At 39.8% G+C, this 144,179-nt stretch overlaps 1 long non-coding RNA gene and 1 pseudogene across 1 annotated transcript; one reads left to right on the top strand and one right to left on the bottom strand.

Moving 5' to 3' along the window:
* Positions 1–70,552: 70,552 nt before the first annotated feature.
* Positions 70,553–71,661, top strand: LOC116734616 (caspase-1-like; annotated as a pseudogene).
* Positions 71,662–91,615: 19,954 nt separating this feature from the next.
* LOC116733813 (uncharacterized) lies at positions 91,616–109,146 on the bottom strand. Its single transcript, XR_004342116.1, has 3 exons — positions 109,136–109,146; positions 93,211–93,219; positions 91,616–91,715 (listed from the first exon to the last, which is right to left on the bottom strand). It is a non-coding gene; the product is annotated as an uncharacterized LOC116733813 (long non-coding RNA).
* Positions 109,147–144,179: the final 35,033 nt, after the last annotated feature.

The following is a 144,179-nucleotide window of genomic DNA, read 5'->3' as shown; positions in this document are numbered from 1 at the left end:
TTTACATTATATTTTGAATCCCTAATTGTATGTTCTGAGCCATTTTTAAAGATGATTTGTTGCAGGTTTTTTTTTTTTACATGTTTGACCAAGGTAGTCAAACTATTGTTTTTGTCAGTTTCAGTTTCTTTATGATTTATTTTCCATTGGCTGTTTTACTACTAAATGGACTGACTGAACAAATTAAAGTCGTCGTTACATGTCTGACCAACCAGCGAAGCTATTTGTTGATTTAAGTGTGCTGTACTGCTGCAGAGTTATCAAATACATTTGTAATAAAAAGAAACGTTTTAAGCACCGTTTTATCTGATCGGTATCGGCCGATACTAAACCTCAGATATCGATACTGGAAAGGAAAAAAAAGTGGAACAGTGCTTCCCTTCCATTTACCACACCGGCAAATTCAAGGTCAACTTCAGCTTTGTGGCGTTTCATGATTCTGTACTCAAATGTCTAGAAGGCAGCAAAAATTGTCCAGAAAAAAAAAAAAAAAATTCTGAAGAGGAAAATTAGTGGGAACTCTGATAGTGTTTTTACATCTGGGCTTCTTTTACACTGCTTGTTTGAAAAATCTACTTTCTACATTGAATCATACTTCATAGCTTTGACTGTCCTGCAGAGCAATTGTTTTAGAAGGTAAATGTCCTAAACCCTCAGTATATGTATCGATTTTGTTGGCTCTTATTCGAAACACAACTACAGATCTCCTTTCTAATTGTCTGAAAGAGACAACATTCCTTTTTGTTTTGTGTTTTTGGTTCACCAATAACAAAGGCAGTTTTCATAAGCAAATATTTCTGTAACAATATCTCACCGGAGAGTGTTAGAGTGAGACGCTTCAAGAAAAACCTAACAAATTACCAAATTATTTGCCCTTTTGTGAGACTAAACCCTGAATTCCTTTCATAAAGGTGACGTAAATCGTATGGGAAATTGCTTTCTGACCAGCTTAATTATAATAGTGGGGGTTTTGTTTTGCTACCACCCAAACACAATCGTGATCAATACTTTATCTAGCAGCTCCCATTGTCTTTGTTGGAAGTAGGCAGCGATTCCCAAAGCAAACGGCTACAAATTGTAGATCACAGGTCTGCTTCTGTATGAAAACAATCTGTTAGGCATTAAACTTAGTCATTAATCTTATGAATATATACACACACACGGACTTTAATTTGGCCCGTTAGTTGCTAGACTACAAGCTATATACTCGAGTTTTCTTGGAAGTTAGGGTATTTTTTAAAGTGTATACCGAGCCATGTCTCCTCATGTCGCTGTTTATACTATTTTCCAATGAGCCAGACAGTTTTCTGCGTTTTTAAGTGCTACTGAGCAGAAGTTCTGCAGGCTTACTAAAGGTTGCCTGAAGATTTTGCTTCTTCTGGACAATGGCTGCTAATTAACAAATTTCTCACCCCAGCAACTGTGCCTGACCATTGTTCATTATAAGAATAGCGCCTAACTCGGGAGGTTAAGCGATGTTGAGTCTGCATGAGACAAAAAGAAATGATTAAAGAACCAATTTAAAATTGCACCTTCATACAATTTAGTAGCAGTTTCCTGCAAAGACATTATTCCCCAATAAGAATTATTTTTCATCCTGTCAAAATTCCCTAAATAGATATATTGGAAAAAAAACTTACTATACAGCAGATTATCAGCTGTGAATTTACTATATTCACAGCTGATATTTCATAAATCTATCAGATTGTATTAATGCAGCACTATTTTTTGTACGGTCTGTGAAGTGTTAAATGTTTTCAAGAAATCTCAAGGATGCACAGACAGCCACTGATGAGAAGCATTAGAGAAAAATTTAAAAAACAAAACTTCTAAAACTCAGGAGCAGGAGCAGGAAAACGGGATGTGAAATTTAGTTACGTGGATGTGAATCAGAACATGAAAACAAAGAACAGTGAAAAATCAAGCGCCAACGCTAATCTATGGAAACTAAACTGAAATTCACAAAGAACAAAATGCAACAATAAACTAAGAAACTATTTTCAAACGGGATAAACCTACAGGGCCGGGACCTTCTGAGCAATAATTAATGTAGGAATCTGAAAAGAATATGGTAAGATCTGAACTGAAATAAAAAAAAAACACAGAAGATCAAGATACGGGAAAAATCTAACGCAAATATCTGGAACAGCAACAGAACAATAAATGATAAAAATAGACCTTAAAGGAAGAACTAATCACACCTAAAGCCAAACACCTAAGAATTGTGACAGCTGACAGAGTTTCAATTTGTATCATGAGTTTTTCTCTCTCACTCTCTGTGAACGCTGAATTCAAGTTTTTTTTCCATCTACTAAACTCTCACACAATAAATATCTAAGATTTCAGCGTTATGCGTTTTCTGCGTAGCGTTGACTCTCCCCAATGGTAGGACACAAATTTGAAAAAGAATGGGACTTAACGTTGTGCCTTGTGGAACACCAAAAAATGTAAATCATGAATAAAACTTGTGGAGAAATTTTGCTAATTTTAGGAAGTATGACTGTTTGTACGTGTGTCCATGGATCCTCTTCAGATTGTTCTGTCTTATTATGCATGTTTAGTGTAACAATAAGCTTCAGGACTTAATTTCGTCACCTTCTTAAAATAATTGGACAAAGTAATTTTTTTTGCCAAAAGTGATTTTAGCAAAAAATGACGCAGCCAATATTATAGCAAAGTGACAATATGGTAAATATTCTGTCTTATTCTACAAATAAGAGGAGGTACAACTTCTGTCTGCCTCTCTATTGGTGTGAATTGAGAAACTCTTCAACAATTATACACACGCTGTTAGCAGTAAAAGCTTTTGCAGGCCTAAACACATTAAAACCAGCTATAAAATAACATAGGTCGTACAAACAAAAGTATCAGTGCTTGCTCAGAATGTTTCAACGAACGAATCTAAAGGGTTTGAAGAATAAAAGGAATACCAGAAAGACAAAGCAATGAATAAAAGACTTACTGTTAAGATGTGCTAAAAGCATTGTGGGATTTCGTCTTGTAAATCTGATCTTCGTACCTGCCTAATTAAACCAGCATGGAAATGTCACAAAGTCTCCGCAGCGCGCGATACTTTACCTCCTCATAACTCGCCATCTTAAAATAACCACTTTTACAGGAAAATGAAATCTGAGCCCGTGAAGCTTGAGGTGAAAATGCCAGCGAGACTCTGGCCCTCATGCCAAGCGAAAGGAGCCTCATCTCAAGTTTCTCCGTCGTGAACTCACCGTGAACTTTCAGCTCGATGGCCGGACCCGTCCACTTGACTGATGCCGGCTAAGGATTAACACTTTCATCAAGTGGCTAGCTGAATACTTGAAACCTTGATAGCACATTGATGCACTGCAGGAGAAAAGACTTCTGTCCTCATGAGTCGTACCGCTTCACCTTGGAGGAGTGGAAATCACCAATTGCCTTGCAATTTTCCCAGCCTTAGCAAACCATTATTGACTGTTGAGTTAAAAATTTGTGTAAAAAAGTTCATTGGCTCATAGAGGAGTAGGCTGAAATTGGTGTAGTTTTTAATGTCTTGTCCTACTTTCTAAATCTAAACTTAGGGTGTATCCACAACAGACTTGTTTAGTCTGCTCTAGTTTGTTTGCAGAGGTGTGAATGCGCAATCAAACTCAGACCAGGAAAGAGAACTGTGGTCCACCTACAAATGTAATTTTTTCAGGTCAGGATCTCGAATCATTTAATTAAAATAAAATAAATTGATCACTTCTTAGATTCTACTTGCGTTTGAAAGAAGAACTGCAAACCAGAAAACAGTTTTTATATTGTAAGCTTATGCTCCAGCTCAACCACAAACTTTTGTTTTGTCTAAACGTAGACAACACAGCTTTGTCTGTACCACTAACTCATGTCTGAATGTGGTCTTACATGGAGGCTAAACGCTAAAAACAGCTCTGCGTCTGTTCAAAACTCATGCATATGTAACCCAGTCCAAAATCTCATACAGGTGTGTGTTTGTTTTCTTGTAGAATAGTATTTGGAGAATATTATTTTTGCTCAAAGCTATATTATTGGGTGAAAAGAATAGAAAAGTACTGGTGTATTATTACTCTAAAGTGAAACTTAACAAAGGGTTAAACATAAGAGTGTTATTATTTGTAAGTTAATGGGTTTAATGAACTCAGGGGCCCTTACCTACTTCAGACCGGTATAATTGGGCTACACATAATACCTGAAGGGAGAGGGCTTTGAGAGAAGTTTTGACGCCAGACTTGCAGATTTAGTTTTTTTTCTTTCCTCGTAGGAACTCGATAAAACGGGCGCACCGTTGCTAACTGATTGAGCCAGCTTTGCTAAGTGGGCTTTAAAAGCAGATCCTCCTTCCAGCCGTGGAATAACTTACCACAGAGTGCAGAAACCTCCCTTGATGAGCTTCGTATTGATTACGGGTGGCCATCACCTTTCAGGGCTCCGTCTTGAACCAGGACCCCCCCCTGCAGATTTATGTTCCTTTCGCGGAGGTTTATCTTGGCCTTAATGCCTCTTTGTTCAGCACTGTATTGGTGTTTCCGTCACGTTGCTGAAATCTATTGTGCAATATCGCTTGCTTGGAATGGACTCGTGGAGGTGTCAGGCCTCCCAGATCTATGGCTCAACACGGCGGAGGGGAAAAAGGTAAAAAGGAAGCCGTAAACTCGTAAATCCATATCTTCCTTCGGATTGATGGCACTAAACGCAACGAGAGCAAACAGACAACAAACAGCTGACATTTTTTGATGAATCTCTGATGTGTTCTGGGAAACAATATGACGACTGTTTGATGCCTATAACCGGTGTTCCCATTTTCCTCCGACCTAAGCATTTCCCCGCGACACCTCGACTCGTGATTGGACGTGATGGTGCTCAGGAGTGATTGATGGGTCGGGGTCTGGGCTGTGTGTATTTTTTATTTTTTTTATCTCCACCATGCAGATGCTTTCAGACACGTGTCAGCTGCTCAAACCTGCTAAGCATTTTTTTGGCTGAGCGTCCTGAGTCAGCTACTCTCTCGTTGATTGTAACACTAGACTGTGATTAAAGCAATCATCAAGCCACTCGTGTGGTTTGGTTATTCTTCCTCCAGCTGGCCCGTTTGGTTCCGCTGCCTGAGTTTGGATTTAAATCAAGCAGACAAAATATATTGGCTGGCAGAGTTAACATTTTGTGAGATGTTAACTCTGATGTATGTAGTTTGAAATAAACTATCCAGCTTAGCACGATGTCAACGAGGGGTGAAGTGTTATACTTTTAGAAGGATTACTAACAAAAATATTAGCGATGTGTTAATTGGAGGGTCTGTAATTAATCAAACTTAATTTAGTTTAGTCTAAAATGATCTGTGGATAAAATAAGCAACATTTTCAAATCAGGAATTCTTTTTGCTGTTAGATTATTGAGCAAATAGACATAAGAGTTCAACAACAAAAATATTAATGTAAATGTTATTCAGGTTATCCAACATTAGCGTTGGAGACGTCAACGCTTAACATAAAGACAGTATTTAGTTTTGAAAGGCTTCGGTGATAGGCTATCGCCTTTTAGCACAACTTGAACACAGTAGTAGTCTTTTCCGCCGTTCCGTCAGATTATTTATTGAAGCAGAAATGAACCCCAGAGGGCCGAGAGAAGCAGCTTTATTGTCCATCGCTGTTGTTCACAAATGCTTTTTTGTGCGCCAGAATTACGCACAATTACTATTCACGTTCCAACAGCAACACGTGAATAGTCACTTTATTAAAACTCATGTTAGTCTTTTCGGCGTTCTTAACTGTAAATATTTTTTAAAACACCAATGTAGCTTAAAATGTCTTAAGTACGCTTTATAACGTTTAAAAAAGCGTAAATGTATGCGCCAACAGAAAAAAACACGCAAATACTGATCAAGACTGATGTGCAAGACTTGGGACGAAAATAGAAAAATGCCGTTTCTTGTTTTGTAATCGCCGTGGAGGATTTCATCAGCTCTGCTGCATGCTAACAAACGCTAACACTTTCAAGAAATGTGCAAGTACAATGATGCCAGAAGTTATTATATAATGAAATGGTTCTCCAATTTGGGTTTTAGATTGTCCCCGAAAGGCCTCGGTAATCACAGAGGGTACATGAAGTTCTCTTTTGGAAATTTGATTCCCATTTGAGAGAAAGCAGTTGCATGGGCGGATGCTTGTAAAACTTATGAGCTTGCAGGGATGTGATGACGTTCCCGAAACAGTAGTTTAAAACTCACCATGCTTGAAAAAAATAAAATAGAAATAAAAAAAAGATTCCTAACGGAAACGTCTGATATGCTGGTTTTTCTTTTTTTTCTTATTATTTCCAAAGACAAATGGTAGAAAATTTGCTTTGTAATCATACAAATAGCAGTAAATAAAAGGGGCAGAGTAAATCAGAGATGCTAAAAACGACAAGAACCCCTCGACTGAGAGACCCGGCGGTGCTTTCACAGCAGGATGAAAGAAAACAACTTTTATGATGTAATCACTGCGGTGACTGTTTCTATAACTTATCACAGTTCTAACAATGACTTCAGCTCACAAGAGGATAAGAGGATACACAACACTGGACTGAAGAGCGCCAGAGGGGGGAAAAACCGTCTCAACATCCTCAAACTGTGTTTAAAAGAGTTTTATAATTTATCCAGTTTAGGTTAATAAATGTTGGAAGTGTAGATTTTGTGTCAGAGAATGCCAAGTTCAGTGTAGAATCCTTAAAAGCCAGAGATACAGCCTGTTAGCTTAGTGCAACTACAAAGGAAGCTTTGAAGCTAATAGCTTTAAGATCATTAGCGGTTAGCCATGGAAGGGTTTCTAACAGCTCGTTCATATCATCTCTAGGTATTTTTGTTGCTCTCTGACAAATATCCAAAGCCATGTTACAAAAATTACTTAAACCGGATGTTGGCTTTTTCTTCTTTTTTTTTTTTTTAACCAGGGTGTTGCCAGGCAACCATGGAGCAGCCCTTATTAGCTACTTCAGCTAACAAAACAGGAAAACACAAGATCCACTACTCTAATTTTTATTTTTTTTTAAACGTGCTAGTAATAGTAGTTTTATTTGTTGTGCAGTTTGGACCCAAATGTAGAAAATAATTGTGAAACGTGGCGTTTCACAACGAAAAGAAGCAAAAACTCTACTTACACCAGTAATGGCTGGTTAACAGACACGCTAGCTTGTTCATTGGAAGAGTCAACAACAACTTCTCTGGAAATGTTACATTAAAAATAAATCAGGTGATCCATCTTAAATATATTGCATCAATTGCTCACAACTAATCAAATAAAGTTCATCCAAGTAAACTTATTAAATTCATTATGTTGTTAAGTTAAGCAAACATAGATAAAATAAGTTTGACAAACTTAATTAGGTTACAGGTTACAAATAACAATTTACTTCTAAGTTGGAACTCCGTTCTTTAATTTTTTAAATGGAATTACACCTTAGTTATCGGACACCACTAAAAAAAGACGTTCAGTTCAGATGATGTGTCAAAGAGAATCAGTAAGAACTCACAAACCAGGGCTTGAAGAAAAGGATGACGTTGTTCGTTTCTGGCAGAAGAAGAATGAATTTTTCCAATTTTCTTGGACCTTGAGAAATGAAGGTGGCAGTGAATCCGAGGAAGAGCAACCAGGAGGAGCAACTACAAACAGGACCGGAACAACGACTGAATCAAAAAGATGGTGAGTGAAAGAGAGTAACGTCGTCAGAACAGTGGATCAACGAACAGGTGAGTGTAATTACCTGAATGTACAGCAGCATCGAGACAAGATCAACAGGGCAAACCGAGGGAGGCTGAAACCAAGTAAACATTATACTACCTGCCTTTCCATAGGCCTTATAATTGTGCTATTTGGCATTTCAAAATAAATTTGCTAAAACGGAAACAGGGCCATTTCTAAAAATAAAATAAATGTTGTTTTTGTGCTAGGATGAGTTTTTATCTGTATCAAAACAGGTTTATTTTGCCTGGCAGTGATGGAAAAAAATGTTCACATCACAAGATCAACAACCGGATGTTGCCACTGGCGCACACCACAAATAAGAGGACAGGAAGTGGTAGGAGGACGACGACGCGGCATGTTTTTTTTTGTTGTTTTATTTTTAATGACTTGTCACGTTTGATTTCAACTGCATTTGTTATTTAACAGAAACACTGCAATTGCAAAATTGTGCGGGTTTTTTTGGACATTAGCGAAATATCGACAAAAGTTTTGCGCTCACTTGTATTGGAAACGCAGCCGGCGAAGCACTAGACTGCCGTGTTCACAGAAACAAACTGAGCTATAAAACAACGTAGAAATCCTAAGAATAGTAAACAGGAGTAATAATGCAGAAAACCAAACATCCCAGAGTTCTTGACTAGTTTGGCCTTTCACCTGATATTAGCTGATATTAGCCTGTTAGTATTTCATAAGAGGGCTGTGACATCTAACAATTGCAGCACTTCTTAATGATTTAAAAGGCAAATCTTACTTCCTCACATATAGTGTGTACTGAAATAAAGGCTGTGATGTTTCTTTTTAAAAGTAGCATTGGTCAGTGATGCAGACTCCCGTAGTTTAGCTAATTAGCCACATTTACTAGCAAGTGCAAATGGCTTTAAGATTCCTTTCCATACTTACTCTAAAGAACAATGAATCTCTGATTTATAAATTATTACATAAAGAAGAACAATGAGACTTTGGTCTCTTTTTTTTTCTTTCCTTTTTTTCTTTCCGTGCTCTGGCACTGTGAAACAAATGGGAAAAGAAGTGGCTGATATTTACCGGACCAGGAGAACAAGTGGGAAATTGGCTCAGAACTCTGATGGTTTGTAATTATCAGCAGGCAAATATCACCCATCTGTGCTTTAGCGTGGCCTTCAATTTTTTTTTTTTTTTTCTCCCACCAAAGAGTAACATTTCTAAAAAAGACTGTAATTACTTTCTACTCAGCTGAAAATGTGGGTCCCATTAATTTTTGCTTTGGCTTCAATATTGCTTCCTGTATTCTCTCAGTGGCGCAGCTGAGATTTATTAAAGTTCGGCTGCTGCTGTTCAGCAGTGATTATCATACTGGGATGGCAATTGTTAAGTTGCAGTGTTTGCTTGGACAGCAATATTCTTCCACTGTTACAATATATATATAGAAACTGTCCCGCTTTTATTTACAATCAGGAGATTTGAATTGCTGCATGGCTTCTGTAACATTATAACACCGTGACAGAGAGACTGGAGCAGCTAAACAGCAAATTCAACTTTTTGTTGATTTTTAATCTGGAAAACAGGTGATCCTGCCAAATTAGAATATTGTATTTATTGATTTCAATTTGATGTTGAAATTGCAAAAAAAATTAAGTCTCAGACACACATGATTGAAACCCACATCTGGCGCTTGTTGTTGTTGTTGCTTCTTGTAAATTGATTGAATTAAGCCGCACTGAATTTAAACTTAATGTATTTTTGGGTAATAATTTTTCATTTTTTATCTTAAATATCTGAAATACAGCCAAAGTCATGACGTCACCTTTCTTGTTTTATCCAGTTTTCTGTCAAGTTGTATTAATTTTCTCCCTTCAAGCCATTTTAAAAAAAACAACAAAAATTTAAAGCAGCGGTGGAAAAAAAATGAAACTGCTGCACAAGTTATTCCACAGGTTGTTGCTAGGTAACCAAAGAGAGCGAGTTAGCTGATGCCACCGACTTTGGTTAGCTAGATGTGAGAAGTTGAGAAGCTAAAGTCTTCTCTCTGCCTACATCCCCCAGAAAGCTGTGCGGTTCTAGATGGGAGTTCAGTGAAAGTATTTCTATTGATATTGATCACGTGTCTATCTCAATATATATTGTTATTGATTTATTGGGGTCACTTTGGATGTGCCATACGTTTACACACTCTTGTGAGATGATAAGCTGTAATAAAACTGAGACTTCTGGATTACTAGATATATTACATAACTGTCACTAATACACACACTAATAATATGATTATGTTTCTCATTACTAATAATTCAGTTTGTGTGTCATGTAATAACATAATCAGAACAGAACTTGGTTCTATTTGTTCTTGGCCTAGCTTTGCTCCTTTGTGCACAATGCAGAGCAGGTTCAGTTTGCCACAAGCTGCAATACTAAGCAGAGGATAAAGGATTAGGGTGACTGATAGAAGTATGGCATTATTACTGCCTATTTGAAAGTGGTGCATGTTAAAGCATATTGAGGAGTTTCAGCTGAGCATTCATTTTGAAATGCGAGGTGAGAGATGAACACCTTCCAGACTTTTCTGGCAAGATACTCCCTAACGCGTCACTTTTCTTATTGACTTAAAAATCCATGTCTGACTTGCAGGTGGAAGAAATGTTTTGCTGAAAGAGTAATCTTTTGTTTCCGGGCTTTTCTTTTGCTGAAGTTCTACGAAACCCTTAAAATTTTATCTTTCAAGTTTTGGTATGTGGCAGTAGTTACTGATCTGACTACTGCAACATGGTATATTGGTAACATTTAAATTTGGGCCCTGTGAATCACAATTATTAACACATTCAATACTTTTCTGTATGACAAAGCCTGTGTATAGGAAGATTTGAGCCTTAAATTCTTATGCAACGACGTTTAAATCACATACAGCCTTATCACAGTCAAACGTTTTCACCTTTTGTCACCAGTGGATCCATTGGGCTGCAGCCTGGCTTAGTTCTGAGCATTTTGGGTCAGAAAAAAAGTGTAATTGAGCTAATTTCTGTATTAAAAATGTCTTGGCTACCAACGTCATGTGGCATTAGTCAAGGTTTAGATCAATTTATGCGTCCAAATCTCCAGTTTACACGTTTTCCTACTAGCTAATTAGCGGTTAGCACCAACTGTTTTACCTGACAGACGCTCTCTAAAACGGTTTTTGAGTTAATGATGAATTTTAAAATACAGAAGATGGACGAGGCGACACGTACACAGAGATCGTGGTGAGGATCTACGTTCTGGAAGTGATTCTATCTGGCCCAATGACAGATGATAACGGTACAATATGACTTTGGTGTGGTTTTTTTTTTTCTTTTTTAATTTAGAGGGCAATCTTTCTCTGTCAGTTGTTGCCGTTTTACACACTAGTTCTGGCTGCTATCGGATCATATCCATAAAAATAACCTTATAGTGCATTACATGCCACCTTGCACCAATACGGGAATACATCTAAAACAAAATGATACATTTTTTCATTTATCCTTTTTCACCACTGTCCTTTTCAACACTTACGACACAAGATAATTAATATTTTTACTGTTGCAAATTGGCTTTTATTGAAGTATAATCTTGACCAAAACCAAAGTCACTCCTGTATATTTCAAAATATTTGCTGCATCGGTACTCTCTCACGAGTTTATTGCCAAATTCTAACAATTTTGAGGGAACATCCTATTGCGGAGAAGATACCTGGAATGAATTTAAGCATTTTTATTGGGTAGTAAGTGAAAACTACTTAGCAGATATTTAGAGAGGAGAGTCGGGTCATGTGTGCCTTCAAGCTGAAGTGAGATTAAACAAATCTGTAAAAATCCAGTAACATTCGAGATCCTAGAGACTGTAGAGAAAAAGAAACTGAGTGTTGTTAATCTTTGACTCAAGGATTAATTATTTTTCCTGACCTTTGATTGGTAAACTATGAAAACATTCAATTGAAATGACTTTTTCAATTGAATGTTGCTGCACTGAAATAGTACGAGAGGAATGCGACCCAAAGGAGGGAAGTAAGACATTAAACAAATTAAAATACAAATAATAAAGAAAGAAATCACACCAGATTAAATACGTTCACTCAGGATAAATAGAATCAGTGGTTACTACAAAAAAAGCTCTTAGAGAATCTCAGATTTTAATGGCTATATAACACCTGGCACAATGTAACCTTCAAACAGGTTTGAACAGGAAATAGACAGGATGGATAATATTTGTGATGTGTTATTTTATTTATATATCTTTTTAACATTGAGAATGAAGTTGTTGACCTTCATTCAGGCAGACAGGTTCTGGATTTCCTGTCTATACGGAGATTCATCATCATCATCAGTAATAAGGCCAACCACAGCAAGCTTAATAATCAAAGAGTCTTTAACAACTCTGCCGGCAATAAAGACAGAAACCTTATAAGCGGTCATGGTTTGTTGTGATCTGATCAATGTACTTCATATGTAGAATATCATTGTTAATACAGCTCTCACTCATACACTAGTTGCTGCTGCTGGGGTTTCTCCTCATGCATGCTTATCATGTCTTTTCCAATTCTCATTTTTCTTGCCTCTCTTGCTTTCCTCTCAACTTTTCATTTCGCAAACATGTTAAATAATGGGATTACGTCACAACACCGCCTACTGCCTTTGTCAAAGACCTCAATCAGGAGGACATAAAGAGTATCTAATCAGGCCCTCATTTTTGATTGTGTGTCAGGCAGGACTTAGTTTGGGTACAATAAATCACCCTCTGACACGCTATGTAATTGGCCATTTGATGCCATGAAGTACGCTGGAGTATCTGCCGGCTAGAGGGCCTGTTCTTAAGATAGCGTTCACGTTGCTCCCCAGCATACCGTAATTACTCCGTTTCCCCACCGGCTTGCAATCCGTCTCCGTAGCGATCCGTCTTTAACATTCAGGCAGGCGCAGGTTCTTACGTGTAGGTATGCACACACACGCATTTATACAACATTCCTCCAAGCCTCCAATTAATCTCTGCAGCGGACCTCTCACATCCCCCCCATTTTGCCGGTGTTTGCATTCCCGCATTTATTACGACACTAAACGAACATCAACTTCACGCTCCGCTCGCGTAAACGAAGCATTCGGAGGCAGGAAGAGGCAGGAAACGCCACGAGGCGATTCATTCTGAAAGATCTCTCGGCTTTCCGGCTCGCCGTGAACTTGAGTCCTCCTGGCTACCCTCAGACATGGCGGCTGCTGCCGAGTTTTAATCCATTATGCATCGGCGCGTACTCCTGGTCCCCATGATCAAATTAGATCCAATCACTCCCACTTGATGCATTTTGAATATTCAAGGGAAAGAAATGGTGTAATCATAACCTCATGATTTAAATAGAGCACCATTACAACCTCATGAGCGCTCTCATTTATATTTCACAGCGAGATAACTTAAATGACGGCCTGGGGACAAGCTTAGCGCTTGTGTTCATCATTTCTAAGACTGCGCAGACTTTTGAGGGAAACTTTTTTTTCCGAGTAATTTTCTTCATTTTGAAATTATTGCTAAAGGGTTTTGCCGTGCTTTTATTGTTCCGCTATCTTGGAGAGGCCCTCTTTAATGATAGGTCATTTGCTGATATCCTGAGGATGTGGCTGTCAGGAGAAGCAGCAGTTTTTCAGCATCAGACTTGACTAATTTACTTGTAGCTAAGTAGAGCATCAAAGAAGGCTTTAACAAAAGGGGAACGGCAGGTACTGTCTTCAACCATTGGATCTAGTGGATATTATGAGCCTGAACCCAATATTCATGTGATTTATTTTTTTTGTAACCCATACTGTATCTCCTTTTTCTTTTCCGTCACAATTTTCCATCCATCCATCATACGGACAATTTGCAGTGACCACGTAACTCAACAGTCATGTTCTTGGACTGAGGGAGGATCTGTATCTGTTATTTGCTTCAAACAGATTTGTTTGTTTTTCAGTTGAATTGTGTAAGACGAACATTACACTATTTGTGGAAAACCTTCCGAAATTATTAATTTGGGGTTTTAAAAATCAGGCATTTGTGCAAAACATCTGAGAGACACTGACAGTTGCAACCTTTTAGGTCACCAGGTCATCACAATAGCCATGGCTTCTCTCACTCAGTGCTCTCATGAGCTACTGTATCCTGGGAGACTCTGCCTACCCGCGGAAAAACTGTCTGTTAAAAACATTCACGGACACCGGACCACTGACAGATGAGCATCAACGCTTCAAGCAACAGGTCAATAAAGCGAGGGTGGTGGTGGATCATGCCTTTGGCCAGCTGAAAGAGAGATGGAGCTGCCTTTGAAAATGACTGACCTCAAACTGGCAAAGCACATGGTCCTCACCTGCTGTGCTATGCATAACTTGTGTGAGGACCATTGTGCAGCCTATGACCCGTCTTGGGCTGTACCAGCAGTGGACCAAAATGCGCCATTGGCAGAGGGGGCACAGAGAGAAGAGGAGGAACAAAATGTAAGAGATGCACTTGTGCATTACCTTGCAGGAACCGCATACAATGTAAGTAAAGCTATGAAACTCATGAAATGTCTCTTTTCTTCATTAGCCATATGCTGATTAATATTCCAACTACATCTTAAGTTGTTGGTAAATGTCATGTTCTAGTGTCACGGCACTGTTTTGATGCATGCGTGTAGGCGTGTTCGGGCATTTTTGCCAACATTTCTCAGTACATTTGTTCCAAGGGGCTCCATCCAGGTGATGCTGGAATTGACCACGGAATAATAGGTTTGGAGCTCGCCATCTCTCCTTTAACTTCTACCTCGTCGTTGTCCTCTGTTAGTGAAGGAGTTTACGGTCCTGCTGTCACTCATACAGTGAGTGACATAAATCAAGGGCCAATCAATGAATCACTGGTGTCATACCTCGCTTGGTCTTGTTAGTACTACACCTGAAGCAGGTAATGAAATCTGAGAACAGCCGCGCAGAATCTGGTCGGACCAGGACTCTACCTAGTAGAAAAACCCCTTCAGAGTAACGTCTTCACTTAACATGCATGGTTTTGGACTGCAGGAGGCCCTGGAGAAAATTCATATATGCTTATAGGGAAAGAACACTGCGCACAGAAATGTGGGAAACTCCTGGCTGTGAGACGAGTTCTTTCCACCGCACAGGCTTAAAGAAAAGCAAACAATCTCAAAATAAATGAAAAATTGGCATTTATCTTCAGCTGCGCATCCTCAACAAATAGTAGATGTCTAATGTTACAAAGCAAAGAGAGAGCGAAATATAACCAGGGACATTTCAAAATGACCTACAGCGAAAGGACGTGTCAGTCATTAACGCCTAAAACAACAAAAACGGAAAGCATAGAAACATAAAGGGACGTTATCATCTTGGTGAGGTTTTGAGATTAGATTTTTCTACTTTTAGAGAGGCATAAAATTGCATTCACATGATCTGATAGAGTCCAAGCTTGACAGAGTTCTCGTCAAAGGAAGTGAATGACGCAATAACGGGTGAAAAATGTCAGACGTTTGTCTTGACTCCTTGAGGTTTCTTATATGAGATTGCATTAGATCTACTCTTTTGTTCTCCGTTTCAGCAGTTTTTGTATCCTAGGCCCAGATATGGCGCTCGCAAAGAATATCAAATCCCTGAAGAGCAGGAGGCCCTGTATGTTCTGGCAAACGCCGACAAATTCTCTCTCCTTGTGGGGTCTTTGAGATGTGACAGTTTGACAAGTTTAAACCTCCTGGGGGGCCGTGAGCGTGAGGGGGGACGCTTCCCACAACCCACAAAGACATGAAATATGGCTTGTCAGGAAGGATCCAGGAAGGACGATGCTGACCAGACGCCACCGTCTGTGTGCGCGGGGAGAAATTAGTCGCACAGCCTGAGACAGCAATGCATCCTAAATCTGTTGGTTTTAAACATTTGTTGAGTGCAGTAAATGTTTCTGTTTACTCAGAACCCGGCTGAATAGACCGCTCATATAAGCCTTCAGCAGCAGCGGAGAGGACAAAGCGGCATTTAAAATGGCCATGCTTTCAAACTTACAGCTTCTGTCCGAACATAAGCACAATGTTACGAGGAAAATCTCAGACAAACAGCATTTATATTTTCTATTCAGCTCCTTTTTGGAGAGCAGATCAAAGGATGCCAAGGTAAGTATTTGGACTCTGGTACAGACAGATGTATCTAGAAACATGGAGAGTCCTTCCTCCCACAGGCCAAAAACAAGACTGTTGGGTTCATTTGCTTCTTTGAAAGCTGTCCTCAGGTGTGAGTGTGCATTATCATCTGTCCTCGGTGTCTCTACCTATAGGCACCAGTCAACTGTGACCCTGCAAGGATAAGTAGGTAAAGAAAATGAACAGATGGATTTCTGACCAACACAAAGTAGTGAAAATTTGTGATGTTAAAGAAAAATTCTACATTAAAAAAATAAAAATATGTTTCTTATTCTTCATTACAAGCTTTCCCTGTTTGGATTGGGGGGGGGGGGGGGTTCTGTGATCTGTGATTTTCAAGGCTCGTCTCAGATTCTCAGCTGGATTTAGTAATCCTCTTGGACTGCTTGAGTCCCAGCTATCACAACTCTAATCCTGATGTCATAAACACGACACCTAATGGCATTTTGTCGTACAATCAAGTGACTATGTTGCTTTCAGTTGTTAGAAAAATGCTAAACGTATCTAACAGAGCTTAAAAGAAAACAAACGTCGTGACACATTGAAAATGGCCGTTTGTCTCTTTAAGAAGCTGCGACTCTTTCCCCACCGTTCGCCTTCAGGACTTCATCAGAACCATGTTGCTCCGTCATGCCGCTTATAATCGTTTTTTAGGAGCGTTGGAATGCGATCAGCAAACCAGATGTTCCGCCAGGTGTTTGCCAACTGCTGCTGCCGCTAGTTTGAAGGAGCCGAGTGGAAGAGACATGGAGAAGGGATGTTCTGTGACGCAGAAGCTCGACTGAGGAGCTTTGTGAGAGCAAGCAGTTAGGAACACCCGAATGGTTGCCGCGGGAAATTAAAGGATTCCTCAAACATGCGTGAAAGAATCAGAGGAACACTCCTTTAAAACATTAGTTTTATCAGTTTACTTTGCTTTTATTTTATTTTTGAAAAGGTTCTGGCATTGTGTTGTTCAGTTTTCATTTACTACTATTGTGACTAATTCTTCTTTGTGTCAGCTAAGATTTTGCTTTGTTTTCTTTTCCTTTAGTTTGTATTTCTCCGTTTGTGTCACCAGCCACTATTTAATATTCCCTCATTTGCTAGGTGAGTCAACGTTTGACGTCCTTGTGTTACTGCATTTGTTACTGTATGTTAACTTCTGTTAGTGGCGTAAATTTATTACTTTTGGACATTATTTTTATATGTTTGTGAATAAAATGAATGTGTCTCGGGCTGGTTTGTAGACGGTTGTCATTTACTAAGCTCAACTCATCTTTTAAACCTGCGTCCCACAGCATGATGCTGCTGCTTTTCTGCTTATTTAAGCTGGTGGTTGCAACCTGATCAGATGTGGAAAAGCTGAAACTACTTTTCAGGAGGACTCCAAAAACGATTCTTCCAGGTGTTCTCTTCCAGATGTTAAGGAGGTAAACGATACCGTCTTCTGAGTCACGAGCCTGAGTGACTGTTCGTCTGCCCCCACTCATACCGGAGGTGAGAGGGCCGGGACAGCGCGGAACTTATCGCGAGTCCCGACGTGACTCACAAGTTCACTGCCGAAACGCTTCACTTTAATAGCAGGAGTCAGGATGTCAGAACAAGCTCCTTTAGTTGAAATTATGTGTCCTTCCCACACACGGCTTAGAGCAACGTGGGTATTTAAAGCTCCTTCCAGAAGTTTGCCTCTGAAGGAGCAGCTTTGTCTCAAACACGGAGGCGGACGTTTGTCTGGTGACCGCCACACCCACAGAAACAACGGCCGGACAATCATAACAGCTGGCTGATTCAAATTAAGAGGGAGCATGAGGTTTGTCATCGGAAAGTTTATAATATGAAGAGACAGCAGAGGAAAATAGTAGGTAAGCCGTCCAATGAAATTAAAACTGTTGTGTTGACACCAGAGATTTTGGCGCTTACTGCAGTGGTGTCTATGCTGTCCTATGTAGGACCAAGATTAAGACTACAGCGCACCCAGGGGTGTTATACCTGTTAACAAAGTCTTCTTTTAAAGGAAAGTATGTATTCATTCTAGGCATGCTAGTCGTTAGCTCCTTTAATGCTAGCACCAGGCTATCCATCCAAACAGATGGCAGAGAGAAAGCAAACCAGTGGGTCACCTGCCAGCAGTGCTAGTCGTTAGCTTCTCTAATCCCAACGCCAGTTAGTAATCTCCACCTCCTCTTTTCATTTCTTTTTCTTTAATATAGTTGTATCTTTTATTTGATAGGTTTTTCCTTGGATTATTTATTTATGGTAAATTTTTATTAAAGTGGCTACATATATCAATGTTTTCGTACCGGAAAGTAGAATATTAAATAAATAAGCAGAACGACGAAGTTCAAGTGGAATTTTCTTTTCTTTTCACATTTCTTACCACTTTTTGTAATGAACATAAATAACGTATGCGTTTTTGTCTGTTTTATTAAAATGATCACGTAGAAATATTTACTTAAACACCCTTTTGTACACAACACAGGAGTTGGAAATCATTTTTAAAAATACATAAATGTATGTGATTTCAACACTTTCTTATTTAATATTTTACGTTTAATTAACAAATGACGTTTCTTTTTTAAAAAAAAATATAAATTAGAAGTTTGAACTTTGACCTCCTGCGGATTTGCGTGAAAGTCAGAGTCAGTGACGTATGCTGCTGCTTCTCCATTCGGGTAGCTTCTCTGGTTAAGATGATTGATATATATATATATATATATATTCATGCTCACCCTCCTCACTTCCTCTCTCTTTCCCTCCTCAGGCCTGAACATCCGGCGTCCCGCACCTGCAGATAAAACACATTAACTCAGCGCAGGCCGTTTCCTCTCCCTCCCTCCCTCACTCGGGTTCCTCCGTTTCCCTGCTCTCCCGGATTCAGCTGGAAGGCGCCAGTGGTTCGTAGCGTGAGGAATGTGCGGCGACGAGCCGCTCGCAGTGAGATAAGTGGCGTTTGCGTTTCCTCCCGTGTCTAATTATGCTATTTATACCGCGCTAACGGAGGAGACGCTCCGAGCCGGTACACCGAGATTAGTGTTTTCTCTAACCTTGCTTATCCCCTCGGAAAGTGACGGCGGCGCACACCGCTAGCTTCAGGGAGTCGCAACTGACTGAAATGTCACGCAGATAGACATTATTGCTGCCAGAGTGAAGTCGGTTACTGTACCTTCCGTTGAACTTTAAATGTTTCAGCTCATCTGAAGGAAAGAAACGAGAAGCTACATTTTTCTACAGGTTTCTAACTTGCAGCTTGAATGGAAGTGAAGCTACAAAAATGTAACCCGTGCAGAGCCGCAAAAGACTATTTTCTAAATAAGTACTATGTCAAATGTGTTATTATGAAAGCTCAGCAGAATTAAACTAAAACGTATTTCAATTTCAGATTATAGAACAAAAGGTACATTAGAGGATTAGGGCCACCGGGGAAAAAAAAAAATAATTCTGCTTTTTTTTTTTTTTCTTCCATTACAAGAGGGAAAAAATGAGTTAAATACGGAAAGTCCCAAAGTTTGAACCAAGTTGCTTTTCAAAACCTGTTGTAGCTATTCTATGCGAATTTGCAGGAGAATTACCTGAAATGACCATTTCTTACTGCGTCCATTTTCAAAAATAATCCATTCTTGATTTTGGAAGAGCCACAGTAGAGGGACAAATTTCTGATATTATTGTGCATATTTGTGAAGTGGAACAAAATAATACATGTTTTTTTTTTTCACTCAATATCTAACTAGTGTTTTACGCTTTTGCTTCATTATCCCACCAACTTTACACATCCAGACACATTTCTTTCTTTGCAAAATGGCTGAAGCTCAGTCCAGCTGGACGGAGAGCCTCTGTGTACCGTATTTTCAGCATTATAAGGCGCACCTTCAACGAATGGCCTATTTTAAAACTTTTTTCATATATATGGCGTACCGCATTATAAGGCGCATAGAATAGACGCTACAGTAGAGGCTGGGGTTACGTTATGCATCCATTAGATGGAACTGTGTTAAAGGGAATGTCAACAAAACAGTCAGATAGGTCAGTCAAACTTTATTAATAGATTACAAACCAGCGTTCTGAAAACTCCGTTCATCCCCAAAATGAATAAACAGCTGTTTTATTATTTTCCCGAGGTAAAGTAAGTGACATGGTATTTTTGTGACACAGTTTATCTTTTAACAACAGCAAGGTATAACATATAGTGGAGGGGAACTTTTCCTCGATTCAATAAACACGTAAAAAACAGTCTGATACTGTTACGGTAAATCAAACGTTAGTGCAATCACAATATATATCCACTTCCGCACCATTGATTGGTTCATGTTAAATTCTCTCTCTGCTGCTCTATTCCCGTGTTCTACTGCGTGACTGATCGCCTTGAGCTTAAACTCTGCATCGTAAGCGTGTCTCTTAATAGGAGCCATTTTGGGGTCTTTACACAAAACCCAGCGTGCACCGCGTGCTTCTTCTTCTACGGGGGAAAATGAAGTCGGCGGCTGCTTACCGTAGTTGCGAGACCTGTTGTGGCTCAGTATTGGTCCATATATAAGGCGCACCGGATTATAAGGGGCACTCTCGGCTTTTGAGAAAATTGAAGGTTTTTAGGTGCGCCTTATAGTGCGGAAAATACGGTACATCAAGTCTTAGAATCGGATTAAGGTCTGGACTTTGTCTAGGCCGTTCCATCACAGAAAAAATGCTGGTTGTATGTTTATGGGCTAATTTATGCAACTTCTGGAATTCCACTGTAATTTATTTATAGGTGTTTGATTCAATCAGCTGCATACAAATGCACACAATGCTACTTCATTTTAAAAAACAACAACAACATTTTAAAAATATAAAGTCCTAATAAAATACATGTCATTACAAACTTAAAAATGCCAACAGATATTAATATTTCTGCTTCAATCTTCTGGTTGTTTCTGTTGTCAACAGAATTATCTTAAAAAAAAAAAAAACAGTTACACCAAAATATGAACTGAATTTACAGACTGTCTTTAAAGGAAAATAAAAAAAATCTTTTACTTACTGCTCCCCCCTGTTGAGAATTTACATAACATCCATGCATGTATGCAAAAATGTGCTTAAGTCTATTTGCTAATACCAAATTCACAGCCGTCATAAAAATGTGTCTGTCCCAATACTTAGCGGCGTTAGATTTAATACGCAGCAGGAGACGGTGCAGAGCGTCCTCAGCATGCAGATGTGATTCCTGGAAGACGTCCCGCTTCTTAAAGGTAAGATCTCTGAGGTGCTTCTCCTCCCCGGGGTCGTGATGCATCAAAGTCGCTTTGCTTTATTCGGGGAGTGTTACTGGAAATCCGACTCCACTAAAACAGCCGTAATAAAAATTAATGTTAAAAAAACAAAAAAAAAAACGATCAGAACTCCCTCCAGCCTCTCGCAGGCGCGTTGATCTGCGGTGGGAAAGAACTTCCTGCTGCACAGACAGGATGTGAGGAACGTGGCTTCAGGCCATTCTAAATAAATATTTCATCTGCGCTATATGTTATGACCATCTGAAGAATCTATGTTTTCCCCTCTATTTCGACGCTTTGGCTGCAGTCGATATTGTTTCTTGTGAAAGTTGTGTGTTTGTGCATTTCATGAATATAATTGAAGCCAAAAGTGTTTAATTTGTCCAAATACAGAAAAACTAAAACAGAAAAGTAGACATGTTATTTATGTTTGTCCTCAGGCCTCAAAAATGTACACATCAGAAATCGCATGCAAGCAGAGCAGAATAAAAAGTCAGGAAGCGATCCAGAACCAAGCTCTAGACCACGTGTGTCAAACTCCAGGCCCGTGGGCCAAATGTGACCCGCCGTAGCTTTATATGTGGCCCTCTAGACTCCAAATTACATGCACAAGTCCCTCCAGTTTTTCAACAATTTGCAAAACTCACTCAAATTTCACACAAAATCTACAGATTCACACATTTTTTTCCGATTTCTACTGCAAATGTGTCTCACAATTGGCCAAAAACATTGGGTTTAAATGACTGCTGCCTCAGGCTTCCTTGTTAAAGTCTGTGATCGATACGGCGGTTAATAAAAAGTCACTTTTAACGTCATACATTAGCACAAAAGTCATAAAAATTCCTTACAAATATTTCCAAATTCGCAACACAGAAATCTGTGACTTTGATTGCTAAAAAAAAATCCTAAGATGTTCAATATTATTTAATTTTAAGAAACACGTATTTAAAACTCAAACAAACAGACACTTATTGATATTTTAACAGTTTAATTGGTGTTCTCAGTACATTTTGGCACAAGCGGCCCTTTAACAACGTTCAGATGTTTGAGACGGCCCCAAAATGAAAATGAGTTCCAGCATAGCATAGCAACCGACCCTTAGCAACAGTAATAAAGTTTGTAGCTTGAATTTGCGTTCAAATGTCGGTGTCCAAAGGTTTAAGCCACGTGAACCAAAACCGCTCAGATTAAAACGGTGGAAGGCCACAAAAAAAAGAGAGATATTTCTGTTAAAGACACAAAAATAGAGATTTTTTAAAAATATAATTTTGCCTGGTTAACGTTAAACTAAACTTGCAACGTGTTAATGAGACAAAAAAAAAAGAACTTCAGATACTTTTTAATATGCTGAATGAATAAACTACCCACAAAATCCAGATGTATTAGCCTATATTAATCTGTAATTTTCTTTCTGAATCTTGGAACGGTGGGAATAGATTCAGGACAGATTTATGCGTTTTTTGTTTTTTTCCCCCCCAAGTGTGATTCGTCTGAATAGCGCTTCTCCTTCCTCTCCGTCTGCTGCCTTCACACTGCGATGTGCTCAGTATGAATCTGTGTTTCACAGCGTGACAAAATGGATGTGCAGTTCAGGAACATATGAATAGTGTCAGCCACTGAGTCTGGTTGGCACCCCTTAAAGTCACATTACGTCCGCAAGAGTGAAAAACCTAATTCTGTCCGACACCGAGTGAACAATTTGTGTGTTTGTGTTCTGAAAAAAAAAAACATTTTCTAAATAAATCACAGGACCTTTGTGACAGGAATCCTGCCGGTTCATTTTTAGGTTAATCTCGTAGCATCAAGCAGCACCGTGGTGAGAAGATGCTAATCAGGACGTAGAAACGGAGCAGTGGAAAAGTCAAGAGCTGGTATGATCAGGTGAAGCACATGGAGACGATGAGGTAGCGCAGGTGAAGATTCCTGGTCTAAAGAAGCTAAAATGAAAGGCACGTAGAAGAAAATACAAGAATAAACTAAAAAACTAAATACAAAGCAAAAAAACATATGGAAAGACCTTTTGAGCAATAATGAGCGCAAGAAGTGTTTTGCCTAACAAGATGACAAGATCGGAGATAAAATAAACATACAAACACCAACTTGAAATTGGAACCTGGTTAAATTGGGTCAATCACAATCAAGAAGAGAAAACAAACCACTGGGCCGCATGCAGTCAACGCAGATTCCTCTTTCTGGTTAAATATTAAAGCCTGGTTTGTAAACTTGATTGCTGAAACTTGTATCTAAAGCACCATCTGATATCCAAGTCCATATCTTGGCAACCGGTGTGCAGTTCTCCAGAGGACCATCTCTGCGACCCAGAACAGTTCTGGCCTCCCTCTTCCCCCTTCTGAACAGCCATTGCAGTTCCTTATGTTTGGGGGGGGAAATAAAACTTTCTACGAGATTCATCTGACGCTGAACATTCGGTGTTTGAACGGTTGCCCTGGAGCAGACGGTTCAAAGCCATTAATGCCAGAACAAACGGACTCAAGAAGCAGCTTCTATCTCGGTGCCAGTGCTAATAGGGGAAGAAACAATGAACACACAGTTTATGAGAAAGTCAGTAACACAAATTTGAGATTGTGCTGATCTGATCTGAGTGACTGCTGTTTTGAGGGAGTCGATTTTTGTACTTTTTAACGAAACAAATATTGCATGATTTTATTGTGGTGGTAACGCAGTATTTCAAAAATACACAAATACTCACAAAAAACATATTTTTTAGCAGATTTTACTTTTAAAACTACCAAAACTAAAGGACTGTACGAGGTCGAGCCGAAACTCCGAAGTCAACTTCTCGTTGCTGCCGTTGCTTGATGAAAATCGTGCAATTTGGTTGGGAGAATCATGTCATTCATACCATTTTGTCACAAAACCTGTGGCAAACTTTTAGCAAAGCCTTTGTTTGACAAGTCAAGAGTTTAGTTTGTTTACGTGGAAAACGGCCCCAACTACGTAACGTCCAGAAGACGATTTTTCAGCCAGAGAGCAGGATGGAAAGTTTTGAGGACCAATTTCCCGAGGCCATAAGGAAATATTTACTGTTGGACCAACATGACAAAAGAACAAAAACTCAATTAGTAGAGAAAGGAGCCAGTACTTTTACATAGTGCGCTAATTAGTTATACCAAAATCAAGCAGCTGTTACCTTCAGTTGCTATATAAAAGCTGGTTATATCAAATAAGACTTAAAAGAAACTCACTTTGTGATTATGCACCTGGAAATTGGGCCTGTGTCTCTTTAACAAATTGTTTCTGTTTCTGAAACGCTGCCTTCAGGAAGTCATCACAATCGCATTGCTGCCTGCTAGTCTGAAGGAGCTCCGGAAGGTGGGAGCTCTGAATTTTGGAAACTGCGGCTCAGAGGAGGAGCGTCATCCTCGAAGGCTGAACTAGGTCCGCCCCGGTGTTTTGACCAGCTGAACAGTCGCCACGGGAGATTAAAGGATTTCTAAAACACGCATTAAAGAATCAAAGCAACACTCCAGGTATGTTTTGTGAGGGAGTAACATTATAACATGATGTAATGCTCAAAAAAGTCAATTTTGCATGTTACTGCCCCTTTAAGTAAACCAGAACTGGCAAATTGTTTGATAATAGGAAACAATACCAGAGGATTTTCACTCTGGAAATGAGCTTTTGCAATTTTCACACTCTTTATTGCTTGTCTTTCTTTCATAAGTAGTCGAGTTTCAAATGAACAGCTACAGAAAATAAGATACTGTGAAACAGAGATTGTGACTCTTTTCTTGAGTAAATATCTCACTTTCTAGCGCCACATTAACTAATTTTACCGTTCCACTGTACACACACACAGAAGAAAAAAGTACGATCCTTTTATATATAAAAAAAAAAAACCAGCGTTAATGCAAAGATGTCACCGCATCTGTGCAAAACCTACGTCTGAATTCGTAGCTCAGGGCAGAGCAGGAAAGTTTCCATCAAAATCAAATCTCCTTTAAGTTCTCTCCGTCTCTTCTTCCCCCCCCCCATGGTTTCTCATTCTGTCAGAGGTGGTGTTGAAGGAGCCAGATAATGGATTCTGCTGGAGCGTACTGTGATAAAGAGGAAACACAGCTGAGTCATGTGCTCTTATCAGCCGCGTTCGACGTTCAGAGCAGATCGTCTCGCCGCAACAAGAGAAAGGCCCCATTGTCTCTTTGTACCCCCCGTCTGAAAGCAAATTCTGACCTCGAAGGTCCAGAACGGTTTAACTGGGACAATCTCGAAACAATATTCCCCATTTTCCTCAACAAATGAGAATCAGAAGAAGGTTTTAGTAGCTCTCCTCCGCCCGCCTTTCATCCAAACGTTACGGAAGAGTCGGGTTTTTCTGAACGCTTTAGACGTGACCGGGTCTGGCTCGGTCTGGCCGAAATTATAGCAACTCGTTCGTAAAATTAAAACTGTGACAATGCGGCAAACGCAAATTAATTCTGTGTCAGGGCCATTAAACTGTGTTCCTCCGCTGAAAGAGCCGGGTTTGTTTTTAATCAATCATTGCAGGTGCAAAAAAACAAAGAGGCAGCGATGCTTAGGAAGACAAAAGCAAAAACACACAATTTGAGTTTTCTGTTTGCTTCTGCAATTAAACATTTGGGCTTCTGATTAACACTTTTCAATTTGCTCCGACTGCAGCTGCTCTCGTGTGTCCGTCGCAACGTCGGGTTTGTAATCCATAATTATTGAGTCAGGAAAAAAAAAAAAAAATGGAGGGGATATTACAGCGTGAAGTGAGACTCTTGTCTGCGAACCATAAATCTCCACGGCGGCTCACAGCCTGATTTAAATGTCACATGTCTCGATGGTTACGGATCTGTGGCCATCACACCGCACAGCGGCTAAATGTCTGGGAAAGCTGCTCATCAAAACCACGTTAGAGCCGGGGATGCTTTGGTTCTCACAGATTATCAGAAAACAGACCGGCTGCATCAGCTGCGAGTGTCTCAAGATGTGATGTCGGATGCAAAAAAGAAGTTATCCCTTGAGTCAGTTTTCAGGTTTCATTTATTTATTTATTTAACCTTTATTTGCATCCAAAGTTTGTAGCTTTTATTTAGGAAAAAAAAAAAGTTTTTTACATAAGAGTTACACAGATAATCTGTGAAAAGATCAATCGCCTCCAAGTTCTTTCTGAGCTTCTGTTGGCGTCTGAAGAACCTGGTCAGAAACAACCAATCAGAGCCAGGAGGCGGGTCTTAGCGCTGTCAATCAACCAAATGTACTCGCAGTTAAATGTGCGAATGGCGGAGAGACAACTTGCGGTTACAGAAAAACGTTTATGTGACTAGCCTGAGCATTCACAACAGGCTATGCTAGCTGCAGCGTAGGACAGGGTGTGAGCAGCAACACGTGGAGGTTGATTAGCAGCATGAAGACCCTCCTCCTGGCTCTGATTGGTTGGTTGTAATCGGCGCAAGAGAAGACCGAGGAGCTCGATTTTTTTTTTTTCACAGATTATCTTTCTCATACTGTACCGTCACACGTTGACAGCTCAACACATATGTAAAAAAACATAATCTTTCTAAATGTTACATGCTGCAGCTTTGACCAGGTGAATTATTAAGAACAAATTCCTATTTACAATAACGACCATTTTTAGACAGCATCTTCTTAAGAATATCTTAAGTTCCTATTAAAATCTGGCCTCTGTCTCTTTAAGAAGCTCCTGCTCTTTCTGAGAAGTCAGGAATGTTATCACAACATGGCTCCTCTTTTAACCCTTTAACAACTTTTTTTTCCTTTTTTTTTTTTATCCAGCGTTCTGGGGCCAGATGTATTTTCTGCTGCTATTTTGTGTTTGGCAACTGAAGAGTTAGGGAACCACAGATCTAATACTCGCTTACTTACAGAACAAGGAACATGGAGGATTTGCAGTGAACCCTTAAATATTTAATAAATTCCCAAAGCTGACCCAGCTTTCTGTACTGATTAGAGCCATCATGCTGAGTGTAGAGGGCACTTAATACTGTTTGAGCTGTACAGCTCGCTATGTTCAGCATATTCCTTACACACACACGCCTTCTCTTAGACAGCCGTCCTTACGGTCTCCAGAGGTTGTACACGCACACACACACACACACACACACTTAGATCCAGCAGCTCAACGAAGGCTGCCAAAACACACACTCGCACACGCTTGGATTTCTTTTTGTCCAACTATGATAAGAATCTGGTGAAGGTCGTGAGAGGGATCTCATTCCTAGCAGAGATGAGCCTGCAGATAGCGTCAGCCCTGTGGGCAGATTAGCCCAGTCTGATTCCAGTGCCGCTTCAGTCGGCCCAGTGGTGTCATAGCCACAGCACCGATGCTATCGCGCCCAGCCAGCCAGTGATGACCCTCGAAGTCCATTAAAGATTCCATTTAAGTCAGCGCATGTACGGGAAAGGGGCAGGCACCCCGGTGTGTGTGTGTTCGTGTGTGTATATATACTGTATATTTTGGCAGGCTTCTGATTTTATATGTGCTGGAGATCACAAGACTTTTTAAAACTCAACTGAAAGTTGTCAACAAAGAGCATTGAATTGTTCTGACGCAGAGGAAGGAATAGCAAAAATAGTCATTGTTTTTTTTTTAATCTTTACATCATGTTAGAATGTTAATCCCTAATCAAAACCATACCTGCAGTGTTGCTGTGATTATTTCATACGTTTCAGAATTTTTGTACTCTCCATGGCAACCATTCAGCTGTGCAAAACGCCTGGGTGGACATAGCTCCGCCTTCGAGAACGAAGCTCCTCCTCAGACCTGCGGTTTCCAAGCTGTCGAGGCTGACTCCCCCACTCGGCTCCTTCAGACTAGCCAGCAGCAATTAGCAAACTCCTGGTGGAACTGAGCATCTACTGAGCTCATTATGGGAGCTACTGTACTTCTCAGTGCAACACTGGTACAAACGTTGTTAAAGGGTTAATAGAGGAATGGTGTAGTGATGACTTCCTGAAGACGGAGTTTCAGAAAGAATAGGAGTTTCTTAAAGAGGCAGAGGCCCAATTTCAAGGTGTTAAATCAGGAACTACATTTTTTTTATCATATTTGTTATACATATTTTATATAGAACTTATTTTTTTTATAACAACTGAAAGAAACATAGTTACTTCACTATGCTATAAAATGATACAACAGGCCTGGAAAATACATAATTTACCGCCCCTTTAAGGTCAGAATTATTAAAATGGTGGAAACATTCTAGTGCCAGCGTTCCCTGCATCCATTACTGTAGACTTTCCTGATTAAAATTGCATTCCTTTTTTCTTTACTTTGACATAAAGCCTGAAAAGGTCATGCTTGAGAACATAACTTATTTCATTCAGACAAACGTGACAAAAAGCCAAGGCAATAAATGAAATGGTGGCTAGACGTTGCTCATTAGAAATGTTTCTACAGAAAAAGATCTGTTTCAATAACTCAGCTCTCTCTCGCTCTCTCTCTCTTTCACAGCTTGTCAGTAATCAGACTGCATTCATCAGCCCAGTCGGCATTAATGTTCAGAATGGGGGGAAAAAAATGCTTCTATTAAAAACAAGTGTTATGAAAAGACATATGTAATATATAGGGTATATATTTTGATCCTTTAGACAACCTTGGAAGAAGTATTACAGACGTTTGTGGGCCATACCGCTTGCATGAGTTTTCTGGTTTTAATAAGTTTATATTTTTATTCAGAGGAATCCTTTAGTTCTGGCTGTATTATGCTTTTCTCTTTTCATCGTCATGTAGCACAAGCATGTTAGCATTTAGGCTAAGCATGGACCGTCAATCAGAGCACAAAATGACAAGACGTCGGAAGAGTAACAATTATTTTTTGCAACGGTGTTTGAGTCTGACATAATGAATCAATATATGTACGTTGTGGTTGCTCAAGATCACTGCAGCATGGCTTAGCAACTGTTCACAAATTACATATAATTCATAAATTGCTTAAAATACCCAGTAGAAGGAAACAGTTCCAATAATAATCATTTGCAGAAAATGGCATAATGAGCATAGCTAGGAGTATTCCCACACCAGTTGTGCCTTTTTTTCCCTTTCAGGACCTTTTCTCTCAGACATTAAACTTTTGAGTCACGGCCACCTTTTCCTATCCTTAAGATGGCTGAAAGCTGCTTTGATCTTTCCACCTCTCTAATTAATCATTAGCTTGAATCTAAAGGAGGAACTGTGAAGCGTTTGTCCAACATGAGACTGGTCTGCTGCAGCAATGTTATTAGCTGCTCTTAACCTCTTCATTAAATTTTTTTTTTTTAAGTATCCCTTTAAGAAATAGAACTATATGTCTTACTGGGGTGAGGATAAGGAATTACGTTTTCGTGTTGAATAGTAATAATTAGGAAAAACATGGCATTATCTCTGAAGTTTTAATTAAAATTACAGAGATTTTTTTTTTTTTGCAGTGATGTAATAATGAAAGAAAAAAAAAACTTAATTTGATTAACTCGGAAAACTCTTGGAATTTCAAAAGCAGCTGATAAATCAGTGTGCTTCTTTCAGTTTTATATACCCAGCTTTTCCTTTCAAGCTGCGAATAACTAAAGGAACATGGAAACATGTGACAGTCTGACGTAATTAGTTGCTAAAGAAAAGTGTGTGCTCTTAGTTGCAGACTTCTGAAACAGAAAAGTGACCCTGAGAGCAACTTTAATTAGGCTTTTGAATCTTGGTGCATTTGTGTTTACAGCAGCTGAGAACAATTATACAATCTTCTGTTAATGCAGCATTTACTTGATGTCGAAGTGCCATTAATTTTGCTGTCCTCAGAGAACCAGGTCAGTTTTATTTCTTTATAGCAACTAAGAAAGTTAATTTCCCTCAGGCAAAATGGAATCTTAAAGAAATGCGCCACGATGTCTCAAAAAAAATGATTATGGTGCAAAAAACGTTTCATAAAGTTACACCACTCAATACTGTTCAATTCAGCGATGAATGTTGTTTGACGACAAAAGCTGTATCAAAGTATTGTAGATTTTCTCCAATCCACACAGTGTTAAAATAGTAGCGATAGGAACTTACTAATTTAATAAATAATTCTCTTACAATCTGAAGGATTAAAAAAAAACGGTTTCACTTACCATACACAAACTCCTAGCATAATTTCGAATAGACATGGAAATGGTGGGGTTCATTGAAATGTGGTAGCTTTCTGCCACAGACACGTTTGGGCCCATAGTTCTTCAACAGGTCCAAGACTGAAGCGTCTCCAGAAACAAAACGTTAGCTTGTTTTATCAACTCCAAAACCAGTTTTAATGCCTTTAGGATCGTCGTCCGGTTGGGACGGCCAAACGTAGTTATGATTTTCAGCCGTTGTTTACATCTGGATTTACCGCGTCTGGCTTCTGCTGGTTCAGAATTATGATGCGCGTCTCTTGTCAGTAACATGAAAAGTCGGATAAAATGCGACATGACTGCAAACGTTTTGTCCCACACTTGGAAGTGGAACAAATTATTTTTTGGGGGGGTGAAAAAAATCAAAATCTGGCCATTCAGACTGCTGTGACAAGACCAGACATAGGTTGCTTATGGGTCGCGTTTGCCTACTTTGTGAACGGAATCTCAGTTGCCGTCCCTACGGTCCTGTTTTTATCTTTGCTTGTGATTTAAGTGACCTTTATTCAGTTGTTAAACTCTCCATACTGGAGTAACAGCAGTTGCATAAGGAGCATCCACTCCACCACTATGTCACACCAGCTTCAAAACCTAAACTAACTTTACTGTGTACATTAACACTGGTGCTAAAGCATGTCCCGGTTTATGATAGCCTTGGAGGTTTTTGGGTTTTTCCTAAGCATCTGAGAGCATTTCTTTCCATCTTAGAGGGACAAGTTAGGCCAGATAATTGAAACATGACGAACAATGATCCCTAACAGATGTCAAAACTGGTTTTGCTATGGATAAATCAAGCTAGTATTAAGCAAAGCTAGATATCGTCACCTTCCTAAAATAATGGCCTAAGTGGATTTTTTGGCAAAAGTGATTGCCAAAAAAATGACTTAGGCCATTATTTTTGGAAGGTGACGATATGTTGTATTAGTATCACGACTTGAAACAGAAATTGAAATAAAGAACTCAAATACATCATTAAAAGCTACAAATGAATATGTCTATAAAGCCGATGACGAGTGGATGTAAAATCCTAGATTTACATTTGAAAGTAAAACTCTTTTTCTTTAACCTTACAATCTGCATCTTAAGGAAAAGCATTTTTAGAAATATCAACAAGTAAATTGTAGAATTAAAACCATTTTTTCTGTCAGACATACAAGTTTCAACAAGCGCAGCTTTTCCTCGCTCCTGTACGAGACGTCACCTTGACAAGCAAAGCTGCTTTCAAAGGAAAGGTCATTTTCTTGAAAACGTGATCCTTTCCTAATTCTTTATTTCTGTGGGTTTTTCCTCTTTCGGTGAAACTTTTTCATTTAAAAAAAAAAAAAAGAGCAGTCTTGTATGTGTCTCCCTGAAGGGCATTCGGCCTCCGAAAGCATCTCATACCAACCGGAGTTGGCGGCGTGTCGGGCCTTCACGAAGAAAACAAATCTCTCACGAAACACTCCGTCATGAAAACCTCCGTGCTTCATGAACACATGCATCAATCGTGAGCAAGACTCTAGTGCAGTTTCATTTCTGAAGACTGAAAAAAGAAAATAAGCAAATGTAGAACGCAATTATCCGTTGTTCGACAGCGCCTAGTGAACGCCACTGCCAGACGTTTCTCATAACACGCATTTGTCTTCCCAACGGAACCTGCGAGTATTTCGCTAATTCACACGTAATTGGGCTTAAGCAACGTAAGCCCTGTAGTCTGAGGGCCCACTAAGAATTATTAACAAGATCTCACCTAATGTGCCAACATCTTCAGTAATGTCAACCTTACATAATGACCGACAAGGTAAAAGTTTCCCCTGCTGCTTTACCGTGGTAATATTCTCAGAAGAGCAGAACTGCCTGTTCGGCTTTAAATAGTCTCTTTTTTTCCTCTTTCTCTCTCTCTCTCTCTTTTTGCCTCTGTCTGTTCTGCAGTGGTGATGCAAACCATACCAGCAAGCAACTTGTGAGAAGCTGTTCAAAACATTGAGTCTGTGATGTGCGCTCCAATGTTTTCACTTATTAGACACCGTTTCCAGAGTAACGTAAGCCGAGGAGCTGAATTATTGACTTTTGCGCGAGAACACCGTGCGTGTCTGCAAAATATAAACGCAAACACACAGAAGACAACATTTACTTTGATTGTTGTTTTTTTTCTTCTTCACTTCAAATCATTTTCAGGTATGTAAGAGTTGAAACTCGGGGCAGAGTGTGCTTGTTCAACATTTTCCCACTGAGGCGACAGAATGATTTGGAAAAGTAACGGCACACCTTGAACTTTTACACGTTTCGTCACGTCGCAGACACAAACCTCAGCTTTAAGCGGTGTTTAATTGTGAAGTTCAAACAGATTCCACTTACCGTTCGATGAGTGCAAAGAAGAAACGATTAGAAGTTAATCTATTTCCAGTGTTCATTCAGTCTGTTGGGGCGCACAGCAAACACAATCAAAAACCTGTCGGCCGACACACAAATGGCAACAAGAATTCGAAGACTGACACTGCATATCACCCTAAAAGAACATCATCATGCTGTGGTGAGTCTTTTCTCCAACGGGGAAATGAAGGAGTTGATGGGAAGATCTCTTGGTGAAGAGAACCAGTCAAAGTTTGAGAAAGGTTCAGCTTCCAGCAGGACTTTGAACCCCTAAACACACGGCCAGACCCGCTGGAATAATTTAGATCAAAACCAGAGTAATGGAGAACGTCACATCTTGCAGACACCATTGTGTGTGATTTCAGTGGAGGACTGCAGGCAAATAGTTTGGGATTAGCAATCTGGCTTTGTGACCAGAGTTTCTATGGATAACAGCCTTGGGATCAACATTTTTGTCATTTTTAACATCGCAAAAACAGGTTGTTGTTTCAGAATGACTTAGTGAAAATCCACACCCAAATCCATTTGAGAAATTAGAAAACTGCTGGTCACAGCTGGGGACTAGCGATTACCGGACCGTTTATTGTTCTCGTGGAAAATAAGTTTTCGTAAGAATTCTGCACCAGCATATGCTAACTTGTTAAAACACGTGTCAAACTCAAGGCCCGAGGGCCAAATCTGGCCCACTGTAGATTTTTATGTGGGCCTTTATTGTCCAAGTTACATCAGTAAGTCCCTCCAGTTTTTCACAAATCCGCAAAATTCATACAAAATCAACAGATCCTCACATTTTTCCTGATTTTACTGAAACTTTTCTCACAATTGGCCAAAACCATTGACTGCTGCCTCAGTTGTGGTCCATGACTGATACGACGATAAGTAAACCGTCAATAAAAAGTCACATTTTAACATCATACATTAGCAAAAATATCGTAAAGATTCCTGACAAATATTTCTAAATTAGCACCACAAATTCTGTGATTTTGATAGCAAAAAAACACAAAAACAATCAGGGACTGATCAGTGTGAAAAGATGTTCAATGTCATTTAATTTTAAGAACCACTTATTGAATGCTGAAACAAACAGCTATTTATTGATATTTTTAACAGCTTAGTTTGTTTTATCAAAACGGGCCCTTTAAGAACATTCAGATTTTCGATATGTCCCAAAATAAAAATGAGGTTGACACCCAAGACTTGGAAAGTAAAACTTTTTTTTTTGTAAAAGACGTTTGGTTTTTAGGGGCACTAATGGTCTTCATCTATTAGTAGCTGAAGGGGAAGACATTCAGCAAATGACCTGGGGCTGGGAATCAAACCAGCGACCACTGTGTTAGGGACTTTAGCTGACTTGTGGCGACCCAAAGGAAAAGTTGTTCTCTACTGTAAAGTCATCAACTCATTGCAAAGCAACCTTTAGTATTTCCTGTTCCTTTCTATAGGCTAGTAACTCAGGGGTGCCCACAGTCTGTCCTCGAGGGCCGGCATCCTGCATGTTTTAGTTCTCTCCCTGGTGGTAATAATAACCTTTTCAGCATGTCAATGTTCTTCTTAGGCCTTCTGATGAGCCATCATTTGATCCAGGTGCGTTAAACCAGGGAGAGAACTAATACATGCAGGATGCCGGTCCTCGAGGACCGACTTTGGGCACCCCTGGGCTAGTACAAAGTGGCAATCTGTGAAGAATCTTAAACCCAACAAACTGGAACAAAATGTCTGGCTCCATGTGACCTAAAAAGCTCAATATCTTTCCAAGTTGCATAAATTCAACACTTGGTCTTAGGAAAGTTGTTTTGAACGTGCAGCAGCTGCAATAGCAACCCAAAGCTGGATGAAAAAGTCACCTTGCTAAAGAGTTCCAGTCTGTCTCGAAGGCATTCACTGACTCTACAGATGTTCCCGAAAGCCAGGTGTCAATTTGAGGGTCCCTTAATTCCCTCGGGTCAGCCAACTTCTGGATGCCGTACAACAGAACTGCTAAAGTTTCTGGACATGGATGAATCGACTGGTCTGGAGCTTGATTTAGCTCTGAAGGAGGAAAGCTTAATGTAAATAATCCACTGATCCATTTAATTGGATTCTGAATCAGCAAGCGGGTTCAGCTGGACTCTAATCAGAAAAGCACAGAGCATCCCGGTCCTTTGTTAGACTCACAGTGAAGCCCATTTATTGCCCCATATGGTATACGGAACGACAAAATAAGAAGCACATGCTCTTTGTTGACAAGAATTAATGATGTTCTTTCATTTTTTTTTGTCCGTGCCCTTAAATACTGTGGAGTCCTGACAAGGCAACATCTTGTGCACTAAACTGTGAACTGAGCTACACAGTTGCAGCTGACGATGCACATTAGGAGAGAAGGAGAGAATGAACCTGGACTGTGGCTTCTAATAAAGTGGGCAAAAAAAAAAAAGACATTACAAAATACAAGGACAAACAATGTATGGCTCCCGGCCGGGCAAACTGCACATCCCACTCCGACTGAGTTCTTCAGACGGGAATATAGGGAACGGGCCAGGAATTGTTGATCAGCAGAATTTGAACGTAAGCTAGCGGAGGTAAGCTACTGTGTTTGTAGACGCACGTCGGGATCTGTCATTTAGTTACATTGACAGAAAAGAAAACAACATCCACCGAAATCCCTCACGCGTGACGCATACTCACACTTTCCCTCGCATTCATCATTCTGTCAGCGTTCAAATCCAGTACATTTATCATTAATAAATTAGCTCGCGATGGTGATGGGTAGACGGGCTGAGGGCCACGCGTCCATTCATGTGTGGTCTATGGATTCTTTTATTTATTTATTTATTTATTATTTACCACAGAATAGAAAAAGACTGGCGAACGGATTGGAACATGTTTTTCTGATTTTGTGTTTCGTTCAATCAACAGGAGCTACAGTACGTTCTCTGAGGGACATGGCTGACATTTTGAGAACAGCTGGTGGGACTCATTTTGCAGGCGTCACGAAGCAGTGGAGGAGTTCAAGTATCTCCTCCACTGCGAATGAGGGAAGAAGGGAGCAGGAGATCGACAGGCAGATTGACACAGAGTCTGCCGTCAAACGGGCGCTGTACCGGTCCGTCGTGGTGAAGAGAGAGCTGAGCCAAAAAGCGAAGCTCTCGATTTACCGGTCGATCTACGTTCCCACCCTCATCTATGGTCATGAGCTTTGGGTCATGACCGAAAGAACGAGATCGCGGATACAAGCGGCCGAAATGGGTTTTCTCCGTAGGGTGTCTGGGCTCTCCCTTAGAGATAGGGTGAGAAGCTCAGTCATCCGGGAGGGACTCAGAGTAGAGCCACTGCTGCTTCACATCGAGAGGAGCCAGTTGAGGTGGCTCGGGCATCTGGTCAGGATGCCTCCTGGACGCCTCCCTGGTGAGATGTTCCGGGCACGTCCCACCGGGAGGAGGCCCCGGGGAAGACCCAGGACACGCTGGAGGGACTATGTCTCTCGGCTTGCCTGGAACTCCATGGGATTCCCCCGGAGGAGCTGGAACAAGTGGCTGGGGAGAGGGAAGTCTGGGCCTCCCTTCTGAAGCTGCTACCCCCGCAACCCGACCCGCAAACAGCGATGGACGACAAAGCTAGTTCTCTTGGCCCGCTGGGGGTAAATCTTTGCTTCAAAAACAATCTGGAGGTATGCTGAAAAGACTATTGTTGTATTCAAACTGTGCTAAAAGGAGTTAGCCTATCAGCGAAGCTAATCAAGCATAAAATGGCATCTTAATGCTAAAAGATGCCATTTTAGCATCTTTTAAATGGGTCCCCATTAGTGATCCCCAACGCTAATGGGGATCTGGGTCCCCATTAGCGTTGGGGACGCAGAAGAGGCGTCCCCAACGCTAATGTCATCATCCAGAGTCAACATTTCTAAATAAGTTCCACGAATGATGAGTTCTTGTAAAACAATATGGTGGTTAGATAACCTGAATAACAGTAGAAACAACTAATTTCTTTATTATAGCTCATACATCGGTTTATTCTATCATTTATGGTGTTTGAAATGAAAAAGTTTATTATTTTGTGGATATATAGCTTCGTTATTTAATCGGATCCCACCACTAACATACGAAATCTACATACTGATATCTGGAGACAGCAGAAGTCCTCTCTGACATATAGTCAACTCACAGTTGGTAACAACTTTAAAATTTGACATGTTTTTAATTAATCAATTTTTTACTTCATACAAAACAAAATTAGACAGTCGTAAACTTTGCAGATTTGGCAAACGAATTGTAGTCCTAATGCAAACTTTACGAAGCCCATCGCAACACATTCTTCTGCCAGTTAATCACCAGCTGCCAGTGACTTTATTAAGACATAAACAAAGCCACAAATCCCATTATAGATGTGACGGCAACATTTAAGGTAACTCTGGGTTTTTAGTTAATTAAAACGCAACAATGTGACTGATAGAGAATAATAGGCGCTGTCTTTTCACCAGTTCCAAAAACTGCGCCTCACACGTTTGCATTCTCCAACCTCTATTAGCCTATAAAATGGAAAGAGCTCAAGGGAGAGGGAGAGATCCAGAGCTGCGTACGACAGCATTTTGACAGAGGACGCTCGCCGCGTTCCGGAGGGAGTCATTATTTATGCATTAGCGATGTGAAACTAATTGCATTCATCACCAGCTCACAGGAGCCCACAGAGCTGACATGCATTTTCACTTTAACATACAGTCATTTACACATACCTGCCAAGTGTCCAACAAAACACACGCACCGAAGAAAAAAAAATGGACCTGGGGGAATTGAGGTGTTTGAAATGAAATTCCAGAACTCTGCTTGTAGATTGTTTATTGGTGCGGTAACACTTTGCGCATTGAGCTTTCGGGGATTAAGGAATAAAAGCAAAAAGATTTACAGCCATTCATCAAAAATAAATTGCATTACACGGCCCTAATGCCCGTGAACAAAAGCAGTCTTGGAATGCGAACGGCGCAGGCCTGTGTCTCTCTCGCTCGCTGTTTATCGTCGGGCTGTTTCGTTGGCCTTCGCAGGCGGCAGAACCTCGGCGCCGAGGTGGAAGCGGTCGCCCCTCGTTTCGCTCAAACCACGTAAAAAAAAAAAAAAAAAGACAACAAATTATTATTACAGTGACGATTTTTGGCAAAGTCGGTTACCGTAAAGGCTTGGCAGACGGGCAGGCGCGTTGCTGGAGCCTTATATCTCCTCCAAACTAGTGGCCCAGAGCTTCATCTGGGCTGTGGAGCGTGTCTGGCAGAGCGTGTTGGAAACAGGAGGGGGAAAAAAAAAAGGAGAGACAATGGGATGAAATGTGTTGGCACCAGACGGGGAGCAAGTTTGGCTCAGAGTTTTGTCCCCCTGTGTTCTGCTCTCTGCTTCAGCACCCACCTCCTTCCCTCTGTCATCCCACTTGTTCCTCTCTCCTCATTTCTTTTCTCTTCTTTTTTGATGACATTTCTCCTCTTTCGCCACAGCACAATCTAATCTGAGCAGTTCCAGCGCCCTGCGATTGGCTAAAGAGCATCGGCGCTCTTCCCCCCCCCCCCCCCCCCCCCCCCCCCCCCCCCCCCCCCCCCCCCCCCCCCGCAGCACTACAAGCAGTCTGCTCAGCTGGAGTTGGACTTTGATCCCTTTAGAGGTTGGAGCTGTCTGGGTTCACTTCGGCAGGCTGCGAGGGCCCCAGGACAAGCAGATCATTTCTATATTGGCTCTTTTAAAAACAAGAAGAAGAAGAAAAAAGCCAAACCTGCGCATCAACATTTTTAGCGCTGTCACTTTCAGAGGGGCGTTCGCTTGACGCCAGCTATAATCTAACACTACCTGACACTCGGTGGCAGGATGGGGCCGGGGAAAGTGTGTGGGCGCGCATGTGTGTGTGTGTGTGTGGATAGAGAGGGATGTAAGCCACCCCCCACAATAACAGCGTCCTTTGAAGATTAGACTGACTGGGGAGCGTGGTAAATTGCTCTCTACGTGTTGCAACGGTTTGTGGAACATTTGTCACCATGTCTCCACAGTGAAATGTTGGGCCTTCTTTTTGCTGGAATGAAACAGGGAAACCTGTTCAAGCTTTCATTTCCAGAAATAGCCGGCTGGAAACGTCCTGTCTCCCAGTCACAGCTAGCAGGGCTGGAGCTGATGATTATTTCTGTAATCAAGAGTTCTGTTGATTACTCTGACGATTAATCGAGTAACAATCGGCACATTCTGTAGACTTTATATTGTGCGATATTAGAAACACAAACATGCATAAATACTTTAATTCCTTTATAAATAATAAAATAATTAGCTAAAATGCAACAACACAACATTCTATTAGTATATGCGTGATCATTTTTTAATGGCAAGTCTCTATTTTGATTTTTGTTCAAGTTTGTCCATGAAACCTTTTTTAAGTTGGGCTGTACTGATCATCCCAGTCTCAGTTTAATGTAAAGTTTCTCTTTTCAGAAGCACCTGCTCTGTTTAGCTAAAATGAATCAACGTATGCTCCAAAGTCTGCTCTTAAAGGGGATGTATTATGTAAATCTCACATTTTGCACATTTTTGTGCTTCCATGTGGGGTTCTACTGCTTCTAAAAAAAACAACAACAAGCCAGGTTCTTAAAAAATAAACACCCAGCCAGTTTTTGGCAACAAGTTAATGTTTTTTGGTGTCTGGAAAATGACCCACTTCAAAAACGTCACAAATCAGCAACACAAATGGCGCTTCAGCACGTTTGTTCAGCTGGTTTTACCGCTGTACAATGGCTGCTGGAAAACTCAAGTGTTTTGTTGTTGACTTACCATCTTACCAACCACTTGTTGCATTCTTGTTGGTTGTGCAGGAGGCACCACTTCTGCTTGTTAAATATGTATGGTTGTATAATTGCGCGTCTCTTTGCAGCCATTTTCACACATGACTGTAAACATTGAGTTAGGGGGCGTGGCCAGAAACGGCTTATTTGGATTTAAAGTGACAAGACGCTCTAAATCAGTTCATTCTGAAAGGAGCTCAAAATTGGCAGAACTTTTTGTGCCTGCGTACTGTGAAATTAAATTTAAGCATAGACATGGATGATAAAAGGCATATACTTTTAAACATTTAAACTAAATAAAAAATTTTATTTATTAGTGAAAATTTCTCGCTTAAATTTTTTTTTTTTAAATGTATTCTTTTCCACCAAATGCCTTTTTTGTAACCATTCTTCAAATTGGGCCGTGGGCCGCACAATTTCACTTGAAATGGCCCTTAAGTCACACTTTGGTTCTGTGAAGTTCTTGGTATCAGTTCTCAACACTAACTCCCTGTTGCAGAAAGTACACTGTTAGACATTTTATTGTAATTTTACAGTAACTTGCTGGCAACACTGTTGATTTGTAGAAATAAAATCCATTTATATATTCGCAATGTCATAAAGAACAATGTCACAATACAATATAATGTGCTATAAAACAACAAAACCATAGAACACACTACAGGTCATGTCAATATTTTTTATGGCACATGGATGTAGTAACATGAACATGTGTGCATTAAGTGCCAGCCATAAACTATTAAAAGGCTGACTTATAAAAAAATATAGGATATACTTAACTTCATTTGAATATGAACTGTATTTCATTCAATATGGACACTTTAATGCATCTGGATCCAATAACAATAACAATCTTTACATAATTTTTTGTATTTGTTGCACACTGTACAACAAAAGAACAACTAAAAAAAACTGGGCACTACAAATTTTATGTACCACATAAGGTATGCACCAACATGAACACGTACATCATTGAAATGGGGAACAGTCAAAAACCAGCAGAGGCTGCATTGTCAGAAAGCAGTTAGCAGTAGCTTAAATGTGCACTGTTACACAATACATCACAATAACAGTGCAAGTGTGATAATGTACTGTATGGTAAGCATTCATATCAATAAATATTGTTATATCAGATGCATTTCCTACATCAGAAGAACTTTTTTTCCATTCGTCAAACAAAATCAGTGGGATCCATCTTGTGGAAGCAGAACTGTAAATAAGACAGACAATGTGGGAGGTCATGAGATGGTCAGGAAGTTATCTACATTTTCAAATCAAATATGTTTGAATAGCTGTCTTTTTACCTGTTGTCTTGTCTTTTGAAGAGTTGAAGCTATGTTAGAACTCAGCAGGACAGAACTGCACAGCCACATGGAGGGAAAAAGCTTGGGAGTTAAAAAAAAAGTCATCTGAAGAAAAGAAAAAGAACAACGTTAGAATTCATCCTTGCTGACCTACATAGCTAATCTGCACTTTTAACATTTGCATGGTCATGGTTTAAACAAATGAACAGTCATTAGATGTAAAAAAAAAAAAAAAAAAAAGGGGGGGGATCAATTATCAGTTAAGGTTATATTGTTCGACAAAGGATGTAACAACAATGCTAACAGACACTCGCGCACTGAGCTAATCTCAACCCAAAGCCGCCCGAGGAAGATTAAGTGGCAAAAGTCAAGCTAAAACCTTCAGCGGTAAAATTAGCACCTTTGCTAATGTTAATTCCGAACCAGCTCAAAAAATAACACCATCATATTTTCCTATCTTTCACCTCATTTACAGACACGTAACTTATAAGGTTGCAATATGCCAGTTATATAAAACACCAGAGTTAGTAACGTAAAGGTAACGTTATGTTACCAGGCTAACCAGCACAAACCAGCTCATGCTATAATGCTATAACTTAGCTTATAGCATTATAGCATGATGCTATAAGCTACGTTAACTCCATCTAAAATGTACATTTCCAGACTAGGCTTTGGCTTCAAACAGTTTTCTAAGAAGTGGTTTTTTACCTGTCTTGAAGAGCTGAAGCAGTGTGAGCCCACAGCACGGAGACAGAGCTGCACTTGGAGAGAAAAAGCTTCGGAGTTTAAAACAAACGTCATCAGAAAACAGTTGGAAGCGAAGCCACGCTTGATGACGTAGCTAGATAAACTGCATATTAATGTTAGCTAGGATGTGAAAAAAACAAAAGTACATGCTCTCTTTCTGCCTTAAAAATATGTTAATCACTATAGGAGTAAAAATACAGAAACAGGGAACCACGATGAAGCAGCTATGATGACTGTAGGAGCAGATTATACCTTTCTGTATTCTAAATGGTTTGGGTCACATGATCTGTCAGTTGTCTATTTAGGTAGCATGCGGTGTTAATGAAGACAGGTGTGTTCCACCCGAAAGGGGGAAACAATTTTTGACAGCAACACAACGCAACGCAATATTAACGTGATGCAATGCTATTGAATTAATGCTGTGTGGATCGCTGGAACTATGTTAGAGGTGTTATTGACAACATGTTAGAGGAATGACTTGTTGTACAAAGGAAATAAGATGATGATTGCCGAGTCATGGAAATAAATGGATTAACTGGACTAACATCAAGGACGGCTCTCATTTCAATCAGCGGATAAGTGATCGGCGTGTCAACTTTACCCCGGTGTACCACCTCAGGGGCTTAAAGCTTTGGCTTAGCCTCTACAATGACCGTTGGAAATCAAATATAATTCTTACTGTATATTATAAGTACAGTACCACTACTGCAATGTGTAAACAGTAAATTACTGCAACTTCAAAACATACAGTAAGTTACTGTAATACTATGTACTATACCCATAATGCAATGCAAATTACAGTAACTACTTGTAAAGATCTCTTATGTTAGTTTTACTGGGCATTTTGTGATATTTAACTGTAAAAAATACAGCAAAGGCTAACAGTGTAAATAAATCCTTGGAGCGGTGGAAACAACCAAATTATTTAGATATGATGTTGCTGATATATGTATATATATATACATACATACATACACACACACATATATATATATATATATATATATATATATATATATATATATACACATACATACATACATATACAGTATATATATATAAACTGACAAAAGTTGTTGTTTTTTTTGCCACAATGACTTCATTTTCTTTCTTGTTTTTGACTGTCATATTGCACAGCTGTCCGCCTCCAGGCTAAAATTAATTTCAGTGTGTTGTGCTGCTCTTTATTATGAGGTCGTAAAACAAATTGTCGCTTAAAGAAAGATATCTTTTTGTTTTTAACATACTGCCTCCTATCCAGAAAAAAACAATAAAAATCAATCACAGAAGCTATTTTACAAGTTCTAATTTGTTTTCTTGTCACTCAATAATCCGTGCGTCGGCTATAAATTTACTGAAAGCAGAGATAAAACCCCTGGAATCAATAAATCTCCCCGGTTAAAACCAGCAAGAAGCAAAACGGTGGAGCCGTCTAGAGCGAGTCGGAGCTGGGAAAGTGTTGGCTCGACTTGAACGCCCTTCTTTTGTTTACCCCTTCAACGGGATCCAGCTAATTACAAATAATTAGTTCCACACGCTCCTTCTCAGGCTGTAGAGATCACACAGCTCCATATTAAGCATTCCTTTTGATACCGGCATAATTCTGGAATGACCCGATCCGAGATCCTTCCTATGTTATGTTACTGCTGAAAGATGGGGAACATTTTCTTCTTTCTTTTTTTACCTGATGATCATTAAACATCCTTAAAATATAAAAAGGTAGGGTTATAAACAATACACAATATTTAAATCGGGGACCTAAAATCACAGGTTCCATAGGATTAGATGCTCCTTTTTTGTTTCAAAAGCGGGTAAGCTCAGCATGAGCATGAAATCAGGACAGAACACGAACCAATTCATCCCCGGCTCCGGCGCGTTGTTAACCTCTGTGGAAAATGCGGCTTACAGGAAATAAGCTGTAATATTGCAGCGGTGCAACAGCATCACTATCCATGCTATAAAGCGATTTCCCCAAATCCACAGTTCTATCGCTGCAGCAGGAATCCACACTTCCAATGTATTCAAGTTAAAAGCAGTTCTTTCAACCTGTGTTTTTTTTTTTACCTTGTGGAATAGATGCAGACACTGAACCAGTGTTGATCTGGCCTGAGCAAAATGCATGTGGAGGAGAGGTACAGATCTGGAGGCTCATGCAAAAAAAAAAGCCTATTACATATGAAAATAAGCAGAGGAGTAAAAAAAACAGCTTCCACTGAATAGATATGGAGACGTTTGCAGGAAATCTGAAGCTGGTTAATTCAGCGTGAACCACTCGGCTACTCTATTAGGCGCACCTGTTGAATTGGTGGTTAATGTCGTAAATCTCGAGGCGAGCAACTCAGACGTATTTAGGAATTTAGATACGGTGAAAGAGACTCAACAGACTGGAAAAAATGCTTCCTGCTCTGATGACTTTCAGCTGATTTCAGATGGCGGAGTCCGAATTTGACATTAAAGACATGAAACCAGGAATCTATTTTGTTTTCCATCAACAACAATTCATCCCGGTGGGGTAAAACTTATTCTCGCACTTAGGCTATAATCGCACAGAAGGCAAATGTTACCCAAATCCGCTTATTTTGCCCGCATGCGACCTTCGTCTGAGCAGTCCAATTTGGGTTATTTACACCCTACCAAAAAAATATATATGTGCCACATGTGGTACTAAATCAGATATAAATCTGATTTAGTTGGCGGTCAGAACGGTCATCTTGCATTTTATCCGACTTTCACATAGTTGACGTGACACCTGCGTCATCCCGCCGTAAATCTGGACATAAACAATGGCTGAAAACTCTCAACAATGAAAATTCTCAACTTATGGAAGAATCTGTCAGTGAAGCGCATCGCATCACAATCCCACCGCTCTTGGCTCCGGCTACACATCCAAACAGACTTCTCTACAGAAATTGCAGTCACTGCTCCACAAAAGGCCGCTGCCATTAGTTTTGCTTTCTATTTTACTAGCTTTCGTCATGTTATGATCTTGTGACGATGCAGTCGGCTCCCGTTGCTGAACAACTTTAAAATTGATCGACCGGTGGCGGCGTCCGTTGTTACTTCTGTAAACAGAGCACTGCTATGTGATGCATATGTTCTTCTTCTGCACACGTGGGTCGCTTTGGAATCGCACACAGAAGTCTGATTGTGGTTACATTCAGTTAGTAGTATTAACCGCACCAAAAATAATACAAGATTGAATTTCAGCAACAACCAAAACGACGGGAAAGGCATATTAAGTGTGAACGTAGCCTGAGTCACCTCTCTTTATGAGCAGAATGCACTCAACTTCTTATGCACCAAAGCACTTCAAACCGGTTTCCTGTATATGCTAAGGAGCTCACGGAACTCCAGTGACCTCCCAATAACATTTCCATTAAGGTAAAACTAACCTGTCTCATGACGATGTAAGCCCGCCTAAAGTTCAATACTGTTAGTGGGACAATCAAACGATTTGTGAATTCTGCTTCACAATGACAAAACAAAAACCAATGTCTAGCTTAACCGACCAACCTGCAGTAGCTGTTTAAGATGCTGTTCTGTTAAGATGAGATAAAATATCAGAGTAATGTATCCAGGTAATGTACACCCAATCAGGCAGTTGGTGAGTTTGCTTGATTGTACTGAGAAAATGTCCAATGGCAGAAGCAAAAATAACGTCTTATTTAACGTTTTGGACTGCTAAAGTTTGCAGTTGGACCGTACCGAACATGGTTGCGAATGCATCGATGTACATAAGTGTATCAACAAAGCCGTCCCCCGCTGACATACTGCCTGTACTACAAATCGATTGGCAATGCGTTGCTTCTACCTGCATTCACAGAAACAGATAGACGGCAGGATAGCTGCAGTGTGAGGAGGATGCCTGCCGCTGGGACTGGAGAAAAAACTTATCAGAACATCTACAAGATGACTCAGTCACTGTGTAAGTCTTAGGCTAAAGAAGAGTGAGGTATTACTAAAAGGTGCTTTGTGACTTGAGAAGTTGAAAGTACCAAGAAGTGAGCAAATCCTCCTGTTGGTCTTGATTTTTCTTCTTAATTTGGTAGTGAATAGTTTCAAATAATTCATACAAATTCCACTTGTTGGTCCAAATGCAGGTAGTTCTGACCGGTGACTTTCTGAACATTGGGAACGTATCTATGAAAATCTGCTGGAAGAATCCGTCAGGCTGCTGGAGAAAACTCACATCAACTCAGCTCCTGTTAGTACAACTTTTAATTTCTTTTAGTATCCACAGCTAGGATCTGCAAGTGCACAGCCTGCAAGTAAAGCTCATAAAGTGTAATGTTTATGGATCACACATAAAAGCTTGATAATTAAGAGTCTGTCCAGTATGCAGAAAAAAAATTCTGTTTACTCTTTTTACTGCTTTTTCAAAAATTTAGCTGTTCAAAACAGAGATTAGGGGCAGCAGTCCCTGCTTTCACAAAATGCTAGTTGGTTCACAAACGTTAGTTGGTTCCAAGCTCATTGCTTTTTTCTTTGTATGTGGCTTATTACTCCTGACTAGTTTATGCAAAGTCATACTATCATACCTCTTTGGTGTGGTTCAATAACTTTTTTTTTTCATTCAACAGTGAAGGAAAAATTACAAACATTGTACTATAATTTGATTTTATTGTAAAATTTCAAAAAGTGGCCTATGGAACTGACAAAAAATTTGGTTAAATTTATAAAACTAAAGAAGATAAGTGGGCACGACGATAGATGTATAGAAGGATTGTATCATAGTAGAACCGCTTAAAAATGGTCACGTTCTTGTTTTAGGACTGTATTAGAATACAAAGTTAATAAAACGATGACAGTCAACATTGATTAGAAATGGTGTCAAAACAAGTAGGTCGATATATTGGCACATTACTTGTTGCAAACTGGAATGCCTTTTCCCTTGTGTATACGCGAACACAATATACAAACTTTTCTCAAATCTTCACTTTGGAGTTTATAAAAATAATCATTTTTATTGATATTAAACCAGAATAACAAAACACATACAAATGTATTCCTTTTTCCAGCTATCTGGCTTAATTACTGTATACTTCGTAGTATACAGCAAATGTCACTCATGAATTATTGTCATTACCGTTAACATTAGTTGTTTCCTGCTGAATAAAGTTTTCTTTTAAGTTGTACAAAATAATACATCCCAAACAGGGCTTTTAATGTAAACCTACACCTCTTAGACAGGTTCCCTTACTCACCGCGTCAAGTCTCACCCAAATATGAAAAATGTTAGCCTTTTGTGCTTCAGAGCCCGAGTTATCTCACCTTCTCTCCTTCCAGCTCAGTGGAGCGGGAGCAGGAGGTAATCGATCATCTCCGTGGGCTGGAGATATTTAGATAGTTACAAAATTCCCTTTCAGAGAGAAAGACCACGAAAGGCAGTGGCCGATAAGAAGACATTGTTTGGCCTCGTCAGCTCTGTCAGAGGAAGCTGTCGGTGTCATCCTGCGGCTCATCGAGACACGAGGCAGGTTTGGATCCTTATCTGTTTTTTAAAAAGGAGGGACGCGTCGAATTTCGCTGCTGTCAGCAGCAGGTTTATCACAGCGGACAGCGAGAGAAGCGGCGCGCCGTCGCGGGCTTTAATAACTCGACGGACTCGGTGTCTTCGCCTTAATGTGCGGTGAATAGTGAACATGCTCCGGCTTCGCCCCGAGCCAGCTTGAGCCGGGCCAGAGTTCAGGTAGCAAGGCATGAATAAAACATGCTCAGCAATATTCACCCCCAAGGGCATTATGTGCGATATCCAAATTGCAGATCCGTAACTTTTCACAGAGGGGAAACGTCTGATAAATGAGCTCTCGGAGGGTGCCGTGCCTCACTGTTTTTATGATCGCCGTTCTAAATAAATGATGCTTTTTGTTCCGCGCTGGCTTGATTTATTCGGCCGAGTAAAAATAAAAGCTGGCAAGGACGCGAGTTTGCCCAACAGGAAGCGTTTCAAGAGACGAATGCAAATAAACGCTTAACGCGCTCACGCGGCGCCCGCGGGTCTTTAAAGCTGCACGTGCCCAGCGGCAAGGTGGGAAGAAAAAAAAAAAAGCTACGTAATGGACGTATCGATTTTGAAGCCTGGCGGTGATGGAAGCGCCGCGCGCTCTCTAAATTGTATGGACTAAAGAGTAATCTTCCAATTTAATCTGGCGGAGGGGTGGCGCAAATAGATTTAGCAGAGGAAAGAATTGCCAATGATTTTTTTGTTGTTGTTTAGGGTGGAGAGGGAGGAGCTGGATGTTGCATTGTGGTTGTTATTGGGGCAGAGATATGCATGAGTACAGGCAGTGCCCACATGGGTAATTTCTAAAGTGGGGAGAAAGGCAGGGGGAGCACATCATTTTCAGTTCATTCTCGCCGAGGGCGAGCGTAAATTCTCTTTGTTGCACTATTACTACTGAGCCGGGAATAGCTGCTGTCAGCAAATACCCACTCTGATGCCTCACAGTGTTAAAGGCGCGCACTAAATACTTATTTTATGGGATAAAAAAATACTCCATTTGCATCCCACTAAGTGTAACACATGCGATAAATCCGATGTAGTAAAAATCTGTACTGGACTGTGCCCTTATTTTACCAATAATTACTCTGTCTGAGGCTAATAAGATATAAATGCACCCTATTAAATACAAATACATACACATACAAAGCTCTGCAGCCCAAGCTAAACTCTTCATCCATTTAGCATGATGCACATCTAAAATTACTAAACGATCATGCAGTTTCTCTATGAAATAATCATCGTGGTCATTCCCGGAAACTTTTAGAACCTAAAATATACTAAGCAGTTGTTTTACTAAGTTCCTTTTCTGCTTTTTCAATCTCAATTTGCCTTCATTTCTGAGCAGAAATCCAGTCTTGCACCAACATGTTTTTGCTATATTTTTGTTGTTGTCTCCTTATATGAAGAAAAATCCCTGATACAAGCAAAAAGTCAAGAATTTAAACACACCAAGCTGATTTTCTCCACACATTCAATATTTTTTGACAGTTGGAATAATTAAAATAATATGTAGTAATACCACAGTTTGCATAATACACTATTTAAATATTTTCTAAGAATCTGCCAGTGAAACACCCACGAGAAGTCACAATAAGTTTTCTTTACTCGTCCAATTTACCAGACGTTAGATCAACATCCCATTACACAGATGTCTTATTGCGTCTCTATTTTTGGTGCATGCTACCGCTGATTGCAGGCGCAAATATGAAAAAGTGATATCAGTGAACTGGAAGCCCCCATCTGGCCGCGCTGCTTCCTGGTTTATTCTTTCCACATGCCAAACCAAACCAAACCCAGTCCAGTGCGTTGTTTCCAATGCGTTTGAAGATAAATGTGAAAATGACGGGTTGCAAAAAGGAACCCTCGAAGAGAAATTGAAGATTAATATTTATGCCATGCAGTGGGGCAATATTGGATGTTTTCACTCAAGCAAAAGGCAAAAAAAAGAAGCAATATAAGTCAACAGCCAGGATCTCTTTTAGATCCCTGTGTTTTACTGTAGCAGCCAGAACAAACACCTAAAGGCTGCACAGAGATTTAAAACGGATCTGTGAATTTTTACTGTAGTAAGCATTTTGGTTTTCTCTATCGAAACATGCATCTGCATTCATCAACCACATTGTGTCCTTCTTGAAATGAAAATCATTTCGACGGCCAAACTTGTAATGACCCCGAATTAAATAGGACCTGGAGCAGATTGAAGAAACAATTTTAAAGAATTCAAGAAACAAATTCCTTGACCTGCGTTTGTCTGGAAAAGGATTCAAAGCCGTTTCTAAGTCTTGGGGATTCCAGTAAACCATAGTGGAGAAAACATGGAACCGTGTTAAACCTTCCGAAATTACTTCCAAAAGCACATCAATGACCCGTCTTTTGGGAAGATATGTCACCTGTTGCATCTGGTTTAGTACAAGCCGGATTTTGAAAAAGGTACAACCTGACAGTCAAACACGGTGGTGGTAGTATAATGGTATCGTCATGCCTAACCGATGGAACCAGGTTAGTTTTGTCTGGTATTTATGTTTGGCTGATGATTTGAAATATTTGCAGTGTGACAATGACGCCAAATCAGAGATTTCATAGATTTCTTAACACTCATGTAATCACTCTACCCTAGAAAAATAACTGTTCATGTTTAATCAACATAATACAGTATTCATATCCATAATGAGTGGAGGTAGACAGCACAGGCATAAGAATAGAAACGGCCAGGAGAAGCTCTATGGCAACATGACCAATAACAGCCTCTGCTTTATCCTCCACAGCTGCCTGTGTATTCTGACACCATTAACCTTTGAATGTTCGCTATCAAGGAGATGCCACACTAGTAAAGACCGATCAATGTGGAGGGTTTCTCAAGGACTGTTTGAACAAAACGAGATCTCTCAACAAACCCGTCCTCTTCCTAGTACCGCATGACACGGATCTTCCCACAAGAGGCGGGCAGCCAGGCAAGAACAAAAACACACTGGCACAACCGCACTTCCTTATTGCCCACACAATTAAATAGCGTGTTCTCATGCTAGTTTAACAGCTTCTTCTTCTTCTTCTTCTCCATATTAAGTTAATCTCAGGCAATGCGAATTGTACGGACTCGGTGTGTGGCGGGCGCACACCTCGTTTCCCCCAACAGAGAAAGATGCTCACGTTGGTGAAAGTGCCAATTGCTTATGCAAGTGGTGTCTGGAGTCTGACTAAATCAAAGCCAGAAGGTAAAAAAAGAAGGCATACATAGCTTAAATACCGACTTACGTAAGCGAAAGGATGCAAAGGAGAAAATGCGGCGGAGTTATCAACCATCTGCACACGTCTCACCCGCTGTGCCTCGTTGCACAGCCCCTGCCCCTGCCCTCCCTTTGTGCACAGAGGCTGTCGTATGATGCTTCGCCAACTCCATCCGATCGCACATATCCCCATCCAGGCAGAGCCAGATGTGACCCCGGCCCACGTGCACACAGGTTTGATCGCCACCGATAATGCCAAGGAAACCTCAGCATGTAAGTCTTAAGGAGGAGAAACCAGAATGGGCAGTGACACTCTTAGATTATTCTAAGACTTATTTGAATTGAAATGGTATGCGAGTGTGTGTGTGGGGGGGTGTAATCAGTGATAACATTTTGTAATCAAGTCTTTACATTTCACAGGCAAATGGAGGAATCCCCTGGATTAGTATGTAATGGGAAACTTCATCCACCTCAGTCATTTTGACTGCTGGCCTTTAAAGTCGTGAAGTTTTGACCTTTAATAAGTGTCGCCAAGAGAAAAATCTGTCTAAGATTTAAATGTTGGTGCAAAAATTCATCTTTCTCCAAGGCTCTTTGGGAATCTGCCTTTTTCCATGATTGGAAAATCAACGGAGGTACTCTATACATCTTCTGACAGATGGACTCAAATCAACCTCTCCACTGTGTAGCATTCGTACGAGTTACGAGAACGATCAACTTAATTTTTAAGTTCATTCGACCATGAACTTGTTAGCAACTATCTGTGACTTAAATGTGAATGTTATCTGCGTAGTGTAATGAGAATGTTTTCATATTGCTGGTGAAACATATTAGTGAGAGCACACTTGAAAATATTTATAAATTGTTGATATCTATTAACAGCCATCTGTTTTGAAAGCGTGAGTAAATCCTTCTTTCAATGTAACATTTAAGTTTTACACCACTTCTGTTCTAAGACAGAACATTTTATTATTAATCAATGATAATTGATTAATAATTAAGTTAAAGTAGAAGTGTACTAGTTGAAACTGATTTGACTGAATTAAAATGTTAAAAACATTTAATCAGCTCAAAATGTCAAGCACGCTCCCCCTAAATGTTCCTGACAAACAAAAAAGTGCCACCTCGGTACAAGAGTGTTTTTTACGGTAAATCTTTGGCTATCTGTTGTTTACACTAGTAAATAAATGCGAGTAATAATGGCTGCTAAAAACTACACTGGTTCCAGGAACAAATTACTGTAAACAAAACACGCTTTTTGACCACACTGAAGGAATAGTCATTATTTTTTTTGTCTCCTACTAAAATGTTAGCATTAGTATGTTAGCATATAACACCAGTTATCTTTTTGTCTGTTACTAAAATGTTAACATTCATATGTTAGCATTTAACATCAATTGTCTTTTTGTCTTCTACTAAAATGTTAGCATTAGTATGTTAGCATCTAACATTAGTTGTTTTTGTCTCCTACTAAAATGATAGCATTAGTATGTTAGCATCTAACATTAGTTGTTTTTGTCTCCTACTAAAATGATAGCATTAGTATGTTAGCATCTAACATTAGTTGTTTTTGTCTCCTACTAAAATGATAGCATTAGTATGTTAGCATCTTACTAGTGAAGCAGCACCAAGTTGCTGGGTCACCTTGTCAGCTCCTTTATCAGTTCTCAGCATTAACTTGTCATTGCAGGAGAAATAGCTGGCTTTGGCAAAGAAAGCTTCCCCAAGCCCGCCCAAATCCTTCATTTTTGTTCTTTAAATTGCACCACATAACAGATTGGTGTTTAATAGGCGGTATGAAAAATGTAAGGCATTTTTTGTCAAGCTTTGAGTCATGAAAAGCTATTCTAGTGTAGAGCCAGAATAAAATATAGAGTTGAAATGAGTGTAATATATCTGAGGATTTTAACAACCCTACGCAGCGCTTCCCTGCTCACTGCTTCAGAATTGCCTCAGGATCGTTTCTGAGTATCTTGGCCATATCTATAATGCTTTATTTTTCTGTCCACGGCGTCCGTCCAACCACTGCTATCAACAGAGAGCACGTCCTCACTTCTAAGACAGAATAATCGCTGCAGCTATATTAACTATTCAACGGCGACCTAATACACGACTGCGCCATTATATCACTGTTCCTATAGCTGGCAAAGTTTGCCTCAGAAAAACTAATTAAACCTCTGAAGGAGGCCATTAGTTTGGCAGCGTTGGCCAAAAGCCTAAATCTGACAATTCCCATTGTATGAGCCGCTTCCACACTAATCCTATGGATTGCGCAGTGTTCTCCGCGAGGGCTTTAGGCGGCTCTCGAGCACCATATGTTGCGTATCATCACCTTAACCAGAGGCATGTGTCTGATGGTGTGGAGCGCTGCTTATGTACAAGTGCACAGATGTGCTCGAGCGTGCACATGCTTTCTGAGTGTTAGATGTTTGGAGGGATCGGTACTTCAAGACTGGAACGGAGAAGGAGAACAGGTGGCCTTTTAATGACTCGCTTATGACATGGTTCGTTGATGAAAGAAAGGAGCTCTTGAGTCCGCTCCCTACTGTCTGACAGGATCCTCCCCTGACTGACACTGTAGCAGTGAGTGCTAAATGACCAGGGTGGTTGTGGGGGAGGGACCTCTCTGCAAACCGCTGGCTTCAATCTGCATCTCTTTGATTTGCTGTCCTGGGAGCAGTGTCAGCCACGCTCAGACCTCGTTGCTCGCGTCCAAGGTGATTGGACCCCGGTAAGGTACAGGTAAGGCTGAATTTTTGAACATCCCAAAGACGTGGCGAGAGAGAGAGAGAGCTGATTGTCACAGTGAATCAGCCCACACTTCAGTGTGATTGACCTCGGCAGGAAATCTCTAAGTCGCTCACGCGTGGATGGAGAAGGAGAGGCGGCGGCACATCAAAGCGTCAGGGATGCAGATTGCTCATGCATGCTAACGTGGCAGCTAAGGTCAGGAGGAGCTGCTAAGTGACTGCTCCTGATCCAGCTGCTGGGAATTAAAGTGGACACTTGGGTAATGCTTCTGTCGCAGATGTTACATTGATACAGCTTTCATGCATTTCCTGTTTATTTTGGCACGTTTAGCTCTTTTATTTATGGTGCTGAACATTGAGATCAGTTGATCTCGCTGGTACAGGTCCAACTCTGTAAACAATCGCATTTCACATCAGAATGTGATGATTTTTAAGAAAGAAAGTTTAGGTCGTGGCCTATACAATCATAGGGATTGATAATCAATATGACCCCTCTACAAGGAGGTTAAGCTACAACTGGTCAGTGCTAAAGTAATTAGCTGCTCAAAAACATCCCACTAAACATAAATGGGATGTTTAGTGGAAGCAAAAAGTGTGGTAGGAAAAGGTACACAGGTAACAGGAATAACACCTGCTTTAAGATCGTGAAGGAAAATCCACTCAAGATTTTGGGAAACTTTCATCAAGGAAAGATGGCAGCTGATTTCAGAGCCAAAACACGGAATCAAATTCAAGACATGGGATCCATTTGTCAAGTTCCTTGTATTAAGCATTCTCGAACCAGAGATGACGTCAGATGTGTCTTACCTGGTACAAGGAGGAAAAAAAGGATCAGATTGTTGATCAGTGGTAATTTGGTTTAAAAAAAAAAAAACAGACCCTTGTTATAAGCTTTGCTTTGGTGTGGACCCTCTGAGAAACGATGGACCCTGAAGTTTGAAATGATCAGATCTGATTTTACCCACGCGCTACAGTTTGGTAATGACGTACAAAAGTCCGATGAAGCTCACCGGAAATCGCGTGCGCTGTGAACAGCCCCGTGGGGAGTGAGGCCATCGCATCTGTGCCAGGATGAAACTGTCTTAAATATTCCTCTTGCTGCGACTTTGATTGTTCAGTGTCTGGAAGCATGACCAACATGGACTCAATGGTTTCATTGACGTCCTCCACTGCCATTACCAAAATACGAACCCACGTAGGCAGACTCCAATTCAAAACAGGAGGAACAACTGGAGGAAGAGCACAGCCAGTGGCGATTTGATGTTTTCATGCTTGAGTGGTTTAACGTAGATGCTGATTTCATTTTCCAGTAGGACTTGGCACCCTCCCACACTCCAACCATATGTATCTTTTTTTTTTTTTTTTTTTTTAACTACACCTGGCCTGTCTGTCCAGGAGCCAACTACAGGCTGGCAACCCAAACAGATAACCTAATAAAGCAGCTATAATTTTCTTAGACTCGTCTCACTCTATGAAGAGCAGAATGGCAGAAAATGTTGGGCTTCTGCTCGAGAAGTAAACTACGTTTACATTTACTACAGTGTTACCAACCGCGCCACCATGCAGCCTCCCTGATTATCAAAATATTTTAACTTCTTCAATAATTATTCGTATAATATTTCAGCATAAATATAAATAATTGTTGTTTTTCTATAATAATTTAAAAAGTGGTTCACAGTGGACTAAAAAAAAAAAGATTTTCATGTAAACACACTCAAGGTTATACTATATTCACTATAGTGACTATCAAATTATCTAACTCCTCCTTATTTATACCAGTTTCTAAGGATTCTTGTCTTAGCTGAAGGAAAAAGACAAAGTAAGCACGTCTGGAAGCAGCAAGAGGGCCAAGATTTGGAGAAGGCTGCCAGAGTCCAGGTGGGAGGTGATAAAAATGCTGATTTGTTCATCCAGGTCACCTTTACGTATTACATAGCTTTCAGTAATTAGGTTTTACAAGGAGCAGTCTGTGATTTACAGATTTTTCTGCTCGCAGTCTCACCTCCGAGGTGAAGCCACCACTCGACCTACACGAAAAGAGTTATGCCGTGGCAGCCTCCGAGGAATATCTGCAGACGGTAGGTACTCAGGACTACCAGACTGTGAAAAGGCTCTTCTGCAGCCTTTGTCAGAACAGGAAAAACACATTACTCTATAATTAAGTCATTCAAGTACAAAATCTAACTATGCTCTTTGGGAGATTTTAGATTCTGTATAGGATTTGTCTCCTGGGATGTTGAACAACATCGTTAATGAGAAATTGTATGGTATACAAGCCTACGTCTGTGCGGCTTTTGGGCTGGTACCGTAGTGTTTGTGGAATACAGCATCTTATCCAATTTACTGGATGAACGCTTAACCAATAATTTAAGGGTAAGCACTCTTACCAGTCAATATCATCATACGGTACAGCTAAGAGTCCTATTCATCAGAAAGCATTCAGTTCAGTCTTCAGATCAGCTGAAAGCACCACGGTGGATGGCGCTTCACCACTGCAGTGATGCCCCTCTGTGGCAAGGTGAGTCCAACATCAACTGACAGGAGGCTTCAGAAGACGTCATCTGTGGATCGACGCTTGCAGGACTCACGTCGCTGTAAGTTACCATTGGAAATTTACAGAATGTGAGACTTTTCTCTTTACGAAAGTAAGATCAGCAACTCCCGAGTCGGAGTGAGGCTGCCACTATCGGTGACCTACATGAGAGGAACTGCTCAAATGCTCGAGGAAGCCCGTACTCCCTTCCCCAAGTCCTAACATTTCTGGGAACATTATCGCTGAAAGTGTAGCGTATGTTTTCGTGACATAAACATAAAACCATGTTATTTAGCCAACACTTAGAGGGAGGCGAGGCAGACTTGCACTCTGTGAGAAAAACACGTTTGGCTACAACCATGAGAGACGAGAGGGCCTGTCACACAGGCAAAGGCACAACAGAGAATGGGTTAGATTCCCCCAAAATGGCAATGAGACAGTATGCAGCTCGATAGAGAAATTATCAAATCAAAAAGCTGTTAACCAAAACCAGTCACCAAGGGTGGCATCAGGGTATCCACATCTGTCACAGGCAATGATGTAACGCGTCACAGAAACGTAAACAACGGAGGGAGGAGAGAGATACACACTTTGTTGGAAAAACAGGAAGTATTTTGAGTTTTTGTCAGCAAAGGATGACAATATGAAGGTTCACTGTGCCTTCTGTGCTGGCGGGAAAGTTCTGTTAACCTTCAAAAACACTACATCAAGTCAGAAGAAACATTTGGAGTCGCAGCACGGGACAGTCAAGCTGATTCGCACACAGATCAAGAACAGATTTGAGGATCACAATAAAATGAAGTTTGTTGGACTATTGGAAGCACAGCGGTTTAACGCATTCAACAAAATATTTCCCGAGGCAGAGCTCAAGACATTTGACAGACAGTTATGGTTCTCATTTTGATCTGAATAGACTTAAAGCTGAGCTCAAACTTTCACGGCAAAAGTGTCAGCAATCTTCTGGCTTTTTTTTGAAGAGGCCTTTTAGAAACTATGACAGAACTGTATGCACTTGTGTGTCTGGTCCTGACCATTCCCATGTCTACTGCGTCCGTGGAGCGTTCGCTCTCAACTCCCAAACGGATAAAAACCCATGCAGGGAACACAACTGGACAAGCGTGACTCTCTTTGGCATCTCTGTCTATTGAGAAGGAACTGAAGCAACAAGGACACCTGCATGACGCCGTCATTGAACGCTTCATCCAAAACAACAGACGCATGGATTTTATTTTTAAGTAATGGGTGAGTGTTACTTTTCTATTACATTCTCATACAAACTTTACTTATTATTTTTTTCTTTTAGTTGTTTGCACGTGCAATTTGAGCAGTGTGGATTGATGTGGAGCTTAACTGGAGAACATAGAAAAGTTTTGCTAAATTGATAATTATGTGCTTTTTAACAAATCAGTAATTTGTTAAAATACTGATTGCTTGATATATGCATTGTTAGGCTGCATTGTTGCTTTACTTGCCGTATTTTTATTTGTACATTATTGGATCTCTGTGACTTGGTGTGGTGCATAGTTTTTGCATTGTCCACCACAACGTGTGTATAGTTCAGATATAGCTGACGACTATAGAAGGCCCTGACCCAACAGCACGCCACTGCAACATGGCAACGTCTTTGGCCGACGATATTCTTTGAAGTTTGGTTTTAAAATGACTTAACTAATGATGTAAAAAAAAAAAACAACGTCCTAGAGAAGTAATAATACTTATTATTTTGAATTAATAAGTATGACTTGCGTGGTACTGCGTTCAGATCAGTGGCTTATCTGATATTAGGTTTTGTGACAGGTGCTTAATAAATAATGAATTGTTGCTATGCATTCTGGGTTTTTCCTTTTGTGTTATGAATCAACAAAAATTGATTTTTCAGCACCGGTCCCCTATCTAATCATGTTAGGTGTTTCTGATAAATAGAGTGCTCTGTGTGGGTGTGTGCGTGTGTGTGTGTGCTAAGTGTGATTGGAGTGAGCTGGTTGGTTAACAATTTGCATTTTGAATGTTTTCTACCCCAACGGGTTTTAATATCAACCATAAATGAAGAGATTGCGAGGAAAGCTGGGGATTGAAGGAGACCTGTATTTGCCATGACCAGACACAATTAATGTATTCATTACCTTTTAAACATCCGTGATAATAAACATTGCATGCTGTACATACTAATGGGCTCTGTTTTTGCTTTTGGGGTTTATACTTAAAGCCAAGATAATGGAGAAAAACACAAAAGGTGTTGGATTTTACTTTCAGTGCCTGGCAAGTGGAAGGAAAATCAATGTTTTTACAACTTCTTTTTTTTTTTTTTTTCAAAGCTTCAAAATATTGCTATTAAACTTCTGAGTCAATACTGTCTCTATTAGCTTTGCATGAGAGACTAAATTTGTAAAAAAAAAAAAAAAAAAAAAAAGACAATTCTGCCGATTCCTCTGTTAATGTTAATTTTCAAATCCTGTCAGATTCTCATTTGACTTAAGATGTAGACATTTGTAGGAGTTTGAAAATGCAACAGCCTGGAAATAGCTGAAATCCTCAAATACTTTAGATCCTCTCTCTTAAAGCGCTCATAAATGCTCGCATTAACAGTTCAGACTACAAATATATCTTATTATACATCTATGCGCACAGTGGAAACTGCCTTGGCACTTACCAAGTTTATTCATTTTCAATAGTTTAGTTATGCTCTACAGACAAATCTGTGAATGGGCAGTTCAACTGAACTGAATTGAATTGAGATCATTTCAGACCAGATGATTTTGGCCAGAAGCCGATTGCCTGATTATAAACTCTGGTCCCAAAACCAGAGTGCAAATCCCAAAATTGCTGCGTTAGGGTGATTGACTGTTTTATGGAAGTTCTCTTCAGAGGGAGAAATCACACAACGGTGCCTGAAAAACACAACATTTCTCATTTATTTACTGGAATTACAGTACATATATAGTGGCACAAAGACCTTCCCTCTCCCAAATGGGGGAACGGTTTACAATCTAGTGGTAAATCACAAACAGTTGTGTCTCGGAGGATTCCACACAGCGTCACGTTGGAGAGTCGCATCCTATTGCCTTTCTGATATCAAAGAGATTGGACTGACCAGCTGTGGACTGGAAGACAATGGGCATCTGGGACATTACCAATTGGCTGTGGGGAGTGAAAGCAGGATACAACAAAACAACATTCTTTAACACTCCATTTTGGAGTTACGTTCCCCAGAAAAATCAATAAATAGGTGCAAAGATTTGAACAAAAAAAGAGTCCATTTCCGTCTACTTCAAGGTTATGCACTCCTTTGCATCAGCCTGCCACAAATTGATAATAAAACACAATGAAGGTTGTGAATATAACGTGACAAGACGGGACAAGGTCAATGTAACTGTTTGTATTAGTTGTATATATGATGCTTCACGTGAGGATCTCGTTTTTCTATCCTCAGCTTCAGCAAGACCCATCGTGTCGTTGAACGGTGTCTCTGCATGATTGGCCCCACATGCCTTGGCCTTGTGACACAGCGATTTCCTCTACGGTCGCCTTTCCCTGGAACTCCCTCTGCAGTTGTTTCCCCAAATTAATATTCATGTCGTTCCTCCCTCACCCCTTTTTGTCTCAAACACATCTTCAGGAGCCCTCAACCCTGAACACAGAGCTCCTTGAGTTGACTTCAAGTTGCGCTACCAATCTCTACTGGGTGGATGCGTGGGGGGTGTTGAGGGTTTTATTTCATATCATGCTTCATAAACCAGCACTAAACCTGGAAGGGTGGGCAATCAGGAGGTGAACACATTGTGGACCTGTGGGGACTCTCCAACATGGCTGTACCTCTGACTTCCCCCCGCGCGATTCACACCAAGCGTTAAATCAAAGATGGGGGAGCCGGCTATATGCAGAGCTCTGAGATTAGTTCTGGAGAAATGACTCCACACTAATTGGAAAAAGAAACCCGACGACACTATATAAGCACAAAACCTATTATGCGGCATCCAGGAGCGGAGAGGGAGGAAGAAACTGAAAGAATACAAATGACGACAGGGTTTAAAAGGCGAGTCCTGTGAACTTGTGACGGACGGATCAGAGTAATAAGAGATGAAAGTGTTTGGAATGAAAACTACAGAAGCGGCCGTATTTGGAAGAACAGTATATTGCTAAGGGATTAAAGGTTAGCCCCGCCAAACCTGATGGATGCTATGCCCCACCTGTTCTGTGATTCCAACGGCTGACACTAAAGGACAAATGATTTCAACATTTCACATTGTGGCCTTCCACGGCCACTGTGGGTGAAAAGGAGTGGACAGAATGTACTGAATTGGGGGTGGGGAGCGGGAGCTGAGAGGGGCATCCAGGAAAATGGAAAACCATACCGACAGTGTCGCGGCTCGTAATGGGGCCGAGGTTCAGCTGAAAGGTTGGGGTTGTGTACAGCTAATTCCATCTGACAATGTAAGAGATAAAAATGGGTTTCTCCTGCGCAGCCAACTAGAGGGCCCAACCCCGGTCCAATCTTGGTGATAGAGTGGGGTATGCGCCGGCCCATTTCCCCTCCCCATACCTGGGAAAGGATGAAGCAGAGGCAGGGAGGAGGCGCTTTATTGAAGGTGAGAAGTTGCAATGTTTTCAGAGTGGACACCCTCAAGGGCAGCTGGCAAGAGATTAGAGGATGTTATTAGAAAGCAATAGGCTGTACCTTCCACTCATAATCCTCCCACACAGGCTGTGCACTTGTCTGCCTAACTTTCATCTATGGCAACTGCTACTGAAAACATATTTTTTGTCATAATTCATGGGACGAACACCCGTTAAAGGGGCAGTATTATATAAAATCAACTTTTTTGAGCTGTACATAATGTTATGTTAATCCCCATTAAAAACATACCTGGATTGTTGTATTGATTATTTCATCCATGTTTCAGAAATCCTTTAATCTTTCATGGCAACCGTTCAGCTGCGCAAAACGGCTGGGTGGACCTAGCTCCGCCTTCGAGGACCTAGCACCTATTCGGAGCTGCAGTTTCCAAGCTTCTGCCTCACGAAGTGGAACTTCCTCACTCAGCTCCTTCAGACTAGCCAGCAGTCAGGTGCACTGTGCACCTGAGCTCCTTATACAAACTATTAACGTTGTTAATGTGAAAAGTAATTGCACCCTAAATTTAATTACCAAGTCTTGTGTGGAATTTTGTACATAAATACAGAACAGCTGCCTTGAATATCTACACATATTTATATTTTGCTTACATATTGCATAACCAAGGCTGGTTCTACTTTTGTGTCAATTTAAAGGTTTTTAACAGTTTGAATGCATGTGTTGTTGTGATGTGTACAGAACTTGTCATTGATTAGAGTGACACCTAAAGTAGAAAGGGCTACCGCATTTAAATCACTTGGAGAAACCAAGATTTATGACAGAATGCTATATGAATGTAGTATACCACTGTGGACAAATGTCTCCACTTAACCAGTAGTCTTTTAGAGTTAATTCAAACAAACATTCACAACAAGCTGCGAGATTTAGTGAGCAGATGAGAGACAGATGTGTCCTTGTGTCATTTTTGTGAATGAGCGCCTCATTAATTGTTGTGCTTTCTCCTCGCAGCTGATTGGCTGGAAGGGGTTTAAAAGGAACAAGCTCCACCCATCAGGTGAGCGAGGGAGTTCAGACGAGCATCTGCCTATTCGCATTGCACTGAGCCTCGCTCCTGCTCTAGTTTTAATAGATGTCATCTTTTGTTCCTGAAAGCTAACTTGTTGTTTGACATTTTGGTGTGGGAGTCTTAGGCTGTGCTGAGTTTTCCAGTTTTTTGGTTTTAGGGTGAGGTGTTTAGGTAGGGTGAGCCTGGATCAGACTGCCAAGTGCTGACTGCTTTGTGTCTCCTCTCACTCTTTTGGTTTGACTTGCGTTTCACCAAACCTCTTTGTTAAAAACATAATCTGGTCTGGACTCCGTATGTTGTGTGTCCTGTGTGATCACATAAAGACGGCAACATATTGGGGGCTCGTCCGGTACAATAAGAATATCCAGAAACTAAATACTACAGATTGTGACATTCACATGATTAACAGAATACACCAGGACCCGGGGAGACAGATCTAGAAACATTTACAAACCAGAAATAATACAACTCAATCCAACAATAAATCAAGATTTTGTTGAAAAGTTGATGCATATAGAACTACGGTCCAATGAGAACTGAGATTTTTATTTGTATAAAAACCAATTGAAAACAGTCATCAGTTTCCTTTCATTTCAAATTTAAGCTCTACTTTGTGTTAGCCTTTCACATAAAAACCTCCAAAAAAAAAATTGTACTGTGACAAAACATGAAAGTTCAGCTGAGTTGGGAGAAATTGATATTTCTAAAGTATTCAAATATGTAATTCTCTGTCACATTAATCGGAACCTAGTTGATTCACTAACTAAAAGTTTTCAATTTTCCTCTGTTAATACATTGTACAATCCAGAGCTTTGCCCTTCTAAGTTGCATATTAAAGGTCACTGGAGCAGAATGCAGATATCCATTCCGGTTACCTCCATAATTCTCGTAAAGGAGCTTTAATTGCTCCTGATGAAGTGGCTATATTTAATATCTTGTGGGGGTAAAGAAAGTTTATCACGCATATTCAAACTGTCTTCATAAGGTTTCTGTAATTAAAACACATCAATATCCTAGCAATAAAAATTAGCGTCGATTTTCTTCCTGCATGTATGGAAATCTGTATTGCTGCCCATGAAGATCGGTTCTCCATTCTGTGTTCCTTCCTTCTATGCCAGGCAATACTTCCAAAAACGCAATAAAAATACTGCGGCTGATGATCTCCCTTCATCCATAATACAGCACCAATGTGTCGACACGGTGATAATTATAAGTAATTTCAGTGGAAGGCTGCATGGGGAGTGGGTCGCCGTAATTGCAGCCATCATAAATGCTCGCTTTATTACCATTTTAAAGTATTCATGCGCCGCAGAATGTTTCACGACAGAATCGCCGGCGTACGGCGTGACGGATCAGAGCAATAAAACCCGGCGCGGAGAAGAAAAGCAGCACGATTCTAAGAGATCCGGCTCGGCCACAACACGTCAGACTTACGAGAGAGTCGCTGTGAACGCGGAGAGCCGCGGCGCAGGCGTTACCTCTTCGCCGTCTGTAGTTGGAACAAGGAGATGTTTGTCTTCTTGGAGTGTTTGTGGCTGCGCATGGAGAAAAGACAATTACTGGGAAATCAAACAGAATTTTCAAAGCTTGCTCCTACTCTTTCAAGGCAGATACATTTCCTCTGTATTTTTTTTAAATCACTTTACCATTTTTTTTTTTTTTTCAACAGGGCAACCTGACATCTAAATCAGCTGGGCAAAAGAAAAACATTCAGGAAATGACAAGAATATGTATATAAAAAAAAACAACATTTGGTACTTTAGTTGTGATTCAATAAATGTAAGTAGTTTTGGTGACTAGAATAAAATACAATAATATAATCAATTTGGCACTCTGTCAAACATGTGGAGCGCAATTGGTACTTTTCTGCATATTTTCACCGTCACTCGCAGTTTAAATTGTATAATTTTCAACATTATATGGAAATATTCTTAGTTTATTTATTTTTACCATCTTATACTAAATCAGACTAAACCTGTCCAGTTTTAGGTCAGTCAGGATCATTGTCATTAGTGTTCACTGAAACTACTGAAATGACAAAAACCGAAACTGAGAAAACATTTTTGTTAACTGAGAGAAATAAAATCAGTAAGTAAAGAGGAAAAACTATAACTAACTGGAACCATGCTAAGTATGAAAAAACTAAAACGGCTATTATAAGTAATAGAAAGTAAAACCAAACCATATTTAACAATAACGGATAAAAACAACCAAACACACTAAAAACTAACCAAATTATACAAACAAAAAGTCAAAACCTAAAACTACTTCAACCCTTGTTTGGATTAACAAAACTATTTATGTTTATTTATCAGTTATGAGAGGGATTGTTGTCAGTATCTTTAACTGTTTTATTCCAATTCAGAAGCTCATACAGTATAAACAAAGCTGACGTTGCTTTTAGTAACTTGGGAAAGCCCAGATAAAGTTTCCAGTTTGAGAGAAAGGCGGCATGCACCATTTGCAGCGAGGAACAAAATTTCATGGTTGCATGATCAGGCGTTGCGGCCGGTTAATGGACAGAGCGACTTGCTCAGCTACAGGTGAATAAAAATACCTATTTAAAATAAATAAACAATCAACACTTAACCTGGCAGGGGGATAAGTAAAGCCTGGTCACCCGCCAGGCTTCATGTTTTTATACTGTCCACTGATTCACTATATGGAGGACTAAACAGGGTTTGAAGAATTTTCTTCTTCTTATGGGTCGAATGATTTCTCCTTTTTCATAGAATATGTATGTCTATCGCTTGCACTATACTCAAATGAGCTCTCTATTTGAGTATAGAGACAGATCTATACTCAAATAGAGAGCGCTATCTATTTGAGTATAGATCTGCTGGATGCTGGAAAGCAAAAGTACAGTAAATGTATATACATAGCTGTCAATAACTGCAGGCAAGACAGTCTATGGTGGTTCAAAAAAAATGTAGTTTGAGAAAACTCCGAGCTCACACTGATCTGAACCATTATTAGCCCACATCTGTAAATCAAAAACACTAAGTGTGTCCCATTCAGTGCTTTGGCCTGTGGCATGGCTGCCAGATTATTTTTGCCCTCAATTATTTGAAATAACAATTTACTTGGACTTGAGGTCTCACTAAAAATATTAGAGTCTTTAAAGCGTGGTTAAAAAAAAAAAAAAAAAAGGGATTTTGGTTTTGGTGTTTTTGTATGACTCGAGTCTGAGACTTGAACTCGACATATTCTCAAATCACAACCCCTTCGCCCTAATGAGGTGGGAGGTGAGAGTCCCAAACTGACAGGTATGTAAAAGGACTAAACTACAGACTCATGAAGCAGTTTTCAAAAAATGTAGTTTTTTTTTCTATACAAGCTTGTTTTGGTATCTGGTTTTATTTGTCAATTTTTCCGCACTGACTGACAATCAGACCCGACGCACATTCCAGTGGGATTTCGGATATGCTAAAGTTGTTTCCTCGTGTTCCTCCGACGTGCTGTCCGCTCGCTCGCAGGCACGCCGGCACGGACTGATCGACGGATTGAGTGCGGTATCTGGTTCGGTCTGTTGCTCAAGGACGCTTTGACATATGAAGTGGGGAAGCAGGAATCCAACCCTAATCTTCTAACCGCCAGATGGCTGCTCTTCCTCCTGAGCAGCAGCCACCCAAAAACCGCAAAAAAACTCTGAAGGCAGACGAGAAGGCTGTGAGTCAGAGAGGTAAAGTAGAGGCCATGGGCTCAAGGAGCTACAGCAGGGGAGCATTCCCCGTCTGCACACACAAGAAAAACTTTTTTTTTTTTTTAGGGACTTAAGATATTTGGAGGAAAGCAAAGTGGTGAGAACATGCATTTAAAGTTGAACTTTTAGGATACTTGAGAAAATGGCAAACGTACAAATGCTTGCACATTTCTAAATATGGAAGTGGGTGACTAGAGAAAAGAGAGTGCTTGTAGAAGTCAAGAAGGTCAAACTACAAGAGATGTGGAAAGGTTTCTGACACCCACAGAAAAAGAAGTAAACCAATGCAAAGTGCTGGTTGGTGGTTCAAAGTTAGTTGTGTCAGAAATCTTGGGTAAAATGTGAAGGGAAACGTCAAGGTAGGAAAGGAAGCGCAACAAGGCGTCAGAACAGAAAACCCAAAGCCTCAAACAAAAAAGGAAACGAAAGCCATGTGTGCAGAAACAGGACTCATTAGATGAGCTTCCATCCAAATTTTGTGGATGTTCCGCTAACGTCGAAAACACACAATTTCGCAATTGTGGTGGTTTCCGTCACCTAAGAAATACAGTTAAAAACGTCGTTAAAAGGGTGAATAGAGACGTGATGGGATGATTTCCTGAACGCTGCAGAAAGGGCAGGATTTTTTTAGAGACAGATGCCCAATTTTTAGAGGTTAAATTACAAAGTCAGATTTCTTTTTAAGTCACACTTGACATATATGGAATTTTTATAAAAACTGGCTAGAAGTGCACCAACGAATCAGCACCGATTTCCTTAGTTTTGGGAGATTGGTGAAGCCGATCTTATCCACTGATCTTATCTAACTCGCCAAAGGTCTAGAAACCCGTTACCTCTACTGTAAATGCCCACATTTCTCAATCCATCAATCCAAACTAGTTAGAAGCAATGCAAAGAAAGAGCACTGCTCTTCAGATCAGCTCAGTGACAGGGCTAGCAAACATTTGGGATCTCAATCCGGCTTGAAGATTTGTGTTGGAAACAGCACGACCGGGCCCTTCATGTCATTTATGTGCAAAAAAAAAAAGAAAGAAAATTATTTTCCGAACATCCTCCAAGATTAACAATATATACATGTGCTAGACATATGCAGAATGAATCATGTGTTGTTTTCCAAAGCGATTTCAAAATGTAATTGATATAAAATGTGCTCTAACGCTTCTGTCTCTTAGAGAAAAAAAGCAGGTTAATATAATTTCAGCTCCATTATTTTGTGTATCCTGTGTCAGAAAAGGACAACAAAGTTCAAGATGATAAAAAGCAACAGATGGTAGTTAGTCATGGTAGAAGCAAATGCCATTAGTAACTTCGAGATTGAAGTGTAACATCACAGAAGAGCCGACTCATTTAGTTTACCACCAGAAAGGTCTCTAGTGGCTCCTAACTGTGTGTGTGTGTAGGTGTGTATTGTTTTTTTTAGCTTCTCTGCCGGGGGAAAAAACACCGTCATCAAATCTGACGCAACCACACCCACCCAGGGAGCGTTGGAAATGAAGCAGCTGGCTGCTGATGAAGGTTACTGTATGAAAATGTTGTTTCCCGTCTTTTAAGCTCAGCTTTGCGGCATCATTTACGGGAGAGTTTCAGATTAAATTGCACGTTGATAAGTGGGTGGGTGGGGGAGGGGGTTTGGTTTGTCCCAACACATTTACATCCAGGATCTAGCACTTTTCAGGACAGTTATTTTAAAAAAAAATTGCCATAAAAACATGCTAATTTTCCTTTAATGCATGTTATTTTAAAGCCACACTGTAAACCAAAAGCAGTTTTGTTTTTGTATGTCCAGACAGTTCCATCAACACATTCTCACTCCCGACTCGTCATATATTGACGAGTTGGGACGATTTCTGACCATGCGTCACATATTGACGCGAAGGGTACCCCCTTCGCGTAAAAAGTTGACGACTTGGGCAGGGTCCTTCAGCGTCACATGTTGACGATTTGGGAATGTCACATGTTTTACATGGATTTTTGACGCGAAGGGTTCTCGTAACCGCTGCCGAACCTTCAAAACCCAACAATTTGGTTAGGTTTAGGGCAAAAATTACGGTAAGGCATAGTGTAAAACCCCTCGCGTCACATATTGACGCGAAAGGGTACCCTGCGCGTCAACATGTGACGAGGACGGACCGTCCCATGCGTCAATATATGACGAGTTGGGAATGAGAATGGGTTGGTTCCATCCTATTGCCAGAAACATTGGAGATGCTGATTGAAAACTCTGAATTTCCCCCGAAAAGCCTCAGCAGCAAGTCCCTCCTTCTCCCCCCGGCGCTGCTGAGGCTTTTCCATTTTAAATGGCTGCATATCGTTCAGACTTGACTTTAATTCTGAGTTTGAACCCGAATGGAAATGTTACAGGTCAGAACTAGCGCGATTGCCACGGTGGCTTTTTACATGAAAGTGGCCGGAGTGCCTGTTGAGAACTGACAGGTTGGCATTGGATTCATGCGAAGTTGCGCCTGCATGGTCACCACAGAAAACCTGTGGTTTAAAACCAGGTGTGTATCTCTCAAAATCTGTCAGAATGCGTGAACATGTAATGTAGCCGTGCATATAGGAGATCTATAAACTCCATGACAGCAATGTCGAAAAGGTGCTTGTAGTACTTTTCAACGTTGCTCTTCAACGGATGAAGAGCAGGAATCATTGCCACGTTGCAAAAGATATCAGCTTCTTTCGATGTTAAGGAAAAAGGTAATCAAAGGTAATGTTTGTGGATACGTCCATGAGAGATACCTAGCTAAACACAGATACTCTGAACCAGGCTTACAAACGAAGGTAATAAAACCAGAATTGCCCTCATTAGCTCCTTCAATGGCTTTTTCAAATAAGAAGAGGCTAAACACTGTATCATATGGCTAAAATAGAGAGGAAAGCAGTGTTAGCCTCCTAGCCAGGAAGCTAAACAGAATAAACCTTTTAAACGGTACTTCTTTGGAGAAAATCCAGAATTTAACCTCGTGCTATCCAACGCAGACGCCCTGTTTGCACTAAAGAAAATTCACTCAGATAAATACGTTGAATGCTTGAGGCAGCTTCCATAACTAATTTATCCAGCTAATTTGCCCGCTTACTAATGTGCTAAAGCAGTTCTGATACTGTAGAACATTAAATTATATTCACAGTACCCAATGTTTGAAAAACATTGGCTAAAATCAATCATTCACTGATGTCTTCATTTGCTTATGGTTGGGGTGAAATGACAACACTTGTGGATGACAATTATCCGAGTTTGCAATTAGATATCGGCCTGGTCTTTGACTGGGCCAATCTACTACTAAATACACATTGATGCAAACCGTTCCAGTGTATTTTAAGTTACACTTCAAATTGCATTTAATCACATTTTGATATTAAAATGCAGAGCATACCACCCTTTTCCGACTGTAAATTAAAAAAAAATTTTTTTTTTGCATTATATTAAAGTGAAGTTTGTGGTCACAACATGACATAATGTTACAAAGCTCAAGAAGTCTGAATCATTTTGTAAATCATTTCTTTTTATTGATGCAACATAACAGTTTTGGGACAATATAAAATTACCTGAGATATGTAACCAAGTTTCTTATAGACCAAACAAAGCACTAAAGTCTTGTAGCCTTAAAAACGAGAACTTGTTTCTCTTTTCTACCCCCAATTATCGCTTAGTGAACACGAGCGCCGAGGGGCCACCAGTCTCGAGATTATTCACATTAATAAATCAAAGGAAAATCGACACAAAGTGCCGTAATATGCGGTTCGATGAAAGGAAGCGAAGAAGTGACCCCTTCATGTGCCGTCGGGGTTTACGGCGCTGCCTTCGTCGCCTCTGACAGCGAACAGAATTAAAAATGAATCAATCAAGGAGCCATTCAAACAGCCGCCGCCGGTCTGGTCTAGTGCATAATTTGGAGGTTATCTGTCCTGCCGGAGTTTTAAACACTGCCTCAAAAATCACCGGGAGGGAGAAATAACGAGACGTGGCAATTTAGGGGATCCCACGGAGCCAGAAAACGTCTCATTAGGTTGTTGTGAACGTGCCGGTGGGATAAAAGCGCAGTAGTTGGAAGCGAGCCGCATGAGCTAATAATTTACCGGGCCTCGACTCATTCTTCCGTACATTCAGCTGGTGCCTGAGTTTCTACATATATACACGTCCAGGTCGTCTCACCTGCACAGAGCACAGGATGTGAACGAGACGTACCTGAATCACCGCAAGGTAAGGCCGCCCAAGACACAGATGGAGTCGGCCTGCGGTGTAAATCATTTAGCAGTTTTTTAAGAATTTCATTACAAAAAAATAAAATAAAATTTTTAAAAAAATGTGATGAGGACCGAGAGGGTGGATTAGTAATCACTGATGAAGTTCCTGCGCTCGCTAAGTGCTGCTTGGTGGTTTGATTAATTGGTCATTTTCTGCACTGAGGGCCACATCATCAACCACAGCAGGTCCATCAGTAGAACATAAAAAGGCCTTGTCCTCCAGTGGAACTTAATAAACCGGGGCTTAAGTGCTGCGATGTGTGCTGCTTTTTTTTTCTTTTTCTTTTTTTTAGTATCAGCCGCTTTCTCGTTGAGTTTTCAAATGAATTCAGAACATGAGCTTAATTGGACCTGATGCCAAGCAGCCTGATTCAGCTTTCTCTGTACTTTTGTTTTGTCTGGATCGCTAATGCACGCAGGAAGCACAGCAGTTCTGTTGAGCGGGCGCTTTTATTTCTAACTCATGTGCCAAAGTGCTGTACATGAATATCAGTTCTTTAAAAGAAATTGCCTTCAAGTTCCTTTCAGTTTTTAGTTTAGTTTTTAGTGACTTATTCTCTTTTATATGCAGCAGGTCCCATTGATCCTTCATATACAGTAAATGTGTGCAATGAAATGCAACTCCTAGTCTGTTGTTTGGGGGGGAGGGAAGCTTTTAATTCCTCTTGAACTACCTAAACTGTCATAGTTTGAGTTTTTATGTGTATTTATTTTGAGTTTTCTGTGTCTCCATGTTGTCCTGTTTACCCCTTGATTGTTCCCAGGTGTGTCTCGTTCCATGATTACCTCTTGTGTATTTAACCCCACCTGTGTTCCTTGTTCCTCGTCTAGTCTCAGCGTCATTTCTGTCTAGCCTGTCGTTCTGGTCACTCGTTTAACCAGCTGCTACCGGCGTTGAGCCCTGGCCTCTGCTCAGCCGTGCTGCCTGGGTTTTGTGGACTAATTGTGGATTGTGCTTTGGACTGTTTGGACTATTTTCCATCATTAAAATATAATTTTCTCATTTCAACCTGGTTCTACCGCATCTGCCTCACCACCTCACACCGCAACTCCTGACATAAACAAAGTAGTATGTACAGTAATTACATGGAAGGAAAATGATAACGCGCCTCTTTATGACACCAGTCACAGAAATGAGTGTGATTTGAATCACTGAGCTTCACCCAGTTTACTTTCTATATTATTTATATTGAAATTCTCATTGAACAAACGGTGGAGGAAATGGCAAACCAGTGTTTCGACCCGTCTAGGGGTGGCCAGATCATAGGATGAAGGATCCATCCTCTTCAGATCCCAAGCAACCAACACACACGAAGTTGAACAATTTATAATGTTATTTATTTTAAAAAGATGTATTTTTGATTGAGAAGTTACGACAAGTGGAGTATATGGCTTCAGCGAAAGCTAATGCCGAAAACAAGAAACAAAAGGACACTATCTGAATATTAACCAACTTACCTAATTGAAAGTAAATAAACCAAATGACAAAAACTTACCTTCCTAACTAAGAAAAATATGAGAAAACTAAGGAAACAAACGGCAGCTCACTCCTACAAACTCCAGAATTTTACATGGTAACAGTGTGGCCGGTTGGGATGAGCTGAGGATGGATGGCAGGAAGTCCACGTCTGCAGCTTTTATATCCGTCACCTCCGGAAGGCCACCAATTGGACGTCTCCGTCGTCGTTATCAGGGTTCCAAGATGGCCGCTGCAACGACACACCCACAAGATAAAGAATTTGAGAGTCACATCTCGCTTTGTGTACAAGGTGTCCAAAGAAGTAATCAACTCCTGGATGGCCTTTTGCATGATGGTGTGTTGAAGGACTCAGTAGTTGAAGAGAACGACAGCAGAGCGGCTAAAGCACGCCGTCTCATCGACAAGGTGAAGAGGAAAGGACATGAAGCCAGCAGCAAGAGGATTGCTCACCTGAAAAGTGTGGATAAAACACTGTACTGCGAGTTGGGTCTGTCCAACGTCCAGCCTGCTCAGCCAGCCTCAGCAGGCCTGGTGGCTCAGAGTGGATCAACTCCTTCAGTCTCCAGCGTGGAAGAGTTCTGGAAGTCCAAAAAAGACGATCCAGAGATCTATCCTGTGACCCAAACTTCCTTAAGAACCGCGTAGCCCTGCTGATCACTAATATGAAGTTTTCTGAGAAATCAATGAACAGATCGGGAGCAGAGAAAGGCGAGGAGAACATGAAGAAACTGCTTTCTAATCTGGGATATGAGGTGGTGGAATACACAAACCTCACTGGAAAGGCAATTGATGAGGCTTTAATTGACTTCACTAAACATCCCAAACTAAAAAACACACCGACAGAGTGTTTGTGGTTATCATGTCTCATAGAAACCTGGGGAAAACTCTTGGGGTTGACTGGAAAGAGGACAAACCAGATGAATTTCCAATCAACAACATTTTCAAACACTTGGGCTCCTGCAGCTGTCCAGAGCTAATAGATAAACCAAAGGTCATCATCATACAGGCCTGCAAAGGAGAACGAAGAGGAAGCGTTCTGGTCAACGACAGTCCAAACACAGCGGCTCATGTTCCACAACCTGAGGATCTGGAAGCAGACAAGCTTCAATTTGTTCATAGAGAAAAACTTCATTTCTCTTCTTTCCTGCACACCTGACACTTTGTCGTACAGACAACCAGATCGTGGGTCTCTCCTCATCCAGAACATTGTGTTGGTTTTCAGTCCAGAGTCGTATCAGGAAGATATTTGTGGGCTTTTCGAGAAGATAGAAATGGCGACACGCCATTATTTCTTTTGGTGGACAAAAGATGTCAAACATTACTGGAAACACACTGACAAAGCATTTTTACCCCTTAACAGGAATCAGAGATAGAAGTGCCTTTGTGATGGAAGACAAAGACACAGTTACAGATACATTCTCAGAAAGTGAGGGCAGTAGCTTTGGAACATCCACCAAGGTCAGCTCACAAGAGAAGAAGGAGGAAGAGGAGCAGCAGGATGGATGGCAGGAAGTCCGCGTCAGCAGCTTTTATATCCGTCACCTCCGGAAGGCCACCAATTGGACGTCTCCATCGTCGTCTATGAACCAGAGACGGGCACCTGCACACTCATATTTACATAAGTTGACGACGCCAGTCGTCGCGCCCCCATTCACAAGAATTAAACACACCCCTAAGTGTTTAATTCAAATTAGTTAAAAACTTCTCCACTAATACATTATCCTTAAACCTTGCGCATCAGTTGGTGGTTGGAATTTCGCATTTGGGAGACAAAAACCAGCGGGTTATGATCGGTAAACACTGGTACAGTTTGCGCACTAGAACCAATATAAATGTCGAAGTTCTGTAACGCAAGTAAAAAAGAAAGAGCTTCTTTTTCAAATGTGCTGTAATGAAGCTGATGATTATTAAACTTTTTCGAAAAGTAGCAGAGACAGGATGCTCTGTGCCTTGCTCATCTTCTTGCAGAAGCACAGCTCCAGCTCCACATAAACTTGCATCAACTTCGAGTTGATGAGAAATCTGAAATTGCCGCATGTTAGACGCACACAGTCTTCTACAACAGAAATAAGTCTTATTCTAACAGCCCTTCATAGTCCTGGTTCTGCATTACATTTCATTCGTTGTTCTTTTTTTCCACCTACTTAAAGTGAACGCTTCGACAAATACTGAATCATTGTTCGTTTCCGGGAGACTGCGCCGCAAAAACATTTGTGAGAAATAGAGAGGTAGCTGCTCCACTTGCTCCTGGTATATATGCCTACTTTATTTTGTGCCCTTCAATTAACCCAAGAAAGCAGCACACTAACCTGAGGAAACACTTAAAACACGCCGGCGTTATATAGCTCCTAATAGTCGCCTCCCGTTAATACAGAAATAAATACGTCTGTTTGAGGGAAAACAGACCGGTCTGACCGACGACAATGTGGCACTCAAATATGACGAGTTGCTTCTGACCCAGACAGAATAATTACTGCTCTTTTAGAGTAAAATGATTAAAATTAGCTCTATCTCTCATTTTGCTGCCGTCCCTCTTTGTTACGTATGATGGAGGAGAAAAAAAAAACCCCATTCGCGGTATCAACCAAAGCGGAACTCAGTCTGTGAGTTTCGCTTCGTAGTTTGAGTCGCTACATCAAACGAGGTCACAAACTTCCTCCTCGGACTCTAATGGCCGTTATTGATGTCTTTAATAAGTTTTGCCCTCTCTCTCTTCCTCTCTCTCTCAGCCGAGTGTAAATGGACGCCGTGATTCCGGGCGGGGCCTGGCGGTGCCACGAGAGACTCAACAGCCGAAAAACGTTGGGGAAAGGACGGAGAGAGAAAGGGAGAGAGGGAGCGCGCGAGACGGGCAGAGATTGAAAGAATGTGGAAGCGATCCCAAGAGTTCTATCATACTAATCCCTTTGGCCATGAGCTGTGAGTCAATTATTCTTCATTTGTCTTTTATCCTGGCACTGCTGTGTCTGAGAATGAGGCTCCTCTGAGGACTGTCAGGCGCTTATTGATGCCGTCTGGCCTGAAGGGCTCACACTGTTCTGGAGACAGAATCGGAGATGTGCAGGGTCCAAGAGTGTGATTGTGTCAGGAATAAGGGGTTGATCACGGAATGGATTCCTTTCTCGGCTGCGGCGCTCGGCATGAAACGAAGATACGTCTTGAAGGCTAATGTTTGAAAGAGCTAAAATAAGTTTGGTAAAGTTTGAATCTGTTACTCGAGGAACAGCCTAGTGTAACCAGCATCCCAGACTCTTTGTTACTTTTTACCATGTAAATTGTGAAAAAGTTTAATGTATTTTGCATTTTGTTCAGCTGGACCATAAACAGGTTTTAACTGAAGCTTCAAAAATGTGGTGAGATTACATAACCCCAGTATTTCTACAATTCCACTTCTTGAAACTTCATGAATTGACAGAAAATTGAAAATCACTACGGTGAAGCGATATGGCAATGAATAAGCTGATGTTTTGTTCTGTATACTTTGCTTATTTTTTGTGTATTTGAATGTCTGTAATAGTTCTTCTGAACTGAATTATGGAGAAATTTAACTGCAGTGTTTGCTTTGAAAGCAGAATTTCATTTCTTTGTCCTCAAAACTTGTAATACTTCCACTCAGATCTTCTGCTCTTTCAAATATTCCCTGTTCCCTCTCAAATCTTTGTGCTCACGCTCAGACTTTCTCCTCGCGCGCAAAACGTCTCTCCGCATGGATCACCTCTCCTCTCGCAGACATCTCTGTTCACTTGCAGAGCGTTTTCTGCTCTCTCTCAAAACAAAAAAGTACCGTCGCCTGGCAACGTCCCAGCCAATAGAATGAAAGTGTTATCCTGGGCTGTGGGAGCTTCCTTGAGGATCTATCCATATTGATGTGATTTTGTTGTTTATCCTTAATTTTATTAAAGATTTCAGTTGTTCAACTGACTGTCTCATCATGTGCGTCCTCTGCCAATCCAAAATATCACTTTTCTTGTTAATTTTACAGTCTCCGCCGTGTTTATCTTGAATAAAAACCTGTTCCTGTCTAAGGAAATCAGCTGACGAAATCTTGAATCATATAAATTAAAGATATTTATTCTGTTTCTTCCAGTTGCTTACCTGTAAGTGCAAAAAAAAAAAAAAAAGCTTTAGTTTTTGATGGTGTGTATTTAATCTCTTAGTTGAATTTTTCACACTTCAAGTGAAGCTGAATGCAGGCTCAAATTCAAAGTAATGGGAGAAAAATGCTGAATCAATGTTGGGTTCCCATAAAAATTGCAAAACTGTCAGCAAGAGCTGAACTGCATACACGGATGCAGAGCAATGACCCTGAGGGGAAAATTTTGTTGCTCTTTTCTGCATTAAATACCCAAAGTTTGCCCCTGAAAAATCCAAATGGAGCAACTTACACTGACCTTTGGTTGAGCTGCATAAACTGTCGCTTTTCACAAGTGGAACTCCTCTAGAAAAGAAGCCCAGTTGCCTTCTACTTAAGCTCTAAGGATTTACTTTTCCACACCAATGTAAACATGCAAAAAAGAATTTGATATTTTCTCCAAACCAAGCAATAATCATGTTTTCTAAAATCATCTCTGAGCTGCGAGCTGAAGCAGTTGTCAGAGTGAAGATGGACCGCTTTTACTTGTAGTGGTTCAAATTGAATTGGACTCATAACGCCGACAAACGAAATAAATGTATTTAGAAGCATGAGAACATGCTAAGTGATCGGCAGCTTCTGTTTTGATCCGCTTTGTGGTTAAACAAAACCCCAGTGGTCAGAGTCGCCCCCGCTCTCTTTGTTGCTGCTGCAGCATATGAGACAAATCTCAGTTCATGACCAGCAGTTTTTGCTTATTGAAAACAAAATGTACAGTAGAATCCTCTCTGTTTCTTTTACACGTTTGTCTGACCAAAAAACATGGCTGGATTGAGGTATTGCTTTGCTTTAGAAGCTGTTATTGTTACCCATCTTAAAATGTCTGGAACTCGGCGTTTTGACTTCTCGCTTGTCCACGGCGTGCAAAATAAGCGGACAAAGGAAGCATGAGTGGTTTGGATTTTAACATGACATATTTTCGGCTCGGCAGACTGCTGGCTCAGGTGGATATACCTCTACAGAGTCTGTAGAAATATATCCTGCACAAAAACAAAAACATGCCTCAGGCTTCACTCACACGCCATGCAAGACTCGGGCAAAGCAGTGGGAGCAACTTTGCTTTGTGCAAAGACATCTCTGCATGTGGAGTGCCCTGGGACTGAACTGCTGATCCAAGGATTCAGCCAGCAGGATGAAATGTTGGTATTTTACCTTCTGGGAAGCTGGGACATGTGTAAGCTAAACATGCAGAGCCTTCAGAGAGCATCTGTGACCTCTTGAAGATTTTTTCACATTTTGTCACAATCACAGGCATCAGTTTATTCTATTGAGAGGTTTCTTACTTTCTTCTTCTTTTTTTTGGTGCACATAACTCTTAGTTGTACAGTGTACAAATCTGACTTTTGGGGAAAAATTACAGTTTTTTTTTTTGTTTAAACTATAAGAAGTTCTGTTTGTGTTGTGGCTCCAGCTATTTGTGACATATGGTAAAATACAAAAGGTGCTCTGGTTAGATAACTACTGAGTTTAGATCGAACCTAAAAGATACAGCTAGCTAGCGAGGTGGATAGATATGTAGATTTTATTACAGATTTATAATCCAAATTACATTAGAACAATCAATAATAAAAGAATAAGAGTACATGAAAAGACCCCTCTCCTTTCAGTAGGCAGTCATACTAATGCTTCCAAAATATATGTCTTACTGTGCTATGTTTAATGTTAGTCAATAACAGAATGACTCTATTATTAGACTTGTTTGGTCAGCAAATAAATTTATATACATGATTTCTTAAAACAGCTCCTCAAGAACAGTTCACTGGCATCTGGGCTTTTTTTTTTTTTTTTAACAAAAATACTTCCAGTCCTTTGACTTTGTACTCTGCTAACGTAGTAACTACTCCTGTTTTTTAGCTTTGTGTTTAGCATCTCCCAGCTCCTTTTTGTCACTTTTGTTGCTTCCTGTAACTGGAGGGTCTTTTCTGGAGCGTGTGATGGATGGGAGCGGAGCAGGGCGTGGCCTCGTGTGCATTAGTTGTGCAGTGCGCTGCGCTTGTTACAGTCTAATTAACCTCTGTCTACTCCTGAACAGTGCAGTCATCAGGCAACTTCTAAAGGCAATTGGTTGCGGTCACACCGTGACCATGTATAATTTTCTTTCTACTTCATAACTGTCTACCACTTAGTGTTGGTCTTCCTCCTTACATTCCAATAAAACGTATATTTATGTTTGCGGTTGCAACGCGACAAGATGCGGGAAATATAAAAGGGGTGTGAATACCTTTGCAAGCCACTGTATGTTGCAGAACAAAGCTGGTGTCAGTGGGTGGCACAATCTGCCAGCCACGGCCTGGAGGTTTAAAACGAGGCTTTAAAATAAGGCAGTTTTGTCCCAAGCTAGCCTCGTTTCTGCTACATGTTCAGCAATAACAGATGTATTTAACCGGTAAGTGAACTGTGGAGCTTCCATGGTCCATATTGTGTGACATGTAGGTCTTCAGTAGCCCCTCCCCCCGTGTGCGCTCGTCAAATCCTACATGCATTTGACAACACATGAGCAGACGTGAAGCTAAAAAGAAGCTATGCTGACAGACAACCAACACAATGATTGGAGGAGGGCAACAAAAAAAAAAAAAAGAAAATTGAGTAAAAGAGGTACCCCACTATGAAATATCTCTTTGATGCCACAGTACATCCTGAGATGAGAAGCCTGGCCTTTCAGCAGTGTTTTGACAGAAATATAGATGAAAAGTCTCCATCTTTTGAAATCGATACAAGTGTATGTTTTTGACGTCAATTAGAGGCTATGGAGAGAATGTCGGGGAACCAGACAGAGCCCCAGACTTCAAATGTTGACGCTGAGAACCCGGTGAGTACATCACACCACATCTACCTAATGCCTTATTTTGATGTCAGCTGCCACCTTGTTAATTGTTCCGAATGTACAACTGTGATGCTTCAAATCCGATGTCTGTCCACAGGCGGACGAGCAATGCTGACCGACAGCGAAGTTAGCCAGCTACAGGAACAAGATGGATTATTTGCTTTGACCTTAGTGGGGAAAAACCGCTCATCAACACTCAACAGCAGTGGAGCGAGAAAATACCTATGGGGCATCCAGGCTGTGACAGTTGCCCACTCAAGCTAAATGTTAGTTGGCTAACAAGTAACTGGAGCACAACATCCATAGTTCCCAAAGAATTTTCTAAATATGGCAAATATGTTCTCACTGCGAATAAATGTACGCTATATGTGCTATCTGTTACTGCTGCCACCAACTGCTTTGGAGGGGAACTACTGGTGAGTTTCCGCCCCATGGGAACAACCACTCACATGACAGGCATGGCCACCCCTTTGCTCCGCCCCTGCTTGTCAAGTGGCTGGAGCAAAAAAATTTAAAGCGGCAGTATTATAGCCAGCAAAAATTAGCAAACACCTGATGGAACTGCGCATCAGATGAGCTCATTATACATGCTACCTCACAGTGAAACGATGGTAAAAAAAAAAAAGTTGTTCATAGGGTTAATACAAGAGTCATCCGGACTTCAGTCATCCTGAAGTCAGGATGACTTCCTGAAGGCGGAGTTTAGAGAGAGCAGCAGTTTTTAAAGAGTCAGAGGCCCAACTTCAATGTTTTAAATTACAAAGTCAAATTTCTTTCAAGCAATTTGAAATATAAAGCATTTTCATAACAGCTGAAGTTGACATAGCTACTTGCTTGTGCTCTAAAATGACACTATGTGCCTGGAAAATACAATATATAGCCCCTTTAACACCGTAATGGTTTATCTTTTTTTAAAGGTTTTGTTGGCTCTGGTGGTCTTTATTTAAAAGTAGTTCAACAGGAAACAGGGTAATCAGAGAGGGGAAGACATGCAACAAATGTTGCCAGGCCGGGAATCGAACCTGCGACCACCGCCACGAGGACTAAGGCCTCAATACACGGGTCGTGCTTTGTCCCTGTGCCACCACAGCACCCCAAATGCTTTATCTTTTGGCAAAACTTGTTATTCATAGTTTTTTACTTTCTTGAGCATCCTCTCTAGATGAGCCCTCGTGTTCTGAAAGCCGTCCTACGGGAAAACGGTTGTTACTATTATCGTTAAAAGGTGTTTTTCACAGCTGGTGCTAACGGCAGTTGAAACTGGAGGCAAATTTGGCAGGGTTTTTTGCTTTGTATGAAGACTTTCTTCACAAAATCACACCAAATGTCATGTCCTCTCATGTTTCCATGCCAACAGCCAAACTACTCCATCAAGCCCCAGTGCACCGGAGAGTTTTTTCCCCCCCAACTGCTCCTCTTTGGAGGTAGCCAGCTACTTCACGAGCTGGTATGGCGTCAAATGACTCATGACTGAAGAAGGCACCAGGTAAGATGTCACTATGACCATTATCATTTCATGTCAAGTCTTTGAAAGTTGTTTTTTTAACAGGTGGATACCCAGATACGTCTGACTTGAATTACGGAGGCGTAAAAGGATCCACTGGTATAATATCTCAGTAGATCACAATATTTCTCACTAAGGAGAACCCCGTCTTATGAAGCACTATTTGGTACATGGATATTTATTCCTCTTATAATTTTTTTTCCCACATGTTTTCAATTCAAATCCTCTTTTTAAAACCTGTTTACTTGCAGTGAGATACTAACACAAAGTCCTTATAAACTGAAGTCTGTCTTGCAGAAAGCTGTTAATTTGTAACTTGATCCAGCAATCCCTTTTTATCATAAACCTCCAGATATACAGTTAATTTCTACAAAAAAACCCCCCAAAAAATCTAAATGTAAATACTTTTTTGTGTGAATTTGTAGCAGTCATTCAATAGGTTGTACTTTTATTCTCTCAGATGAGACATTTTGTCTTCGTGAGGCGTTTCCTCAAAAAAGGTTTCCAACTGTTGCGCGTAGATCACTTTTCAGGAATCAAAGTGTGAAAAATAAACAAAATAAAATCATCTCGCATCCAATCATACTTGTTAAAGAGTTGCACAAGAATAGACTTATTTTATGATTGGATATTGTCATTATTTAAGTCCTCTACCTCTACAACATTTCCTGCCGCTTTTTAAGATTTTGACTTGAAATGTTCTACTTCTTACTCCTATGGAGTAAGAAGAACTTATTCCATAGAAGTAAGTTCTTACTTAGTTAGTTACTTACTAGGAGTAAGTAAGTTTTCACAACCTCCCACATTGCCATTAGCATGTTTTCTTTTCAATTAACAGTTATTTTGTCTATTTACAATCAAGATTACATAAAGCAATCCTGACTAAATGTAGAAATGTTCATATTTCCTATCAGAATAATAAACTTTGTAATAATAATAATAATTGTAATTAACTTTGAGTCTGTCTGTATGATTGGATTGGATGTGGAAGTGAATTTAAAAAAGTACTTTTTGTTACCAAACAAGACGGAAAGGTAGAATCGTGACATTTCAAAGGGAAAAGTAGAAATAAAGACACGATGACAACATTTTTCTCTCTACACCGTTTCTCTCTGTAGCATCCACTACAACTGGACGCGCGTGGAATATTCTGGAATGAGGTAACGGCATCGTTAGGAGACTTCTGCTGACAGTTTTGGACATTCCTCAGTGAGGCAACACTGAATGTAGCCTGTCTAATTTTCAATATTTTTTGGCATTAGGATGTAGAATTAGACACCCCAGAGGACTTCACCATGGACTTTTTTTTTACCAAACTTTGGATTATTTTACACTCATTACAGATTCTTTTGAACACACGTAGGGATTTTTTTCCTGTTTTTGTGAAAAGATAAAAATGGAGACTTTTAGCTCTCCCATAAATATTCCATGTCTCAGTATCGTATGCGGTCTTTTCTTGTGAGTTGGATGTATTGTAAGTTAAATCTGTCCAAACTTCTCTTGTTTTAGGTCACTTAAAATTTGAAGACATTAAATAAATCTGACATATTCTTTCATTAGTGTGGCACTCAACAGACTAACTTGAAGAAAAAAGTAGTCTGATTTAACTTAATAGATAGAAGAGGAAAAAAGGAAATTAACGGTATGTAAACTTCTGGTTTCGACTGTGCTTAAAAACTATTTATGGAAATCCTGTTAATATTGATATGTTTAATATACCAGAAAGTGCCGGAAGGCGTTTCACTTTCTAAAAATGAACGATCCTCTAACAAGCGATACCAACTTTCCACTTTCAGAATAGTTTTTTTTTTCTTTTTTCTTTCTACACATTTAATAAGCGGGCAGCTGAAACTCCAGACGCCAGACTTTTGCTTTTGTGAATTAAAAAATAATACTTTTTGCTCTACTGTTTTCCTCCGTGTTGCATTCCTTAATGAAGTATTGATTTCTCTGGGATTCAGAGGAAGACCCCTCAGTCGGGTTGGGAGCTCGCTCCGAGGTAAATCTTTGCTTTTGTTCTGTCTTTACGTGTGACCCTGTTCTCCATAGTATTAAAAGAAAAAAAAAACACAAAAAATGAAGAAAGCGCCCAGACAGGTATTATTTATTATGTAAGAAATCTCACATTTCTCGATCAATAAGTTAAAAAGCTCTCTGTTTACAAACTCTACGTTATCCAGCATGCGGTGTCCTGTTGTTTGGTTTATTCTGCTACAGTAAAAAAAAACAAAAAAACTTTTAAAAAGTCCAGTAGCTACAGGGAACGATTTTATTCTGCATAATTAAAATTTTGGAACCTGTGCAGCCAACAATGGCTTCCCAAGAGGTAATGTCAGTCTCCCACAATTGCAGCGTGTGATAACACTCAACCAATTAGTGTCTCTGAACTCTGCCGTTTCCTGCTGCTAATTGTCTGTCCTCCTCAGAGCCTACCTAGCGGTTCTGGATGTTCTTTTCATGCTTTCATATAAGATGATAAGCAGAACAAGGGGCTTTTTTTTTCTCACACGAACTGAAACGCAACGTAGGTTCCCACCAGGACTCTTCTCTAATTACAGTAATAATAGTAATGATTTGAAACTGAGTAACGATTAATTGGTTTCAAAAAGGCAAATTCGGGGTTAAGCATAGGAGCGTATTTAAATCCGGACGGTCAATTAGGCAGTTGGTTAAACACGACCCGTGTGATATTGTGTTTCGGATCAGTGGAGGTTCGTGCTGAAGGGTCGAAAATCTATTTACTATAAACAATATTCAACCTCTTGGGTGTTTTATCTTTTTATTTATTTCACAAATCGACAAATTTGGCTTTTTGACGTTAAAGAAATCCCTTCATTGTTAAAGTGAGAACTGATTCCTACAAAAAAAAAAGATACAATTAGATAAAAAAAAAATGCAACATGACTATAAGAGTGATTGCAGGAATATTCACCTTGTTTAAATCGGCCGACCTAATTTAGCAGAGGTCCAGCCAATCGGTGCCAGTAGTTTCAGAATGATTGGAATGGAGATCGCCTGTCTCAACTTGATACACTAGATCAGGAGTTTTGAAGTTGCTCTTTAGTCTCTCGCTTAATACATTAAACAATAAAATGTCGCCCTGTTTTTCATTTCATTCTTTTGTTCTGTTCTTTTAATCTGCCCCACAACACGTCACACAGGCAGTGATTGTAGCATAAAGACATGTGTCTGGAAATCCATTCGCTGGTTAGTTAGTATTCCTGGCTACCAGGAAGAACACTCCAAGCAAATTAGAGAGGAAAGTTATGGAACGGTATCAGTCAGGGGATGGATATCAAAAACATTCCTAAAGTCCTGAACGTGCCCCGGAGTTAAGTTATATTCGTCATCAAGACATGGAAGAAATGTGTAAATCTGCCTCAGTCAGGTTGTCCTCACACACTGAGTGACGGTGCAGGAAGGAGATTAGTGAGAGAGGACAACAGGTTACCATGACTACACTCAACTTTCAGCAGCTAAGATGGGAGAGACTCCAGTTGCCCTTGTTGCTCCCTCTATTCAGACCAATGAAAAAGTCACTGTTGAAGGAAACTCAGGTCAAGGCTGGACTAGAGTTTGTCAAAAGACTCCATGATCGGGTCAAGTGGCAGGAAGGTCTTTGGTTGGACAAGACAATGGAGCTTTTGGCCATTAGACAAGATGCCATGTTTGGCGAAGAACAAACACCACAAACACACCAGGTACTTCGTAGTAGGCCATGGAAGGGTGGTAAAGGTAGAACGTAAAATGAAAGCAGCAAAATGTGTTTACGGAAATCCTGGAGGACAATTTCTGCAAGAGAACAACATCTTTATTTTCCATCAAGACAACGACCTGAAGCATCCAGAAATGGCTTAAAGAAAACCCAATGGATGTTTTGCAGTGGGACAGACCTCAACACCACAGAAAATTTGTGGCTGGACTTTAAAAAATGCAGTTCACAGCTCATTCCTGGTCAATCTGACAGAGCTTAAACAGTTTTTCAAGAAAGAATGGAGGAAAATTGCCTAGACGCACTATCCACCCAGACTCTGGGCTGCCTATCTTCAGCAGTGATGGGGCAGAGCCTGGTCAGGTCGCAGGTCCATCACTGGGCAATATATATTAAATGGCCTGTTCTTGTTTAGCCCCTTGTCAAGGCCTGGGACTCCGAAGTGCTTTACACCACAATCTCTCGTTCTTACACACATTCACACACCGAAGCTACCGTCTTGTCCCTGGGGCAGACAGACAGAAGTGAGGTTGCTATTTAATTGGGACCACTGGGCCCTCTGACCACCAAGACACAGGACAAACAACCACGCTCATACTGAACGGAAATTTTTGGACTGTGGGAGGCCGGTGTCTCCAGAGAGAAGTTAACACAGGCATGGGAAGAACATACTAACTCTGTGCAGTAAAACTGCAGGCAGGAAGGACTTGAACCCAAAGCTTTCCTGCTTCAAGGCAATAGTTCTACCAGCTGAACCACTGTGCAGAACAAGGATCGTACAGAAACATACTTTTTACCCTCCCAAATACTAATTTTTTCCACGTTCTGTAGACTTAGAGCAAACGTAAGTTTTCCTAATATTTTGATTTGGATTACAACATGCATACTTCTAATAAATTTGCATGCATAGAAATGAAAGGTATAAGGTAATTTGCTTTACCTTAGATACACTGCTATCATATGGACTACGGAACTAAACTGTATATTTTAAAGGAGATAGCATCTTTCTGTCAACCTCGAGTTGCTCGACCGTATCCTGTTCATTCATTGGTTTAATCTTCTTTTTTTTTTTAAATATTGTGTTAAAGGGGCTGCATTATGTGTTTTACAGCCACGTAAGTGCCATTTTATAGCAGAATCAGATGAATGTTACATTCATTGGTTTAATCTATGGGCTGCATTATGTGTTTTCCAGCTGCCATTTCTGCCATTTTATAGCATAATCAGATGACTGTTGCATTCAAATATTATGAAAAATGCTGTCGTGACATCAGTTATGACTTAAATGTTTTTGACTTTGTAATTTTACATCTTGAAATTGGGGATCTGTCCCTTTAAGAAACTCCTGTTCTTTCTGAAATGCCACCTTCATGAAGTCATCACAACATGGCTCCTCTATAAACAGTATCAGTAACGTTTATATCAGTGTTGCACTGAGACGTAGCTCCTGTAATGAGCTCGGCAGATGCGCAGTTCCACCGGGTGTTTGCTAATTGCTGCTGGCTAGTCTGAAGGAACTGAGTGGGCGGAGTCGCCTCACAAAGATTCATCCTCAAAAGCAGCATTAGGTCCACTCAGGTGTTTTGCACCGCCGAACGGTTGCCATGGGAGATTTAAGGATTTGTCAAACACGCATAAAAGAATCAAAGCAACTCTCCAGGTTTGACTTTGATAAAGGAATGTCATTATAGTATAATGCAAAGCTTTAAAAAATATGATTTTACATAACACCGCCCCTTTAAAGTGATAGCCATGTGCTTAATCAATGTAACTGAGGCGTTGACAACATGCGATTTGGCATTTTCCTAAATGTGCCAGTTTCCAAGGATTGTGAGCAAAAAGAGAAAAAAGAAAAACTGGCAAAAGAAAGGAAACATAAGGGCTGTGAATATGCTAGTGTGTTAGCCACCCTTATGTCCAGTATCAATTCAAAATGCAGCTGGCTGGAAAGATGTGAGAGCCGCACTGCCTGCTTTCTGGGCTTCATCTCACTCGCGTACATCTGCAGTCACGCACACCTCCAAGCGCTGGAACGCAACTCATAATGAGAAAAAGATTAAATTGGACTTATGGAGGAGGCAGCGGCGTTTCCAGCCAAGTGTGTCTCTTAAAAATGCATCAACACTCATTACATTGTGCTTAATGGGCTTCAGAGAAATTTGTCCCTTTGCCATTTGGTCACAGCTAAGGGAAAGCGGTCATAATAGATACAAATTAAGTCATGAGAAAAGCTGGACTCACAAACTGAAAAACACACATACACACACACACACACACATGGCCTGGGATTTTGCTTCCGGGCAACTGTGCAGTTCCTCATCCATCATCCACAGTTTGATGAAAATGTCGCTGTTACACGATTCAGTGGAAATAGCAATGAGTAATAATTAAAAATGGTTGTCTCCCAGTTAGATTGGACCCTTTTTGAAAATGCTGGCTGGGACTCTTTGCAGCGCTGATGTTCCAGACATATGTGACCGAAGCGCGGCGAGCCAAGACTCGGGACACCGAGGCAGCGTGAGCCGGTTCTGTGTGTTGCTGTTGGATTCGAACTCATGTTTAGCAAAGTCAACTTTTAATCGCCAGGAATAAAAGGGGAGAAAAGAAAAAGAAAAAAAAACTTCAGCTCTGCACAAAGACTACTATTCGAGCTGCTCTGCTTAACCCTATTCTGTCCGAGTTCAGTATTAAACTCAATTTAGAAGCAATCCAATGAAGCCACAAAGTGACTAAAGCTGGTCAGTGAATCTAATGAACAAAACTATAATCATCTACTTTTCCATCTGGCCATTCGGCCTCCTGTGTCAGGAGAGAACACTCTGCTGTGTGTCGCCTCAGCGCGGCCAAACACTCATATGCTTCTGAACCGAGGTTTGGGCCGCCTCACCAAGATGATCTGCAGTCTTCACCTGGATTGATGCTAGCTGCAATGCCGTGGCTAAGTGTTTATGTTCCTGTAACTTTTACAAATAGGCCGATGTTTTCAACACTGGTTTCTATGGATTTCATTGGGATTTGGTGTAATACAGCAACACAGTCAAGTCTTTTGTTGCCTCCACCAGGTTTTTGTTTTAATACGGTCCTGAATTAATATCTTCAGAACAACTCTGTCTATCTTCCAAACTAATTTCCCATTGGGCCATATCAAGATGATGAATGTTCTCAAGGGGCATTTAAAGCAAAATTAACAAATTGCTAAAATGTGAATTAGTAGTTGCCTCTGCATTCGATGAGCACTACTTAAAATGTAATACTGTTGAACATCTTGCCGCATTGATAAGTCCCTCCAGGATTTAATTGTTCATTTATTAATTTATGTGGTGTTAAATTTTAAGTATCTGCGAAGAATTTTGCAATATTTGTGCTTATGTATGACAGTAAGTGTGACTTTTTGTTCCTCGCTATAGCGATCGTGGACTACAACTTAACATCAAGTAAGGCTGAGGCAGCGGTGTCTTAAAAGAAGGAATACTGCCACCTGCAGTTGGGAGGTAGCAGCCGCTTACACCCAATGTCTTTGACCGTTTCTGCTGAAAATGTGCAGTGCACTGAGTTTTATTAGAAAAAAAGTCGACATCTGATGATTTTGTGTAAATATTCGTAAAAATAATTCTATAAAATTAGTCATAAAAAGTTACGGCGAGATGGATGTGAGCCTTGAGGAAGTCATCATAACATTAATAAAATTTTTTACCAGTGTTTCACTGAGAAGTAGCTTGTATAATATAGGTTGTATTTCATGTTTTTATGAGCATTTGTGTCACATCATTGAGAAACAAAGAAAGCTTTATGTCTGATCAGCATAGCTCAAACATTTTTTTTTTCTTTCTCTAAACGTTAACTCTTTAGTCTTAAAATATTTTCCTACATCTCTACCAGGGGGTACCAGGAAACGTCAGGGCCACTGTACAATCACAAAGTGCTGCAGTCTCCCTCAACAGACAGCTTGTCCCACCGCGGCTCTCGTGGATTTTGCCTGAGGCGATGGCCTGGCCTCCAAATTCCCCAGATCCCTATCAAAGCAATGGGCTGGAAAAAGTCAAACTCACCGCGGCCCAACTGGACAACTCCGGAGATCCCCCAGGAGGCACCCGTTCGCGTCTGTCAGCGACGACTACATAAAGTGCAGATGACCCACATAACACTAGATTGGAAGCTTTTAACACTGTGGGATCTCTTGCTGGATTTGTTTAAAGCTGATAACTACAGGAATGTATATTCAAAGAGGCATAGAGCGCTAAAATGGGTTGATGTAAAGTTAGGTGGAAATAGTAAGGGCTGAGAAGTCTTTCCTCCATGTTACTTTCAGAGCCTATTGTTCAGATGAAGTCCCAATGCAGATGCAGCAGAAGCAGCGCTTTGTCACTGTTTGAACTACTTTTCTGGTGGAGGAGCTGTGCAGGTCTCTGAAGCTTTGGAAAAGGAAAATCCCTGATGACCGAAAACAGAGGTGAGCGAGAAACTCATTGTTCATCGTCCTTCTGCAATATTTTTATTCGGGGTAGCTTCAGGTGTAGGTGTTGCGTCAGATCTGGCTTAAACCGTTGTTGGTTACGCTTTACTGTTCTCAACCGAGAGAGATATAACTGCAATGGGTTGGGAATCAACATTTTCATCAATGCGATTGATGTGATTATTAATGAATTATCCCATAAATAACATCTTTCTCCAACTACTGATGTGGATGTGGCTACCAATGGAGACGGCAACAAGAATATGTACTCAGTGATAAAAGACGAACAAACTATAATAACATGAAATCAAATTACGGAAAATAACTCAAAAATGAATGAATTAACTAAACAACACACACAAGTAAGAAAAGTTAACATGAACCATAAACTATATAGGAATGCCACCGCTCAGTAAGACATATGAGGATGAAGAGGGGGCACAGAAAATGGATGGATGGACTTGGGCCTGAGATGATGTCCAGATTTTGCGAAAAACACAATTTTGCAATTCTGGTGTTTCCATTAAAAAAGAAATGAAATAAAAAATCACGCATATTTACGCTTATTCACGCCTATTCACACGTTAAGTTCTGGTTCTTCTCTGCATCCCTAGAACCAGAACCAAACATGGAGAAGCAGCATTCAGCTTCTATGCACCACAAATCTGGGGGGAGGGGGATACATATATGTAGCATCCCGATCCACACTCAGTTGATGGCGGTAATGCACATCAAGAAGCAGCAGCAGCAGCAGCGATCTCTCAGGTCTCCAACTGGGACAGACCCTTTCCGTTTTGTTAATGTAATTGTGCTTCGTTAATGTTGTAGTGGTTTGCCCCTCAGGGCCACCGTAGGGAAGAGGTACAGAGAGCAAGACTCGGTTGGATGGAGAGGCTAAGCTAAGATAGCTGGCAGATTTCAGCGCATTCAATGTTTTCGGGATATTTCAACGCTCTCAATGTTTTTCCCAAAAGCCCTGCAAGAGTTTTTTTTTTCACCCCCCCCCCCATCGAGGTCTTGTGAGTACAAAACTTTCACACGTTTCTTGCTTTTATTTAAGTTGACACTAAAGTTGCGCCTTAAACGGCAAGGAGTGTCAATTCAGAATACATTTATTGATTCTGCCTGGTTTAATGAGTTACTTGTTCCGGGACTTTCGACTTTAAAGTTTGGTGATGAATAAAAAAAGAGGGCGGAAAATACAAATTCAGTCATAAATTGTTAAGACATAGATTATAGGGGAAACTGATAAGAGCCCAGGAAAACTAGGAAATTGCATCCAACTGACAGCAGGTGAAGCAATCAAGTAATGGAGAACACCTGTTGGAGGAAGCGAAACCAGGGAGGCGGAAGAGGACGGAGGAAGGGAGGTTGGTTAAAATTTTAAGGCTTTATTTTATGGCTATAGTGGTCTTTATTTGATAGTGGTCAGACAGGAAAACGGGTTGAGAGGGGGAAGACGTGCGGGACAGGTCTCGGACTGGTGACGGGTCGCGCGCTTTGCTAGAGCGCCATCGCAGTTGTAACGGAAGTGATCGATGACGTCATTAATGGCGCTGAACACACAAAAAGGCTAGCATAAACAGGAAGCGGAAACTAAATTAAAAATGCAAGAATAACAGAAGGTGAGAATAAACAAAAACTATTTTGTTACTTTTGCTTATAGTTGATTTTAATGCCTGGTCTTTATTAATGACAAATTATTCTTTTTTTTTTTTAAAGATTTTGTAATAAATCTTTTTCTAACTTCCCAAAGCTAATGATTTTTATTTTTATTTTAAATCTGACTTTTCTTTTTTGACAAATCGTTTGCAGTTCAGATAACTATTCATTCAATACATTAAATCTATGGAGCCCATCTTAAGAAGGATCATCCATTGCCATGCACTCTGATGCACTTTATGATTTAAATAAAAATCAGACATTAGGTAAGGGACCAAAGAACTGGTGACATTTTTTTTCTCCTCTACCAACAAACCAAAGGATTCAGAATTTGAATTGAAAAGGCCGTCCTCAAAGAAAATTGAAAATGAGTTCTGACCATAAAACAAAAACCCTGATTGATGCTTTTTTTTTTTTTTTTAAAGGTAACTTTTTTTTCCATTTAAAATGTGTGAGGAAAAAAAAAAGTTTTTTAATTAAATCCCACTCCTGATTCATTTTTTGGAAGTCTGGTAATGGAAGCTGAAACTTTGTTGGTACCTGTTCGGCTTTCGCCTGTTTTCTTCCGCGAAGTAAATTTTCTTGAACCCGTATTGTGCGTGGGTGTGACAGTTAACCTGATCACACACGCCTCTCCCTCCAGGAGCTGCTTTCTGAGCACTCTGCTGTGACATTTCCGGGCTGTTTACATGCCGCACCATAGCGCATCGATTCCATAAGGACGATCCATCCGTATTTTGCTCGCTGCCGGTGCTGAAATGAAAACAAGACTTCAGCTGGTCTGAGGCTCGATAGCATTTCCTCTGGTTAAACGATTCCCCCGTGAGGGTCTTGTTTCATTTGTACACTTCTGTCAACGCTACGAGCTATTTCATAGGACATGGCTGAACACGCACGCAGCGATGGCATCAGATAACTCGCCATTGTTTTCTCCTCCGGAGATGTAAAGCATTTATAAACGTGTAAAAGATTCCGTGCAATCATCTGCAGTTCAGTTCGTCAGCCAGCCAGTCGTTCACTCCGTTCAAACAGTCCCCCCCACCCTCCCTTCATCCGCACTGTCCAAACATGTTAATCCACCTACTTCATCTTTATTCCCATGGATTCTGGCGGCTGGCTGCCACGGTGCTCCTGGATCATCCCCATGGAAGCGCCAGCACTTCCAGCCAGCCTCTAGGAACAAATAATATTTTTTTATCCACTAACGCCATGGGGACTTTGAATGATATGGGAATGGAGGGAAAATATGGGCGGATTTGTTCTTTGGAAACTAAATAGACACGGGTGTTGGGAGGCATGCTTTCATGTCTCTTTGTGAAATCACCAGCTTAAGCTAGAGATGCGCCGATGGGCCTGTGACAATAAATTTTGCTGGGCGATAAATTGTCTCAGAAGTTATTGCAGTAATTGATAATACTGTTGTTTTTCAGACCATTTCCAAGTAATATAATGCAAGACCACAATCCTAAAGATCAACAAAGTTGAAATTCTAATGAACATTTAACACTGGGAAAGGTAGACATTTTAAATATCCAAGATTGGCTATCAGTCACAATGTGCCTGATTCATGAGGGCAGATCTATTCAGTCTAATCCTATGCTTTGTGCTCTGAGTGACATCATGCATATATTTTATGTATTTGATGGCAATTCTGAACTGTTTCAGAAGTTCACATTCTTTGACAGTTTTTGTTATACATATTTTACCAAAGTAGTCAACCTAATGTTTTCGTCAGGTTCAGTTATACACCTAATTGCACTTACTCAACAAATTAAAGTTGTGTTTTTACATGTTTCACCAAGCTGGTGTAGCTATTGGTGTATAAAGTGTTCTGTACTGGTTTAGAATAATCAGATAAATTAGCAATAAAATAAATGTTTTTAGTCAATTCAGTACTTCTTTCCTGCATTGGGTCGGTATCAGCCGATACTAAACCTCAAATATCGGTATCGAAGGGATGTAGATCGGTGCATCTCTACCTTAACAACAGGAATGTACAGTGTTGTGACTGTGCTGAATAATATGCTTATTTTCCCCCCTCACTGATGTCCCGCTGGTGCAGAAGTCACTGCTCGGTTCAGACCGCCGCCATCTGTTGTAGTGATGCTGATGTTTGAATATGCAGCCAGATGTACAGTTAGTCATTTGAAGTGTTTCTGGAGAGCCCTTTGTACGGCCATGTCGTAAAAGAGGCAGCTCCCTTATGATGCCACACTCTCTACGAGGAATCGATGCACTTTACTGGATCTGCATTTCATATTGATCGTTGCGGCATATTATATTTACTGTACTTTAAGAGAGTTGTGTTTAATAGTTGCCGGGGGTCAGTAATATCTCACATCTTGGCTACAATAAAAATACTGGAGCCAATTCTAGAAAATTCTAGTAATTTTCCCCCCCTTTTCTTCAGAGTGTAGTTTAGTTTTAGTCTATATTTGTCCTGGGGGCCCAGCTGCTGTAGATGTGTGTATTTTTTTGTCCTTTTGAATGTTTTACTTTATGTTATTAGATTTGTTCAACTTATTTCTTTAGCCTTTGCATTCAGACAGTGCTTGTGGGTATTGTTGCACACATATTAATGTAGGCAGTGTGTTAAATAAATGAAAGTGCTGGTAATCTTTCATTTGCTACGACATGTAGTGATGGTTCTCGCAGAAACAACATTTCCCCAGTATTTGGTAGCGTTGCCTGTGAACGTCATGTCTTGGGTCAAACCTTTTGGGTTTTCCTCCACAAGTTTGATGGCATTCTGGCCCATTCCTCCAGACATCACTGTTGGAACTGAGTCGGGTCTGTAGACCGTCTTTGCAGGTGCCGTCAAACTCTCTAAATTAGCAACACCGAAACACTGACTTTATCGTATGCTTGGGTCATTGTTCATTTGGAAGACCCATTTTCACCTGATCTTTAACCACTTGGCTGATGTCTTTAGATGTTGCTTCGATATTTCCACTTAGTGTTGCTTTCTCATGATGCCATCTATTTTATGAAGTGTACCAGTTCCTCCTGCTGCAAAATAGGCCGAAAACATTGATACCCCTCTTATACTTTAGAGTTGGGATGGCGTTCCCAGGTTTTCAAGTTCACTCTTTTTCCTCCAAAAGAAACGATTATCATTATGGCCAAACAATCCCACTTTAGTTTCATTGGACCACAGGACATGTCCCTAAAAATTAAAGCAAATGCAGGCCAGTGTATGATTTACAAACTTTTTTTTTTTTTTGACGTCTCTTTTGGAATAAAGCCTTCATCTTCACTCTTCAGCCCGAATGGACGCGTTTCTTATGCCTGGTTCCCATGGCAAGATATTAAAATTGTCAGCTGATTTCTTAAAAAAACAAGAGACCACATAAATAATGACTAAAAAATATGATAAAATAGGTATGACCTGGTCTGGTTGTGGTTTTGAGCCACACATGAACCGATTTGAACCGAAGCAACGGCGATAGTTTGTGGACTACATTTAACAGAGAAAAAAAAATTGTACGAAGACGTCTAAAATGTCCATTGGACCTTTTGGGACGCCATGGCAATTGCTTTGTCTTCTATGTATTTTGGATTTCCCTTCGTGTTTCTGTCACCTCGCTTTCTGACTGACAATGCACCACATTCAACAGGCTGTGTTCTTGCTTCTGTTGCTAGAAGTGTTGCTGCACCAAGAAGAAACGTCTACAGGGATTATCTTGCCATCTTATGCATGCCCATGCACTTCTACTAGAACTGTAAGGAAAAAAGCTCCTAACAGTCATCCATAAATGTATACTTTTCATGAATCATACATCACATCTGTATTCCCAGGCACCACCTAGCAACAGCAGACATATTTTCAGCAATTCTGTAATGTTCTAAGTGAGGGCTCTTTGCTTAAAAACCCACAGTGGTACTTAAGCGACATGACGCCAGGCTAGTCCTTTTACAAAGAAGTCTAACTTTACCTTTTATTATGGTAAAGTACCGTGTGTCCACGTGGAGAGCAGTTTCTGTAATTTTAATGTAAAGTTCCCAATGCCCTAAGGTTTAGTTTGCAGATTTGCCTCAGAGCCATTAAGGAAGGCAAGCTGCTCTGACTGATGTAGTTTCAGCCAGCCAAAGGATTTGCCTCTGCATACATGAGAGCTGGGACTCAACAAACAGCGGTGGCTGTGCATAATTGTTACAAATAAAAAGCTGGAAAGAAATCTCAGTTCCTCTAAATCTACACTTTGTAGAATCTTTTACTGCAATTAAGGTGCAAGTCTTATGGAGTACATCTCTATCAAATTTTGTACGTTTAGAGACGGAAATTTTCCCCATTGATCTTTGCAAAACGCCTCAGCTCATTTTGTAGCAGCTTTTCTTTCAGAATTGAATTTAGCTTAATTTGTCTAATCAACTCTGACCAGCATGCAGAAATGACAATTCACAAGTATGAACGTGTGTATACGAGACACTTGTTCAGCTAAAGAGCTGCTCGGATTAGGCTATGAAGCCACTCAATATTTTCACTTAAAATCAATTATACATCCAACAACTCCAAAACATGCAGACAAGTTGTTGCTAGCACAATATGCCACAGTAGCATGGTGATATTTATTTCACTAATGCTAGTGGTTTTGAAACCTTGACTTTTTCATATTGTGGTATACGTTGAAACCTGTAACCGGCCCATTCCTAGTCCTGAGTATTCACAGATTTTACCTAATTTCAGGCTACTGTGGTGCCTAATCCATGGACCTTTGCCTTCATTGGATTCCTAACCCATGAACTACAGTGACCCTCGTCCACTGAAGTTAATTTTAGTCTTATCCGACCAGGGAATCTTGTTCCACCTACATTAGTTTGGCCAAACTGTTTTGTGAGTGAATGACTGACTCTCCTCTTGACAGTTTCTCCTACTTAACCTGTGGCACGCCTCTTTACTTGGACTCGTTGACTTCTTTGAATAATGCCTGCCCAGACTATCGGTGCAGGTGGACTGTAACTTTTCTGTTACGCTATACGTTTTCCATTCCATATGACTGAACAGTTCTGTCAGTAGGAATACTTTCATAGCAAACCAGAATGTCCTTGATTTTTGCTCTGGGTTTTGACACTTTGCAGCAATATTTTCTTTCTATATGCATTTTTCTGAGAAGGATGCTAGGAAAAGGATGGACTCCGGACAGGAAGTGAAAAATGAGCTCTGGGGCAAATTACACTGTCCTCGGGTCTACGGTGTAGTTGGGTAGGTTTTTATCTTTGTCTCCCCCTGTGCAAAAAACCCCAAAGAAAACAACCTTTTAACCTTGTCCTGCACACCTCTAAAGCCGAGGCTTTCATACTTGCTGAAAGAAATAGGTGAGGGAGAGAAAATACAGTAGAAGTGAAGTGGGAAAGAAGGAGCCAAGGAATGACAGCAATATTATCAATAAAAACCAGTGGGGTTTCTTGCTGTGACCTTGTGGGTATTAGCACATTTTTTTGTTCTCCCTGTGGTTTGGTTTTCTGCAGCCCCTGCCACCAGGAAGAATTATTACAGTGACTTCACAAAGGCTGGCAGCTCTCCCTGACATGCAGAGAAAACACTGATCTTACTGATGAAAAGGAAGGGGGAAAGTGCTATCCCATTGATTCCCTCAGGTGTAAACAAAAGCTGTAATTGCTGTGGCTGGTTTTGATGGGTTCCACTGATTTCCAAAAAACAGAGTTTGAACTTAATCAGGAGCTTTCTGAAAGCCTGTTGTTCTTTAATTAGATGTCCGCGTGTATTCACAGCGAAAGAAATTTGATGTCTACACGAAAGGTTATCAGCTTATCATAAAGTAACACACTGTTTCCTCAGTGCTTATTGGAGCAAAAGGTGGAGTATGTAAATGTTTTTAAAGGTTTCTCACTGCCCTCCAGATTTGTTTTCTAAGGAAAAACAGGTGAAATTGAAACTTTGGAAAGAAAAAAAATGAATAGAGACCCCTTTCCAACCCCCTCCCCCCTCTCCTTCGAGGATACTTGCTATGTCCAGTGGATAGTCATCAAGTGACCCACAACGTTTCTGAATTTTAAAATGTCTAAAGTTGACACTAAATATGAAAATATGACTTGGTAATTATGTGTTTTTGGAAGACATTATTAACAAAACCCAAAAACCAACTGCAAGGTCTTAAAAAAAGGCAAGCATAAAAACACATACTGACCATACTATGCTGCCATTGTGTGTCCAACCATTTCACCAAAGAGACTTTTTAACCTGTCTTTGCTGTCAGTTACTGGTATAAAAAAATCCTACAATAAATATTTTTTAAAAATGCTTAGCCTGGTGGGGGCACAAGTACAACCTGGTAGCCCGCCAGGCTTAGAATACACTGAGGGAAACCTCGCTCTTCTCTCATTCATGTTGCAAAGACTGTTCTATTTTTGGAACAATGCTACCTAAATCTCAAAATCTATTGTTAATGTAAGATTGATCATTTTAGAGAAGGATCTTGGAAACTGTCAGCGTACTGAATTTATTTATTTTTCTAAAGCTTCAGCATTTTAAACCGAACATCCATCAGTCACACACACAAGCTTATCCTTGCAAGGTCGCTGGGGGCTGTTGCCTATCTGTTGCAGCCATTGGGTGAAAGGCAGAGAAAACTCTGGACAGTTCACCAGTTCATCTGAGATGCTCATAACAAACGTCTCTGATGTTTATGAGCTGGATTAGGTTACACATTAGGTTAGGTTTTTCTTTTTTTAATCCGGCTATCCACGGCATGTGGAGAGAAACTTTCCCTGAGCCTGTTTGTGTGCGCTCTTTGTGCCCTCAATCTGCTTGATGGAAGTGTAGAGAATCAGAGGTTCCTTAGATGCGAGAGATCTTCTCGGATGCTTTTTGCCCGATTATCCAAACGGACTGAACAGATATCGTCTGTCTTTGACAATGGGGATCTAATTATCCGTTAGGGCATTTTTACCACCTGTGGCAGGTTTTGTCTCTTCGCTGTGTGTAGTTGTAGTACCACACTGTACAACAATAAGTTGGCGTGAACTGAATAGTACACTGGTAATACCTGGTCAGCTGCTAATTTTTGCCTGAAGGTCCTAAAGTAGAGCCTCTGCTTAGCTTTTTTTAATTCCGCAGGTTGGGGGGGGTAAGAACAAAAATGGACCTGTAAATTGAGATCTTCACTTTTTGGCTCAGTACTGTTTTTAACACAAAAGACCGTCCGAAGCATTACCGGACTCGAGGCACTACTTCAGCAGTCCATTCTCCATCCCCTCCTACCATCACTCATGAATAAGATATCAGAATACTGATCCCAACCTGCCAGAAGCAATTTACTTTTTCCAGTGGATAATCGTGGTGTCCTGGCCTCAGGGTTCAGACCAAAAGTGATTTGAGGATCTTTGTTGGAGAAGACCAGAGGAGTTGCCAAACCTTGTCTGGATTGGGACACCAACCTCAGTCCAGGCCTGGGAAAAAACTCACTAGTGAGTTTGGTGGTCAAAGCTTAGCTACTGAAGCACAACTGAGTCAGAAAAAGCAAGAGAAGAGCTCATCACCTAAAGGGATGCATGTGAGCCGGGTGGAGGGTTTGTTGAGGGCGGGGAACTGGACCATGCTGATCCGATAAAGAGAAACATGTTTATACATTTTTTTTTTTTTTTTTTTTTAAACAGACATAAATGTACTGAATTACAGATTTATTTAATAACTATTCAAGTACAATTTCAAATGTGTTCAGACATTCCTTTCATATCGGGGAAACGTTTATATTAAAGTACAGATTTCAGCCGATAAGAGATGATTTTAATCAGCTACTAAGATGAGCGCGGCTAACCTCAAGTTCTCGTCTTGACCTTTTCCAAGACTCAAATGAACTTTTATTAGATGTTGATGATATGAGCTGTCTGGGGCCGGAGGCAGAGATCGACGGAGAAACTGAGAGGAAGGAGAGAGAAAAACACTCTGAGCGAAAAGTTAAGCTCAGAGAAAATGAGTAAGAGTGGAATGAGAAAAGGGCAAAATGGAGATTATTAAAAAGAGAAAGTCCAAGTGGGGGGGAGAAAGAAACTCTAATCAGTGGAGATATCTGGCACAGAGAAGTACTTTGTCCTCACCTGCTCTTCATTCTCAAAGTGATGGGTGGAACCTCGTCTGGTGAAGCCTAACATTAATCCACACTTATTCCTTCTGTGGAATTACAACCTGTTCGCTGCCGGTGGTTGTCCCGCATCACGAAAACATCCAAAACATTTTCTTCAGTCAGGCCTGGGCAAGCGGACGACTGAGCAATTGGGGTCATTATTTAAATCTAACAGGGTTTGATAATGCCGGGGTAGGAGGAGAGTGATATGAAAGCCATAGTTGATATTTAAAGTGCAAATAACAGTTTCAAGTACATTCTTGAAACGTCACTCTAAATACGAATATGTAATATTAGCAAGATTAAGAATAGGTCATAAGTCTGAACAGCAGAGGGAAACGTGACTCTGGACGTTGTGAGTTTTGTCAGAGTATAGAAACTCTGACTCTAGTATCAATCATTGTTTGGAGAGCGTATTGGATTGGGGATCCAAATATTTTATGTCTTTCCTGTGGATAACATGTCCACGAAGATTTGAGCAGTCATAGGCTCTCGTCCCGATCGGTGGCGATAATACACCTGATGTTATGGACATAAGTTGCCGTTAAGCTCCACAGAAGAAGGAGAAACAGAAAGCGTTGAGTCGATTGGTCAGATTTGCGTAAAAGTTGTGATACAAAAAATTGCAAGTCTGTGCAAAATTTGCAAAGGAGTGAATTTGTATAAATGGTTGAGATCGCAACATTACAAGGACTGATTATTGCTCTTTTTAAAGACATTAATCTAAATAAACCTGTAGTCACTTTAGGATGAGCAGGCATTAAACAGATAAGCCTCATCGAGGAAGCTTTGCATTCTCACACTAAAATTGCTCAAATATATTTGAACCAGATTACCAATAAACAGAGTTTATATGCTACATCAAGCTGTGCTAATGTACGTAAATAATCAGTATCATCACGAGCCTCTTGTATTTTAATATATATTCTAAGAAAGAAGGAAGCTCTTTGTCTTTCATTAAATTAATTTAGGATTACTGAAATTATTACAGTATTATGCAAGCAGAAATAATTGTAGCATGTAACTTGGGTTGTTGAAATAATCAGTGTTGGAATGTAAACACTGATAAAAAAATGTTTGGAAGAAATTAAATTAAAGTGAGTCCTTTGTCCCAGCTGCATGAATAAGTCAAAGTTGTCTTCTGGCCCTGATGGCCAAGATGGATTCAAGTCTTGAAATTCAAGGCCGTCTGTGAGGAAAGTGAAGTTCGGACATCACTAGACCTTCAAAAAGGACAATGACCCAAATCACATCTTAAAGTTCACAAAGACATTTTAGAGGAAAAAACAGGAGATTCTAGAATGGCCATTGTGGTCTGCGTTTCCATTGACCGTATGGTTGAGCAAATTAGAATTACGAAATTAAATTTGCTTAATGGAAACATGTCAATTTTGAAAAAGAAAAAAAAAACATGTTTTAGATAAACACATTTGCACTAGGACGAGGTGGTTTTTCGGCTGTCCTGAAATTAGTGCATTTAGCAAAACTGCAATGGAAATGCTCTTTTTGCATCGCACAAGTCATGTGATTGACAAACGGGTGGAAAAGATGAAGAATATGAGAGGAAGTGGTAGGACGGCATGTTTTTAAATGACTTATTGCATGAACACATTTATTCATGTGCGATTTTAACTGTTACACAATAGGAACATCGCAGTTGTGAAACAGTTTGTTTTGTTTTTTTATTTCTTTTTACATTAGCAGAATATTGACAAAGTTTGCAATAGAAACGCAGCAATAGTCGACTGAGTTTAACTCTATTTATGTAACTAGAGGAGTTTGTCCATGAAGATCAGGCAAGGCAGCCAGAAGCTGCTGTTTCACTATTATTCAGGTTTGGAGGTCGGCCAGAAGAGTGAATGACTTTTATTCTGAGTACTAAATATGATTGTCATGAAGTAGATAATTTGGAAAAATCACTGGAATTATTGGGTTTTCTAATCTATTTGAATTGTTTCTGCTTGGTTTGTTGATTTGTATATTTTTACCAAAAATCTAAATTGCGGAGGAGGTTAAATAAGTTGAACAGAAACTATATTGCAACGAGTGAAACGGGATCGCTTGTTAAATTCTGGACGATAACTCGTCATTTCAATGTCATGAATAATCTGAAGTTGTTACCCAACCACTTTTAATTGGCGGTGAAATAACCAAGACCTTGGTCACCTAACTAAACACCTCTGCTTGTTAGAGTCCAAATGTTTACATGCTTCCTCCTCATTAGTCGCCACTCTACTGATCTCAGCTGGATAAATTTATTTGGTTCTGACAAATGCTTTCTTACTAGACACCTATAAAAAGCTAATGAGTTTCTGGACCAAGCACAACTATTTACGGTACACTTGAGTTAACAAACGGCAAAAAAAAAAAATAAAAAAGGTTGGCAGGAAAGTTTCCCCAACTAGCTAAATGGTGCATTTTACCTGACAAAAAGAATTTAAATATAGCTCCATGGCACCATATAACTGTAGATCATTTTTAGTGGGAGTTGCAGTCTCTTTAATTTCTTTTGCAGCTCTAGTCTCCATAAATCTGTGTTGGAGCTCAGATGGACTCCAAAAGCCAGCTAGCGCAACAGGACACCATTAGTCCTTTTGTATGCTTTCTTTAGAGCAGTATCCCTGGCAACTGCACTACCTGGGAGGCACTGATTAAACTTGTCTTCCTCACTGCCAAGCTTATGAGAGCTCAACATTAGCAGGCATTGGGGTTACATTGTCGGCCCACTAATGAAGCCAGCATGCTTTTATTTTTTTTTCTAAGTGTCATTCTGGATTATGGCCATGGTAGGGAGGTAAGAGTGGATCTGTATAAGCGACTCTGCTGGACGTAGCAGCGTGTGTCCTTGCGCTCTGACTCTCCCCTTCACTCCCCCATGTTTTCCACAAATATACCGCCGACGCATGCGGGCCCTCGGTGCCTGGACGGCCCTGGACCCCCGCCGTCACCTCCTCAGGCAGCAGGCGCTGCAGTAATTTCATCTGACAGGTGACTTAACAAAGCCTTGGTCCATGGTGGGCAGCGCACCGAAGGCTGGTGGATATATGTTGGGCAGGTCAGCCTTGTTTCCCACTGGAAGCAGCATGCTTTGACACTGACAATGAATGGCATAAATGTTTACAACTATTAATGTTCTTAGTACTTTGTCACATTATAACCAGGGATTTAAGTTATCGATTACTGAGTTAAGTCAATCTTGATGAGCGGCCATTTTCCTAAAAACCTGAGTTTTCTCTTGGATCAAGAGAACTGACCGTCTGTAAAGGGCTACATTCTTCATAATGATAAATAAAAACTAAAACATCCTTTAATTTTTAATATTTTGTGTCATCTGTATGGATTGCTGCCTGAACAAACAAAAAATTGCGGTTTCCTAACATTATGACACTTAAACTTTTATAAACCATTACAGAAAGCTCTTAAGTTTCTAAATAGAAAAATAAAAGGTGAAAAGAATAAAATATGTGAAACAATTAATTCCCCCAAACTTCTGAATGTGAACAGCTACTAGAGACTTGCCTGAAAATATCTGCAGATATGAGAGCACTTCACTTTTATTATGTTTATGTTTTTAAAGACTAGTGAAAACCTTTAACTTTCTCCTGCATGCAGCGCTCTGGGTTAGCCTGTCACGTAAAACTCTGATCAACTAAAATTTTGTCTCAAAATATGAAAACATTTAGCGAGTATACATCCCTTTTGGAAGACATTGTCTTTCTAAAGACACCAACGTCTCAAGTGGGCCAAAGTAGGCGATGCCGTAACATCCCGATTTGCTCCATCTGAGACGGGAGGAACTAGAGGCTGCGGGCGCTCTTCATGACAGCAGACGAGATTTCCACTCCGACATTAAATGCGTGACATGTTTAGTGGGCCTGGAAGAATGAAAATATTGATGCATTTAGCTCCAGTAGTGCCGACTGAAGGAGAAACGGGTCACCTCAACAACCCTGACACCGCGGAGTGCAGAAGGACACGTCAAGAGTCCTAACCAGTTCTGTCACCATACAACCGTCTCATTACGCCTCCAACAGGAGCAAGTAATCATATGGCAGGTGTTGGTAATTACATGACAGCAACGCAGCCAGTGAGCACTGTTTGTGGCGGCGCGGCCAGCCGGCAGGGAGCGCGTGAAATGTCATAAAATGTAATGAAAGGAAATGAGTTTTCCCCTCACGTGCCGCTTCGACAATGCGCCCGACATCCGTTTACAAATTCCACTCAGTCAGGGATGAGATGCTTCACTCTCTCCAAGCTGTGCTCCATCACCATAAAATATGATTTTAGCGTTTCAGAAATATTCATTTCCATTCATTTGCTGTGCAGACGTCTTCTTTGTCTTTTAATTTGTTTGCCAAAAAGTGCAAAAGCCCGAGCAATACCCGATTTAAAAAAAACAACAACTCGCAAGTGGAAAATTGATAGCTGACATTTAACTGTTTTTCTTTTTTTCCCCAGAGTGTTATTGTTTGTGTTGCAATTTTTTCTCTTCATTTGACAGATGACTGCAGAAATTGAAAGGCAGAACTAGATGGATGACATGTCAAACCAAGGACAACATGTGCACATAGGACGTGACAGGATATATTGGATCAATCTTCACATATTCCCTTCACAATAGAGGATTGTGTTTGTTTTTATGCTGACCCAAACAGAAACCAGAACTTTGCCACCACTCCTAATGAAGCAATGCGATAGATCAACACAAAGTAGCTAATCATTAGCTCCGTTTTGTTTGCAAATATTCGCTAGACTTTATTGATATTCCACCAATGTTGGAAAAAAAATGCAGTTTAGCAATCTTGTCCGTTAAATAAAATCTGTTAAAATCACACGTGAATGTGGTCGTTCACACGATAATTTATGAAAAAACATGCCATGCCATCATTCTCCCACCACTTCCTTTTGTCGTCTTTGTCATTTCCACCAGTAGCAACATCCGGTTGTTCATTTGCAAAGTGCTTCCATTGCAGTTTTGCAAAAAAAAAACCCACAGTAATTTCAACACAGCGGAAAACCCACCTCATCCTATCACAAAAACTTATGAAAAAGTACATTTCTTGGAATTTGGTGCATTTCCATTAAGCAGATTTATTTTTGTGATTCCAATTTGTGCAATTATGTGGTAAATGGAAAGACAGCGAGTATGAAGTCAAGGAAAATAACTGCAAGTAGTTTTCAAATGGCTTTAGTAGTGATTTCTGCCCTCTTGGCATTCACATATGGATTCGAACTGCACCAGAGTTCACTTCGTCTGAACATAGATGTAGGTTTGTGGGCAAACCCAAGTTCACTCTCTTGGTCTGCATCAGAGTTTGATTGTACATTTACACCACTCCAAGCGAACCGGACTTTCTATGCCAACAAGCTGGAGGCAATGCACCTTAACTCAAACGATAGTTCATTAGCATTCCTCTGCAGAGCGTTGTGAGGTAGTTGGACCATGTAAATCAGCTGAACTGGAGCAGAGGCACATCTAAGCCAGCAGGAAATATGTCCTTCAGGACTGGAGCTGGACTCCTATGCTGAAGGAGTTTTAAGGGCTGAAGGGTTACTGAAAACTGTTTGTGACTTTTCCAGCTAATAATGGGAACAGCCTTTATTGGTAAGGTTGGCTTTATAAGCAGCAGTCTTTTGAATCAAACACAGAACTTTGATGGAACTATTTTTAAAAATTTTTTTTACCAGGGTTTATTTTCTCTTTTTCCCCCAAATTAGGTCTGATTGGTACATTCTTGTTTTGAATCAGCCTTCAGCTGTAGCAGTTGAGGGATCCACAGTATGAAACTGAGCTGCACACAAGTTCAGCCCGATGTTTTGGGACAAACAAATCAACTATTTCAGTCTGACTCCCAATGCTTGGTGCAAATCCCTTTTTGTATTAAGAAAAAGCCATACAGAGTACTAAAGTATTGCTTCCAACACACAATGGGATTGTACAAAATCAGGATTTTTTTTTTTTGTTATTACAGAGGAATCAATGCTTTACTACAAGAGAGGTGTTACTGCATTTCAGCCAGAGGGATTAGACGCTTCTGCGGCGCTGACACAACTCACGGAGCACACAGAGCCCGCCGGCGTAGAAGTGGGGGTTGGGATGGAGGTGAGAGCCGGGGTTGGTGACGAGCGGTCGGGTATAAATCAATAGTCGGCATGCAGTGATAAATCCCCCCAGCTCCAGTGACCGACTGGCCCTCACACTCTCGCACACAAAACAATCTCGGTCCCCCATGTCACACCAGCCAAAAGTTATCACTGCCATGGATCACCGGCTGGCTGATATGTCAGCTGAAAGTCAGTTTAAAGTGAGGCTAAAAGAGATAGTAGGTCCTGGGGGTGGATTGAACCATTTGGAGTAGATATTTAAGGAAAACAAGTGAAGCTGGTCGATGCACAGCCCCATATGCCGACCTGGCTTGTTGGCTACCTTTGTAGTCTAAAAAACACGAGTAGTGAAGCATCGAAATGACAGCTGATGATTTAAAATGAGGGTCTATTGAAAGGATGTTAAACGTTTACAACCTGCATGAATGAATCTTTGGGCTTTCTCTCTGTATGGTGGATCCCACCCATTTTTTGGTTCAGTATCAGTGGATGTTTCTATGGAACGCGACTCAATTATTTGTGAAAAAATCACAGATTCACGCAATTTTTCAGGGCATATCTAAAGTATTCAAAAAGTATTTTGGAAAGCTGAAATATTTCAGCACAGTGCGACCTGACACACCTTTACCCTAAAAACACCTTCAGTGTGGCTGAATAAAACTACTTTATTTTGTATTCAGTCTTGTTGTCTTTCTCTATTAGTTTGTTTCATTAAACATTGAAGTGTGATTAAAAAGAAAATAAAGGAAGAACAGAAGAAATGTGTGAAGAAACCCCTTTTTCACAGTACAGTACCTCACATAGCCTATAGCTAAATCTCACTTCCAAAATCCCCTGAACTTCCCCTTTAAATCATCATTTTTGCCTCCAGTCACACGGCTAACACTTCCACAGTTCAGAGCTTCCACTCCGTTAACGTTGACGCCAGGCGACAGGGTGAAGAAGCCATGTAACGGGAGCAGCGTTTAGGTCCGGCGACAGTGACGAGTCGATCTGCCCAAACGCGTTTTTCTTTTCCCACCCGGCCTTCCTCCGGAGACACTTTTATTAAACCAGACGAGATCTGACATCATTCCTCTTCTGTGCGTCCCATCACTCAGCGACAAGACTAAAGGCCACCTAACCGTCCCGGTGTCGTTGGCGTCAGGAATGTTTGGGAGCGTCAACGCAACCCGGGCGTCATTATTTCACACGGCGTGTGGGTTTTTGGTGCAAGGTCACACCGCCGGCAGCCGTTTGAGAAAATCGATAGGAGCCAAGCCGTCTATTTGTGTCTGAAAGGACGAGATTCTGCTGCGGAGGGTTTCTGCTGAGGCCGGGAGCATTTAATTTTCGCCGTTCAAATTGGAGAGATCTGACCAGCGCCATAAACTACCGAGGAAATACAGCGGCGTGTGTATTTTTACGAACGGAAAAGCTCACAGCCATTAATTTGGACGTTCTGTCCAAACGCGGGGAGCATGGCCCGCTGCCTCCCAACCAGCCTGGCTAAGCCGGCCCCAATGGAGGCTGCGGCGTTTTTTTTTTTTTGTTTGTTTTGTTTTTTCAGTGGAATGATATACTGTTGTACATTCGCACAGCTGATGCATTTTTTATGTTCCAAACCAGAGGGGCTTTCTCACCTTCAATTTTAAAACTGTTTACTCAGCAGCAGTCCTGAGAGCTGATAAAATAAGTTAGGGCGACTGAATTAAAAATGATTCTTCAGCGAGGAATCTGTCCCCAAAAGAGCTCCTCACAGCGGTTCGTTTCAGGTCATAATGTGATTGAGGAACAAAAAAAAAAACGAAAACTGAAGAAAAAATGGGTCTAGGCTTGACAAAAACAGTTGCCTAGACTCTCTCTGTCTTTTATTTTGTCTCTATATTCCACATGTTTTTCTCTTTTTGTGTATTTTGGCTTCTGGGTGATTTTTATAAACGCAGATTAACCATAACATTATCTCTGTGCCTCTCTTTGCTGATAAAACTAGCTCTATGAATAAACAAACTAATGTATGGATCTACAAATAACACTGTCCTCTTCCAACTGATTACCTGTTAAATACAATAATTTCACATCTATTTAGGTTTTTGTTTTTCTTATAAATTCATCATATCGTTTCTGACTTCTGATCTTGATAAATTAGTGAGTTATCCCCAAAGCGCAAATGACAGAATATACTCTGAAATAAAGTCCACTGACATTTTAAAACCTAGTTCAATAAATATTTATTCTCTCAGGGTTTTGGCAGCATATAAGCAAGTAGTATTTTATACTTTTAACAGTTCGATTTTATTGCTCTTTATGGCTCCTGTTTTTTCTTTTTCCCCTCCCGTTTTGATTTGCTTCATAAATAATGTTGATTTAATTAGCCAAGTTTGTAACAAAATCTCCTTTTCGGTCTGGAAGTCCTGTGGGATGGGAGCGTCATCGATTTAGTCGCCTTTTCTTGTTTATGGAAGCCTAATCTGGATTTCTCGACGAGTTTATGAACAAGCTCATGTCTAACCTAACATTTTGGCAAAGACGACTGAAAAGCTTTTTCTTCAGCGTCCTCCAGGCAGATTTCAGATCACATCAGAGCACAGACGGTGCACTTTTTAAATTTTTACATGACGTCTTCACAGTGAGGTATCAAAAATGTACGTCTTACTATTTCTGAATGCGTTTGGCAGAGTTCATCATAACACCACATTTTCAAACGATGTTAGACCTTAGGAAAATCTGTCCTAAGGTCTAACATGGAGGGTTTCTTTTGTGCCTATCCTGTATATCTCAGCAAGAAGCTTAATGTCTTCAATCAATCACTCAACTGAAAGTCATCTGAAATGTTGCTGCCTCGTATTGCAGCAGAAATGGGTTTTTAAAGTCTTGTTGTCGGTCTATATCGGACCGAGTGGTCCAGAGCCTGATTACGTTTCAGGACCGCTGGTCAGATCTGGACCATAAAAACCCCCTCAGGTCATCGGAGAACGGTTTACTCTGACTGGAGCATTTAGTTTCCGTTTCTCAGCACCAACTAACTCCTCTAAATCGGGAGTACAACTATTGATATTTGCAGCAGGAAATTATTTTATCACTCGCCTGTTTTTTGTGTGTGTGTCTTTTAATGTAATACTTAAAATTTGATGGTACTTTTTTGATGTAACCTCAAGGCGTGGATGTGGTGTGTGACTTAAAATTGCAGCATTTAATGAAAATGCAGAAATACAGCTGAGGGGGGGGGGGAAACAGCACACATAAAGAAACTTGTTATTGATAATGATAGTGAGCTAGTGGTGTGAAACAAAAACTAATTATCTTTCAAAATATGCAAGACAATAACAACCAAAGTCTCTTTATATAATAGGATAATTTATATTATAAAACTTTTTTTTTTTCTGTAGCAAAATTCTCTTATTGGGACAAATGAAATGGACAAGAGTATTTTGTCCTGAAGGGAAAAGGAAACTGTTTTTTTTTTTATTTTTAAACAATCATTCATGTTGATGTCAATTGTCTGTCTCTTATTTGAGGCAAAAAGCTCTAAGATATTAGCATTCATATCGTTTATAACAAATTCTGGGCAGATGAATTAGTTGTTTGCAGCATTAATATGCATTTCATCCGGTAACTTCTGAAGAAAGAACTCGTTTTGTTAGAGCAGCAAAATGCTAAAATTACAGACATCAATCAGAATTTCTTCCACCGGCTTAAACATTTCTTTATATGGCTGCTGCAGCATTAATGCAGGCATTGTTCCGGATTTGTTGATTCTTCCAAATCTGACTTTATTTTGCTTATGCATAATTTTAATCACACATTTGTATTTAAGAAAATAATAATTAGGATTCCAGAAATGAAAAGCTGAGGTAAACTAAGCTGTTTTAAGCTGAAATAAATTAACCAGAACCGAACTAGATGAAGTGTGATTGAGTTATAATGGATTGAATTGAAATTAAATTCTGAATTTTTATCATTTTGATTGATCTAAATTGCATTGAATTAAACAATTTCACAGTTTGCATAGAAACTAAGCTGAACTAAAATGAATTAAACATAGCTGAACTGATTAAAATCAGTCCCAGTTGAACTGATTCATTGGATCTCATTTGAATTGTGTTGATCTAGATCAATTGCAGTCATCTCAAATGTATTTTTCCTAAGTTGAAAAAACAAACTGCAAAATTCATGGAATTACACTGACTTGAATAAATCAATCGAACTGGAATTAAATCTAACCAAAGTGATATGAAATTAAAAGAACAAAGCTGAATTTGCATTTGTTTTGAATATAATAATAATAAAAACACTTAACGTTCCTTTAATTGAAGCCAACTGAACTGATAGGTTATGTAAACTGGATGAAACGAAAGTAAATTTAATAAAAAAAATAAAAAAAACAGAACATGAAAGTCAATTATGATAAATAATTTTGTGGTAAAAAGTTGATGTCTTGTAGATGTTCATGACTTTTGCTTTCCACAATGACTTCGGTAAATTACTTTATCGAGTAAATCTGGCATAAAAGCTTCCTTTTTTTTTTTTATGAGACTGAGTTTACTTTCCTGTTGATGTATGTGTGACATTTTTAACAATCCAACTAGCTGTAAACCCAGTGAGCCCAACATAATACTGTGAACAGATCTGATGGACATCCAGGGCTTGTAGTCAGAGGTGTCAGGTTCACAGGAGCAACTGACAGCTTAGTTCACACCTCACTGCACTGAATGGCAGCAGCTATAAATAGCTCTGTGTGTACGAATGATCCCAAACACTGGAAGTCGGCGTGTGTGTGTGTGTGTGTGTGTGGAGTTTTACAAGGTTACTTTAGCTCCAGCCTCAGGCCACTCAGAAACAGCAAATGCAGATCTGCATGTAAATGTAGCGTAACATTTTTCCGTTAGTGCGTTATCCGAGGCAGACTCGTTCTGAACGGTCTTTGACTTCAACGCTAAAGCCAAGCAAACTTTTCAGCGAAATGAAACTTTGTGTTTAGAAAAAGAGGAAGAAGAAAAAGAAAGGAGCAGAAAATCCCATTTACCCGTCACTTTTGGCACCTAATAAAACTCCATTTGGAAGACGAGGAGTGATGTTCTTCAGTTGGAACCTGTCCCCAAGATGGCTGCCTCAGGTCAATGCGACACCTTTGGGGAATTTCACAGTGAACAAGATGAATCACATGTTAGCCCGGGCTCGCGCGGGCCCCAGGAAAGTAGCTTTACTTGTGTGAATTATTTACGATGATGTATGGTCCTCGCTGCTGGGAAGCCATTCTGTTTTTGGCCACTACCTCATCTCTGTTTTCCAAGACGTATCCGTCACTTGGAGAAATTGTGAAGGAGGAGGGAGGGGGGGATGGTGGACTTGATGTATGTTTTTGTCTGCTTTTATTGTACAGGACACTGAAAGTCTTGAAATAAAGAAGCTCAGGCAGGATTTCATAATACTCTTAGGAGAGTTAGGGAAGTAATGCATTGACTCCTGAACTCAGCCAGACAGGAAACAGAAGAAGAAGAAAAGAGAACTGAATGAAAGTTTGTGTTTCTGTCAGAGAACTGCTGCATTTATGTGCATTAGCAAGCTGCTTTTAGAACAAAAAGAAAGATTCTTGATCCGTGAGCGTCAAACTCGAACAGAGTTATTATACTACACTTAGAGGTACCATTATATTTTATTACACTAACGTAATGCACAAATTAGAATATTTACACAGATTTATTTCAAACCTTTATTTCTTGAAAAATTTAGATTTGTGGCTTACAGATAATGAAAACTTAAAGTTAGTGTCTCAAAATTAGTATATTTTATCACATCAATAAAAAAAAAGCAGATTTTGCAGAGAAACATCAGGACTGAAAAGTTCTGTTCATTTCTGTGCTCTGCGGGTGCTCACCCCCTCGTTGTATACAGTCAGTTAAGACGCACTCTTGCTATCTGTTCACATAGCTATTTGTCTAGCTATTTAGCCATCTATCTAGCTATAGATATCTAGATAGCTATCTATCTATATTTACATAGCTATTTGGCTGCCTAGCTATGTATATAAAGTATCTAACTATCTATCTATTTAGCTATTTAGCTAGCTATCTAAGTATCTGGCTAGCTATTTATATAAAGTGTCTAGCTGTCTACCTATCTAGCTACTTATCTATGGAGCTAGCTCAGTACGTTATGTTTAAGGTGAACGTGTCCACAGGACCAGTTTATTACAGTTCATCCTTTTCCCCCACCATGTACTGGTATCCACTGAACAAATCCTTCATGTTTACTTACAAACAACCCTAGTAAATATGACATTAATCGCAACAAATCTTGACTACAGTGTTCGACTGGTTGAAACTAACTATAACTTGCAATTTTGTGCCACCTGGTTGCTCAACTCTAATTTGCAACTACATTGGCAAAGACTATTGCATAATGGATAAATTACCTAAAATTCACTTAATTCACTGGAAGCATGCCAGTGAACGTGTCGCACAGAATATTTGCATATCTCGTAGTAAGTTCTTATTTTTTTGTTTTGCCTAGCAATGTTTGCTAGCCTTTGGCTAATCTTTCCACATTTCAAGCAAGGCTTTAATTTGAGTTTTTCCAGGGGGGTTTTTTCTAGTTGCTTCGTTCTATTAGAGATGTTACAGAAAAAAAGTTTTTTTTACAGTTTCTCAGGCAACTCTATGAAGTATTATGTTCATTCTAACGGTGTTGGACCGTTTGGTCGTTGACGGTTTGAAAAGGGAAATCAGGTCACAGAAATTTGGAACACGAGCTGTTCCCAGAACTTACAAAGGCAACTTCTAGCTTTACAGGTTTATCTTCCAGTTTGTTTGAAGTTGGGCTTTCAGGTCATTGGCATTCAAGCACTGGTGGGCAACAGAGATGGTTATTTAGTGTCTGAAGGTGACTGACGGTTCCAATTAAATTTAATTTTGTGAGTTAAATTTAGGCGGTGGATACCATTGATCTTGTGATTGAAACGGCTCAACGGCCCCTGGTTTCCTGGCCCAAAACATTTAAGCTCCCTGAAGAAAAATGTACTGGTTTGAAGCCGAGATCAAGTAAACTGCAGAATAAAAATACCATGCACAAAAAAAAAAAATTCGCACTGAACTGTTTCCCGGCGTTTCAATAGCGACTGATTCCGAGTTGAAGGAATGAACAGATTGCTTCAGTTCTCGGTGGAACAATAGAACAAAGGTTTGCCTGGAACAATAACTCGAAGGTTTTTTAATTGAGGCAGTTTCTCCGCATTAGCTTATTTCAGTCCCACTTCTATATATATTTGCAGTAAAAATGTTCAAACTTACCCGTTGTGCAGGGCTAAAATTATTTTTACGCTACTTAAAAAAGATTGTAGAAATACAGCAGTGTAGTTAACCTATTACCTATAACTGGAAACATCTAACTATCCGTAAAGTCTTATCCAGGCACAAATTTTCGTCCTAGTCATGTTTTACAATCCCCTTGTGGACTGTTGTCATAGCTGCACTTCAATGCTACTTCCATGGTTTTGTTTCACGTTGATCAATAGTTTCTTCATATTTTTGTGGGAAGATTCTAAACACTCCTGGATTTTTAAAGCGATTTTTCTCAGTATTTCATATGTCTATTTTTCAAACATTTGTAGCTGGACTTTGGCCTTTTTCCAAACTCTAATGGCTATGCTTCAACTCCTACCGTCTTCTAGTTGTCCACTTTCCTATAGTTTTTATAAAGAACAAGGAATGGACTTAAAATATGTAGATAAACTCACAAAAGGTATTCAAAAAGCTAGCAAAAGATGGATGATGGCGTAGAAGAGGCTAGCCCGATAAGAATGACGTTTTTTGTCTTTTTTGGGTTTTTTGCTTCACTAAAATTAGATTAATGTCTCTTCTTCTGTGACCACTCCTGCTTTGTTGCTACAATCGATAGCGACATCTAGTGTTTAGGAAGAAAACAGCAAAGACTGTAGCAAACAGGAGAGGAAGGTTAACCGAGAAGTATTTGGGATCTCATCACTTCTGTTCACCTTGCTTAATTTTGATTAGCATTTCTCAATCAATCAATCAATAGGTTTATTCACTCAACAAAACACATTACATCACCAATGTACAAAAACATTGTCTTGTAACAATTTATCTACATGAGTGAAAAGGAGCGGGAAGAAGAAAAACCTTATAAAAACCTGCCCCTTTCTCAATTATTACAAAATAAACCTTTTTGTTTTCATGGCCACTTGTATAAAAGGAAGATTATAAACAACATATCTTTCTCCTCATTAAGTCAAAAGTGTATAAGACATCATTTTTTTCTTATAAAGTATTTTGAATTGGTTTTAGGACATTTTTTCAAATCCTCATCCAAACTATTCCATAATTTGACTCCTCGCACCGAAATGCACGTTTGTTTTAAAGTAGTCTGCACAATTTTACTTTTGAAATCATACTTCCTCCGGTTATTTCTGTCACTTGTGCTTAAGTTAAAAAAAACAAAACCGTTTGTAAATTAAATGGCAATGTCTTTCTAGCTTTAAACATAACTGATAAAATGTTTAAATTAACCAAATCCCCTAATTTCAAAATATGTGATTGAATAGAAATTTTACTTGTGTGTTCTGTAGGATTCACTTTGTGCACTTCATTGGTTAGAGTGGAAACATAAATAAGTAGTTTTATCTCAACTGTTTTAATTTGATACAAGGGGATTTACTTTTTTTATTTCTGTTTTTATTTAAATTCTCACTACAGCTGAGCAATTATGTTTAATGTAGTGATGTTGTAACAGTGAGGCTATCTTCATCACTGTACATGTCTCTAAATGTGCATTTATTAGAAACAGTTGAAAAGACCCCTCTGTGAAAGCTTATCAATTTTTATTGTTCCCACCCTAAATATTTTCTTTCTCAGATGCTGACAAACTGATATGCACATCTGCTTCATGGGAGATTTTTATTATTGCACTGCGTGGTTGTGATATTAACTCAGAGCCAGGTGTTATGAAAATGTGCAGGAGTTATGAGACAAGGTTTTCTTGTAAATTATATTGAGTCAAGAAATGATGATCTTCATTCGCTGCATTGTGCCATGAGAACATTTTGTCTTAAGAGACTGGACTTTTAACTGGGTTGTACACATTTCTTACTGGTGGTAGGGGTGCTGGGGCAGTCCACCATGTTTTAGTGTTAAAAAATGTTAAATTGCAAAAATCTGGAGCAAGCCTCATAATTTGGGATGGCTTGTGAGGCCAACAGACTAGTACAGCCTGGTGGCCCGCCAGGCTTATAATACACTGGGGAAACCCTGCTCTGTATTTATACTCGCCTCTCAAAACACAGGGTTATTTAAGGTTTTTTTATAGTGTGTGTTTTACTCACTCAATTTGAACAAGCATGTCAGATGTCCTAAATTTGGTCTGCAAACAAGTGTGAAGATGTCTTTGATTGTTTTTTCTTCTGTCGTATTGCTGTTTTGCTCCTGAGGGATAACAAAGATATCTTGAGACCTTGAACTTAGACGTGTGTGTGAGCTGCCTACGTGATGGCCTGCTGTGACCTATGCAGTATGCAGTCTGCCTCTATCCCAGTGGCGAGGCATTGAGAGGTTCTGCTTTTGGTCTTTACTAACATCTCAAGATTCAATCACTGCTTGCTTTTCTTGTCTCTATTCCATCTGAGACTTGATTCTGCACCTCTTAGGTTCTATCCGTTTCATCTACAAAAAAAAAAAATTATCCATCGTCGCCTTTAACCAAATTAAATCCAAACATCAATGGCTGTTTTCAAAATTACAGTTGCCCTAAATTGCTAATTTTAGCTGGGAAAATATATATTGAATGTTACAATTCTTCTCAGAACATATGTTCTTGGATTAGGTTGTTGATCTGGAATTCACACAAGATGCTAACAGCTAGGCCTGTCACGATAGCAAATTTTGCTGAGCGATTAATTGTCTCAAAAATTATTGCGATAAACGATAATATTGTTTGAAGACCTCTTTACACTGATTTAATAGAAATGACGTAATAATGCATGCGATTTCTTGCCAAAGATAGATACACTTTATTTTCAAAAGAACACTAAACACTGGAACTGATAAACAAAATAAACAAAACAACCAAAAACAAAAATAAAATATATTCTCAGTCTCTATTAACAAAAAACTCACTTGAAAAAAAAAAACTAAACAACATAAAGCCAAAGTGGAAATAAATATTGCATTCAACCAAAAGAGTGCAGAATATGAAGTCTGTATATTATGTTGCCCTTCAGTAATAATTGGATGTAAATAGAGAAGATGGGCACATCGACTACCTGATGCAATAATTCACACTGCATGATTTTTTGCTCCTATTTTTCCCCTTACAACAATCTTAAAACGTTGGTCTTTCTAAGATTGTGTGGTGTGTTACGGTAAATCCTCGTTGCCGCTCCGATCTAAATCAGGAGTTTTCCCCGACTGGGATCTTAACGCAGCCTGTTGAATGTGACAGGCAGCCAATCAGAAAGCGAGGATTCTCCTCCCTGTTTTCTGAGGGGAAATTACGTCGGGGAATCCCAAACAGCTGATACGGCGCAACCCGAAGTCCAGCGGACATCGGAGATGATATGTGGAAACAATATTAATGTTTATTCAACATGCAAAGAATATAGAAATGACAAGGGGAGGAGTTGGAGCGAAATTGCTACCGCAGTTGATAAACCGGTAACTTTTCAGCTGTTCTTCGTTAACGTGACGTAAATAGGTTCTAATGATTTTCATTCTGTCAGGACTTTACGCTGACACTAGCCACATGCATTGCAGGTAGATTGTAGTAAAGCATTGATTAATGCCTGGTTTTAAAATTAGTTCACTGGACTTGTAGCCATTATTTTGTGCCCATTGTTGGACACCACACAGCAGGACCGAACCGATCGAACCGTTATACCTAGGATTTCTGTCGGCTAATGTGTGATCTGTCAGGTTTTAAAAATGGGCCGACAATCGGCCGACAGCTCTACGATCGTGTGCACTGGGCTTTACACTAAGTAAAATGAGGAAGGAGGGTCAGTGGAGAGCACCGGAGTTGAGCCTTTTTTTCATTCGGTGTCATCAACAGAAAGAGAAAAAGGCCGGAAGAGACGATAATGCCGATAATTAAAATGACGTCGATAGTTTTAATTTATCGTACGATTAATTGATTTGCCGTTTATCGAGACAAGCCTATTAACAAGTAATCAATATACACAAAAAAGGATATAAATGAGTCTATAAGTTGTGTGTAATAGTGTTAAGATTCCAGCTGGAACAGTTATAGCCTGCGAAGCAGACGTGTGTAAATCATATCCCAGACTTTGTGTCTCTGCCCATCTTTCTAAACATACAACCAGACGGAAATTTAAGGAGGAGCAGCAAAAACAAATGACGATACAATTTACGACAGAATTTAATTTCCCTTTTTGGACAAATGAAGTATTTTTGAATTTATTTTGTTCTGATTACTTTGTGTGTGGATTACTTTGACTGTTAGCTGCGTACTTTGTGAATTTCTTGTCAATAGCCTCACTAGAAAAAGATTTAACAAAAAAACAGTTAACAACAATCTATTAAGTCTTCAAAATTTTAAGAACTCAGATTTTCTAAGCGTTCCTTCCCACAGCTGAAATAGACTTCTACTGTTTTTCTTTGTTTTTAAGACGTTACATAAGGTGATTTCTCCTGATCGCTCATCCCGGGCCCTGCTCCCTGCTGTGCTGTAAAGAAGCCTCTGAAAGGAGTAGTGCGGCGCCCTCATTGAAGCGTTATGAGAAGATAATGTGAGGAGATGGAGCAATCCGGCAAGCATGACACCGCCTCTGGCTGTACTTCTTGATTACCGATCGTTTCAGGCCGCTTCTTTGGCCTCGGCGGACCCTTCGCCATGGAAACTACTTGTTTCTCGCTTCACCCCCCGCGGCTCGTTATTGAGCGACCGCCTCAAGCGCCGGTCCGGGATCAGCTCACCAGAGCTTTAACAATCCGGCACGCGCAAGTCACCTGTCATCCTTGGCTGATCAGAGGTCAGGCAATTGAAAGCACGCCTATTTGACAGCAGGTCGTCTTCTGGTCAAGGTGAAATCAAATAGAGTTCCTGGCGTTATTGGATCATCTTTGTAAATGGATCATCTTGGATTGTACAATCACAAGGCTTATGTCGGAGCAGTACAGCCGTGTTACAGACATGATCGTGTTAGCGGTCTGCTGCGTGGTTGATTCATTACACGTTTAGGCGAACAGCCAGAACTGTGAAGGCAATGCCAACAGAAGTGAAGGGCGTTCTGAGCTTTCATCTTGTTTTCAATCCACATGACGGTCATAATGCCTTTGGTCTGTCACAACTTCCTAATTTCACATCAAAATATAGATGTTTTTTTGTTTGTTTAGTAATTCTGAGGAATATAAAAAGATGGAGAGAAAAAATACACAGTCCTGTACAAAAGTCTAAACGCCGCTGGATTTCGTTTTACAGATGATAAAATTCAATGAATTTCATCTATCAGTCAAGTTTGTTTGTGTTGCACATTTCAGCAACGAGGCAGTTCAAACCGCTTTACATCATGGAAACGTAAAATATATATATTTCTTCTACATTTGTAATGTAATATACATAGTTTGCTGCGTTCCATCAAAATCATCAACACATCAAATATGTTGGTTAATTTTCCATCTATTCTGGTTCAAAAGCAACTCAAAACAAGTTTTGTTTTTAGTCTGGATTTAAAGAAACTCAGTGTTTCAGTTGTTTTGCTGTTTTCTGGAAGTTTGTTCAAGATGTGTGGTGCACAGAAGCTGAAAACTGCTTCCATTCACAAAAAACAACTGACTGCTAACATATACTTATTCATTTATTTTTTCTAATTTTCAGTGATTCTGAATAGTTGTTTATGAGCAACAAGACAAAGTTCACTCTAATGGAATGAATAATATACTTTCTATTTACTTCATTCTCTAAAAGGAATAAAGAATGAATGTGTTCAGGTCAGTAAGCTAACAAGAAGTGATTTTGTATAAACAGCCTGTTTAACAGGTTTAAGGTTTTCAATATGAACCGCTGCATGAATGCTCTCTGGATATGCATGACTTCACAGGTGACAAAGAAAGAGGAAAAAAGTTGATTCCTTTATTGCTCTGCTGTTGAAATGAGCCCACAGAGACTGTGGGCAAAAGCAGAGAAGAAGACGAGGGCAAAACACGTCTGTATCCCAGACGACTGCTCGTGTTGCCTATGGGTGACTGGTGCTGCCGAGGTTCACCTTCCGCCCCAGCAGCATCTCCCAGCTGCGACACAAACTGCCCGAGGTGCTGATTTGTTTCTGCAGCCGTCTTGTTGTTTCCTTCCTTCTGCATGCGACTACATCTTTATTCATCCGCAAGGCAGCAGAGACAGGCAGTGGACCCGCATTGATTTACAGAAGCTCCAATGCAATCCATACAGGATCGGCTTGCTAATTCAAATACTTATTAATTTGTTGCATCACTGGAAAATGGATATGAACACTTTGTCACAGAGCGAGATTGATTAGTTTGATCCTTGAGTCTTATGTAAGAGTGTAAATAATTGACTGAACGCTACCGATTCCCTTAATTTTGGGAGATCGGTGATCAGCCACTACTCGCATGTGAAGCCAATCTTATCCCCCGATCTTATTTCCTTCAGCAAAGGTCTGAAAATCAACCCCTGTCCTCTTCTGCTTTCCTGTTAGAGAGGTTTGATTTACAGTCCCACCCAGGTCATGTCTGCACCTTTGCAGTTAACAATAGTTTCCATCTCTGTGAATTTCTTGCTGTATTTAGCGACATTTCGGACAAAAAAAATTGGTCTAGGCCATAATCTCAATCAGCAGGTCAGGCTTTTTAAACCTGCCGATTATCTTTGTGATCGGTTCACCCTAAAATAAATTCATAGGCTGATGTGAAGGTGTAAACTAATATATTGCTGGCAAAAAAAGAAGCTAGATGAAGTAAAAAGTGTAAAAAATAAAGCCCTTAATACCTCAAACTAGCACATGTGCAAAGTGGTATAAATAAACCCCTAATGCCTGTTGATGCAAATAGGACACAAACCAAGGATCATGTCTGTTTTTCAATACAATTTATTAAAAATTAGGCATGTCAGACAAGACTTGGACTATTTTTAACAATCAATGTAAGAGTCTAACAGCATTAAAGCAAATCCTGACCAGCTGTTTGTATGCTTCAGCTGACATTTTGATGATTAATCTTTGGTGAGAAGTTCCAAGTCTTTAAGCCTGGAAGGTCTCTCATCCTTTTCTGCCATCACCCTAATGTTGGACTCAAATCAGATTCAGGTCAGAAGTATGGCTGAGCTACTCCAAAACGTAAGCAGTACTTCCAGAAGGAAAAACCTGTTTATTAAAACTAAGTTTAAACTTAAACCTGCCAGAAGTATGAAAATGTTTATCCTTAACTTTACATGAATTCAGGCCAGAAGGTGGAGGCAAGGAGCGGCTTGCAAAATTATCCACACCCTAGTACATTTGAACTTTTTGCTGTGTTGAAATCACAAATTGTCAATGTATTTTATCACAGTTTTCCCAGTTTATCGCTTGTACATTTTGTTTTTAACTTCATCAGAGTCCTGCTTCATTTGGACCGTCTCGGACTTCCTCCCTTCTGTTTACCCCCTCAACCGTTTTACTACTTTAGGTCTCCAAACCGTTTTCACGTGCGTCCCATTAACGCCAGGGTGTTTGACCACGTTCAACGTGTTCAGCATCGCAGGAGAGCGACGAGCGGATACGGCCCGGGTCGCGCTTTAGCATTTCCGACACAACTTGAGCACAGCTGTACCTCATAATTAAGAGCCGAGGATTCTCAGTCGAGTGTGACATAAATAAACGGGAGCGGGATACACCGCAACGCATGACTAAATCGCATGTGATGGACAACTTGAGGATGCTGGTTCTGGCTGAAAACAGGTTGAGATTAACATCATCCGTCTTCATAACACCGACATGAAAATTAATGATCAAAATGTGATTTCACTTTTTTTTTTTGCTGTGCTACGTCTATGTACAAATAAATCGTGACTATAGGCTGCAGCTGTTGTTGGTCAATGCCTAAAGTCCATAAAAATGATGAAGATTTGAAGATTTCAAACCAGCGGTTTTGAACTTGTAACATGCCAAAGAGAGAAATACATCTTCTCTTATTTTGCAATATATAAACTGTTTTCAGTAAGTTTGTAGTCTACACTTAATATCTTAGATATGGCTTCATACACATTTTTCAAATAGGAAAAATATGCAAGTCAGCATCTATGCATCAGCATTGCATTTTCTCCAAAACCTGTTATAAATGGCAGTAGTGAATGGAAGAAGTTGAAAGTCCCATTTTTTAAAAATGTTTTTTTCTTCACAAAATCAGGCCATGTTCTCACATTAAGGTTGAACCTCTTTCTACCTGAATTCATGACTATATTTTATTGTATTACACAAACATCACACAATTATTTCAAATGTGCTGGTGTTTTTGCTTTTGAACAAGCCAATGTATCTACAGGATGTCATTTGAATGCAGCACGTACATTATTGGGATAAAAAATGGCACCTTGACCACGTCAGGACTGGAAACTGTCTTTAGTGAATTCACCACAATAATGTACAAGAGGTTAGCTGCACAACAGTGATATTCCGAAACAATTTTTTGATGTCTACAGATATTTTTTTCAGAGAACGAGAGCATATAAAAAGATACGTTTCTCACCTGAAAAACTTTATGCTCACAAACAAGAGCATAGATGCCCTTAATGCTGGCTGCTGATTTGCTGCCATAGCTCTCCTTCAACTCTGAAGGATTTGGTTTCTCCTAGAAAAGTTTCAAATTGTTTCACAAGCTTCAGCAAAAAAAAAAAAGCAAACGTTTTGAATAGAGGCTCAGAAAAAATTTGTTTTTTCCCTGTTCTACTACTACAAACCTCACGCACTTTTTGGAGGTAAATGCACATAATGTATTTCCATTTTAGTGAAGCATTGCTTCAGACACTTTCGTGTTACAAAAGTGTGTTTTGAAGTACTTATCTGCTTTCCGTGGTAAATGAAGAAGCAGCAGGTTGCCAGTATTCAGACTTTCCTGTGTAAAAACATGATAAAGGTATTTATTTCCCAACAATTCTTTCTATATAGTTATATTAAAATTGCATAAAGAGAGAGCCAAGTGAAACCAAAGTCAAATGTCTTATTTATGTGCACAAATCTGGCCATTAAAGCTGACTCTTATTCCTTAAAAATAGAAAAGCTGACAGTAAATTGTTTTATACTTTCAAGTTTTCTAGATTTTCTGGCTCTAAAACCTCCTGAAAGTTTCCCCTTTAACTCCATTTCATGCTCCTCATCTTTCCCTTCATGACCTTTAGCTTTAACCTCCAGCTACCATCCATAACTTCATAGCAGATTGTGTTCTATACAGTAGATTTCATATGAAATGTCTTAAAAAATAGATTTCATTGAAACAGAACCTTTACCTCTAGGAATTCAAAATAGTTTTTTAGGGGGTTGGAAATAAAATTCAAATATTACCTGTTAAAGCAAGAACTGGAATCAAACTGGAGGTTGGTGTTTGTTTGTTAATCAAGGAGCGTCTGAGAGGGATAATCAAATCAAATGTCAAATATAATTTTCATCTGCATTTCCTGATGAAATAACAACTTTCTGAAAATACAACAGAATAAAGTGCTAGAAGAAAGAGTCTCTTCCCCCCTTTTGTTTTTTGCAGGAGGCTAATTAGCTTCTCACTTCTCCCAGGGAAATTTGAAAGCGCTTGTACTTCAACACAGAGTGCGGTTTACGAATGGACACGATGCGAGGGGCTGAAAATGAATTCCAGCCCCGTTATTGACTGTGATTAATTTTCCCTCCTGCTGAACCGAGCCCGCTTAAAGTCAAATGGTTGAGAATCCAGAATTCAATAAGGTGCTGAAAAGCATTTCTGCTCGCGATGAATTCCAATTAGTTGCATCTAGACTTCTCGGGAAAGTGAGGCACCATTTTTTTTTTTTTTTTCTTTTTCCTCCTCCATCCCTCCCAGCAGAATGTTTTGCTGAGGTTGCCCCGTCTGTCTCTCTGGGAGCCTGCGGTTCCTGCTCAAGTAAACTGGTGTGCCCTCACAAGCATATTCCCATTTTCTGCTTCACTGAACTGGTGGTCCCCAATAATCCTAACACCATCATTTAGTTAGGCAGGCTGTGGAGTGTTTTCTTTTTTTTCCCCCCTTTTTTTCTCTCTCCTTCTATTCTCTCCGTCGCACCCAGTCGGCTTGGATTCCCTGCGCCTAGCAGAGGAGAATTAATGTGTATAGTTTGCGGGCCGTCTTCTTTCAGCCTCCTTGAAAGAAGGGAGAAAAGAAAAGAGTAGAATCAACTCAAGAAAACATGTTTTAAATTTATTTGGAAGCTGAATACTTTCATTCTGTTCTGGTTTCCTCTCGACTGCCAGTATCTCTCTGCCGAACCTTCTAGACGGAGCTGGTCGGTCTTCCTAAAAAAGCAAAAAAGAAAAGGCTTTCACACACAGGAGCCAGGGTGAAGAAGTGCTTTTCCATCATCTCTCTGGTGCTCTGTCATGCGGACAAGCAGCTTGGAGCAGAACAGCCGCTGTGCTTTTATACCGGAGAGAAAACGAAGAGTGAAAAGAGTGGGAGCGATTGAACGAGGCCCAGCGACGGAGAAAAGGAACACGGCAAGGAAGGAATTGGCAAAGTTGAGCTTTGCTGTGACACTGGCACTCAGTCAGGTGTGTTTTTTTTTCTTCTTCAATGTAAAGCAAAGACATGAAAGAGGGGCGTACAATGACTTTATAGCAGCTTAAACGCTGAGAGAAGGAGATGACCTCAAAAAGACAGGAAGTACTCAACGAAGACAATGGGGAGGCAGGAGAAATAATAGTTAAGCCTCTTCGCTTGTCCTTTGCTCCATGTCCTTTAAGACAGCAGAATTTTTCCTCCTTGGAGATAAGGATTTGATTATCCAGGACAAGCTTTGCTTAAGCTCAGACCTCTTCGTTCCACAGGCAGGAAAACGTCACAGATGAAACAATATGCTTAGGATATAAATCAAAAAGGAATCTTGCACATTTGGAAGAGTGAAACAAGCATCTTTTCAGAGGTCGTGCGAAGAACAAAGGCAGCCGGGGCTTACGATGATGGACGCAAATCCTGAGTCCTGGTAACTACGTGCTCCGGCTTCCATCTTAAGTACGGCTGACAAGAACTTTGATCTCTCACATGCAGTCACCTGGCTCTCCTCCACCAGCCTGGATAAGTCTAGACAGATAACGCACACAAGTTTGTTCCCAGAATTTCAACGGTTTGCCCCGTCTCTCTGAGGTAGTCCTACCTTCCACATCGATTTAGGGGACCAGACGGAAAAATAGAACGTACTTGAGCTGGTTTTCTCAGATCGCTCGAAAAGCTTAACTTAAACTGATGCAAGCACAGTCAAGTGGAAGGTGTTAAATGTTAAAGAGAGAGTTCTTTAACGTTGAGGTTATGTGAGGTTATTAATGGTAATCATTCTCCAGTTGCCCGACTGTTGTGGCTTTCCATTTCAACACAATGTCAGAATTTCAAAGGTTTCAAGTTGGAAAAATCAAACATAGCTCCCTTGTCCTGGCTAAGTTAATAAGCTGTTGATTAGAAATGTACAACTAAAAACAAATTTAACAGTTCTGGGAGTATTTTCTATGTGGAAGAAAAAAGGGAGTATGTCCCATATAAACTGCAGGGTTTACAGACACCGTCTCTGTTGGGGTTTTTTGGTGTTTGGCTCCGGTTTTTAAATGAATAATGACAGTATGATCTGTGGTATGGGGTTTTTGAGCACTTAAGCAGATGTAAATAATTTTAGAACATCATAAAGACTAGCCTTGACAGAGTGCACTGTGTTTTTTCTTTGTTGTTTTTTTACCTTAACTCCTAGCTCCCGCTTATCTAGATTAGGAAGTGGGTTATATGCTGCCTCAGTGAGACAGTAAATTCACAACAATCCAGGCATTTGTGCTGAGACTGTAGTCCTCCTTAAAACTTCACGTTTGACTGGATTCACAGCTCAAGAAAACATATACAGCAAGCAAGAAAAAAAAGCCAAGGACCAGAGAGGACTGTCTATGTTATAGTTTGTGTGTGTAGCAGCTTGCTGGATGGAAGATATTGATTTTAGTGTTTTACATGCAGCGCCTCTCGCCTCCTGTGCTTTGTCCCCTTTAATATCTTGTCATGTATGTAGGCAGAGCTTCTCCAGCAGTCTGACACAACACAGACCTGTAATTAAAGTCAAAACATCTTCCTCCTTCAAAGTGAAAGTTGATACCAGAAGTTTATTTTACACTGAGCAAAAAGACATGCACCTTTTTTTTCTTTTTTTCCCCCACTGTAAAGTTTAATCAGACCAGACTCTTGCTTTAGGTTGGTTAGAATTACAAAAATGATTTCCATTTGCTAAATGCAACAATGTTGTACCAGACGTACTGGCAAGCGTAGTTTAGAAACATTTGAGCTACTGGGAATTTCACACACCAGTGTCTCTAGGGTTTGCAGCGAATGGTCTGGAAAAAGATAAAACATCCAATGAGCAGTAGTTGTGCGGATGAAAACGACTTGCTAATGTTATACTGTATTGAAATCAACAGTTCAAACAGGCAATGTAATGACGTACAGCGAGGGTATTCAACTCTAGTCCGGTGGGCCAGAGTCATGCAACTTTTAGATGTGGCCTTGATCCCAGAGACCCGAATCAAATGGATGAATCACCTCCTCAGTAGGGAATCAATTCCACCAGAGTCCTGCTAATGACCTGATTATTTGACTCGGGTGTGTTGAAGCAGAGATTGATCTAAAAGTTGCACAACACCGCCTTCCAAGGCCTGGCGTCGAAGACTCGTAGTGTAGAGGATATTTTCTTGGCACAATGAATCTTGACCAGGTCCATCTCCTCTCAGTCTGTGTACCCATCTTGAGGTGGCTACCTCTAATTGAATAATGAACAATGTCACAGATCATCTTAAGCTAATTTCTTTCATAACTGCTTCATTTTACTCTGGATTCAATTGCCCTCTGGGATGTGGTGGGAGTGAAGAGATTTGCATCATGGACATATTGACCCCTTGTGCGTGACATCACTCTCTTGAAAACGCAACTACTCCACCATGACGGACATTAAAACTACCCCTGTGTTTGTCAAACGGACAGCTTGTTGCCTAATATCACTTTTTAGTTGATTTCTCTTTAAAATGGTCAGAGTGCTGTACATTTGTGTGTGTGGTCAAGAATGCAAGCCAAAAGTGTCATTTGATTTGATTCTACAACTTTTAATTAGGAAAGGTATGGCTAGCGCCCGTCAATCATAAGGACTAGCAGCCCTCATGCATTCGCAGATTAGCAGTGAATTCTTTCTACCAGATGAAGATTGACATTGATGTACTTTTAAAAGTACATAATTCAATCACATATTGCATTATGGAGAAGGTATGCATCTCATGAGTAAGGACCATGGATAGAATGCCTCAACCATCATGTAAGCATCTAGACTCTTGTACGCTTTTAAGTCTGCTCCGGTGTAAGAGGAAATGCCATTTATAACATAGTCGTATAAAACGTGCCGTGAATTCAGAGAAAGTCAGCAATTTGATCAATGCATCAGGAGGGAAGATGTATAGGTCGAGTTCTAAGCTAGCTATTTCCAACATTTGTAAATACCGCATTTGTCTATAAGTACCGACTAGGTGAGCTACTTCCACAGACAAAGTAGCTTTACTTGAACAAGTAGAATCCATGGCTATATTGGCAACTTGGGAAAACAATCGCAGTTGTTTTCTCAATACTCCCGTCCTCACTTTCGACATCCGTCATGGTGCTTTAACATGATTAGGTGATGTAGTTGCAAAAGGTCATTAGCTAATACTTCTGCAGGAACTGTATATCAGTATGGCCTAAGGAATGTACTCTGAAGGAGATCCAAGCCACTTTTAGGCTGGTAAAAAGAAGCTGGAATAGTTTGTGTTTATACTGTCCTGAAATGTTCTAGATGAAAAGGCACATTGTCTAAAACCTTTTTTTGTTCAAAGCATACCTTTACAAGAGTTCATGGGAGGTTGCGGTTATTCCATACATCATATCTAGGTGAGTCAGATGCTGTTTACCGAAACCAGGTTAGTTTGCTGCTCCATGTTCCGTAACGTCTCATGGAGTTTACTTTAAGGATGCAAGAACTTGATTTGACATGTGTTCAAAGTTTATTTAGCTTTCAGTAAATCTTGTAAGGAACATAGAAATACAAGTATTACATAAAATCAATTTATGTCATGCAATTTGGTACCCACATTTTTTGGAAAATGCCTTGAAACCGCAGTATTTGTGCTCAAGCCGTTTGTAACGTGAGAATTTCTATAACAGACTTGTTTAACATTGATCTGCAAGTATCGTGTGAGAAGTTTTAGTTTTAAAATGTGATTTATTTTCCCATGGCAAAGTCAAACTTTACATTATAGGTGGCAAAAAAGTGGTAAAGGAATGAGCTTATCTGAAAAGACACACATTTCATAGGAAATCTCTATTGAATTATTTTGATGTTTGAAATTCTTACACCATTTAACTGATGTTTTCTTGCGAGAAACAAGTAGAAAGAAACTATCTGAAGAAAAACAAATAATTTACCAATGCCTACCTGTCTAATGTGTTGTTGTAGAGTAGATGAATAGCAGGCACAAGGTTTACTTTCAGACCACATTGATTACCACTAAAAAGACATGCTGAAGTCTGGGTGGAAAGTTTGTGGAAAGTTTTGTGTTTGGTCAAGAGCCCAACATATGAAACTAAATAAATACAAGTCGGTTCAAATCCCCGAGCAAATGTCTGCATGAGCAAGTCCAAAAAATGTCAGAACAGTCAATTTATAATCCACACTGCCATTGCTAACGATGTTATCTTGATTAAAATTAACAGATCATTTGTCTAAAAAAATAAATGGGCCAACTTAATATCAGCTTTATTTGTTAAGCTTGGAGAAGAATCGGATTGCAATGAATAATAAAACCACAAACTGTATCTGCAGTTCTTCTCAAACTGCTTCTTTGCATGGTTTATATCGGAAATGTCAGAAGTAATTGAGAGACATGTATCTGGAGAACCGAAATTAGTAGAGGCTAAATTGCCTTCAGGCCTGAATCAGTTTATATAAGCCATTTCCTGGCCTTTAAAGCAGAAATATATCAGATCATAAAAGTTTAAACTGATTTCCTCTTTATTTCTGGCATTTCTTTCCAAAAGGTTTTGATGATGTAATTACTGAGAAATCTGGATCTGAGATTTCATCTGTTGCTAGCTAGCTAGCTAAAAATAATTCAGGCTCTTCCATAGGTGAACAATTTTTTTTTTACTTGGCATTCCTTCCATGTTAACAAAATGAAACCTGGGAATGTAGGTGTTATTAATTTAGGGCAGTGCGCCACAGTAAAAGGAAAATAACAGAAAAACCGTTGAACAACTCAAAACCACTTGTCTTAATTTTTCTCGTTCTCTCTGTTGGCTACACTACACACACTTATTGGTATCGCAACTTACTGACAACGCCACTAATTTATCAGGATTTGACACTAAAAACATGCAACCATGTCCCACACGAAGAACGGAACATTCAGCAAGTTACAGTATTATTTTTTCAGGTTTGATGTTTATTTCGCAATTATTAAGTGATCGTCTCAACACAGCTGTGGTTGATTTGTCAATTTAAACACCTGTTCTACTGATGATCTGTCAGAGTTGGTGTGTGGGTTGCTTTATTTTTTAACGGAACCAAAACACAGAATTCCACAGCACGTCTGCATGTTAAAGTTTCAAAGTCAAGCTAGCATCACTGACCTACTTCCTTCTCCCTCGTTATTTTTAATTAAACATTTTTCCTGACCTTGTTGTATAGTTGTTGTAGTGTAGTGTTAGTAGCAAAGCACTGGATCTCTTTTTCTTTTATGCATTATATATACATTTAAGATTTAGTGGATTATGTTGACAGCTTGACAGCCAACATCAGTGGTAGTTATCGTCGGTGAGCAGGTTTTCTTTGTTTTTTTGTGACGTTCGATGTCACGTTGCAACATGTCTCACACGAGATGTGAGAGTTGTGATGCTCATGTCCAAAACATCAATATCAAGCTATTTTATGCTGTGATCAAATGAATGGCAGTGTTTGAAATGGTAAGAAAGCATTTTGGAAGTGCTGTTTCTGTATGGCAAAACAAAAGAACAGGTTACCTAAAGTAACTGAGGTATTAAAGTTAGAGAAAAACATGAAAAATCTACAGCTTGGTTGTTCTCCATAAGACAACGTGGAAAAGAAAGAATGTGGAAGGCAGGGGAAAAAAATCAAGAAGGCTTTAATAATACTAATAATACTGATCAAAAGCCTAATAAAGGCCTCTATCATCAAACACAAATGAGTAAGCTGTGTAAGCAGCGGTTTGAGAAGTGATCAAACGAAAGCAATTACAACCATTCCTGCACCTTCTTAATCATTCTTTCACTTGCGGGATCAGATGGGTTAGCAGGATTCGTGATTTCCTCTCTTATCGTCCCTTTGTCACTGAAGTCAGCTAAATGGAATGAGGAATCCACCAAGTTAATTTAGAGACCTGCAATAAACGAGAGCCGGAGTGGACATCACCCACAGTTTAATTAATTAGATAGAGTGCGTATTTGGAAAAAACCAGTGAGACGGAGAAAAGCTGATGTCATGGCGTCAGTGGAAAGTTGGTCAGTTGGTTCGCTCTGCCGACGCTTGCATTAGAGTTTAGGGAGCTTTGGTTTTTATATGCAAACGTCAGGCTGATAAAGGTGGAATTACCATGCAGTGCTGAAAGTGTGGTGCAGTTTATGTCATTGCGTAAAAGCCAGTTAACACAATTGATGCCCCACTGAGACATTAAAGTTTTATATCCCTGCATAACAGACTTGGTCGAACTTTGTATTGTAAGCCTTTGGGAGACTGCACAGGAGCAGAAATGTTGATCTTGGATCATTTTCAGAGATCTTATACCTTTCCCAATATCATTTTTGAGCATTTTTCATGCATTTTTTAAAAGGTTTTTGTGAGCTCTTACTACACCTTAACGTGTGTACAGTGTGAATAAATTGTCGTCTTCATTGCATACTTTGAAAAGAAATGTGCTCTAATCAGCTAAAACTATGCTGCGCGAGGGTAAAAAGTACAATTTAGTCCATTTGTCCTCTAAGATCTTGTCCTATTGTGACTTTTGCTCTTAAATTTGATTTTCCTTTAACCATATTTAGTTCAGTTATGTTTGCAGATTGAATCATTGAAAGTGAATAATGAAAGCCCAAGATTTGAGAAAAGTAGTTTATTTTTTGAGGATTTTAATTCATTTTTATAGCTGAAGTGAGATAAGGTCCTTCCTTTGTTGAAATTTAATTAATTGATAAAATTATCAAAAAGCTAATACAAAAAAAAAGAGCCATATCTGAAATAAAAATAAATCCGGCTAAGTGTTTCTAAGTAAATGGCTCGGTTGAAAATGATCTTTGGGCATTGATCTTCTAAACAAACACAACGCCAGAGTCAATTCATGAAACATAATCCCTGAAACAATATTAAAATAGAGAAGAGAAGCTCAACACATAGAACAATCATGCTACCATTAAGAGAAATGATTGTAATAAAATGAAATTCCACACATGGAGGAGCATCGATTTAAAACTCCCAGCACCTGTAGGGGAGTTCGGTCCGACATCAAACGCCCCACAAGATAAAACGCTTCCAAGTGTAAAGTGCATTAAAAAGCATCTGCCTTTTTGCGCAATTAGTCAAACACGGCAGGCGGCCTGCAGCGCCAACATTAGGGTTTTGAGGAGGAGGACAGCTTTAGAAAATGAGCAGCTCCGCTCCCGCTGCCTTTCACTGAGCTGAAATGGAAGGAAATGAACTGGGTTGTTAGCCAGGTGAGGGGAGGATCCTTCACAACTCCAAGGCTTCTCTCTCACAAACTCGTCTCAGATTCAGCGTTAAATAAAAAACCAGAGGAACCATTTGGTCTACTTGTTTCTTTAAGGGGCAGTGTTGTGTAAAACTGACTTTTTTTGAGCTTTACGTGTTATGATGTCTTCCCTTCATCAAACCCGACCTGGAGTGTTGCCTTGATTCTTTCATGCATGTTTTAGAAATCCTTTAATCTCCCTTAGCAAGCGTTCAGTTGTGCCTGAGATGACCTAGCATTTCCATAACTCCCCCCACTCAGCTCCTTCAGACTAGCCAGCAGCAATTAGCAAACACCTGTTGGAACTGAACTCATTATACAAGCTACTTCTGAGTGAAACGCTACTAAAACTTTGTTAAAGGGTTACTAGAGGAGCCACATTGTGACAAATTCCTGAAGGAGGAGTTTGAGACAGAGCAGGAGTTTCTTAAAGAGACAGAGGCCCAATTTCAATGCCTTAAATTACAAAGTCAAATTTCTTTAGTCATGTTTGATATATACAGCATTTTTGTGGCAACTGAAGTTAACGTTGTTAGCTGATAGAGTCATTTTATACAATGTGCCAGGAGAAATGCATAATACTGCCCGTTTAAGCTGACATGTTGCCCAACCACACAGCTCCTATGCAGATCTGAAGGATTTCAACAAAACTACACCATCTAGCAATATGATTGCCAAAAAATATTTGCCATCTTTGAATTTCCTTGTAATATTTTGGGGACATCTAGGATGCGTGGGACTAGAGTGTTTCTGTGGGAAGTTTGAGGGTTTTTTTTCTGACATTTGAAAGGCAACACATGTTGGGGTAACTGATGGCAGTAAATTACCATCATATACATATGCAGGTTAACCTTGTCATGGACTGGTGATGGGTTCCAGGAAGTGCTTAACCACCCTACTAACCTTGGACACAATTAATCTTATATAATACACACTTCAGTTGTGTGAAAACTGTCCCTAACAGACTTTTCCATTTGTTGCATATGAGCAGCTCACTGCAAAACTACTTGTAGCTCTTTCACACATTCTGCCACATTACAGCTACAAACTTGTTTGTATTTTTGAAGGATTTTCTGTCATAGACCAGAATTATTTCTCTTCCAGCTTTGCACATAAAGATGTTGCAATGTTTGTCCATTCTTTTTTTTGTACAAATGGACAATTTAAAAAAAAAAAAAAAGATTTTAGAAATATCAAAGTAGATCAAGTCGTTGCAATTCTCTGATTTGATTTGTCACAAAAAAAACCTCATTCAATATTGCGGTTCGAAAATACAGAATTAAAAAGTTGGAGGTATGAGTACTTTAAGATTTTTTTCTTTTTTTCTTTTTTAGCTCCTCTAGTGAAGAAAGCAAATGAATAAAATGAGGGTGTATGTTACCAGTGTGCTGTGAGCACATCCTAAAATTAGAACCCTGTTCTTTATCGAGCACAAAGATAACACACACACACACACACACACCCCAAACTACAATTAGAGTAATATTCACAGCTCCCTGGAAAACATGAAAAACCTCTTTAATATCTCTGAATTTTTCTCATATGCTGTCTTAACTGTTCTTAGCTGTGACCCCCAACATGGAGGTGCAATTTTTAATAACCACTTTAACTACAACACAAGAAAAAAAAAACAAAAAAACTGTCAGCCTTAAACAAATGAGCACAGTGTCTTTTTGGAAGCATTATCTCATGTTGTGTGCCGAGTAAAACGCCTGTGGGCCAAAAGTTCCTCATTTGCGGCTATCAAAGTTAACACCTTGTCTAACTGCAGGCTGCAGCGCACACCCACCCACACCCACACGCGCACCCCCACACGCACACACACCACGCATCTTTCAAAGCAAATCAAGAGAATGGCGGAATGAGGAGAGATAAAAAGCCAAAGTCACTTTTGCGCTCTCAGCAGCAAGGCGCTGGTACAAACCCAGAAAATAATCAATTATTTTCCTGCACCATGTTTGTCCAATTGTAGCCGGCATCAAAGCCTGATTGGGCTGAGGACGGTGCATTTGGTTGCATGTGAATAGAAATAAAAAATAAAATAAAAACTTTGATTTTTACCATGAATTTCTGCTGCAGAAGCTCCCGTCTTTTATCTGAGGACACAAGCGCCTCGTCTTGAGGGAGGGGAATAAAATAAAAATAAAAAAATCAAGCGGCTCAGCGGCTTCTTTAAGAATAACTTTGTTTACGTCGTTACTACCTCAGACTTTTTTGCAGATAAATTTGCTTTACGCCTTGAGCCGTTTGGTGTTCTCATTCTATCACTTTCAAGTCTGTCAACGGAAACTTCAAACTGTCAAGCTTTGACAGCTTCAGACTCTGCGAGTTGCAGGCAAACCAAACAAACCCGAGCGTTCTCGTCCAAGATGTCAATTAGCTTGAATATCAATTAGAGTGAATGCAAACCCCTCAGTCTCAGATGATTAACTAAAATTACTGTACAGACGTCTTTATTTACAAGGCAACAATGCACATCCCTGTCGCAGCACTTTGTTTTTGTGCTTCCATCTCATTCCAACAGCCTGTCATGCGTTGCGTGAATTGAGTTTTTGGACTTATACACCGGCACTTTCACACTTAAACAGTCTCTGACAGAGCAAATGCATATTTAAACAATCATGTAACATGAAACGTTGCAGTTTAATCCAGGTAATAGAATCTCAAGTGGAACTTTATCTTTCAAGATTGGGAAAATGACTCTGATTACACATATTTACTGTAGTGTTTTGTAATAAAACATAAAAATCATGGTTCGGTATGCCACTAATGGCTCATGTTTATTTTTGATTGACACAGTGAGTGAGATGTACAATACAATAATGAATTGACGAATCAATGAATTAATTTTGTGAAATGTTGTAGCATTTTGATAAGGGGTCAGTATAGCACTCATTGGAGATTCTGTTTGATATCGGCAATCAATGAAATCATTGGAAATCCACAAAACAACTCGAATAGATCAAAAGAAAATGTTTTATTAACGGTGTACATATATATATAAAAACTCAAATAACCCTGTTTTTCTCATTGTTTGACATTAAATTAATCTGAATGCTTCCTTTTTCAGGTTGCTTTGGACCAAATCTATTTACCAAATGCCAGAAGAAGTAAAGGGTGAATCATAATCCTAGGACCTTCGTGTTTTGAGGCTATTTAGGATTGTTGATTTTTGTTAATGTTCTATTAACAGCTCATTTGTGTTCAGACTCTTAGTCCCTTCTTGTATTCCGATCTTTGTTTAGATGCTCACTTTAGTATTAGTTTAGTTTTTTATTTATTTACCTCAGCGGTTCTCAATACTGGTTCTCAAGACTGATTTCAATCAGGTGTGCTGGAGCTGAAACACATCTAAAACCTGAACATCTGTGAGAGCTGAGGACAACTGAGTTGGATTGTTTGTCGTGCTGGGTTTGTTGACTTTGTGTTGTCTTGTGACGAACTGGCAACCTGCCCAGGTTGCACTCTGCTCCCATTTCTTCACTGTTTAGTGGCCTGTCTCTTTTAATGCTGCGTTTGTTCCAGTTGCTTGTTCCTGGATTTTTACGCCCCTAATAATAATTTGCTGAACATACAAGGTTACTATGCTTTTACTCAATTTGGGAAAGTCCAGATGATTGTGCTTATGGTTAATTCAAAACAGAAGCACGCCTGTGGGTGCATTTTAAGGCACCACCTAAGACGTACTGCTTTGATGTTTTGATGTCATTGGAAAATCTAGAGAAATCAATGTGAAAGAGAAATATGGACTTCAGTAAGTATGGTCCAGAACAGATAGCTGCAGCTGCTGCATTCAATTGTTCACCATAAAAAATGTCCAGCCATCATTGTATTTGGTAGAAAAACAAATTTGGTGAATATGTTTGGGTGTTAAATGTGTGTATAAATCACAGAACAAAAGCGAAAACCTTGTGAAGAAGTCTGCAACCACAATGAAGACGAGTCCTCATTGATGATAGGCTCTGTTAGAGAAGAAGAAGAAGCCCTTATTTAAAGGCGCAGTGTTATGTAAAATTGCCTTTTTTGAACTTTACATTATGTTGTAATGTTATTCCCTCATCGAAAACATATCGAGAGTGTTGCTTTAATTCTTTCATGCATATTTGAGAAATCCTTTAATCTCCTTGGCAACCAGCTGTTCAAAACGCCTGGTTGGACCTAGCTCCGCCTTCGAGGACGAAGCTCCTCCTCAGTGCTACAGTTTCCAAGCTTCTGAACTTCTGCCTCCCAGAGCAGCCCTCCCCTCCACTCGGCTCCTTCAGACTAGCCACCAGCAATTAGCAAACACCTGGTGGAACTGAGTATCTGCTGAGCTCGTTATAGGAGCTGCTTCACAGTGAAACGTTGGTAAACATGTTGCTAAAGGGTTAATAGAGGAACAAAGTTAAAATAAAATGACTTCCTGAAAGTGGAGTTTCAGAAAGAGCTTGAGTTTTTTTAAAGGGACAGAGGCCCAATTTGCAAAGTCAGTTTTCTTTTAAGTCATATTTGATAAATGCAGCATTTTTATAACAACTAAAATTAACATAGTTACTTGATTGTGCTATGAAATGGTTTCATGTGCTTGCAAAACACATAATACTGCTTTAAAAGCAACACTAAAAGTCAGATTACAGTTTGCAAAAGCAATCAGGAAGCCTATAAACCTGACTCGGTTACAACAGCTCTGTCAGGAGAAATAAACCATATAGTAAAGGCTGTAAAACAGGGTAACGTCCTTATCAAGACCCCACACAGGTACTTTGTCGCGTAGGGAGATTCCTGATTACCAGGGCAAAGGCTCTCCTTCTAAAAACAATTAAAAAGCAACAGCAACCTTTGACATCTCTTTCAGACAGTAATTGCATCTTAATTGTACCCTGGTCGTAGATCTCCAAACGTCTGCCTGCATCTTTAATGACGATCTTGTGAAGTGTTAATAGCCAACCAGGAGACCAAATTAATGAAATATGATTTCAGGACCAGGAAGTAACCGTTGAGAGTATTGATTTAAAAAAAAAGAAATACTGTAGAGAAAAGCGCTTGCATAATGTACAACTGCTTCCCCGTTGCATGAAAAATCAAGGATGAACCTTGAGGAAAATAAGCCAAGAGGAACTGTACTGTAAACAAGTCTGCACATTGTTTATATTGAAAATATGTGCAAGGAAGAAAGAAAAAAAACCCGCCCCACTCACAGGTGGATTGGAAATGTAAGGCAAATGTCAAAGGTAGCTACATGGCAGCCGGAGCTCCTGTGGAAAAGAACACTGTGGATTTGCAGATGGATTTCTGTGGCCAATAGATGACGGAAAGCCCACTGCATATGTCTCTCCGTATCTCCCATTCCCAGGGATATGAGATGAAACAAATTCATTATGTGCTTAACCAACAAGCCATAATTCTCAAAGGACATTTACACTTTTTTTATTTTTATTATCGAGTAGAATAATAACACAAAATCAGGCATTTCTCTCCGAAATAATTCAAGTCCCGGGGGAGAAACGCAAACAATATGTTAACACGTCCCCGCATGACGACTTGCAAATATCGTATGGAAAATTGAAGCGGCAAAGCCCACACTTACTTATGATTTACGGTATTTCCCAAAAGGTCACTTTTAACTGAAAATCACTTAGCAACTATTTCCGCTTCTATTTTCTGAATAGTTCCTGTTTTTTTTTTTCCCCCCTCCCGTACAATAATTTCAATAACAAAGCCTCGCAGGGCGCCGAGGGTAAAGGCGTAAGAGTTGGCACAAAGCCGCATTCTCTCCCGTTCTGCTCCATCCAATGCTTATGCTAATGCTTAAAGTCAGAGTTGGCTGCATAACTTACAGCATAAAGCATGTTAGTGGTAAATGTATTCAAACTAGTGTTGTTGCAAAGCACAGCAAATGTCCAGGAAAGTTGTCTTGTTTGTAAAGCTCCCGTTACTCGAAAAAACATGGACCATCTTTAAATGTGTAAAATAAATATTAATGATAACAGAACTTGTATAATGAACTCTTCTCGGTGAGATCGCATCTCTGCGGTTTATTTTCACTGCGGAGATAAAAGTACACACGCACGATGGAAATATTTTTAATTAGCATCCGGAATGAAAGGGAACATTACATTATGAACTGTTCAAACTCATAAGAAATCATAAATTAATTACAGAAGCTGTTTCGCCTAAAATTAAAGCAGGAAAAGATGAATTTGAGCAAAGAATCTTAAAAAAAATTGCCATTAAAGATCCAATATGTGGGGCGTGCCGTGGTGGCGTAGGGGTTAGCGCGACCCACATTTGGAGGCCTCAAGTCCTCGACGCGGCTGTCGCGGGTTCGACTCTCGGACCCGGCGACATTTACCGCATGTCTTCCCCCCTCTCCCTCCCCCTTTCCTGTCAGCCTACTTCATGAAAAGGGACACTAGAGCCCACAAAAAGACCCCCTGGAGGGGTTACAAAAAAGAAAAAAAAAAAAAGATCCAATATGTGGTACTATAATTTATTGACTGCTTATGTGTCTAGCAGAGATGTTATCACTTTCCTGTGAACACCAGCTGCATATCTTACTTGCAACGCTTTAGCTATTGAAGATTTCATAGCTTAGCTTTTACTGTTTAGCTTCTAATATGTCATTTTTTGAACCCCAAATCCTCCAATTAAAACTTCATAAATGGTTTTTCCATAGAAAAAGATTAAGAAATACTACAAACCTGTAAATAAAAAAAGTGAAAGTGTTTACTTTTCTAACTTTCAAAGAAAGTTTAACCAGTGTCATTAAAAAAAAACCGCCTCGCCATGATCCTCCAATCACTTCCTGTTGTCGTCTTTTTTGTGGTTTTTGCCAGCAGTAACATCCTGTTGATCATGTGACTGTTGTGATGTGAAAAAAACATTTTCCATTGCAGTTTTGTGGAATAAACCAATTTTGATACGACCACATCTGAGCACCAAAACTTTACCAATAAGTTTTTTCAAATTTACGAGTGCTGTCAAGATGGATCTCCAGAGAAAATGCAAATGTTGTCCATTTTATTGATAGGCTACTATTGGTTTGTCGTAACTCAATTCTAAATCAACTTAAAAATATGTGAAATCCTGTTAGACATTCACCATCCAATGTGACTTAAGTTAGAAAGACCAAAGACAGAGAAATAAATCAAGTTTATTTGTATAACACAATTAAGCAACAAGGCACACAAAAAAGTAATGAAAAAATGATGGATGTTTTCATTAATATATGACTTTCACCAATTTGGAAAGCACTAACAAACGTTGCATTTTACAGAGTCTGGTAGAATGAAAGATTGGGTATTTGGAAGTCTGTAGTTTTTTTTTGTGGTGACTTTAATTTCATCCAATCAAATATAAATGTAGTAGAAATTTTTTTTTAAATGAATTTTGTCTCAAAAAGAAAAATAACTTACTTACAGAAAAAAAGCAACATTTTCTAACACTGGACTTTAAGAGCTAACAGAAAACAAAGTCAATATGTAATTTTGGAATTAGAGCATGACTGGCAGTAGTTTCCTAGAAGGATGGCCGTTCTTCAGTGCTTGCATCATTTGTGTTGAAAATTTTGCCTAGATCATTACCACTGATTCAGACTCAAGACCAGGGAAACTAAAATTTTTAAAAACATATTTTTCTTTTATCCAGCAGTTACCAGAGGCAAGTGTGTGTTGTTGGGAACCGTCAGCCAGGCTGGGTTTGAAACGTGTTGGTTGCTGCATCCGTTCTACCAAACACAAACCAGAGCAAAGATGGACGGGAGCGTCTCCCAAAAATCCAACCTTTCCATGGGATTTTAGCAGAAGGTGGATGTTAAATGTATACAAGTTGATCATCAGTAAATTTCATAACCTCGTGTTAAAGCAGGAGTTTTGGTAGTTTGCTGTATACTGATGATGTGTTTGTGTGTGTTGGTGAATAGACGAGGAGAAAATACAACAAAAACTACTTTACAGAAGTAAGAGTTGCTGCCCGTTTATTCAGTACGGTTTGTAGGACTAATTCTTAGCCAGCTGAAATCTATTATTCACAAACCAGCCACGTTTAGTCCACTTTAGTCCAGTCTACTCTGACTATAATGACGGTCTTTTGCCCATGACCGGCACTCTAAAGACACGCTGCATGAAAGTGCGACGTTGCTGTAATCCTGGTGTATTTTAAATAAATTCATTACAGACATCCCATGAAAACCTCAGAACGTTATCATGAAATCGGAACATAATTCATCTCTGTTCTAAAGCACACCCAAACGGCTCTGAAGCACGTTGTCCTCAGTTACAGTTTAGTAAATGTACGTCTCGTGTTGCCATGGAAGCCCACTTGTGTGCCTGATTTCACATGTCAGCTCCAGTATCAGCTCTGTAAGATATGGATTCATAAACTCCTGGATGAGGACAAATGTTTGATCGGGAACATGAGCAAATATGCTTGTGTATTGTTTAATTAGTGTAAAATAAATTTTTGACCTGATTCTGCAGCTACATGTCTTGTCTTTTGCTAAATATTACATTGAATGATTACGTTTTGACCTGGTTGAAAACCAAAATGTTTTCTGGAAACACATCGAGTTAAACGTTTCAGAAGCTGCTGGAAGGAGTGACTAGTAAATATAGCAGTTTAAGTTTAACGCCACTTAATTTTCTGCTGATTTTCTCTTATTTATTGGAATTGGATTATGCTTTAATGCAATATTTTTGGCATATTTTTCAGGGCTGTCGTGAGTATAGTCAAAACTCTTAGTCAGAAGATGAAAAAACATGTGAATGGGACATTGTTTTAAGACCAAGTTCAAATTTGTGTTGATCAAACAGATCTTGGTTCACTCCAGAATTCAACAGGCTTCTTTGTGGTTGCGTTCTCACAACAATTACCCTTAAATAATGTTAAAAAGACCATATGTTGCTCTTTTTGTAATTCGTACATGTCGAGCAGCAGCCGCAGCTCAGGGACAGAACAGCTTGTGTTAGCTCACCACAAACTGGATAATCTGAGTGACAACGGCATTGTTGGTTGGAGCGTTGCGCTGCGCTCGCTGTCGCCCACATGGAAACCACCAGTCGATTAACTTTAGTTTTTTTATATTGCCTCTGTAGGAAAATAAAAGTACAAAAGCATGTCCAAAATGTCCAAATGCGACCATACAAATACATATTTTTTAAAGAGTCTTGTCATTAAGATGAAACAATTGACTGGAACTTCGTACTAAGAGTTAAATCTTACATTTCCAACAGTGTGACTTTGTAACACAGATTTTTTTGTGCCCTTATTCTTCCTGATCAATACAAAGGATCAAATTGGTCAAATTGAAAATTTCACTATCGGCATAGAATTACACCACACATGATCTCTTGACTTTAAAAAAATCTAATCATGAGTTTATATACTGTCATAATATTCTTAGACTCGTACTGATTTAAACAATTCTTTGAATTGTGGATTATTAACACAACAAATGATTTCTATTTTCTTTTAGCAAGAACTATTTGCATATGTTGGAATCTGTTTTAGAATTTTACTCATTTACGCTGAGTGAAAATTATACAATCAGGCTGAAATTAATGCTAGCATTCTCTTACACCCCTATTGATATTTGGTTAAATTTCTCTTACTAGGTTGCAGAGACATCACATGCCATTAAAAAGATCCTGCTGTATCAGATTTGGTCACTCTTATATAAATTGGATCATGTTACATTATATGCAGTATTTTGAGATAAAGATTTTTTTTTTTATTAACAAACAACGGCTCTTGTTTGAACCTTTATATTTAGGTGTTTCTGGTATGCATGTAAATCTGACGCACAAGTGACATCCACAAATGGCAATGGATGACAAAACCGCTTGTCTTGGCCCAGTGGGGGTTAATTTTTGTGTCAAAAAATGATCTGTTGGGACCCTGGAAAAGACCAATGTTGTGTTCAGTTTGTGCAGACAGGAGTTAGCTTTTCAGTGAATCTACTAATGCTAAACATGTAGCAGCAGCACAGACGTCCCCAATGCTAATATCGGTGTCAACATTTCTAAAGGAATTTTTTTTCAAAGATGTTACATGAATGCTCAGAGATTTCTGAACCACTTGCAAGCTGAATATATAACAGCACTTTACACCAATCTGTTGGTTGAATGTTCGAAATAACAGATTTAAAACAAGTAACATATTTGTTGTCGAGTTTCTACGTTCATTTATCTAGCAGCAACATATCAGTAAATTTCTTCCCACTGAGAATCTGGAGCCGCTTTGGTCAGACAGCATTGTGTGTTTCAGCAGGTCAATATCCAATGATGATTATGATTATGATTTTTTTTTTTCTGAAAGATCTGGCCTGTCTCAGCAAACCAACAAATTCATAGGAGCTCTATTATTTCTGATATTCCGAGTTGTCAAATGTCCGTCCAGAATTATACCAAAACCTTGTTGATAGCTACAACAACAATATATTTCATCATCCTAACACCCCAAACTTGCGTCATGCTATGATGCTGTATGTCAAGTTCTGACTGGACTTGTACTGCACATCATGTTTAGTTAAGTTCTTTCTGTAGGAGCCTGATTGACGGCATCAGGTTTTTTTCTTCCTGTGCGGTGCCATTATATCCATTTTGCGAACACTTGCAGCATGAGAACGTCTCAATAATAAATCTGAAAGCTTTTCAGTCGAGTCCGTGTGGTAACGCATGTAAGAGAGCCGTCATGTTTACAGAATGGCCTGGAAAAGGTTTTATATTAAATGTGAGGCACATTTCAGCTGAATGTCTGAGCGCATTTCAACTGTATTTATGAAAGCTTTTCAGATTTATTTAAAGCATGTATGCTAGGTTTTCAGTGGTTGCATCTGTTTGTGAAAAAGTACCTATTCATGCAGGTAATTCTCACAAATGTCCCCAAATACTTCCTAGAAATGCTACATGAAAAGATGTTAAACATACTGAGTTTACAACATTCTGTCTTCTGTGATGGAGGAAAACATGCAACGTGTCTACATTTGATTTTAAGTTGATAAGTATGAATAAAGTGCCACAAGTTCCTATGAACTATAAAACTGAGATGTTACAGTGGCCTATTGCCACAATCACAGCATCTAATCATGTAGACCAGGGGTGTCAAACTCCAGTCCTCGAGGGCCGCAGTCCTGCAACCTTTAGATGTGCCTCTGCTGCACCACACCTGAATAGAATAATTAGGTCATTAGCAACTGATCGGAGAACTGATCTACACAAGGAGGAGGTAATTAAGCCATTTCATTCCAGTGTTTTGTACCTGTGGCACATCTAAAAACTGTAGGTCTGCGGCCCTCGAGGACTGGAGTTTGAGACCCCTGATGTAGACAATGAGTAAGACATGGCTTTGACTAATTTGATCTGCTGTCTTATAAACAGCAACCTACTAAAGGCTTTATTGCTGTATTTGTCTTGAGATTCCCTCCAAACTCCTCTGTTGTCTGTTATGACAGTTGAGATGACATGGATAGCTGATTGACATAAGGAGAGACTCGCTCTGAGTCAGAATTTGTCAAAGACATTGCAATTTGTTTCATAGCTACATGTAAATTGAGCTGATGTTTTTCTTAATAAAAAAACATTCCATCATGGTAACCGCACCTCACCAGTGTCATTCTTTCTCCTTTTAGCTCACTTGCCTGCTATTACCTGGAGCTCAAACCTCTATTCCTCTAATACCTGACTGCTGTATTTACAGCACAAGATATGTACACAACTACTACAGAATCAATGCAGCTTCATCTTAAATGTCATAATAACATCAAAATAACTGATTATTTCATGATACATTACGATATACTGACAGAATACTTTCCTCGGCATGCCGAATGCTTAAAACTTGAAGTGAAACTGTTTACATGACCTACTTTCCGATTAATTCAGCTAGGAACTATTTGGCAATTTCAAGTAAATTTCATATAAAGGTGGTCATTTGTTGGGTCAATGAGACCTATAAATAAATAAAAACAGTGCAACCATGGCAAAAGTAATGTACCTTGTCCTGACAGATCAAGAGAATAAATTCCACACCTTTGATTCCAATACCCACACACTATTCACAACTGGAGTGTGTTAAAAGTGACATACCTTCATGAATGTACTTTATCTATTTCTCACAGTTTGAACTTTAAAATGTGTTGGTTTTTTTGAGGGGGTTCAACAAATACGTATGAAAAAATTGAAAAAAAAGTGTGCAGTAGTTTTAGGCCTTTTTAATACCTGGAATCAACCTTGCTAGATTATAAGGATGAATAATTATTATTCTGTAACGTCACAGATGCTTTAACAACGTTACTATTCAGACAAGAACAAACCTTTGATTCAGCAGAGTCGCATTTTTCTCAAATCTTTTCGGCTTCACATTCTTTTGAAGCTCATTCATGCTAGAAATTAGCTAGCTAGTTTTCCAGAAAACTAGTTTTCCAGAAAACTAGCTAGCTAGGTAGTTGTGTCCCTCACAACTTATCCTTCCTTGAAAACTAGCTAGCTAGCTAGTTTTTAAAAAAAAAAGGCTAACTAATGTAGATTCAAGGGCTAGAAAACTAGCTAGCTAGCTAATGTAGATTCTAGGGCCTTCTCTCACTGTGGTCTGTGGAAAATTGTTCTCAGTACATCTTTAGTGTGTTCTGACAGTGTGTATCTAAGGTTGCCCAGACAGCATGGAGTCACTCAGAGTAAATGTAATTGCCAGGTGTGAACAAGGCTTTAGACTCAGCAGTACCGAACAACACCGCACCACAAGCGGCTGATACAAACCTGTAAGCCAGGTGTGTGACGCCCCTCTTCTACTGCTGCTAGCTTCAGAGTAATCAGCCAAGAGTCACCCCTGACTAATATCATCACTCCCTTAATCCTGGAACAACTCAGACTGGTTGAGCATCACTGGGGACGTCTCCTAACTACCCGCTGCAGATGTCCCACTAATCCTTGCTTCTTCTCTCACAACTTATCCTTCCTTGAAGCTAGAGCTAAGGCAATGAAGAGCTAAAGAACTGCATCGTTAGCGACATTCATATGCAATAAAATAATGAATCTAACCAGTTCAAGCCCACCATGTTCCTAACCTTAAGATTTCCTTTAACCTGTAACTAAACCAGATTCATTTTGCAACAGGGGCAACTTAATATCCTAGAATATCAAAAATGTCATTAGTGTCAGTAATTTATTGTAAAAAAAAAAAAAAAAGTAAAGCTCATATTTCATATAAATTTATTAGATCTTTTGAGCATTTGTTCAATTTTGACAATTCTAATATTAGACAAAAGAACTCAAAGTTTCTTTGAAAAAACCAACATGCAATAACTGAAGTTTTTTTTTTTTTAAGTACTGAGTTTTAAAAAAAAAAAAAAAACTTTTTAATTTTACCTTACAGTAAAATCAGTAATACAGGTTGTGTTACTGATGGCCAAAATCTGATTTATATGAGACCCGTTTTCAATAAAACTAACAAACAAAATTAGAAATACTGCAACAAAACAAGCAATTAAAAAATGTGATGGGATTCAACAAGCTAATCAAATATGAGCTAGAAACAAGCAAGTTTCATAAGATTTCACTTTTTGCTATAAAAGTATGAAATATTATGTTATATGTTATTTTATAGCCCAGACCATCTTAAAGAGACAATGACATCCTCCACAAACAGGATAAACCCGAAACGTTCAATGCTAAAGAAGCTAGCTGTTCACAGATGAGCATAGATATAGTAACAGAAAATTCACAAGAAAAACTGTCATGAAAATATGCATAATCAACAGGGCAAACAAAAGCCTTGAGAGCACAGTGAATCAAAGCTCATTTATTTGTTTAGGGAGGATTGATAAGGTGTGGACTGCAGCTGGAGACCTTGATGAGATATAGAGATATGTCCGGAAGAAAGGTTACAGCAACTGCTTCCTTGTGTCAAGCCACTCTTGAACCACAGATGGCATCAGAAGCATTTTATCTGCACTAAGGAGAAAGAGGACTGGACTGACGCTCAGCGGCTCTGTTTTTAGACAGAAGAAAACTTGGAAATCAAGGTTTCAGAGTCTGGATTACGAGTGGGGAGGTACTGAGTGCAATCTGAAGTCCAGTGGTTTCTACACACAGTGATGAGTTGGGAAGCCATGTCATCACTGACGTGCACAGCCAACTACCTGGAAACCTTGGATCACTTCATACTTTCTTCTGCTGACAAGCATAATTTCGTCTCCCAGGCGGAGATATTTGGTATTTTCCCAACTCTCACAAAAGTGCCAGTACTTGCTTTAATGACCACTGTCTGATTAGCCAACAAACAGGTCCGACTTAAACCCCAAGCAGAATCTTTTGAGTATTGTCAAGAGGAAGATTAGATTCACCAAGGTCTCTGTTGATCTTGGTGAATCCAGAACCTAACCCCAACCCACCTCAGCAGAGCCACAGATTGATTACCTCCATGAATGTATGAATGTAATTTACATACATAGGCTGACATTTCTTTATTAAAACTTCTTTTTTTGACTGTATAACACTCAGATTTTCTAAGAAATTAAATTTTTTCCTTTTATTAGCTGTAAAACACAGTTGTCATATAGCAAACTTGCATCTGCTATGCAAATACAAGTTCATTTGTATAGTAGATTTCATTGACAAGGCAGTTGAAAGTCTTTTACATCATAAAAACATCAGTTATGAAACAAGCAAGCATTACATTTTATCAAATCATCAAGCAAACGTACTTGAAATATATTGCTCAATGCTCCTGTTACTATTAATCAAAGGCAACTCAAGACAGATGGGCTTTTAGTTTTGATTTAAAAGGACTCAGTGTTTCAGCTAGTTTGAAGTTTTTTCCAGATTTGTGGTGCCTAGAAGCTGAATACTTTTTTTTTTGTCTCCGAAGAGTTTTTGCGGCGCTAGTGGCTCGTATTTTTTCGACAGTAGGCAGACAGGAAGGAGGGTGAGGAGAGGGGGGAAGACATGCGGCAAAGGTCGTCGGGACCGGGAGTCGAACCCGCGACGTCCGCGTCGAGGACTAAGGCCTCCAAACGTGGGGCGTGCTAACCCCCTGCGCCACCACAGCACGCGCCTAGAAGCTGAATACTTAAACTAAATTACATGATAGACATGAATTATATCAATCTGTCTATAAATATATTAAGTTACATTTTTTAGATTGAATTGCTGAATTAAACCTTTAGTTGAGTTTCTAATTTATTTAAAACCACCAAGATGTCTGTCTGTTTCAGATACTAAGCCAAAGAAATTCATCCAATTGCTTTGTAATGAAAGGTAATCTTTAGCTTCCACACCTTTTTATTGCAACTCAGTGAAGTTTATAAAATGATCATAAAATGTCTTCTTTTTTTTTTTGATCTCCTGTTTCTGTTTACCTGAGTGTTGTGTTCCTCCACACGCCAGCTCAGACGAAACCAGCTAGCTTCACTCCATCACATGACATCAATCTTGGAACTAGACTGAAATGTCCAATTGTTTCCCCCTTTTAATTAAGGCTCATTTGTTCAGACATTATTCCTGTATCTGCGACAGCCATGAAACCAAATCACCTGCACGCGTCAAATCAGAAACGATCGTCTGCTGGCGACAGGTCTCTGCCAGCTCTTAATTGAGTTTGCCTGCTGTGTTCAATGGAAAACTCAAGCAAGCCACGATTTATTCCACTACAACTGACAATAAGCCAAATAAATTACTTTGAAGATTACATGTGGAAATAGGTTGGATTTATTACTGATGAGTCCTTTTAAATTACCGTATGCTGTCGGTATCGTCATGGTGACTTCAGATCCATGCTTGCATCTCTGATAAATGGATGTTATCGCTTAAAATATTTCAAAGTTGTGTGTATGTGTGTGTTTGCTTTGAACCTAAATGAACAATAAGAAGCAGACGCCCGGAGAACATCAGTACTGATTTCTAATTGAAAACATTTACATATCAAAGGCTTTAAATGTGATTGCTGACAGTAATTCAACAAACTCCTTTGGCATAATTATGTTGATATGTTGTACTATAGGTTAAGAGGCTGATGAAATACAACCAGACTGTAGCTGATAATGTTCTAGAGAAAACAACGAATGAAAAAAACAACAAAAAAACAGCTTTGAAGGGAAAAATGAAAGAAAATGTCTAATTTCTCTTTGTTCGTTTGAATTTATTATTTCCTCTTTGCTGCGTTGGCTTGGTCTAATGTCTGCTTCCCCTCCCAAACATATAAATATATGTTTATTGTGTTTCCAATGGTATCAATCTGGAAGCGAAATGAACAGAAACAAACCTGCCTACAATCTGCCTTCATCACCATGTGCTTCATGCAAAATTCACAAGAGCTTCCAATTGATTTGCTGAAATTAGTTAATTTCTTTAGCTAAGC

Source organism: Xiphophorus hellerii, chromosome 15 (assembly GCF_003331165.1).
Source record: "Xiphophorus hellerii strain 12219 chromosome 15, Xiphophorus_hellerii-4.1, whole genome shotgun sequence".
NCBI lineage: Eukaryota > Metazoa > Chordata > Actinopteri > Cyprinodontiformes > Poeciliidae > Xiphophorus > Xiphophorus hellerii.
The sequence above is the reverse complement of the archived record's forward strand: the minus strand, read 5'-3'. Positions and strand labels throughout refer to the sequence as shown.